Genomic DNA, 121,896 nt, shown 5'->3' on the forward strand with positions numbered 1-121,896 from the left:
ATCCCTTAAGGGTGTAAAAAATGGGGTGGAAATTTGTCTGGATCAATAATTTCTTAAAAAACGACAAGCCTTTTACCATTTAAGTTATAATAAGAAGTAAAGGATGTTTAATTGTTTATGTATTTTGAGCAATTAGCCATACCTTTAAGGATGAAAAGGGATGATATGGGGGTGGAAGTTGAAGAAGTTGGAGAAGTTGATGAAGTAGGAGAAGTTGAAGAAATTGGAGTAGTTAAAGAACTTGGAGAAGTCGAAGAAGTTGGTGAAACTGGAGAAACTGGAGAAGCTGGAGAATGTTTAAAATTACATATCATGTTTACGTTACGTATCCGTCTTTGGGTCACAGACTTACATATCCAAACTTCAATTTTATTTGTTCCAGTAGTTTCGGAGAAAATTGGCTGTAACAGACGGACATACAGACGCACGAGTGATCCTATAAGGGTTCCGTTTTTTACTTTTGAGGTACGGAACCGTAAAAAGAATAATTTCTTAAATAAGGGACTATATGACCATTCATTGCAAAAAAAAGATTATGTGTATACTAAATATTACTATGTTACTACCTAGGTAGTTAGGTTGATGTAGATATCAAATAAAATTGACTTTTTTAAACTGTCCTGAAACTGCTTGTAGAAACATTAAACTTTACTGTTTATGCAACTTTAAATTAATTGTTGCCTAAACCGCTCCATGTTGTTTTAGAGACCGTACCCCAAAATCCGCTCATCTGTTAGTCCACACGTATGCGAGTTCTCCGCATATAGGATTACGACGCAGACATCTAAAGGATGGAAATGCAAATACAATCAAATCTGCCACGCCTTAAGGATGACCGTGAAGGAGGGCCGTGTCCGGGCCGGAGCTTCCGGTGATTTGTTTTCTATAGAAAGCATCACGTGATCACCTGTCATGTCATAGAAAAGTAAGCGCCAGAAGCTCCGGCCCGGACACGGCCCGGTCTAACGTGTCATCCTTTGCCTGTCTTAGCTTACTTTACCTACTAACATTAATTGAATAGTGTTGAAATGTTGATGTTAATAATGAGATTTTGGGTTTATTCGTGACAGCGTTCATTCATGTTTTTACAGCTTTGAATACAGGCCACAGAAAAAAATGAAAAATTCAGTGTTGCATTTTAAACCATTTTATACTGCAACAGCCCACGTCCTACCTTACAACACAGTTGCTGAAGATATTTTTAAATAACATGAGTAGGTCGCGATTCCATACTAAATTATTACGGTAGTACCTACCTATGTGTGGATTGTGTGGTGAACGCGAGTTTTCTAATATTCCTAAACTACAGCTCGAAGCACATTATACACATCGTGGCATCTCTTTTATTTTATGAAGCAGTCTACTAATAATATTAACAAACGATTATAGAGTCATTGACTTCTGAACTAAGGTAAGGTAAGGTATTTGCCTCATCGCGTGCCAATTTTCCGGCACAGGCATCGAGACGTATGACGCGTTGACAGATACATGATGCGCCGGAGTGACTTCTCACTAAATGACTCTTTTAACCTTATATTTTTGCTGAAAATATAATTAAGAAATACTTGTTTACTGCCACTGAATTTATGCAGTGTAAACAGTCGCATGTTTGTGACTGTTATTTATATTCAATTTTAATATTATTTGGTTGTTCAACTGAAGCTGTATTCAACTAGTTTTATACTCTGGCAAACCCGCTTTGCCAGTAGAAAAAGGCGCGATTTTTTTTTTATGAAAGACTGACCCTAGTTAGTTAGTTATGCTGGGCATTTTCCGCAAATCGACATCCAATGTGCCTATTTTGCGTGAAACGAGGTAGCGCTACTCTAACCACCCCAGCTCCTCCACGAAGCCTAGCAAAGTCTTCAGGTTGCTAGTTGCCTCTTTTAGTGTGCATGGATTACCTAGGTATTTGCTCCTATACACTTCTACCTGTTTACAGTCTAGGAGAATATGTTTTGTTGTTTCTTCTTCTTCCATGCAGACTGACCCTTCGCGCATAGATTTTTCAACTTTGCCGCCTTTTTATAGTAACGGAAATGGCTTGCCAAACTTTAATAAAAAAATACGAGGCGTGACTATCTTTGTGTTTTGTTTCTGGTTTAAATCAAGTTGTATCACTACCTAACGTGTAATCTAAACTATGGATTTACTAAATACACGAACAAAGTTCAAAAATGGTCCCTCCGTTTTGGAATCAAGTTTTGAAAACAGACAATAATGGGTTCTGTTACTTCTGTTCTGTACATAGGTTCAATGATTGAGGTGGTGGATTGAACTTTAATACATTAAATAAATAAATAAATCTCCGCGACTGGTATAGACATCACGGAATCAGGTTAATAATAAAGTTACAAAATAAAACACACAAACAAACAAACCAAATATAAATTCAGAACCACCTATTTTTTTAGATCTGGTAAAAATATAATGTCTTAAATAGTTTTATGACTCCCATATTGTCTGTTGACAAACTGAGTAGGTAAAAAAATAATATCTCTCTAACGAAAAAAAAAAGACAGTATGCCTACATTATATAGTCTTCATCAGTAGTTCACTAAATGAGTCTGAACACTATAAAAATGCACGCTAAAAATTAAATGCGTTGTATTTATACAAATACCCAAATACTGAGTTCATCTCATACCTATCTCTAACATCTCTTACTGTATAATTATTTTCCCTACAAGTGTTTCTCTTGCCCCACCCATATCTAGTTGGTCTTATCCCACCTAACCTTATAAAAAGTACAATTTTGTGTTAGCCCCCTCTTAATAAGTAACCAAAGTACTAGACTACATTCAAGTATGTATTTACCCACAGTTATTGCAATAACTAATGTACCTACCTTTTGTTAAGTAATTTATTAAATATAACTTTTTGTTATATTAGCCTATATACTTAGGTTTACATAGACGAGTAGCGGCATATATGGGGCATTTTCTATGAAAAGGGACCTTATTGTCGATGGCGCTTACGCCGCACAGCGTCGCGCGGCATTGTATTTATATCGGAGCATCGTTTATAATGGCGTAAGCGTCATCGACAATAAGGTCCCTTTTTATAGAAAATACCACATATAGTAGATTGTTAACCAAGGGATGAAAGGCACTCATTTCTGCCGAGGTATTTTAGAAAAAATCCGAGTTATACACTCTACTTTTCATTTCGAATACGAGGAAAGTAAAATGCATGTGTTTTTTTAAAACATGACTAAGTATACATTTTTATAGTATTCCTTGAGGGTAATTTCAATTAAAAATTCAGCAAAAGTATCGTTATTTATGGAATGGAGAGTCAAATATCAGAATGAAAATTGTATAACAATATAACAAATCCATTTAAACTCAAATTTCAATTGCTTATCGAAAAAAAATCGTACTCCGAACGTAAAATGCTCTAGTGAAGACACGTATTATTTTCTGCACACCTTTTAGAACAACAATGACCCTCTTTCAAGCATGAGAAATGAAAATAGTCTTTTAGACACATTTTGTCTAAGTCTATAAATTTCCGCTCAAGTCATCTCGGGTATACCATTTGATATCAATGCATTCAGTATGATGTCTTGAACACAAATATATGAGAATTATGAGATGACAAGCGAGAAAATGGTGGGTGTAACTAAAATACTATTTTTTTACTGATAATATGGCGGCGGCGAATGCAACATGTACCTAATACCTCTATAGGAGGTAGCCAGACGGCCCGACATAATAATTATGAAAGCATTTTTCTTTATACCACGTCGGTAGCAAACAAGCATACGTACCGCCTGATGGTAAGCAGTCACCGTAGCCTATGGACGCCTGCAACACCAGAGATATTACATGCGCGTTGCCGACCCTTTAAAAACCTGTACACTCACGAACCCCATACCGCAGCCCCTCGGGAAAACCTCGGCAGGGAGCTTATATTATTCCACAGCCGAAGCGTCCGCGGGAGGAAATTCCTCTCAAACCGCACAGTACGCGACCATTTCGGTTCTAGGGTGTGAGGATTAACACCCTGCTGACGGAAGTCTCTCCTTAGACTTAAAGGTTCAATACCGCTTGTGAGTTTGGGATCGTTTGGGCATTTTCGCCCAACCTGAAACTCTCTCGGTCAATATATCGTCAGGTGACAAGCAAAACTCACTAATTACTGAAAAATAATTAAACAAAAATCAACCTTATTCGGATAATAATACGGTTCACTTTGGCTTTGAACTTGTGGTGGTATTTAGTGACTTTTGCCTGTCAACCGACGATATGTCTTGGACTGTAAACTATATATATATATATGCCTATCATATACACTTCTATCTTATTGTATCATTTGTCTATCGAAATCTTAGAATTCACTCATTTTGAGTAGACTCAAAGGTCAGCTAGAAGAGATCCCTTACCAGGTTCGCTTTGACTTCAATTTCTGTCGAACTGAAGTATAGCAACATAAAGCCCGATTCAGATTAAACAACATGTTACGGTTTTGATCAAAATATCAATCATCATCATCGTTATGGTAATCGATATTTCGATACTACCTTGAAGATCGCTCACACTAATTGGTGCATGCGATACCAAGTATCAAGTGAAAGCCGTGCGTAACGTGAGGTGCGCGCCAATCGTCTCGGAGCGCGTCGATCGTTAAGGTCGTATCTAAACCAGTTCAAAGCCACAACAAATTGTTAAATTAGAATCTTCCTCCGGTTTTATGTACAATAAAGTAATAGGTAAAAAGCACTACACAATTTGGCATACCCAAACAGTATAAGGCAACTAAGTAGGTACTTTCCGTAATCTCCATAGATATTTTTTCAATATCTAGTGTGTCGACTTATTCGAAACAATTTTTCCAATCAGAGATCCATTAGCAATTTTAGTTTTGAAGTGAAAATGTTCAATACAGTCAAGCCAAGCATATTAACTAATAGTTACGGAACCCTATACTGAGCGTAGCCCGACCCCGATAATTATGCTCTTGGCTTTTTTTTCTGGGATTATGTAGACTGGTCGGTTAGAATGTTCTTTGATATATAATCGAATTTAAAATATTGCGAGACATACTAACATAACAACAAAACAAACACAACAACACAACACAACACTAAACAACAAGCGACTAAAACAAGTGAGTCTAAACCGTAAAATGATTTAATGTTGATATATAATTTCAAAAGACGCTATGATTTAATCAATTCGGATTAAATTTTTCACGTGATTTATTATTTAATTCCGCCACCATTTATCATGATTTAATAATACGACACATATCTAAACACCGCAGTGTATCATAGTTCGCAGATGACAAAATAAAAAATAGTTATATAAATTTTCCTTGCTGAACTTAACTTCACATAGGTACAATTAGTACCTACTAGGTAAGTATGTGTGCCTATGTATTTTATTCTACATAGCCAAGGTATTATATTCGGCTGGTATACTGTACCATAAATCCAAAAATGTAATATGATTGAGACACGCCAGCCTAATCTCTTAAAATGAAATCGTTCAAGATGGCGACTATGCAAAGCTTGATTTTCATGTTTTAATGGTGGCTACAGTAGATATCATAATCGGCATAATCCAGTGTAAAAATGAATTCAATTACATTTTATTCAGATTGTTAACCAGCCACGTGAGAGATATTTTTTGTTCATACATGGTACTGATAAAAGAGAGTAATAACATATCTAATAAAAATCACTTCCTATGACCTTATGTATATTATTATTACAAAAAATGACTTCACGATTACAGCTAGTTGCACGCTTAATGACCCAGCGGGCGGGGTCGCGGTGCGGACGGAAAATTATACCTTTTTCCCCGAGTACACGCTCCGGTTGTTTACGTTTTTCCTTTCACGTTTCTGACTAAAAATACGTCAGCATCCTGCCGTTTGGGACGCCCGCCATTGGTCGCTCGCGCAGGAAGCCGAGGAGGACTCGCGGAGGAGCCCCGCGCCCCGCTCATGAAAAGCCACACAAACTTGCGGGGCAGCAGAAATAACCCTGAACGCTGGAAGCTGCGAAACCGCGGCCAGTCGTGTTGTGCGTCTCAAAGTGGTAACAAGTGATCTGCAAACATGGGTCTGGACACAGAAGACTGGGTAGGTGTTTACTGTTTAACAAATCAAGTAAAAAAAAACCACAAATAAATTATAAACTCATTAGGTGTTCTCTGTTTACTCAAACGTTGCATTTATTTTTATTCTGGAAAGTGCAAATAATCGTCTTGGATCTTGTGGATGCGCATGAGTGGTAGCTAACAGGAGCTGTCACTCGCCCTGTAAGCGTGACGTATGTGGACGAAAGTGCGGCGATGACATGAGACACCTGCTCAAACGACGGCTGAAACATTGTTTCACCAGCTTTCTTGTTTTCTTCTGATACTCTGGTTTATTTTGGAGAATTTTTTTGATAGTTTGATTCTTGTCCTACTTTTTTAATATTAGTTCTTATTTTGCTGTATTCCATTATAACTTAATTATTCTTATACTCGTGATATGCTCCGATAAATGGTACATCAATTACATGAACATAATTTACAAACATAAAAACCCACACACATCCACTACTTTTATAACTCAACGTTTTGACGTCATTATAATTCGTTCGTATATCATATTCAAAAAAATATATACAGATTTCGCGATTTCGTCGTCTATTAAATTAAGTTTGTTCCAATAAAACATGAAATAATTTTATTGCCCTTTGCATTTAGAACGGGCAGCCATATAGTTGTATAGCTACAGACAGTACATGCAGACCTGAGGTTACGATGGATTGATCCAAATTGTTGTTTAACCTGACGTAATTCCTGAATAGCAATACAAAACGGGTCCAAATATCTAAATGTTAAATTAAGTATTTACCTTACATTTTCTACTATTCATACCCTGACAGCGCAAGAAATATCCATTGAGTGCAACATGCACATGTACCCCACATACGTAGGTACAACGTACGGCGTGAAACCACTAACCGAACGGTGATAAACACACCGTTAGACCAGACCGAGTGCAAACACCGGTTTGAAAATTATCATTAGTCATAACTAGACATGCAACTATACTTTATTCACTACTTCAGCCTGGCGTGCGAGTACGCTGCTACGATCTAACAAATGCTATGGCTAATTAACTCATCATTCGACATTACCTAGTATTTTCAATCATGCTAGAAGTAACTGTGATATTATTATAAGACCCTAAAATGTTATTAAAAAATGTCTAAACTTTCTTAGGTTCATACAAAACAAATATAAACTACACTTGTATAGAATGCCTTGAGGCATTCATTTCGCTATTTGTACCTACGCGTTACGAGTATCTAGGTAAAGCCATTTTTCCTGCAATAAAATTTAATGTACTATTTATTGCATTGCTAATCGTATTGCTTTTGTTTCTTGAATCCGTTATTGAAAAATAAAAGAGAAGTATACTAACAGCGGACATTCTTCAAATTTTAATATCTAAAAAAACTTTTGCAATTAATATTACTTATCTAGATTTCACATTACATGTGTGTAATATTTCTATTACAGGCGGACGAGCTTCCTCCGGAACAGATTGCCGGTAAGTATCAACAGAATTTTACACATTTACATAATTTTGAACGTTGAGAGATGAATATTTTTAATCATATTTTGTTTTTGATCTGAGCTTAAGCTAAAAATAAATGGATATTACCAAAAATATGAAACACCTGAAGTTTGGTCATTTGGGTAATTGAGTTATATATATATATATATATATATATATATATATATCGTTGAAAAGTTTACTTTATGAGTAACATAAACCGTGACGTTTAAAATATTTTTAATCATATTTTGTTATTGGTCTGAGCTTAAGCTAAAGATAAATGGATATTACCAAAAATATGAAACACCTGAAGTTTGGTCATTTGGGTAAAGTATAGTTATTTATATATCGTTGAAAAGCTTACTTTATGAGAAACATAAAACTGTGACGGTTAAAATATTTTTAATCAAAATACTAAATTTAAAGTTTTAATTCTATTGTGAAAGTTAAATAAACGGATGATGTAAAGTTACACCACGAGGCGAATGAACATTAAATAGGAAAGATTGGAAGGACCTGCACCGACAGAAGAGCAATTAGAGTTTGTTAATATTTTTTTAAGTGTAAATACCAGAGAATCAGGTAAAAAAAATATGCAAATAACATTTCAGTGAAAAGAAAAAAAAAGAAAAAATCAAAGTTGCTCTTCTGTAACTTCTATAACTTCCATAACAAGGAAAATACTTAAAATGATGTAGCTATACGCAATACCTATAATGTTGGCGACATATCTAGAATAGGTGAATGAGTCGCTTACTTCTTTAATTACAATACTAAAACCTATTTTCATGCTCAACCAACACGATTTATGCACATGCACAATAATAAAACCCGACTGCATCTCGGTCCCAAGGTGATTTAAAACGGCGTATTCTTCATTTCATTACTAAGAATTATGGAACTATAAATACAGTCTTATTTTCATGCAAACCTTGGTGAAAACTGTAAACACATCTGGAACTGCAGCCAGTTTTACAAAAGTTTTCTAAAAAACTGACACCTAATAATTGCAAAACTTCCGTGAGACACAGAGGCATATTAAATATATCAATAACGGGTCCCTCACGTATTTAAAAATACGTGAGTGACCCGTTATTAATATATTTAATATACCTAATAATTGTTTCAAAGTCTCTGTTTCAAAATATGTTCCGGGCTTAATGAACCATCTCGAAATAACCATCCATTCACCTTGTAAGGCGTGACCTGATAAATTTATTGAAACTATTTTTAAACAGATACAGAGTGAAACAGAGACTTTTAAGATCAGTAAACTACGATTTAGGGTCGACCTAAATAGTTTTTACTTGTCTAGTTTTTTAAGCATATTAATAGCCAAATTTTCTATGTAGTATTATTTGCACTCAATAAGTCTTAATCTTAAAAAGACAGAGGCACACGTCAATGAGAAAAGTAGAAAACTACATGCCTAGGCACTTAACAAATCAGAATTTCATTAAACATTAGATTAAGGTACTTATAATGTTGTAATTCTTGTTAAATTTTCAATAAAAAAATATGAATTTAAAGAAATCATAGCAACTTTGTTTTGGACATTAAATTATGAAAGTAAATAATTATACAGAAACAACACTAACATTCAAATTTTAAAAAGCCAGACTAGGTAAAGCCAAATACCTCTTGTGCATAAAAACCTGCAATATATAGGCTGAATTACTAATAATAATTATAAAATTTAATCAATTTTTAGTCTGAATGCCGTATCAAATGATAATAAATGTAAATTTGTTTGGGTGGGCGGCATGGCGACACGATTGGAGCAAGGCCAATTCACTCGAGAATCGGATTCATCGTAACATCATTGTTTATTCAAACCTGTAGTTTTGATTACAAAAAAAGTGTGAACTGTTTAGGAAACTAATCTTATATGCTATTAGTTATTAAGTCCGCCATTTGTACAGCTGCTCGCTTGCTGTACATTTTTGTATTTTGCGCAACAAAGTTAAAATAAATAGAAATAATACATATAGGTATAGGTACCCCGTTTCCTATTTTTATAATGCTTTTTTCGCTGTATTCCCATTTATTCTTGCCCTATGTAAACAAGGCGGGAACAGATAAATATATATTACATTATATATGATAGGTAGGGGGTCAGGTAGGGTAAATATACAACACGGGTAAAAATAAGACTAAGTTTTTAACACTCAATAACTTATTATATTTCATTCCTATTCCATTTAAAAGGAAGTCTACACACCAGGCTTCTTTTTAAATGGAATAGGAATGTTTTATATTTACCCCACCTGGCCCTATGTAATTCAGTTGCATTGCAGTGTCATGCAACAATAATTTGCTAACACGCTGAGACTAATTATACTATAATATTTAGCATTTCATGTTGTGCAAAATTTCCACGCCACCACACTTAAAAGTCGTGACATTGGAGAATTAGTTGAATTTTATTGCACTAGATTGCGGTCAACAATTAAATCAGGTTTTAACTGACACTTACAGTTGTTTATTAAGAGCTTATTACACTATTCTAGTTTAGTGACTAACAAGAGGGACGCCGCTATACGTGAGAAACGATACGATGTATCTCTTATCGCGTTTCACGTATAGTGGCGTCCCTCTTGTTAGTCACTAAATTTGGATAGTGTAATAAGCTCTTCAATGTGATCTGCCCCAATTTATACAGTCAGCATTAAGAGCCCCCGGCAAGCTCGGCTGAATTTCACCTTCCCATAACGGAGTTCCGTTCTCATTTTAAAACAACGCGTTGGATTGTAATAAAACTTTGCACTTACGATGATATGAGGTATATCTAGGGTATGTAATTAAGCTCCAGAGTATAAAACAAACGAAATAGAGCAAAAGCAAGTTTTGTATGAAAAACAAATTCGCTGTATTTTTTAACTATGGTATCTGAAGCAACATAAACTAATTACAGACATAGATATACTTTATCCAACGAGCGGAACTACGTTTGTATGGAGAACCGAGCCTGCCGGAGACCCTTAATAGTAGCGCATGAAACAACGCACCAAAAGTACCTATCTGCCACCCTGGAATACTTTTCCAAATCTCCAAGTTCGCGTTCAAAAGTATTTGTTACGGTCTAATTGTTCTACATATAACGACATACCTACTGTTGACGCTAAGTCTGATACGCTACTTTTGATGTTGACTGTACTCTCGTTGTTTACTTAAAATAAACTACACAGTCTCCACACAGTCATTGTTTCATGTTCGCTACGGCTCTATTTCTGTTACTAATCGCAATCGATTATAACCGTCCCATATCGAGATTTAGAACATGCACAATTGATCCAATTGCTAGATCACTACTAATAGCTGATTGACATTCGTTTAACGGTTTATAAATACAAACACATAAGGGCTGATTTCACCCTCGACAGTAACAGCAGTGACATAGCTACAACTGTCTATCTGCAATCTATACCGCGTGTGGCCTGTAATACAAGCAAAAAATTATACTGTAGGCTGTACTCCTCTAACTGACAATTTTGTTATGTTTAAAGCGTGACAAGCAACGTCAATTACAATAATAAAGATAATATGTATGAATAATAGGAAGTATAAAAATGTCATAATTTTTTTAAGTTCTGGAACAAAAGTGTCACCGTTTGAGGAGTACAATCTATGTTTTAATTATTTGCTCGTGTTACAGGCCACACCCGGTATATGTCTAGTTATTTCATAAACGTACTCAAAGATCATGGCGACTTGTCATTCTACGATAGCAAACAGGTCTTATTTACACAAAACGTTCCTATTATCTATGTATTTTATTTATTTATTTAATTTTTATTGCACAAAAGAAAATACAAATGTACAAAAGGCGGACTTAATGCTACAAGGCATTCTCTACCAGTCAACCTTCTGTATGCATGTATTATCTTATTACAACAGGCCTGCTCTCCTGAGGATACACTGTGGTGACCTGCATTTTTTCATTAAGCTTACAATACATTTACATAGGTAGTCAACGTATACGTGACACCTTTCTAATTGCAAGTGGCCATGCAGTGGCTATTTCTTTGAGAAAGTTACTTAATTTAAAAAAACACTGCGTGTGTGTTTGCTTATTATCCGGTAGGCCGTGCGCTTGTTTCCAACTAATATAAAAACATGAATTAATTTTCATTGAGGTAGCAAACCACGTGTAAGTTCATACGCCGCAGGTGAAAACAGATTTTCACCTGATTCATTCATTCATACGTGGTTCAATTATTTTACACTAATATGCTGTAAGTGACTGTCAGTTTACAGATATTTGCCAAGTGGCACAAATCATGCGCGTCTGCTGCTAAATATTAAATTAATGTAAGCCAAACACACACATCGCTGATCAATTACAAGTCATGCTCTTATTCGCTGAGTCACAAATATATTTGCTCTTGTAAACAAACAGCCAGCAAAAGAACTTTTGGATAAATAAATAGACAGATTTTTTGGAGTTTTAAATTATTGTCTATTTGCTATTACAAAAAATATTTTAGTGTTTTAATAACTTGAAAAGGTGATTTCAAAAACTTTTTTAATTAACTTTTTTTTTCAGTAAGCAGTATTTTCATCAACATTGAATACAATGTTAATGAAAATACTGCTTACTGCCCGCCTGATGGTAAGCGGTCAGCGTAACCTCTAGAAGATTGCGGATTAGATTTCGGTTGGTTGTCAGTCTGAAAGTCCTGTTTAAATTAAAAAGAAACTCACCAAAAAGTTTGTAAGACCATTAATAATAAACTTCTGACAACTTAACAGGCAAATACGAGCCAAGTAAAACAAAGTTGCATTTATATTCCCATTAATTACGTGAATCTTCGCAAATTAACTGTAATAGGTCCATAATTATTGTTTACCAGCTGACTTCGACATTCTAAAATTAAAATTATGTCAAGTAGATAAAAGAAATGGGAAAGATTTATTTATTATTCAGGAAGCTTTCTTTCCAACAGATTAATTAAAAGCAGACACAATAGTGTAAGAGCTCGGACTAATTTCGAAACCGAAGTTTTCACATTCGTGCGTGTCCCGTGCGTGGGTAATTAATAAACAGCTAAAATCTATGAAAAATAGCAATAAAACTGGGTGGGTCTTTGAGACAACTGCCAAGACGTCTTGATGATTAAAATTAACATGCGGGCAGATATAAAAGTTGTGTTTTGTAGACTTTTTTGTTGCCAAAATATTGTGGGACAGCTGCGCGATACTGTAGGGGCGACACTTGTTCCGCGCCGCTTTACTGAGAAATAAAATTATTTCAAGACGCTTATCAGATGGTTCAGACCGCTTTACGGCCTTGACTCCGATTACTCCTGTCGACAAATTGAACACGGTCTTGCGTCAGTAATTAGGTTGAGCAGAGGCGGAAACTGTTAAAAGTGCCATTATATGCCCCCGGCAAGGTTTAGCATTACACCAATGCAGATGTTCCTGACGCAAATTCTACATTTATTTTTGTAACACATCATGCGTCGCGTTAAATTATGATACAAGCACGATCGGCGGTTTTAGGTGACTCGTGGAATGAGTTCAATCGGGGCAAGGTTCGAGTTTAATGCACTCCCGTCATGTCATACCCAATCTTTGTAAGTATTTCGTATAGAGTCTATTATGCATTATCCTAATTATGGTTGCAATTTCTCGACTGACTTTCTATCAGATTTGACTAAATTCTTCTAAATCTACACAACGCAACCTCCCTTTATCATTAGGTAACGATACGATTTAACCTTAATTCATAACAAATTATTTAGGTATTTGATATTTTCTCCCTTTGTGTTAAAACATATATCGTCAATATGTATAATTCTATTCTATATGTATTAGACATCTCGAAAACTAATGACTGCAGTCCGTTTATCTATCGAGCTCATCATTAAAACATAATTTATTTCGGTCTTCTGGACTTCATGTTTTTATAAATTAATGACGCGCGCTTAAAAATACAGCAAATTCAAGAAAACTACCAAGAAATTTCTATTACTTCATAAAATAATCTACCAGACGCTTAAAGGATGAATCACGTTAGACCGGGCCGTGTCCGGGCCGGAGCTTCCGGCGCTTATTTTTCTATCAGGTGATCACGTGATGCTTTCCATAGAAAACGAAGCGCCGGAAGCTCCGGCCCGGCCACGGCCCGGTCTAGTGAGTCATCCTTAAACGTCATCGTAATATCGGATGATTTGAACATTAATAATTTCCACTGTTATGTTTAAAGGGGGAATATATTTTCCATGATCTACTAAATATGTTATTAGGATACATGTGGACGTTGTGGTTTGTTTGTTATTTATTGTCGGCCTACATACGAGCTATACGCCGCGCCGGCGATGCACCACGTTGCTGCACAGAAATAGCTGCATTGCACAACTTATTCGCACTAGGTGCATCTCAGAGCATTGAACTGCTGTCCTAATCCTAACGCACTCCGCTGAACGATCAGTTTGGCTCTTTTTATTGCCAGTGCAACATCGACAACTGCATCTCTCCAAATTGCATTTGTGTAACGTAGGGACTGAAAATATTTAAAAGTGGTGTAAATTTTAATTCGTTTGCTTTAATATGGCCCATCATAATTTGAATATCGAAGGTACGCAGCCAGAAAAGCTTATAGACTCGGTTAGGGGTTTAGTTACGCAATAAGTACCTAGTTTTAAAGTTGGTGTTGTTAATTCCAGTCCTTCGCAAGGCCTTCGATGGCTTCGACCACAACCGCTCGGGCAGCATTCCCTGCGACTTCGTCGCCGACATCCTCAGGATGATGGGTCAGCCCTTCAATAAATCCATCCTTGAAGAACTCATTGAAGAAGTCGACGCTGACAGTAAGTATCGTGAAAAAATATATTAGTGTTTTGTCCATCTGCAGATAAATATGTGGATAACTACCTGCCAAATTATTATTGCAGCCGAGGTTTACTTGCTTATTTCATGAATGATTGCTTATTTAATACCTACCTAAAAAGGCATTTCTTATTATTTGTTTAAAATAGAGAAAATATTCCTCAAAATATTTAGTTAATTGAAATTTCGCCTTCCAAATCCGCCATTGTTTAGATTTTATCGAAATTGCAAGAGCGGCTTTCAAAATTCTAACAAAAGCTAATGATTTTAATATTGCATAAGTTTAATATGTTTAAACATATTTATCGATTATTATTTTTGATGTGTAAGCTTTTGGCTACTCTCGTTCTGTACCTCTAGTGTACATTTCATTCGATAGCGTGACGTAAGTTTCAAAACGTCCCGCTTGGCGCGCTGTTCAAAATTCCATACAAAATTAGACTTAACGCAAACGCGTAGGTACGTTACATCACGCAATCGAATTAAATTTACAGTAGGGATTCTGGGAAATCGAGAGTATAATATATAGTCGACTGTATTGCAAATTACGTGACGACACGACCGTGTGGTGTATGTCAATTCAAAGCTCCCAAGAAGTTATTTCAGTACCTAACCACTTTACGAGTATCTTGCTTGCCTCCATTTTGCTTTGTGAAGTTACAAAAATAGATTGTTCCTTGCTAGATTTTTATATATCTCTCCCTCTCTCTCTGTCTCTGTGTAATCTTGATTCTTGATCATCATCTTCCTCGCGTTATCCCGCCATTTTGCCCTGGCTCATGGGAGCCTGGGGTCCGCTTGGCAAGTAATCCCAAGAATTGGCGTAGGCACATAGTTTTTACGAAACTGAATGCCATCTGACCTTCCAACCCAGAGGGTAAACTAGACCTTATTGGCTTAGTCCGGTTTCTTTACCGAAAAGCGACTGGTAAATATCAAATTATATTTGGTACATAAGTTCTGAAAAACTCATTGTTACGAGCCGGGGTTTGAACTCGCGACCTCTGGATTGGAAGTAGCACGCTTTTACCGCTAAGCCACCAGCGCAATCTGTGTAATCTTGATATTGGTGTTTAGAGGTATTAATAAGATAACATCGATATCTTATACTACTATACATATATCTAAGTACAACATATAGAACAGAGAAGCGGGCGACCAGGATATTTAAACATATTTTACACTCCTGTGTACACAATGTTTTGCTGATAATGATTATATTATAAATTTAACTTCATTTCATTTACATCAAAACTTTCAGAGTCTGGTCGCCTTGAGTTCGGTGAATTCGTAACCTTAGCCGCCAAGTTCATCGTAGAAGAGGACGCCGAAGCCATGCAGAAAGAGCTGAGGGAGGCGTTCCGACTGTACGACAAGGAAGGTGGGTTATACTTACCTTATCCCACTAGTAGATAAAGTGTAACATACCTTTTTGAGTAGCGACTACGTATCGGTAATACAACATGTTAAATCAGGGGTCGGGAAACTTTTAAGAAGAAAAAATAACCGCTGTAGAAATCACCAGTTTCAAAGAGCCGCAAATATTGATTTCAGCGGTATTTTAGGACCGATAGACGTTCAAACCTACAAGAAAAGATCGTACTCTCATATCAAAGGCCGGAAACGCACTTGTAACACCCTGGTGTTGTGGGTGTCCATGGGCGACGGCAATCGCTTATCATCGGGCGATTCGTCTGCTCGTTTGCCTCCTTATATCATAAAAGTAAACCTGCGGCTCGTAAGCCGCGGTTTGCAGAACCCTGTTCAGTCGTAGTAGGCTGCGTTGGGGTAAGATTGAACGGGTTTTTCATGAGGGGTAAGACAAAAAATCGTCCGTATGCCGAAGCATTACGGGCGACTTTTCATCTTACCCCGCATGAAAAACCCGTCCAATCTTATCCCGACGCAACCTACGTCTTGTCTTGCATATCGCTAAACACATGCATATCGTGGAAGACCCTTTAAGATAATATCAACGAGGACCGGCGATATGGTCGAGATCACAGGGCGTTAGAAGAGGACAGCAGGCGTATCATGGATGACTTTATCCACGTGATAAAATTACCGTCACTTTTTAACACCGCGCAATTGAAAGTGACGGACGCTGTCTCTTTAAGGATGACTCACGTTAGACCAGGCCGTGTCCGGGCCGGAGCTTCCGGCGCTTCGTTTTCTATGGAAAGCACCACGTGATCACCTTTCATGTCATAGAAAAGTAAGCGCCGGAAGCTCCGGCCCGGACACGGCCCGGTCTAACGTGAGTCATCCTTTATTCCGCTGTCACGTAGATAAGAACTACCATCATATCCGTACTGTTTTCAACCGGGTCTCTATTGTTTCCCATATAGTTTTAAGTCATAATGTATTGTTTGTCCACATTTTCGTTAGTCATAATTTGGGTTTTTTCTCAGAAACGCGTGAATTTTCAGGATTGCCATAAAACAAACCTAACCTAACCTATCTATAGGATAACCTGTAGAAAATCCTGAAAAATTAACGGTTTCAGAATTATGACTAATGATAATATGACAATCATTACATATTACTCTCAACCGCTTAATTTGGAGATCCTTTGGGTACGCCTGTTTTCAGCAAAGTACTTTTTAATTGTTAAATACACGACCGGATTTATGTTTTTTTTTTCGGTGACCTTACCTTATTTTTCAACATGACGTTGAGAGACATGACATTCATCATGTTATAAAAAAAAACCGGCCAAGTGCGAGTCGGACTCGCGTTCCAAGGGTTCCGTACATTACACGTTTTAAACAATGTATTTTTTATGTGAATCGTGAGTGAAATGTCTTTAAAAAACCCGTAGGGGTCGGATCAAAAACTAAGTAATTAAGTCCGACTCACGCTTGACTGCACATTTCTAATAGGTTTTCCTGTAATCTATAGGTTAACACCGATTTTGTGTATTTTTTCAACATTTTAGACCCAGTAGCAGGGACCGACCCGCTATCCCTTATCCGGGTTTTATAAGGGTTTTGCATAAGGCTTAACTCACCATACCCTTTGCCAGACGAAACCCTTCATTTTGCTTTTAAAAACCCTTATAATATTTGTGTACACACATTTGTGTAATCGGTAGCCCAAATACCCTTACAAAACCCTTATCATCCGCTCACCAACACCTTGCATATTGCTTATAAGAGTTAGCCTTATAAAGAGCTTCCCTTTTAGCATATAAGCGTGCTAATTTATGTCGTCTACCTCGTTCATAAAGCACACATTACTTCGAATCCGAGCGATCGTCGGCGGCGACGGCGGCGTTCTTTGTCTAGGCACGTATTTTCTTTCCTTTTCATACACTAGCGTAGATATATACTAATCCTGTCTCTTCACGCAAAGGGAAACCTTTATAAAAAGCGCTTAATGATAAGGGTAACTCTTATTAAGGGCTAGCCTTATTTTTGGTTAGCTTTTCGATAAGGGTTAGTCAAAGGTATTAGGGGTATGAATGGGCTTGCAGATCAGAAGGGAAAGTCTTTCAATGTGTTAGCCGTGTTTAAGGGATGCCCATTGAAAGGGTTTTATCGCGGAAAGGGTTGTCCGGTTCCTGCCCAGTAGTTTCGGAGATAAAGGGTCATTTTTTGCCTATTTTCTAAAATAACTTCTAAATTATTTATCCTAAAATTATAAAAAATACATATTTGAGATTCAAACGAGCTCTTTCATTTGATATGTAACACGATATACTTTGAAAACTTTATTTTTTAATTTTCTCATTTCATCAAAAGTGGCCCCCATGTTTAAAATTCATTTGTTTACGTTACATGTCCGTCTTTGGGTCACAAACTTACATATGTATACCAAATTTCAATTTAATTGGTCTAGTAGATTCGGAGAAAATAGGCTATGATAGACGGACAGACAGATGCACGAGTGATCCTATAAGGGTTCCGTTTTTTTCCTTTTGAGGTACGGAACCCTAATAAAATAGTGTACGAGGGAATAGTTAATGTGGTAGTTACCTATATCTCCTATAAAATCACTATAAACTCTATACACTAAAATAGATATTATGATATAGAGATCTTTAGTGTATAATCCAAGTCCACACAAAAACAATTCAAAAACTATTTCATAAAATAATTTGATTTGTTCTCTAGTTGGATTCGACACTATACAAACTAGGTACGACTAATTTAGAATACTTTGAATAAAGCAAAAGCGAACAGAAAGGTGTGACAGGATTATTGTTTGTTTGTAGGCAACGGTTACATTCCCACGTCGAGCTTGAAGGAGATCCTCCGCGAGCTGGACGACGCCCTGTCCGAGGAGGAGCTCGAGGGACTCATCCAGGAAATCGACACTGACGGCAGCGGTACCGTAGACTTCGATGGTAAGTCAGATTGACTTCAAAATTCATATTACAAGCTAAATTTTAAATGTGTCTGGGGTCACTGAAATTGTTTTTAACGTCAGCGCCTTTTGCAAACATCCGTGTACTGTGCCGGGAGCCTGTCTTATGATCACATGCTTCCAGACTTTGTTAAAAACTAGCGACCCGCCCCGACTTAGCACGGGTTAACAAGTTATACTTACTCCTGAACCTTCCTCAAAACCGGACAAGTACAGTCGAGTTCATAAATATGTGTACATATTTTCACCTTATTGCAGTGGATTAAGGAGTAGAAATGTATACATATTTATGAACTCGACTGTACGAGTCGGACTCGCCCACCGAGGGTTCCGAACAAATTTAACGTATTTATTTTTATTTTTTACAAATTTATGGATTTCAGATTTTTCCCTGTACTTATAGTGTAAGACGATATTACTTGCCAAATTTCATAGTTCTAGGTCAACGGGAAGTATCCTATACATTTTGATTCCCTTGAGTGTTAAATTATACGTTTTTTGCGGCATACACGGCCGTATCTTTTTTTACGTTAACTTAGAAGTTTGATTTTTTCACAACTTCAAGAGGCTAGACCTAAGTATTTGATTTTAATTTTAACTCGATACTTCCACGCGTTCCCGAGATGAAGAGTCTTGACAGACAGACGGACGGATGGACAACAAAGTGATCCTATAAGGGTTCCATTTTTTCCTTTTGAGGTACGGAACCCTAAAAATCACTATTGATAGGTGAAAACCGCATGTAAATCTGTTCAGTAGTTTTTGAGTTTATTGCGAACATACCTATACAGAAAGATAGACGCGGCCGGGGACTGTTTCATAAGGTGTAGTGCTTTGGAGGACCCCATTAGCGAACATCCGCCTTCAAATAGTTATGTTGAATTATGATCAGGGTATCAATGCCTAAATCTTTTAAGTATGAAATAATATTGTAGTTGAAAGCGAAAACTCTGTCTCAAGTAAATTTATTTTGTTTTAGAATTCATGGAAATGATGACTGGAGAATAAACAGCTGCCCTCTTCTCTATAAACTGTTGATTTAATATAAGAAATGTCTTTACATCTTTATTTCGGTCCTTCAACCTTTCGAATCTTGAGACATTGGACAAGAGGACTAACAGGAACTAAATGGAAGTATACCTACACCTAAACTTCATTGGTTAACAAGAAAGTATTATGTATGTATTGTACAAAATAATCTTGTAATATTTGATGTGTGTGACTGCGCTATGTTTATATACTTATTAATAAATCTTTTATTCTATTATCTATTTTTATCTTTTTTATTATATCTCGCCACCGCTGATATGTACCTATTACACGAAATGTTTCAAAATACATACTTTAAAAATATCATTTGAGTTAAGAAATATTTATTATAATTCGCGTGAAGATTTCTGCTCAAGATAAAAATAATGAATCCCGTGTTTTTAAAGCGGACGCTAAATTGTCCTAGATAATTTTGATGACATCAAATTGAGGAAATTTGGCTTCTAGCCAGTAAAGGGTAATGAATAAGTATATTTGAGGTGCTTTATAATATCCACTTTCTAGCAAGCAAACTCGCAAAGAGTTATATAAATTATTAATGGAGTCTAATTTCTATTGGAAATAATATAAGTAGTAAGTACAGTAAAGTCCGGTTATTAGGTCCGTTTATCCGGTACAGGTACTTTTTTCCAAAACCTTGCCTTCTATTCGATTACTGAATATTTATCATTAAAACATATTTTAATTGACGCAAACTGTAAATCTTAGATTTCCATTATTATCAAGCGTATTTACCTTGTGTAAATTCATAATGCTCTCTTAATAAGTATAATATTGTATGAAATGTTGACTTACCATGTAATGATCATATTACGTTATGGTTAATAAATAAACTAAACTAAACTAACGACGCCCAAGGGACCGCTGATATTACGTCGTACTAACCGGACGTCGTACTAAACGAACTGCCAATTTTAATACATTTTTTTATCATAATAATTACATCATTTTGTATTTATTAATACTTATGCGACCAGCAAAGAAAAAAAACATTTCAATTAAAATATTTATTTACGTTAGTATTACAACATTTTGTCGTAAGTGTACTCACTGATCATCCGCAAATTACTCGAATCCCGTAAAATTAAAAGTCGATATTCTTTGCAATCTATTCAGGATGACAATCGTACATCGACAATAAAAAAATAAACAAGTTTTTTTTTCAAAAATTTCAGTTTTGATACAAGCCTTTACTGCTGACTGTATACTTTTGTTTCAATTAGCAACTTATACTCCTTAGACAATTTTAACAAACCCAAACTCATTTAGGTTGCGTTGTTTTATCACACAGTTCCTACGGGCACCTCCTGATGTTTCATCATCAGATCAGCTTGAAGGTACCAAAATATTGCATTGTCACCAAACTTACATAATTATGTTTGTGAAGTTTAAGCTTAATTGAAGAATGGGAAGTGGGTTTTATTTAGTTTGCAAGATTACGAAAAGTCACATGACTAATTTCATCTTGCTGCGTATAGGCAAAGGGGGAGGGGAGTTGGGTGCGCGGGACGGAGTAAGCCTCTTACCAACAATTTATTTGTAAAAACTACGTCGCTCGTCGTTGTAACCGGACTTGACGGACGGATTTTGTGTCAATTTTCGTCGTTAAAAGCGGTCGGTCGTTATAAGCGGAGTCGTAATAAACGGTTGTACTTTCATAGTAGGTCATATTAAAAGCTAACATGTGCCTATACTTACGTCGCTATAACCGGTTGGTTGTTATATGCGAAGTCGTACTAACCGGACTCTACTGTATATTATTTTAGATATACGCCTCATATACATTAACACGTTCAGTGCCAGCGCGAGCTACGCGCTACGACCGTAGCCGATAACATGGGAAAACCCATATGTAGCGAAAAGCGCCTACGAACAGAGAACCCGCCTAGCGGATCTCTGGCAGTGAATGTGTATAGGTAATTATTATTATGGTAGCGATACACGCATTGGAATATACTAATGAGTTTTATTTTCCACTAGTTATTATAAGGGCCCGCTAATTTGTTTGTAACAAAATGGTCACCTATTTTATGATGAGTGACTATTTAGTATTTTTCTACGTTCATTAATCTTTCTCCTCACGTTTGTCTGAAAGGTTCTGTAAACGCAAAAAAAAGGTTTAGTTACTGGACCTAAAGGAATTTCAAAATTAGTAATTAACCTTTTTTTGCGTTCCTCTAAATTTGTCCATGAGTGTATTTAGCTCTACACAGGGATACCCTGTACTGGCAGAATATTATTTGTCAGAAATACACTTCGCATAACACGTATCGCAGAAAACTTAGACGAATGATACTTTCATAAATACATACTTGCCATAATAGTCATTTCGCATAATATTCATTTGACGGAATTTTCTAAATGGGTTAGGTTAGGGTTTTCTGCCTAATAATAATATGCGAAAAGAAATTCAGCAAAGTAATATTATGCGAAAAGCAGTTTGCCAAAAGTATTTCTGCCAAACGATATTTCTACCAAGTAACATTATGCAATACAAAAATATGTGAAAAAAAAAATCTGCAACACAATAGGGAACCATTTAACTCCGCCATACAGTTACATGATCGACCATCGGCGATCTGGGCTAATAAAACAAAAGGGTTTTTCAACAAAATTGCATTATTTATTTATTCCTTGTTCGCAAGCTCATACGTTACTGTGAACTATTAGTTCCCAGTGGAGCCAATAGTATATTTACGTACTTAAAATAGAACCAATAACGTTGTGCACTAGACATTACATTTTCATACAATTCCATAATAAAGACACAAGATCCATTTTATATCAATAAATAATTAAATTTATGGCATGTAGGTAAAGTTTACCCAAAAAGGTACCTACACTATACTTAGATTAGAATAGTATCATAGTATGCATGTTGTCGTAAGAAAGTGTGCATAATTGTAAAAGAAGGAATAATTTGTAATACCTTAAGTAAATTGTCAGAAATGAAGGTCGCTAAATTATAACTTACGAGCCTACATAAAACGTAAGCCTTGAAACAAAATACTAAAATTAGGAAAATTTTATTCACTCTTTTGGGCGGCTTTCACTCAGAAAGCGGCCAAAACAGAAGAAATTAAACATAAGAAGTGATTTTTGAAATAATGTCTAAATCTTTTAGAAAATATTTCGCGTAATAAATAAAAAGATAATAAAGAAGACATTTATACAAAGGCAATTAAAAAAGAAAATTAGTCAATAATATGACACGTAGACTGGCTGATTTTATTTTGCTGGCTGTGTTTATTCCGAAGGATTAATAATCAAAAGTAGATATTTTACTTCAGCCTCCTCTCAAAACATCTACAATGTCTTGAATAGTAGAATGCACACATTCAATCATTTCAGAATAGAAAGTACTGTCACCAGCTAACATTAAGTAGACATGTCAGAAACTAAAGTAAGTACACATAGATTTAAAAGTCAAGAATACAATTCATTGGTAACGTATTTAACAACTAAGCTCTAAAACGAGTCTTTAATTAAAACAATATTTAACTACACGCACGAATCTGTTACTACTTTCAGGGTTTTATGTAGATTACTTTCAATCTCATAGCTTCTTGGCTTCGGATAAATATGTTGACTAAGTTTTTGTAAACAACTAGGTACTGATGAGATCGCATTTTGAACTTTACCGAACGCACTTCCAATAACACAAATCATAGTCAATTATCACATTTTAGATAAGCTAAGTAAGCATAACATGAGTTTAATGAATTGCTACAAATTTGAAGCGACAGCTTTTAAATAACAACCAGCGTTCCTTCCAATTTATATGTATAGAGAATCACCAATATCATTACCAGATATCGTAAATTTTGTAGGAATTTTATTGTTGTGTAATTGAGATAAGAAAATCGGGGTAGTCAATTTGAACTCTAACCTGAACCATAATAAGTTATACTGATTACTTTAACCCAAATGTACTATTACAACTTCGACGCTGCACTCGAAAATCTACAAAATCTACCTTGTCTGATCAATCACCATAAATTTTCGCGATTTAACTTACGATTGTTGATCGAGAATCTTAAAATAATGGAATGAGTTAATTGAATGTCTAAAGGAGAATTTAGTTCCAAAACCCGTCTCAAAACTCACTTTATGCTGGTTGATGTTCGCGAGGCAATAGTGAGCTGTATATAGATGGTCAAAAGCTATTCTATGACATTTAGTATATATTATATGTAGGCTTATAATAAGTAGTTATATTCAATACTGTTCTTGTAGAAAGATCATCATTCCATTGGTGGTTGTTTACACCTTTGTCGAGGTGTATTTCCTAATTCATCTTATTTCTTGCGTCCTCGTAATACTGTAAATAAAAAAATACACAATGTTAAATTAAATTTTAACCTGGCAGATGGCGCATTATTTTGAAAGACTTTATGTAGGTATGAGAAGGTTAGGAAGCTAATGACTTTTATACTCGCAAATTAATAGCCCCAGGTGACCCAGGAGCTGCAGGTGATTTCCGCAACCGTATTTAATATTTCATTACTGTCGGCGTCGGCTGTATAAAGATTTGGCGACGCGCCTACCTACTAGAGGCCTCGGGCGACCAGAGGGCTGGCCACTATTTCGCACAGCGTTAGTATCGCTATACAGCGAGGAAATGCGGCCAGCCTTCTGCCCGCTTGCCCGTTGACGGCAATTTAGGCCATTTTTTTAACCTATAGGTTAAGTTTTATTATGTTTGTTTTTGTTAATTGTTTTTGAAATAAATTGATAATTTCATTACTTAATCATAATACACATATATACAAATACATAATGACATAGGTGCCTAATGACTTTCGGATAAGAACATACTAGGGACCCTTGCGCGACATAAATAGTTATTTGTTATACAAGGGTGCAAAGTTGTATTTTACCCGCGAGTGTGGAATTGAAACACGAGCAAGCGAAAGGATTCTATAGTTGAACCACGAGCGAAGCGAGTGGTTCTAAAAGAGAATCCTGAGCGTAGCGAGTGTTTTAACACACGAGAAGTAAAATACATTTGCACCCGTGTGTAACACAAAACTTTTCCCCTCACTATAGCGAGGAAAGTGCAACATCCACAGGCGTTAGATCATCTTCATCAACTGGAATCACTCATTTTTTTACGATATTATAACAAAAAACTCTCGAAATTCTGTACTTTTACGTGAGAAGTTTTAAAGCAAAATTTTTGTTGTCAATGTTGTCATTTCTGACGTATGAAATGTCAATGATGCGTTTTGAAATTGCATCGACTTAACTTGTGCGTTCAGAATTATATTTAACATAATTATTAAAAAACAAACGTTTATTATGGAATTTTAAGGTTTATGACTTAAGATCATTAAATAAAGCTAAATCTGGTATTTTTTATTAGATCTTCAAATCATTTATCTAATGATAATTAATATCGAACGAACCATTATTATGAGCGTTTTACGTTTTGTTATCTGTCAAGCTACTTAAACACGCTCCATCCAAGGTCAAATCACTTTCCCCACTAGTGGATAAAATGCGTTTTACCCCGCTTGTTTTAAAGGATAAAAGTAGGCTTTCCGAGCTAGTGAGGGGAAAAATATATTTCACGTAAATGACATAGATACACAAAAATATCTCAAGTGAATAAATTACATAGGTAAATGAGAAAAATTAATAAAACCTCTGACTTGTATCTTCGACAAATTATACCTCAGCATGATAGAAAGAGTTTTTAATTAAGTATTTGTGTTTAGTTTCCTTTCTTTACATTAAATTTAGGTAGGTATATAGGTAGTCTTACATAATGTATGTATGTAAACATTAAGAAACTTTTTTCTTCTAGAATCATCCTGTTAGAATCGAAAAGCTTACTGTTGTGAGATGAAATAAGACAACTTGACAGAAACTAATGTAAAAACTTTTTCAGAGATGATTATCTATTAATAATCTTAACGACACCTTGGAGTTAGATATTAAAGCGTCGACAACTGAAAAGTAGTTACCTCACTTCACCACACTGGCAGGTTTGACTAGTAGATGCGGAGCCGCTAACAAAGTTAATCAGGATGTAGAATCGGCGGCGGGGGACGACGGCCGGACCCCGGCTTAGGCATGGTGCCGGGCAGCATCAGCGCCGTGTCGGGCGGCAAGGCGCGCGCGGCGTCGCGTCCGCGCGTCAGCCACGACGGCGAGCTGCCCGCGCACCACGCCTCGTGCTGCCAGTCCCGCGGCGCCGCGCCCAGCCGCGCGCACTCGCGCGCGTACGCGCCGTACGCTGCACAGTGGCACCGAAATCCAGAACAATTGCACGCGTCTAATTCACACGCTTCTCTATAATTGTGAGGATTTACTTTCGCCGCACACTCGGTAAAAGCCTCGTATTTGTCGAAGCCGCGGCACAGCCGACGCGCCTTGGCGCGCCGGCGCGGCCGGCATTGGGAGCGGCCGGGGCGCTCGCGCCGGCGCGAGCAAGCTCGCCGACCGCCCACCCGCCACGACGAACCGAACTCCCACGCGTCGCTCGTCATCCTACCGTCGCGCGATCTCATATCGTCCTTCGCAATAGAGTTAAAATTGCCACATAAACCACACAATTTTCCTTTATACACACTCGACACTGTAACTTCCAAGAAGCCGTCTCCGTCCCATAACATTTGCACTCCGATGTTGGCCTTCAGAAGCACGGAACCGTTGCTGCGGATTATCTCCGCTACGCCGCTCTCTCTGTGGGGCAAGCTGATTCTGTTGCCGTTTACTTTGATTCGCATCTTTTTCCCCATATTAATTTTGGTAGGCCCTATCCGAAGAGTGGCCGTGCGTGTCCAGGAGGAATGTGAAGTATTTCTAGCGTCGTTAGAAATTCTTATCGAAAATGAGCCATTTGCGCAGTCGGACACTAATTGATATTTACAAGATCCTTGAAAACTGTAAAATTTTCCATCAAAGGTTTTGTAATGGGGATCCCCGAAGACGGTACAGATGCCGTCGATATCGACACACCGCGCGCAGCACTGGCCCGGCACGCGCCGCAGCGTCTGGTCGGGAGGACAGGTCACGACGGGGCAGCGCTCCATGGCGCAGCGAGGTTCACCGCCGCGGCATTCACAGGATTTGCAAGCATCGAGCTGCCAAGTTTCACCATCCTGGAATAATAGTAATGTCATATAAATTTTATTTCAATATTTCATACTTATATATACTTTAAATACTTTAAAGAAACAGAAACCGCCTAGGTTCACACACTTCTAAAAACTCCAAACACAATTAGGTTGCGTTGTTTTATCACAGAGTTCCTATGGACACCTCCTGTCTCCATCATCAGATCAGCTCGATGGTACCATAATATTGCATTGTCACCCGACTTACATATGTACCTATGCATATTTTCATCTTCATCAGAAACCTCCCGGTTTGTCAAGTCGGGTCAAATTTAACTTGCAAGATTTGACCCGTACAAACATATATAGTTACATTGCAAGTATATAAAAAGCTTGTAAAAACATGATATCCGCGCTCCCGGGCACACACTTCCATCTCGCTTACGCTTCACGCTCAATGAGAATGAGAAAAGAACATAAACTTACTGGGCCGTAAGAAAATAAATAATACTAGCAGAAGCTGTATCCACCTGATAAGTATTCCCGCCAATAACACATGCGGCCTTCGCCTCCTCGACTTGCGGGCACTCGGGGCAGCACTTGCCCGGGGCGGGGGGGCGCGCGCGGGCGCCGCACGTCAGCACGGGGCACGTGTGCCGCGCGCACACCACCGTGCCGTTCACGCACGTGCAGTCCGTGCACGGGTCCACGCGGAACGACGCCAGGTGCGCGTGGAGGCTGTTGCCGATTATGCACGGCTTTGTGAAAGTGTGACCTGGAATTTAAACATATTATTGTAACTTACATAGGTACTTACAGTCAGCTGCGGAGATAGTTGACGCCCCTTGTATCTTTGCAGCTGAATGTAACATTACATTAAAATGTTATATTAAGGTACCGCACAGCGATTTAGACCTATTAAATGCAAAAAAATAAGTTTTAGTAGGTATAGCTATTGAAATTTTGTCCATGATTCTCTGATCATGATCTGATTTTGTCATGATTCTGTTCTGTCTTTGATTTTCTGTCGTTCTGCCAGTTTAAAAATAGATGGGTATTCAAAAAAAAACACAGAAGTCATAATTCACCTAAGAATCATGATTGTCTAGAGTTGATAAATTTATATTTTTATAAGTTTATTAAATCCATAGCACCAACCGCACTTCTGTGTATTAAGTACAGGCTAAGATAGATATAACTCCGTAATAGATGGATACAGTCTAAGCAAAAAATGTGCCTCGAAAATCAAGAAAATTTGATTCTCGTTCAGAGGGCGCTACTAGTTTTGGCCTACAGTCGTATAGATGGCGTTGACGGTTTCGTTTGTTATTTAACAATTTTAACGCATATCAGTAAAAAAAGTATCAGCATATCAGTATATAAAAAAAATCATTTATCTACATTCTATCGTATTTTTATAAATCTTCATTTTTAGTTTTAAAGTGTGTCGACAGATGGCAGTGAATTTACTGGGGTTACAAAATTTACTATGACAGTACCGCTCTAGTATAAGTTACTCTATGGTACAGGTTATACAGTATACTAAAAATGTTTTTAAAAAGGGCTTCTACAACATATGAACTTACTGGGCAGCATCTTGTCTACTGTGGGCACATTGCAGCGGGGACAGCACTCGCCGAGCGGCGTGTGTTGTTGCGCAGGAGCGCACGGCAGCACGGGACACGCGCGCTTGGCGCACGAGAGCGCGCCGTGCACGCAGCGGCACGACAGGCACGGCTCCTCCGGGATGCGCACGTCGCGCCCCTCGCCCACTCTTTGGCCATTTATCACGCATTCTGGAAACGAGACGAAGCGAGGTTGAATATAATAGAAACATTCCATTATCTATTTGTGAACATATTAAACATACTCAGTAAATTCACATTAGGTATGTCAAAGAATCGGGACATCTTGAAAGTAGGGACATTTATTCAGTCACGAGTAGTCGTCTTGAACGTTTTATAACGTTTCATGAACGTATTCTTGGTCGCGGAAAAATACTCCCCTCCTTCCCTTTATTCCCGATTCGTTGAAATAATGTGAGAAAATCGTGTACTTAATTGTAAATCTCACTTCAAGTTCTGTACTTTTATGGGATATCCAGAAACCTCATGAATACCTAGGCATTTGTGTTACAGAAAGGTGTAAGCGCAGAAATGTTATTTGGAACAAAACGCTTAAGAGTACATGTAACATAACTAATACTACTGATACTACTTAACTTAGCTAAATATTGTAATACAAATAAATTAGAGCTACCTAGTAGAAGTTTCACGTACAAACAGCGACGAGAACTAGTACCATAAATAGATATACATATGTAACGTAAATGTTCATGCCAAGTTTCAAGTTATTAATTTAAGCATGTCGTTTTGAAATGAGAGCGTAGCGTAGGTAAACTTCAAATGGTATGGAAGATGGAAGTAGCTATTTGACAGAGGGTTCGTGTAACTCCTAAAAAACCCATGGGTACTTAGTATTAATATTACGTCCAACTACGGGGACTTTGTTTACATACCCATACGCCAGTTGACAGCTTTTAAACCTACAATATAAGAAGCTGTTTATACTTGCCTTGCCTTCCGGTTATTAATACTTTAGACGGTCTTGATATCATTATTAGATAAGCTTTTAATTCACTGAGTCGATAATTATACAGTTAAAAACACCTCTTAGAGTTTCATTGTGCCGCTTTTTATATGGCAGTAAAATAAACATTTGAAACAAAAGCGCAAGCCATTCTTTAGCAAATAAGAATGGAAAGGATCAGCGGCTTGGCTGCGACAAAGCGTAAAGTCCATAAATTACTATGACTGGACGATGAATCAATCAGGGCCTAATGACGGAGTCCGGCCGCACACGGCGCGCCCACCGCCGCGAACGGACCCTGAAGGCTCTACCGATACTTTTTACGCGTGTAAGTGCACGTACGTAAGTACATTAGTAAGTAACACTTCCCTTCTTTAAGATAATTATAAATTGAATACGTAATAGATTGCCTTGTCCTCGCTTGGCATTCATTAGGCTCGCCCTCAGTCTTCTGTCGTGAAGTGTTTGGATATGTCAGTAGATGAATGTGCTTCAATAGCGACGCACTCAATTCTAAGAGCGTGCTCGAGCCCGCTGCGTCAGCGCGTGTGACAATCTAACAATGGAGGAAGACACTCAAGTGTCTGTCGTAAAACTAGAGATGACTACACAAAGTAGGCTGTCCTTTTGTAGACAAACAATTAACTATTCATCGTTAGTCCGCTATATTCTTGTAAGACTCGACTTAAGTTTTAATTATACAAACAAGATTTATACTGATGAAATACAAACGGTTAAAGATTACAGCTGGATTTTTTTTTAAAGACACCATGAATATAGGTAACTACGGACAGGTATGTTTATATGTATAGGTACGTAAGTATGAAACAAGGATTATGAACATGAGCCCAACTCTATCAACAATTCACAGCACGCATCGGGCGTCCATCACTCGCTAATTATTTCAATTTCTCAGATTGTCGTCGCAAGCATACCTAATAATAAAGACGGTTCTCCAAACACATTTAGAATTTAGATGAGTTTGTTACCGAGGTTAAAACAATCATACAATGAACTCAAACATCTTGAGACAGACGGTCGAAATCCTAAAAAGCCTCGCGCTGATAAGGCATCATGATTATCTCTACATTATGAAGAAATAATAAGTAAGTAGAAGAAGCAAAAAAGCTAATGCACCGTGGGGATCATAAAACAAACAAACACGGGGTTCACCGCGCGCTGCGCCCGAGCAGCCGCGCCGACGTCGGCCGCTTTGACCCGCACACAAAAACCCTCCCATCTTTACCTTTTAAGTAGGTTGTTAACTTTTTGATTTATGGTCAATAATAGAGCCGCAACGCCGTGGGAGACTTTTCGACCACCACAAATATATAATTTTAATGAACCCCTGTGAACACATAATAAGATCTTGTTGGATTTAAGGCTTCCATCCCTAAAGTTAAAGTTGCAGCCTTGCTGCACGTATCCTGCCTGCGGTAAGGGCAGGACTCTGTGGCGAATGCCTGCGCTGGGTGGTCCGCTTTGCACAAATAAATAATCTTGCAGCCTTCCATTATTAAACAAATAAGAAAATAATCTTTTCGATTTGCCAGTTTCTTATTTGTCGGAGCGGAGAGTAATAAACGTGGTTAATCAAACTTTACAATCATTAAACCTTTTGGTAGAGCAGTACGAGTTTCTGTTTATTGTTTTCTCTTACTTCCTATTACTTTTAATCGACGTAGTATTTAATTTATGTTTCCTTTAGTTGAAACTGGAACTGTCACTGTTTTTGGGGAAAAACAAATGTGAAAAACTAGGTTAGATTACAGAATGACATGCTAGTGACCTTTTTGACCTTAACGATGTAATATTATATAGAACATAAAAATAAATCACTGCATTGTTTGAATGGCAGTCATCACTATTATAGCAATAAGGTCGGAGGAGTGCGGGTATAATGGCGAGCTATTGTGCGGTGCAGACTACTGCGCAACAAGTCTTCAGCTCATTGTCCACGCCGCGTGTGGGCGTGCGCTACTGCGGCTCGGCGCCTGGATGCTCCTTCCAATTTAAACTGTTTTAATAGTTAATTATTATTAATACAAGAAAACAGTAGACATACATTTATCACCTTTTACAACTAGGTACTATTAATAGTATACCTGTAGGACTTTAATACGATTCTCTCCTATGCAGCGACTGGTTTCGTTGCGTTACATGTCTCTCTATATCACTCTTCCATATTAGTGCGACAGAAACAGTTGCGTTTCGTTCCCTACGGAGCGTAAACGATTGGCAGGTTAGCTACGCACCCTGATTCGAGCTAAATACTTTGTTCGATATTAATAATAAATAAAACGTTAAGCGACAAACTCCGAACATAGCGACTAGCGCGCACGCAATTAATCTATATATATAAACGTAAAAGTCCTGACTGACTGACTGACTGACTGACTCACTTAAATCAACGCCCAGCCCAAACCGTTGGACCTAGAGAGCTGAATTTTTCACAATAGGTAGCTTTTATGACGATAGTATCCACTAAGAAGGGGTTTTTCAAAATTCATCCCCTAAAGGGGTTAAAAAGGGGATGTAAGTTTAAATGTGGTACAAATTTTCTTTTAAGCTAGGAACTTGAAACTTGGTAAAAAGCTAGGACATTATATTAAAATAGACAAAAACTGATTACTTACACCGTTTTTGCAAAGTTTGTATTAATAGTTTCGGGAGCGAATTTTTTTTTTAATACTGGACTTGTAAATCATCTAAGAGGGTCGAGGGATTATATCGGGTTTTTTTTTTTCAGTTAGGGTTTTGAAACTTCGTAGTTTGTGAAAGACAAATTTCATGCGTTGTATAATTATTAACAAATGATTAACCGTCCCTGATATCTTTTGCTGCATAATGTTCTATACCTATTATGCTCATGTAGAATATATAACCACCAACATACAAATCCACGCGTACGAAGTCGCGGGCAACAGCTAGTAAAATATAAAACCCGGCCAATACAGCTATAGTTCGGAATGCGTCGGCAATTTTCAAAAGAAATTTAGAGTCGTCATCTTGTAAATTACTATTATTTGTTATGGAATTAATAAACTTGTTAGAGTTTCGGAGGTAAATTGTCGGTCCGTTTTGGTTTTATTAGATCTGTTGTCGGTTGTGTTTGTTTTCGTCCGAGATTGCGCTTGTTGGTTGTTTTTTGCCGCGCATGCGTCTGGGTGGGCGCTGCGCGAGACACGGCTGCGCCTGAGCAGAGACCCGCTGCACGCCGAGCAATTATAAACATTCAATATAAGTATCGTGCATAGCACTCGCGGTGGGAAAAGGCGTCAGTGTGAAACGATCAGGAAATTCCTTTTGTCTGTGTATTACCTTATGAATGATATTTATTTTACTGCTGCGTGTAATGGTTCCGTTCCTGTTAGCTTGAAAATGGGGTAAATTTTAGTTATTTACGATACAAGTGCGGAAAAGAGGAAATTCGAAACTAGTGGCGATAAATTAAAACACGACCGCAGGGAGTGTTTTAAATCGACACGAGTTGCGAATTACCTATTCGCACATGTATTGTACAACGTTTTACAGTACATATTCGACATATGCACGAAAAGTGATCTTTTACGCACTAGTGCGAGAAAATAGCACCATATGTACTGTAAAATTTTTTTCAACACAGATTTCAGCCGACCCCCAAAGATAGATGCTATGTAACATGTAACAAAAAAAGTACTTAAAGAATTATGCGAAACTGGAAAAGAATTGATTCCTAGACTAAAATATAATCACTCTAAGCAAGCTACAAACCGCAACGAAATTCAAGGACTAGCTACAGGCTATTATAGAGCTCTCTACTCTAACAAAGACGTTTGTCAAGAAGCAAATGCTATAACTCAAAATTCTACCGCTAACGAATATGTGCCACCTATTTTAACATGTGAAGTACAAAACGCGATCAAAACACAGAAATTAGAGAAAGCTCCAGGACCAGACCACCGTACAAACGAGCTGATGAGAGGCACGATCGAGGAGTTGAGCCCAATCCTAGCCCAGCTATTCAATGACATAATTAGCACTGGTAACATTCCGCAGCAGTGGGGCGAATCTCACATCATTCTTCTGCACAAGAAACGAGCTAAGGACGACATTGGCAACTATAGACCAATAAGCCTGATATCAAATGTGTACAAAATCTTTGCAAAAGTAATTTTAGAAAGAGTAACTAAGGTCCTTGATGAAAACCAACCTGTGGAACAAGCTGGCTTCAGAAAGAATTATAGTACGATTGACCACATCCATACTATTAAACAAATTATGGAAAAATATAACGAATACCAAAAACCCTTATACATTGCCTTTATCGACTACTCTAAAGCCTTTGACAGCCTGAATCATAACTATATCTGGTATAGCTTAAGGCAACAAGGAGTAGAAGAGCCCTACATCAATACTATCAAAAATATCTATGGCAAGAGCACAGGCCGAATAAAACTGGAATCTAAAGGCGACTCTTTTCCTATAAATAGAGGTGTGAGGCAAGGAGACCCCTTGTCTCCTAAACTGTTTAATGCAGTGCTTGAAAGCATATTCAGAAAATTAAACTGGGCTGTTAGTGGCCTCAACATAGATGGTAAACGACTGAATCATCTGAGATTTGCTGATGATATCATACTACTAGAGGAAGACCCTATGAAATTACAAAACATGATACAAACACTGGCGACCAAAAGCAAAGAAGTGGGCCTTGAATTAAATGCGGGTAAGATAAAAATGATGACTAACACCAAAATCGTCGATATAACAATGGATGGCACCAGTTTTGAATATGTTAGCGAATATGTTTACTTGGGACAAATCATCTCTGTTGAGAATATGACGTCTAAGGAAATAAATAAAAGAATAGCCAGCGGGTGGAAAAAGTATTGGTCACTTAAAGAAATTATGAAGAGCAAAGATTTAAGCATCAACATTAAAAAGAAAACATTCAATACCTGCATTCTTCCTTGCCTAACATATGGCTGTGAGACCTGGTCTCTTACCGAAAACCATCGCGAGACACTTGCAAGGTGTCAAAGGAAAATGGAGCGTAGTATGTTAGGGATCAAATTATCGGATAAGATTAGAAACTCAGAAATAAGAAATAAAACAAAGATTACTGACATACTTGCTCGCATTGATCACCTAATGTGGGGATGGACAGGCCACATGCTACGCTGCCTAATAGAAAAATGGAGCAAACAGATTACTCTATGGTACCCTAGAGGCTGTACTAGAAAGCAAGCACATCCAATTACAAGATGGAAAGATGACATTCGTCTGACTCTGGGGCCATACTGGATGAGGGTTGCTGCAGACAGAGCCCAATGGAGACAGTTGGAGGAGGCCTATGCCTTACGGCACACCGAACTGAGAGATATATTATAATATTTGTAATTATAAAACAATCATCTGTAATTTATATTGTTCGGAATAAATGGCCTTATTATTATTATTATTAACATGTAACTAGTCCAATTTCAAAGGTTTTTTTAATGATTTTGTTTCCCCTGCTCTTTCATCAATTTATGTACCTACAATATCACTCAATCTATTAACACAATGTTACATAGGTCTATCCAATACCGAAAAAAATGACATTTAAAAACTAACAAAAATCCTTACATTTTAATCTTATATATATTATTATTACTTACAACAATAAACCTAAAAATACCATACTTACTTAAAACTACCTAACCTAAAATCCGTCCTGTGTCTGGCCTGGTCCAAAAGTCTCCATCACGCAGCGTTGTCGCGCTGTATGGCGATGGGGACCTGTTGGACCAGCCAAGACCCAGAACGGGGGTCACTTGTTATCCCTCTCCCTCAGCCGCCGACCCCGTTCCCTGAACAATTCACACGCCTCGCTACACCAGGGTACGGCCGTTTCGAAAGCAACAGACACAAAATCGTACGTGCCCTGCAACCCGGAGTACTTGCCGTGCTTGTTTATTAATGATTCTTAAATTTTTAAACCGCCTTAAAATAAGCCATATCATTGTTTCTGTCAGACGTACATCCCTATTGTCCCCACAAGCCAGCAGTAAAAACAAAATTTTCTATCCATGGGTCTGAAGAATATAGAAACCTATAGTAACCATGGCTTACTAGCTTAATACGTAAAAATTCATCGTTCCACTTGGTTTGCGGGGCGTGCTCTGTGCCGTTATATCAGCAGGTCTTGCAACAGTAACAGATAATATCTGATAAAGCCTTACCGCCACAGACAGGACAGTTGTAATGCGTGTGCCGCTGGTGCCTCGGCTTGTCGCACGGCGCGTAGCACTCCGGCCTCGAAATGGTGATCACGCCGGCCTCGCAGCGCAGGACACGTCCCTCCTCGTCCCACTCCGTGTGCGAGGCGTGTTCAGTGCCGTTGTACCAGCACCCCTTGCAGCGCTCGCAGCAGCCCTTGCGAGGCATCGAGACAGCGCAGTCCTCCACCTGTCCGCACTCCTCTACGCCGTTGCTACACTCTACGTATCCGTTCTGAAAATATTATACCCATTATTATTATTTTACTCTTAGAATTTGGTACTCGTATTTATGATTATTATATCATATTCGTTTTAGATTCAATTTGTATTGGTTTGCTTGTGCTCGCATGCACTCAATCGTGCTCGATCAGGGCCGTAGTCTAAAAGACACCGGGGGCCTATGTTAAAGTCATATTAGGGCATTTATTTGTGTGATGAGTACAGATATTTGTTACTGAGTCTTGGGTGTTTTCTATGTATTTGTATATTATATATATAACGTTGTCTCAGTACCCACAATACAAGCCGTATTGAGCTTACTGTGGGATTTAGTAAATTTGTGTCGGTCCCTTCGGTCGTGTTTTAATTTATCGCCACTCGTTGCGAATTTTCTACTTTTCGCACTTGTATCGTAATGTACTATTTTGTACAAGCACAAGCAAACAATGTTTCATAACTAACAATAAACTTTAATGTGTCAATTACGCCTACACAAGGTGGCAACCGCGATTGTGGTTGAGCGATACGCGTACAGAACAGTTTTTATATGTTGTTTTCCTAGCCTTCTTTTGTTTTATTCATTTCAAAGGTAAAGATGTGCAGGACCGCGGTGTTCGCATAATCCAAAAGTACAATAAAATTAATACAGCTTCAGTCTCCTGGGGTGATCAGAAGCGAGCGAAGCGAGTCAGGAATATTTGGAAAGTGCAGGACAACATGTTTCAGCTAACACACGTTAAATAATTAGTAAGTATGGGAATTTAAGCCTGCATTTTGGCCAAAACATGCGTTGACATTTTTTTTCCCCACCACGTACTTTGTACATATTAGGTAACCTAGTCACAGTTGTTATGGAGATCCGAGGTTACGTTACAGCGGTTAGCTAACTCGGCCTCCAACTTGCCCTCACTCGGTAAGAAAATTGAATGACACCCCTGGCACGTCAGACACTGAGTATTAATTACCTCCATTTGTAAGGCAACGCCTTCTATCCCACGACTTAAACCAACAAAAACTCGAGTTCTATCGCACGTTACGTGATAACCCAAAGGATATGACTTTATTTTATTCAATTTGAGGGTTTCAACGCGTGGGATATAATGGGAATAAGCCAGGCGTGACGTAACGAACGATGAGATAGTACCTATTTTATTGACTATTTTACTAAGTACTTATAGTTGTGTAAACTAAAACACTTCTTAATTACCGCCACGTCTGTTATTTGCTGTACAAAAAAGTTTGCCAATTTTTGCGGGGGAGGGGAACGTCAAATGTATACGTAACGTCAAAATAGCCATCTCAGTCCATACATTGTGTATGACCATTGGCCGACTATTTTCGACGGAGTGGGAATGCCTGTTAATGACTACTCCGTTTGGTTATATCCTCCTAGTAATTATTTGTGTCATTTTCAACCAAAAGGATACTTATTGTCGCTTGTCAGTAAGGCGCTATTTCCATATAGCTTCAATTAGGAATCAACCGTATCAACAAGCGACAATGTGGTACCTTTTGGTTGAAAACGTCACATTCATTTTCATTAATTTATCTTCTATCTTGATAAAATGTAAATAAATGTCAAATGAAATAGATGTCATATACCTACCAAAGAAAAAATTACCTTCCAGTGGTGAAATGCTTGGTCACTTTTTCTTTAGTGCATGACATCTGTTTCAGTATACATATAATTTATACAGTGTGTCCCTAGCCATTGGACAAAGCCGAAATGTACCTATTATGCATTAAGGTATTTACTATATTTAGAACCAAAGTATCATAACAACCGGTGTAGCGGTTACGAAGAAATAATTAACAAATTACGATAAGTTCCTAATACGTTACGTTAAGTTCGCCTTTGTACATTGTATATAGGTTGTTGTTATTGTATTTGTAATCTGTCTTATGTACAATAAAGTGTTTACATACATACATACGATTTTTTACTTTGAAACAACCTGTATGTGTTAGTATAGCTGCTGAGGTAATCATCCTCATTTTTGATTATCTATTTTATTTATGACACCAGTAAGATTCTGACTTTTGACAAATGTCATCATTGCCGAAGATTTTCGAACAAATTGTCAAAAACACTGCCAATGACTAATACGGTGTGTTTCTTTTTGTTGACTGTTGTCGATTATTGGAGATAACTTTTGTTTTAATGAAAAAAATATTAACGATTTCAAGGTTTGTCCAATAGCTAAGGACACACTGTATATATATTATTAGTAGTACACGACTACTTAAAAACACAAATCAAATTTAAGAGGAAAGTTTATATTTAATTATCTTAATGAAAATATTTTGAGTTATTTCAAGAGGAAACCAGAGAGCAGAGACAGAGAAAGTTTAACCCATGCCGCCGTGACCCAGGTGGTCGAGGAGTTTTAAGGCATCTGGCGCGATTGCAGAGAATGCTGGTTCGATTCCAGCATTGAGCACTCCATTGCCCAAGAGAGAGGCATTATTATTTTTTCTTTCGTATTTCATTTATTTTAGTTTACAAATCAAAATATTTACTTAATTAAAAAAAAAAATTGTTCCGGAGTTGATAAAATAAATACAATCCCTTTAGGCTAGACAATGAATGATCAAAAAAAACCGGCCAAGTGCGAGTCGGACTCACGCACCGAGGGTTCCGTACTTTTTAGTATTTGTTGTTATAGCGGCAACAGAAATACATCATCTGCGAAAATTTCAACTGTCTAGCTATCACGGTTCATGAGATACAGCCTGGTGACAGACAGACAGACGGACAGACGGACGGACAGGCGGACAGCGGAGTCTTAGTAATAGGGTCCCGTTTTTACCCTTTGGGTACGGAACCCTAAAAAGCACAAAAAAGTTATAGACGGAAATGCTAGCAACACAATTTTTGACTTCGTAACTTTGTTTGGACTAGCTAGGAGGTGAAAATATCAAAAGTCCCCGGCCCTTGAGCCGGAGGGTCAAGTTTGAAGGTCCCATTTTTCGGTTTTTCGCTTATATCGCAAACTATACGTCCTAGCAGTCCTAGCGACATGATCATTTCCACAAAATGAAATCTGATTACTATTACTCAGTGTCTCAGTCAAGTTTTTCGATATCTTATAATATAGCGAACTATTCGTCTGGTTAGTTAGGTTAGTTATTTATTTAATAACTTAGTCTTAACTAAGTAACTTAACTAACTAATTCTTAAATTAGCTTTAAGTTTTTGGTTGGGGTCTGAAAATCAGTCTCATCTATTTTACTGCACAAATATTTGTAATTCTATCTGATTTTTATATTGTACTCGCAATTCATTGTTTTTGTGTTGGTAAATATATATATTTTTATTTTTATTTATTTATTTTATGTCTAACTAGTCTAAACACAGTTAATAAATCCAAAATTGTGTTCCAAGCATTTCCCTCTATACCTTTTCGTTGCCTGACCTACTTATATTAGGAAGTAATGCCAATTCGATTCAGTTTTTAACTGTCTTTTATCTACTATTTTTATTATTTCGTTATCGTGTTTAATATTGGTAAGCAATAGATAACATTGTACCGATTTTTCCTTGTTTTGGGGCTCTATGTTTTTCTTCTAATTGCTGGTATAAGTCTAATTCAAATCTAATTAATTCGTTTAGGTATGCGCGTTTTCGAAAAGTGTATGCACATGCACTGACTAATATTATTCCAATATAATATCAATATGTCATATTACGGACCCTCAACTTACCAAGAAAACATTAATCTATTCCACTTTGCGGTACTTGTTCCCGAGGTTCTAGTAGATAAAAACGCGCGACACTGACATTTTTGCGACCGCATTGTTCTATTGAATTATAAGCAATGGGTAGGAGGCATGGGCAGGCATGTCGTGCTTGTGATTACTCTATTAAAGAATTTAACGATTACGTAGTAATAAATCATGTACTTAAAGAGACACTAGAGACAAAGTTATACATATAGTTAATCGCGCCTCTTCAGTATGAGTATGTGACTGCGGGGTTAGAATAAGAATGCGTATCAATACTGAATTCTACAACTGGGTCTCTATTTTTCTGCTGTCAAGAAAAAAAAACGGCCAAGTGCGAGACGGACTCGCGCACGAAGGGTTCCGTACCATTACGCAAAAAAACGACAAAAAAATCACGTTTGTTGTATGGGAGCCCCACTTAAATATTTATTTTATTCTGTTTTTAGTATTTGTTGTTATAGCGGCAACAGAAATACATCATCTGTGAAAATTTCAACTGCCTAGCTATCACGGTTCATGAGAAGCCTGGTGACAGACGGACAGACAGACAAACAGCGGAGTCTTAGTAATAGGGTCCCGTGTTTACCCTTTGGGTACTGAACCCTAAAAACAAAAACCCAGTCCGCGGGATTTCTTGAAACACCTTGTGCTATTTGAAACATTTTAGTTGAAAAATATAATAGGTATTTTTAACCCTACAAATACTATACAAATTGCCGCTATACTTACTCAACCTCGTATCTGCAACACTCATTTGATGACAAAAACACCCGTATTCCGAATGAAAGAAAAGCGACATTTCCATCAAATTATTGTTGCAGATATGAGGTTGAGTAAGTATAGTGACGAAATGCATATTTTTGCTACTATACCTACTTACTACTAAGATAAAAATATATACCTATTATAATTTGAATTGATATTAGTTATCGCGTTAATAGTAGCTCCGAAGGTTTATTCAAATTAGCGTATAAGCGCGAGATGATAATTATATTGATTAGTACGAGTGATAAAATGGCAAATGCGTATGCGTCCCGTTCGGCGTGCAATAAGATCGGTTCATGCACATTTAACGAGTTTTTAACGGCTCTTTGTTCAACGCAGGCGCAGCACGTGTGCGGTTTGTGGGTAACGTGCTTTATTCCACATTATTTTAATCACTTTTCTTCATATGCCTGCAATTATATGCCTGCGTAGGCAATGTACTGACAAAACTACTAAATATATTTTTTACACTATAAAATACGTCAAAACTTCAATAAAATCTGTATTTAGATTTAGTCTTTCGCTACCTATTATTTTTATATGTAAATGATACGTCAAAAACATCTAAATATTATTTTTGCACGTCACAGAAAACAACGAAAAGCAATTTATTCCAAACAACCTTCAAACAGCAAAATATTGTACCGTATCCAGACTATGAACAAGCTTAAAATCAGTTAACTGACAAAAAATTATTCTAGTAACGATGAATTTGTAATTTTCTATATCTCGTCGCAACAAGCTAGACATGGTTCTTAAATATTAACTACATATCAATATTTGCACGAATCTGTACAGTTGTCATACGTTTTAACACCCAACAGTAACCGCGTCCTAATTTGTATGTGGCCCTGGCCTCTGAGCCGGCGGCGGCGGCGGCGTGAGCGCAGGACAACTGTGACAACTGGCGTGACTTATTAAGTGGTTCTATGGGGTTATTCCAAGTTTCTTACTCGGTTTTATAATTAGGTACCACCGAAGCTTCGGTTAAAGACTATTGTATTTAAAAGTCGTGATAAGTAATATGTAGCGAGCTGAAAAATTGCATGGACACATTTTTTTATGTGATAGCAAACGAGCAGACGAGCCGCCTGATGGCAAGCGGTCACCGTCCCCCACATAAGTAAGCATCGAGCCACTTAAGCGTTGCCGCTCTTAAGAACCCTGAATACCCTTTTCTTGAAGAACCCCATATCGTAGCGCAAAGAAAATGGAATGGAATTCATTCATAAGGTAGCCGTACACTTTTACAGCTGGGTGTAAGGTACCTCTAGTTGAAAACTAAACCTCTAGTTGTTATTCTGCAAATAGGCCACAAGGGCACTTTTACATGTGAAGTAGTTCTTACAAGCAATAAAAATAAATCACAAAAAATTATAAAATACATTTACAAAGATCAATTCAATTAGATAAATATTTTGAGGTTTTTACAGTCCCTAAATGTCGAACTACAAAGAGAAAAAAACAAAAATATCTAAAATTCTTTAGTACAAGGTCTTCAATACAATCTGAATAACTGCTGCTTGATACACGCACGCAGTAATAAATAAATAAATGTACAGTTACCTATAGTTATTAAGGATAGTTATGTATATAGTTCTAACACTTAGATAAAATTATTTAAATTTAAGATTATAACTAACCCAATGATCCTCGATGGTCTTAAATAAAGAATTTATTATTATTCCTTTATTTATCTTTGATCTTAGGTTTTTATATGGTTAGGTTATAATATGGGTATAAAAGTAAACTACAAAAACACATACAAAATACATATAAACACATTACAAATAATTTTTAAGAAAAAAAAACCGACTTCAATGGGGGAATTGAGAGGTTACTTATTGTTGATGGTGCACTCCAGACAATGAAATGAAAAAGACAGCACTGTTTGCCTAACTAAAAGGAGGTAAAACCACCCACTTTTCTAGTAGCATTTCGTTTCTGTAAGGGTCACAGTACTAATCTAACCTAACCCACTTTTCTGATAGCAGTTCGGTTCTGTGAGGATCGCAGTTCAAAAAAGTTCCACTTCATCAAATGTCACTTTTTTATGTAAATGCTGGATTTGTTGATGAAAATACAAAAATCACTATATGTATGCCTTTCATATTTGAGGAGTTCCCTCGGTTCCTTATGAATCCCATCATCAGAACTCGAGCTTGACGAAAAAGTGTCTTTAAAACTTAAATTGCTTAACAAACATATAAAAGAAGACAAATCGCCAAACGTGAACTATGCGTCATTAAAGAGTTCCATTCTAATATTTCTGATCATCATCAGCAGCTCCACTTCATCAAATGTCAATTTTTTAAATGGAAATGCTGGATTTGTTGATGAAAATACAAAAATCACTATGTATGCCTTTCACATTTGAGGAGTTCCCTCGATTCCTCATGGATCCCATCATCAGAACTCGAGCTTGACAAAAATGCGGCTTGAAAACCTTACTTGCTTAACAAACATAACGAAGAGGACAAATCGCCAAACGTGAACTATGCGTCATTGAAGAGTTCCGTTCTGATCATCATCAGCAGTTCCTCTTCATCAAATGTCACTTTTTTAAATGTAAATGCTTGATTTGTTGATGAAAATATTAAAATCACTATATGTATGCCTTTAACATTTAAGGAGTTCCGTCGATTCCTCATGGATCCCATCAAGAGAACTGCATTTTGACAAAAACGGGACCAATCTGTATATATATATACTTACAATCAAAAAAAGAATTTTCAAAATCGGGCCAGAAATAACGGAGTTATGGAGTAACAAACATAAAAAAAACAACCGAATTAAGAACCTCCTCCTTTTGAAATCTTGAAGTCGGTTAAAAACCTAACCTAGAGTGCCACGAAGGCCCAAGCTGCCGGTGGTCAGGGCCGCAGAGTGAGCAGAGTACTATACGCGCCGTGTCCAAGATCACCGCCTTCTGCATCTGACCCTTGAAGGCAAGCCAGAGCTGAGCTGGGGTCCACTCCGAACGATGAAGACACGCCGGAGACGGAGACCCTGACCGACTCTCGGGAGCACTCGGGTCCGTGGGGTCGTTACTCCTCAACAGCTCGCCACAAGCTGCCCTGCGGGCTTATTATTATTATTATTTGTATGTCTTTTCCATATCACGGGACCATGGGGTCCCAGACCTTTGGGAGGCGCACGTGGGGCCGAAGCCAACAGCGCAGAGACCCTTTAAGACACTTTAATCTAAAAGCAAGGGATACACGTGGCGGATACCATCCCCGAAAGCACAATGTGATACATCCGGAGATGGTCCCTGCCAGGTGCAAAGACTATTGCAGTGCAGCACTTTTGTGCTGCGATGGGAACTAAGGTCATGGGCTATTGATTTGAATGTAGGATGGACTGGATAATGGGCTATGGGGGGAGACTAGCGGACACCTGCCGTGACAATCAGTCTCAAAATTGTGTAAGACAGGTGGTGACACTGGTGACTCGCCAACTCATTAAAAGGGCCCTACAACGGCCGCACGCACAGTGCGACAATAGGGCAACACTTCAGAGCGGCTGTGAGGTTGGCGAGAGGTGAGTCTGCGGTAGCCAGATCCCGGTGATCCGTTCAGCAGGCCGCCGGCGTTATGACATTTTACACTTCCAACCTGGAGCATAGGTCCCGCTCTCGACTCCACTCTGGCCGGCCGGTCAAGGCAAGCACAGAGGCGAGGGCCAGATGAGAGGGCCCTCCGGAATAGGGGTCCGCGGTGTCGCCACTCACCGTCAGCTCGCCACAAGCTGCCCCCGCGGGTTTATTATTATTATAATACTTGAATGATTGAACTATAGGTATATAACAAAAAGATGAAACAAAAATCAAACAAACAAAGCACGTTAACGAAACTATCCGAAAAAGAGGTTTCCCCTCTATAGGGTGAAAGGTCAGTTAGTAGTAGGGATTAGATTGCCAACCGGGCCGGGAACCCTTTCAGGTAAGATACAATCAGTAGCAAAGCGCTAAGATGAGGAGGATGTTAGGTACAAGGATATATACAATAGAACGGATGATCGCTCGACGACTATCTTCACAAAGAAGATCCTGTCTCCGTAGTAGCATTTAACTTAAAAATATTGTCAAAAGCTTGTCATTTATGTGGTTATAGAGTCAAATTACGTATGTTCATTTGTTTTTGTTCAAACAATAATAAAGGGGCCCACTGACTATCAGTCAGTCCGCCGGTCTTTTTGTTCTAACTGGCAGGCCGATATCGTCCGGCGGACTGATAGTTAGTGGGCCCCTTAAGAATAGCCAAACTATCATGGCAGTAGACATTACTCCACTTAGTAATAATAACTTTGGTTGTAAATTCTAGGAATATCCCTATGCTACATACGACGACACGACCACGAGCTTTACAAGGACAGACTTCGGCAGTTCCTAATACTCGTACATCACACAACGCTTAAATTAAGTCAACAGAGAGCTAACAATATATAATAGGTATGTATCTAGCTAGCCAGATTATTTCATGGAACTATGTAGCGACGGTCGAATAATATACCTACGTATAACAAGCAATAAACCAAGCGGTAGCCTAAACTCCAGAGAAGTGCCTTCTATTTAGTTTTAATATGCTTTACGCGAGGTCACCCATTCTCTGTTGTTTATTGTTTTTCGATAGTTTGGCCGAATTTCATGAGCCGCCTCTTTGAACTAGCCCTCACATAGCGAAATATTTACGTTACACGTCGGATAAAAATAACTGTAAGTCTGTCGACTGGCCATTACTTGCTATAATGCGTGCTGCAAATAAAATAGAACAGATTACATGGCTCCAATTCTCAAGATTCAAGAATCATGGTAGGTAAGCTTAAGGTGTGTACTCAGATGTTGATTGCGGTTATAGAGATAAATATTAAAGTTGTTAGCGAAAATTTTAAGAAAGACTACAAATTACGCATAATATTTTGATTTTAATATTGCAATATGTCTGTGATTGTTTTTCAATGTTATAATGCTGCATTTTTATTGAAATAGAAAGTAGGTAAGTATTTAAATTGACTGTTCGACGCGACGTCACGACTTTTCACAAAATGGTTGTCTTAAGCCCCCCATTTACACTCTTACCTTGCAGTCCGCCTCGCAGGACTGCGGAGCAGGATATAGCTCTCATACTATACTGCTTAGCCGTCCATCATCAGAGGGCCTACCACGAAAAACGAAAATCGAAATTTCGCTATCTGCCTCCCTATAGCTCTTGCGAAAAACTAGAATATCTGGTGATAGAGAGGCAGAAAAAGAAATAACGCTTTTCGTTTTTCGCGATAGGCCCTCGTGTCGGTGCTCTTGCAATTGCAACGCAATTGCGTTATGTGCTATTTCTAAAAAAAATAGCAATTTTGGTGATTTTTGATCACATACACAGAGAATTCCTTTATATATTTCAATAAAATCTGTTAAGCCCGTGTTTTTCATTGTAAACAAAATATCGGACTACAGTCCTGCATTAACATTCACGGTCCAAATCGCTATTCGCTACATGGCAGTCCTGCTACGCAGGACGTCATACCACAGACAATTCTGCGCGGCGGACTGCAAGTGGTGGGCGGGGCTTGTAGGATTTGTAGGACCCAAGAGGCATCCTACCTGGGTGTTGCAGGACGCCAAGTAGTCCGCGACCCCATACACAATCCTACGTAATGAGGCGGACGGCGAGGCGGACTACCATGTAGGAGTGTGTCAGGTTATTACCAAAGTCCAATACAATAGGGAATATTACGCAAAACTGTGTAGGGGGGCCACTAGCACATTTAGAGGGTCTACTGTGAAATATGAAAATCTAAAAATCGTTTTCTGCCTCTATCACTCTTGCATAGTCGAACGATATTAGAGAAGCAGATAACGAAATTTATTTTTTTGGGTTTCGCGGTTGGTCCTTGTAAATGTAAACAAACCACCTTTATGCATCAATGTCATATTTATTCGCAACAAATTATCTGTGAAAACTTGTGAAAAAAACTGTTTAAGGCGTAGTATGGTACAACTTACTCTATTGTTTAGGATGTGCGCTAGAGCTGCAGTCTGGTAACAGAACATTGCAGTAATACTCCCTATTACAACAATAAACACCCATATTCGAGGGTATCTTTAAATCCCAAGTCATTTTAACAATTTCCAAAGTCTCGTCGTTTTCCAAGAAATAGTTTTCCGTAATTGACTTGGCAATTTAGTAATCACTAAGTTACATAAACATATCCTTTCCTAATTGGCATAACTGTTAACGTGCACTCAGACATAGGTATTTAAAATGCAACTAACATACATATTCGTTACGCTACTTTATGCCATTCTGTACCATATTCAGCGCAAAAGCAGGCCTGATCGATTACCTTGGTCATAAATAGTGAGAATTAGATCTTTGTATTCACACCACATCCACCCACGACCCACCACCACCACGCACCACGCACCACGAGCGACGAGTGACCCACCCAGCGAATACTTACCTATATCATTCATTACACATAAACTGACTATTCGTAGTAGTCGGAATAGAAGACCTATGAATCCTATCATTTATCTAACAACCAGTCTGTATATATAAGTTCCTAGGTTGTGTTTAGGCTTACATACCTACTCGCAATTCTCTGCTGTCCATCTGTCCGTCCGTTCTTGACTGACAGCCGGCTATATCTCAAGCACCGCATTAAGTAGACAGTCACACGTTAAGACGCTAGCCGGCCCAATGCCCTTGAGCGCCTGGGCGGAGCTAAGCGCTCTGTACCCGCACCACGCACTTACCCCGCTCACTGCCGTGCGATCGTACGTGAATTTTGTTTTGCTGCAGCGCAACAAGGTTGAAATAATAAGATACAGCCCCGAGGCGCGCGGTTGGCGCTAGACTCGTATATATGTATCTTTTGCAGATATTTTGCTCGCCGAGGACAGCATATTTGCGCCGCTTGTTTAGTTCTGCCGTTGTGATTGTGGCCGCAGCACCCGCCTTGACGGAGGTCGCCTGTAGGTAGGACGGCGCAAGCGTGTCAACGCAGGTGGCGTCCCACACAAGCGTCCTCCCCAGCCTCCACGGAATGAGTGTCATCCTGAATCTAATTGTAAATTGTAGTCGAATACAATTTGTATTCAAATACTCGAGTGCAATTTCAGATATATTTGACTAATTTGTATAGGTAATACCTAAACATTCACACATACACTAGGGTATTACACTAAGGTGTTTCACTTTTGTATAGGAAAAAAGTTTTGATATTAATTCTGACTTCGCGCGCTGACCAATCGAGTCTCCCTAAACTAAAAACTCTACACACAACTAAGGTACTGATTTGGGGCAAATTTTTTTTTTATAGTTTATTTTTAAGTTTAGTTTTTAATTTTAGTTTTTATTTAAGTTTTTAATTTAGTTTGTAATTTTGATTTTTTTTACTTAGTGTTTAATATAATGAAATAGAAATATATATACTATTTATGTTATTTTATAATTCTGTCAAATACATTTTATGAACATTTAAATTATAATTAGAGAACTAAGGTACGGTAAGGTATGCAAATCATTGGGATTTTCAATATACGCGAACATAAATGTTGTTATATCATGGTTATTTTACGTTAAACTGAACAGAATTCGCTAATTCATAATTTTATAATGGATTACACATGTTCTCCCCCAAACACGTACGCGAGCACGCGGTATCTCTGTTTTCGGGCGACACCGTGGCCGGGCCACTTCCCGTTGCGGTGATAAGTTGATAACTGTATCCTCAGCGCTTCCTAGCTTGCGTAATGCCACGTGCCACCTTCAATTGAATCTGGATTAATTATTTAGCATAAATTTTGTAGCGACGACACCGTAATGAACAATTACCTACTCTGTACATTAGTCATCTCATTTACGAGTATGTCCTATATATTTATATTGAATTTTCTGCGGTCTTAATAAATTTAATTCTTCCATAAATTTAATTTATCCATTGACAGGCTTATGGCGACTGCTGCGTAAATACATAAGCAGTCGCCAAAAGCCTGTATTTATAGGTAAGAGAAGGTATAGAGGGAAATGCTTTGAACACAATTTTTGATTCCGTAACTTTGTTTGGACTTAGGAGGTGAATATATCAAGTCCGGCCGTAGCCTTTGAGCTGGGGGGGGGGGGGGGTAAGAAGGTCCCATGATTTGGTTCTTCACCTATTATATCTTGGAAACTTTGCATCTTAGCGACATGACTACTTAAACAAACCGAAAGCTGATTAAATTTGGTACGTTTAATTTAGTCAAGTTTATCTTGAATAGTTTTCGGGATATCCTTTCTTGAAAGTTTGTTTGGGGCTTTCAATTTTATCTTGATTTCTACATCAGCAACATCAGTGAAGCTACTAGGCCATGTTTGGTATCGTTTTTGTATAAATTGGGAGTGCCAAATTTATTTCTGGTAGGTATCACATTGACACAATTCCGAAGTAATAACATATAAACCTTAAATAAATACCTTTTTTTAAACTTCTCTTCACTCTTAAACCGCTGAACCGATTTTGTTGCGGTATAGAGTATTTTGGGTATTTGTCTCAAAAATCATTCTTTAAAGGTGTGAAATTGAAATTGAAATTGAAATATTTATTGCAGACCGTGGTCCATAGTGTGTTAGTATAGGTACAATTAATATTTACATGTAGGTAACATAGGTAATTAAATTATGGAATTATGGAAATGGGGTGTGGGAGGAATTCAGCTTCTTCGCCGAAACTGAATTCCTGTGGTTCATACTGTTTAGGTTTGAAGTCATGTTTGGTATCATTTTCAACCAAATCAAACATGTAGACCATCCCAAATTTCATTTAAATCGGTTCACCAGTTATTGATTCCCCATACAAACTTCCACCCCACTTTTCACACTCTCAAAAGATGATTTTGGTCATAAAAACTATCCTATGTCCTATACCGGGACTCAAACTATCTCTATACCAAGTTTCAACAAAAACGGTTCAGTTTAAAAAAAAATATTTTTTTAAAATTTTGTTTTTACTTCGGAATGGTGTCAATGTGATACCATAAATGAGTTTAGCACCCCCGATTTACACGAAAACGATACCAAACACGGCCTAGCAGCTTCACTGATGTAGATATCAAGATAAAATTGAGAGCCCCAAATAAACTTTCAAGAGCGAATATCTCAAAAACTATACAAGATATCGAAAAACATCACGAAATAAAACTTGTAACAAATGTAACCTTTCATTTTGCAAAAGTTGCTATGGCGCTAAGACGCATAGTTTCCGAGATATAATCGAAAAACAAAAAAATAGAACCTTTAAGGCCGTTCCATCGGCTTGCCGCCGTCACTGTCACATTTCGCAAGAAAGAACGGGAAAGATCATACGCGTCAAGTGTCAATTTTGATCGAATTATGTCGATTTTTATTTATTTTAAAAACGTTACCTTAGAATATCGAAATTCGAAAGCTATGAAATTACTATTTAAGTCAAGATTGTTTTTTCTTCTTTTTTTGTTTATAGTATCACATAATAAATAACCGAGTAAAGTAGGATTAAAAGTCCGAGTTAGATGGTACTTTGGGAATTAATTGTATCGAGCGAAGTATCATAATTCGTGCATCGGAAGCTATGTTGTTAAAGATAATATAGTCAAGAACTACATATATTTTTTCCTCGTCTACGAATATCAACGCCTCTTAGAAAAACATGATCATATAAGGAGATTTTTCGCCTTCTGGCTCAGGGAACCGCCTTAAACCCCCCTCTCCCCCAGGCTCAAGGGCTACTACGGTCGGGGACTTTTGATATGTTCACCTCCTAACTAGTCCAAACAAAGTTACGAAGTCAAAAATTGAGTTCCAAGCATTTCCCTCGATAACTTTTTTGAGCGTTCATTTTCTGGCCTAATGTAAATCGATAATTATTACCTACAAATACCGAATCTAGTTGCTAGCCTACTGAAATAACTTTTTCTAGATAACTAAAACTAATTAATACCAAAATATTACTTTGCTAATCCGCGAAAAGATAACGTGCTAGTAGTGCTAGTCAATCAGTGCTAACCCGTCAGTGTCATTATTTGATAACTAAAACACCCATATCCAACATGATTAAATATTTTAATGTTTTATAGAAAAATATGAGACAGAAAACGTGTTCAATTTGAATATTGTGGCATCTACGATACTCGTAGCATGGCACTAACTTAGCATTCCACGATGTCTTAAACATGCAAGATTCATTTTAAATGTTTATCTCTCAATTTACATACATAATGAAGTTTACAGAGTATAACAGCACAGACAGCTCGGGGACGATGGTTCTTATACCTGCTTGGCGAACGCATATCCGTTATTTAGGCACCGGCTGTATTTTTGCGATATGTAAGTTCTTACATTTAAAACACCTCCTGATAAGTGCACATTTAGCGTATACATTTTTTTCTTACTCATGCATGGAATGGAAGTGTTATCTTTCTGTGCCTCCAGTGTATAAGGGTTAAACTCAAATAATGTAAATTTCCAGTATGGCCAAAAAACGTTACAAACCGAATTTTTCCTGCATTCTTTATAAAAAAAATGGTTTTTGTTTTTAGCTTAGATAGTTTTAATGATGAAATATAACTTATCATTTAAATTGACCCGACTTTTGTGAAAGTAACAGAAATATTGGCTTTGAAAAAAAAACTTATATCCCTTTTCACAAGAATAATGAACGTGTGAAAAGGTTAAACTACACTTTCTCTAGCATTGCTAACACCTTTTTGAACTTTTGTATTGTGTAAAGAAACCATTTTGGGAACTGAATATTGCATTTTTTTAGGATAATGTAAAAAAAAACCAAACCATAATTATCAATGTAGCAGTTGTTGTACTTACTTGTTATTTTTGATCCCCATGTTTGTTTGTTTTTTATTATCGTTCCCCAATTGTTTCATAATGAGTCTCTTCCAGTTGTCTATTCTTCTACATGACTTTCTTTATTATATTTGAATTCACTCACCACAATGAAGAATTTTTTTTTCTTTGCGGTTAATTTTTTCGCAGGGAATTCAGTTTTATATAGCACACTGAAGTAATAGTCTGCTAACAAACTATCCTGCAGTTTGGCAGAAGAATACATTGTAAAAGTAAGGTTTATTTCGCCAGAATATTTTTTTATTATTATTATAAAAGCTGGCATAAGTCATGACGACACGGGACTCGGGAGTCTAGCGGCGTACGCGCCGTCGACCCGACCCCTCTTCCGCACCCCGCGCATCCTATTGACTTCCACCATTTTGCACAAATCGAACAAATTATTCAATTATAATATATGGTAACACTACAGACATGTTTGCGACGGCCAGAGTACCTGACTTCTTCGCGATCCTCAGAGCCAGAATAGCCTCCTTTTGGGAAGCTAAGACGCTCCAAAAACGAAATTCTGAGGACGATAAGTGAGAACCGAAATAGTCATGTTGTTAGGCATTGGCTATCTGTTCATCAGAACGAGAACCGGAAATAATCATATTAAGTATTGAATTTTATTTAATACTCAATATTTTAATTTTCGTTAGTTAAGCTAGTAAGTATAGTTAGTTATTAAGAAGTGTATGGGTTTTTTTAATGCCTGCAATAAAACATTTTATTATTATTATTGTATCTCCTTGTGGATTTCACGGGCCTATAAATCCCGGTCTTTTGATAGGCTTGCGTGGGGATATAGATCCAACACGTAGATGCCCCTTGGAGAGCTTTAATGTCATGTAGAACGCCTGCTGGAACCCGTTTACAGGTGCAACAATAGACACCCATGAACCGGTCGCAGCAGGCATTGGGACTATTGTAGAAAAAGTGAACAGTATACCGGTCTATGGATTGAAGTTTGGGTGGACAATGAGACTGGGCTATTGTAAAGACGTCCGGACACCTGCCATAACAATGTTTTCACAAGTTATCGAGGCAAGTGGTGACTTGCCGCTGACTAGATGGGCCCCTGAAACTGCCGTCGTAAAGACGACCAGGAGCAACACCGGTGTGAGCGGCTCAGGGGTGTCGAGAAGTGTGCGCCGCTTTCTACCCAGTGGCTGTTAAGAGCCACTGTGCCAACTCGCGTCTTATGCATCTTTCACTTCCACCCCTGGAGCATATAGCTCTAGCGACTACTCTCTGGACAGCCAATGAAGGAAAGCCAGAGCTGAGAGTCCTGCGGGTCCCCTTGGGGTCCACTCCGAACGACGAAGACACGCCGGAGACAGAGACCCTGACCGACTCTCGGGAGCACTCGGGTCCGTGGGATCGTTACTCCCCAACAGCTCGCCACAAGCTGCCCTGCGGGCTTATTATTATTATTAATACTACTTTTACGTAAAATATAAATTGTTTAACATTGTAGAAAGTGGGCAAAATGTTTCACATTGACCAACTAAGTTTTGCCGTCATTCACGAACTAGACCCGGTAGTTGAATTAGATCTAAGTGAATTTTGATTTCTTTGCACCGAATGTTACTTGAAATGTAGTTTATTCACTAAGATTAAACTTTACTTTAACCATCGCTCGTAACACGATTCTTAAGTACCAATTTTTCAAACGAGATTATGTGAAAATAAATCGTTTTGAACATAATAGTTAAGTTTTTTGGCAAACTTTTACTCTTTTGCACAATTGATATCTCAGCAACTAGGGTCGTAGGGCTCTGAGTGTCAACACAAAAGATGTAGTTTCACGAAATTAACATTATACTGGCAAAATTTGTAATTTAGACAAACTCGACTTGAACCCTTTTACACTGGAGGCAGAGCTTTAATGTAGCATTTCGAGCACTTAAGTATTGATAAAAATTGCATTCGCCTGCATTTGATGCGAGGGGATTTGCTCACACACTAAAAAACTCCGGTTTTATTTGCATTGGTTTAATAGAAGTTAATTTTATTGTTTAATTAACTTCCTTGCATCTTGAAAACATCTTTAAAGATAGAATTTTGTTTATAATTGTCAGGCGAACGATATTGTAGTCAAATGGTAGCCATATTGAGAAAATCGTTTTTTTATTATTCCTAAAATAACAATAAATCCATATCCATACTAATATTATAAATGCGAAAGTATTTTTGTCTGTCTGTCTGTTTGTGTGTTACCTCTTCACGCTTAAACCGCTGAACCGATTTAGTTGAAATTTGGCGTAGAGATAGTTTGAGTCCCGGGGAAGGACATAGGATAGTTTTTATCCCGAAAATCATCCCTTAAGAGGGTGAAAAGCGGGTTGGAATCATGGTGGAATTGAGATAATAAATGAGTTGCCTGATATTTGTGTGCATATTATGCTCAAATTGAATGATTGCTATAAGACTTTCTCCAGGCGCTATTCTTACTCTAGCTGGGGTTACTAAGTCCACTCAGACGAAGTCGCGGGCAAAAGCTATAATTGACACTAATCGGTTTTAAAATTTTTGTTTCAAAAATGTGCCATATCCGCATTTTACTATAGGATAATTATTAATTACACTGTTAACAGAAAATTATCACAAAATTGTGACATATCCAAAACTTTTGTGTCATGTCATTGTTGTACGTTTAACATTTACTCATCAAAAACGGATATGGCAATAATACAAATGATTTTTTACTCCTCATGCACGTAAAGTGCGACTTTAAGTCGTGCGTAGAGGACATGAAGTTGCTTATTATGTTCTAGAGCATCTCGCTGCGCTCGAACAATAAATTGTCTCGGATAAAAATGGACCGCTGTATGCCCTTGTTGTGTACAATCTACTATTATTTCATGATTAAGTATTTGTATAATACTTTCAATAGTAAATATATGTATGTGTCTAAATGGTAAATAAGTCAAATATTTCCTAAATGTAAAACTATCACTATCGATCTCCTAAATTATATAATTTTGTAAACGAACGAATTGATATATATACTTTACAACGACATGAATGTAAGAAAAAGGTGACACACACACACACACACACGCACGCACGCACGCACGCACGCACGCACGCACGCACGCACGCACGCACGCACGCACGCACGCACGCACGCACGCACGCACGCACGCACGCACGCACGCACGCACGCACGCACGCACGCACGCACGCACGCACGCACGCACGCACGCACGCACGCACGCACGCACGCACGCACGCACGCACGCACACACACACACACACACACACACTGGATTAAGTTAATTTAATGTATGAATAAATTAATTTAGAGCATGCCTTATAGTAAATTATTACATACATATTGTAATATTTTAAATAAAATTTGGTTGTACCCCTTCAAATTATGGAAGAGCGGGGCCTTCTGCCACAAGTATATTTTATACTTAAAAGAAGGTTCCAACCCTATTGCCATTTAAATGCACATTGTAAACCAAATAAATTATTTTTCATTTTCATTTTTTCATTTTTTCAAAACTTCAAAAAAAATTTTTTTTTTCTTCTTTTCGCTGTCCAGCAAACCAATGTACTCACCCGACGATATATCAATCACGTTACGATAGGAAATTGACCATAAGTATTTCCTTATTACTTATTTATTTATTCATTTTTATAATTTATAATATTTGAAAATGACTCTGTCTGTCTATGTGTTACCCCCTCTTCACGCTAAAACCTCTGAACCCCGATTTAGATGATTCTTGGTAACTACGATAGACTTCGGGCCAAAAGCAGACATTACATATATCTCAGTCATCGCCTCCCGATGTCCCGATTGATATTGTGTCAGATGATAGTTTAGATGCTATTTTAAACAAAAAAACCGTCAGCCGTTTGTATCACGTTGGAAAGACCGTCAGCTGATGACATGAACATGTAAAAAATACGCGCCTTACCACTTATGTCCGCAAAGTATGCGTACTGAGTAATCAGTTTATTGAAATGCCTGATGAAAGGAACTATCATCTGACAAAGTATCAAACGGGAGGCGATGACAATTTTTTTTTACGTGTTTTGGTGGCTGCCATTCCTCAACCCACCAACGGTGCGGCAGCTGACGTCCACGAGGGTTCATCATACATAGCCGTTAACCACTATACGAGTAATCGCCCGGGAGGCGATTGGTCATGAAAGTCTGTTCCTGGCTCGCTCTCTATGAAGATAGTTAGTCTCGTGGAAAATCATCATTCTACTTATTTCTACCCAGTGTGTATATTCATAATGAGTTTATAAATAAACCTTCTTATATCAAAATTCTTATCATTCCCCACACCTAAACCCACCATTCAGCGGGTTTTTGAACCTTCCCTCGTAATTTTTTAAACTCTTGTAAATAAAAATTGTTCAACTATGTATTAACATAATATATTTTCCACACACTTTTTAACATTAACAAAATAATGTGTAGGTAAATATGCTTAGGTTTATTTATGGCACCGATATCATACTAATATTTTGCGGTTCCGATTATAGACCCTAATATTTCAAGCCGAAATGTCCGCCTTATCTTTCGGTAGTATTTAAAATACATTATGTCCAAAAACAAAAGTAAAGGTGTTTCCGATAATAACATTTAGTACCATATTTGAATCCTTGCTTCAAAAAAAGCTTGGTTAAAATACTCAACAGTTTGGTTGCAACTGAAATTTTTCATTTTAAATTGAACGGAAAATTGTAGAAAATTTGTAGACTATTCGAACCTGCGATAACCCGACATTTGCAATACCAGTATTGAAAATCTAGTATTGATGTTACCTTACCTACCTACATTGGCTACATCCTTAGTAATGTACATAATCATTTGTTACACAACTTTGATAATCATATAAATTACCTATTGATCATCTGGCCTTTATGAATAACTAGGCATCATAACTCGCTGTGTCTTTTGTCATAGTAGGGGGAAAATAGCAGAATGCCGTTTTTACAATAAATGGTACTTAATTTTTTACAGAAGTAACAAAATATAGAATTCTTGCCTTGATATCACAAGTCAGAAAATTGATAATGTTCAAACGTGATTGCACTTTAAAAATAATCGCAATCGCTATCCTCAATCATTATGTATGTACCAAAAATCAAAAGGAACAATAGAAACTTAAATAAACTTCAATTACCCCTTTCAAAACTAATAAAATTAGTCTCATCGTCCTCATCGAGCCCTCACTATATGGGGTATATGCTAATTAATATATGCAACCACGTATTACCAAACTCCCTAAAAAACATTGAAAAACTGCCAATGTACTCAGTTATTTATTCCCTATTGGAAACTTAATTTCGCCTTTAATATATTTACGGCGATAGCACAAAGCTCGGTATGTTTCATACAGATTTTAAATGAAGTGCTAAATGTATAGGTTTAAAGGTAAGTAAGTAGAGGTAATTGTATCTAGGCAAGTAAGCGATCCCGACCGGCGACAGCGCAAGGCCGAGTGTGGGCTGGCTCCGTGAGCGCGGCGCCTCGCTTCTTACCACGAGTACCACGACACTACGTTTTTTGCACTACACACGCGCGGCATATTGATTCTATACACTTCATTACAGAGCAATTAACATCGTATTAAGACCGCTGCGACTTTATCAAGGGTAATAGCACAGACTTTTAAGGAAGTTATTCGTTAGCGCACATCTATCCATCATTATGAACGCAGAGGCTCTGCTCTGGCGCTTACATTTTTCGAAGAAAAAGTTAAACGTACGTATTTAATAGGCGTGATAGACTTCTAGTTACAAGCAATTACATGCTAGATATGTTTTTTTTTTGTAATGGGAGCAAGTCGGTAATAATTAAGCTTCGTGGTGCCTGAAATAAAAAGCACATAAAGTAGTAGGTACTTACAGTATTAATAACCACTTACACATAAGTACCTCATACTAACAAATATATGTTCCTAGTACCACTTGTGAGCTTACTCTGATTATAAAATTAACAAAATCGTTCTATTCACCATGCTCATACATTTTCTGCAAAACTATGAAAGATAAATTCAGCAGCAGAGCTAGAAAATAAAGATTCATAAGAATTACAGAATTTCACAGAAATGATTAGGCAAATCATGCATCATCATAGGCTACGAATGCACTCATAATTTTACTAGCCAACCATAAGTTAAAGTAAACATCCTAATTACAAAGAATTTACATTAGACTTGATTTTTTGCATCATAGCAAAACATAATAACAATGTTGATGATGTGTGGTGTGTAAAAAATACGCTTTGCTAGAAGAACCGGTGCGACCGCATACCGCGCGCTTGCGGCAAGGCCCGGCGCGCGGCGCTCGGCGGCGACGCGGGCACCTGCGCACCCGCTCTCGACACTCACCCACTTTCACATTTGGACCCGACATCCACATACGCTCCACATTTAAACCCTTCTGCACCTTACGCTACACATTATAAGAACTAATTTACCGAAACAGGGGATGTTTGTTTGCAGCGCATACAACGCGTGGCAACCATCAACAATTAGGTATTATGATTATGACCAGACAGTGCCAACGTAAATAAAGACATTGGTGCAGCCAAATAAATATACAGTTTGGAGATTTTAATTAAGCATGGACCTAATTGAAACTGTAAAGCCAGGAGCTTGAAAGTCGAATGAGCTGAAGATTTTTTTCTATGTATATAATATTTCTATAATTATAGATTTCTAGATAAAGTTGAATTACAGCGTAATGACTATTAAATTAAACTTTTCATAATCTGACAGCTGTAATTTGTTTGCATAAGTACAAAGTCATTTGTAATTGGCTACATTTAAATTGCGAGATAGAAGCATCTTAAAATAGTACCTCATTATTTATTAAGATATTCTTAAGTTTGTACTTGTACCTAGTACCTACGTCGCGGCTTGGCGCAGTCTGCGAACGCATTTCAATCATTACAGGTACTTGAATTAGCAATTTACTTGTAACTATAAAGTACAATTTACGCGATATTAATAGACGGCAGGGCCTCGATAAAAATAGTTGGACACGGAACATTACTTAATTATTGGCCAGCCCCGTCCCGTCCGCCACTTCTAACGTTAGAATTGCCGGGTTACTGGATTCAATTAAATTGTCATGAAGGTTCCGAGAACTATTATTACGGTAGCGGCATTTTACTATTAAATTATCAACTCGCTTTTTGTTGCATAAAATAAATTTGCACATAATAGCTGTCGTGGTCGCTAGAATTTGTATTTGCAAGAGCTTAGCTACAATTATTTTAAAAAACGCAATTTGCCAACCGTTTTTAAAATCAAATAAGTCATTGAGGTATGTTGGTACTTATTTCTAACAGTACAATCAAGTTTAAAATGAGCTCGAGTACTAACGAATTAGATCCCGTGCACCTTTTTAAAATTCTTGACTTTAAACAGTAAGTCAACATACATGGCGACCCGTTTGCGGCTTACGAGATGGAAAACGAGGCGTTAACTTTGGAGAATTTAATACAGCGCGAAATAAAACTGCGCCTCGATAAATAACACGGCTCATTAAAGTAAGCGGTGCGCGGGAGCCAAGAGATGCTATCAACCGGCTACTAGCCGTATATAAAAAGGCTAATGGCACCCCCAGGTCAAGTTGACCCCGGTCCACGACGCAGCCGCGCTGGCGCACCGATCTCACGCAAATTAACTATCAGAATAATACATTTTTTAATACAGTTGCTCAAAAAGTGCTACTTTACGTAGCTGTATAGCGTTCGCAAAGTTGCTTTTTGCGAACTACTTTTTAGGGTTCCGTACCCAAAGGGTAACTCCGCTGTCCGTCTGTCCGTCTTGTCTGTCTGTCACCAGGCTGTATCTAATGATCCGTGATAGCTAGACAGTTGAAACTTTCACAGATGATGTATTTCTGTTGCCGCTATAACAACAAATACTAAAAAGTACGAAACCCTCGGTGCGCGAGTCCGACTCGCACTTGGCCGGTTTTTTATTATTATTTGGCTGAATGGACGACCTATTATCATTGCCGAGTTGGATGTCGTTAATAGAAGAAAAAAACCGGCCAAGTGCGAGTCGGACTCGCGCACGAAGGGTTCCGTACCATTACGCAAAAAACGACAAAAAAATTACGTTTGTTGTATGGGAGCCCCACTTAAAATATTTATTTTATTCTGTTTTTAGTAGTTGTTTTTGGTGTGTGTGTTTGTTAGTGTTTTGTTATAGCGGCAACAGAAATACATCATCAGTGAAAATTTCAACTATCTATAGCTATCACGGTTCATAAGATACAGCTTGGTGCCAGGCGGACAGACAGCGGAGTCTTAGTAATAAGGTCCCGTTTTTACCCTTTGGGTACGGAACCGTAAAAACAGAAAAGGTAAAACCGGCGCCCGCAATTTTTACTTAAAATTTAGTTGTATCAAAATAAATAACTTAAATTGCAACTGTAAGAGTGTTTTTGTATGAAATGGGTTAATGTGATTAATTTTGGCAATGTTAATCAACATAAACGTAGCAGTGCTGAATAATATACAATGTCATTTAAGTTCAAGGGAAAATTCGTAACTGTAAGTGTAACTCATGTATGTATTTGTTTTATATCTAGTGATTTTTTTCGCAAATGTATTAAAAAACGTCGTTCAATGTACGTGTGAAAATGTTTTTATTTACTTGTCCCGTGTCTTTTCGTCCCGTGTCGGGCTCTTAATAATAAAATAACACACTTTCTACACTTGCATTGAAATGTAGATACTATTGACTCCATCTCCTAAACTGCAAGTTATAGTTATTTGTTATACAAGGGTGCAAAGTTGTATTTTACCCGCGAGTGTGGAATTGAAACACGAGCAAGCGAAAGGATTCTATAGTTGAACCACGAGCGAAGCGAGTGGCTCTAAAATAGAATCCTGAGCGTAGCAAGTGTTTCAACACACGAGAAGTAAAATACATTTGCACCCGTGTGTAACACAAAACTTTTCCTTTCACTATAGCGAGGAAAGTGCAACATCCACAGGCGTTAGATCATCTTCATCACTGGAATCACTTATTTTGTACGATATTATAACAGAAAACACTGGAAATTCTGTTTTTTACGTGAGTCGGTGAGAATTGTTTTTAAATAAAAAATTTGTTGACAATGTTGACATTTCTGTTCTGACCTGACGTATGAAATGTCAACAATGCGTTTTGAAATTGCATCGACTCAACTTGTGCGTTCAGAATTATATTTAACATCATTATAAAAAATCTAACGTTTCTTATGGAATTTTAAGGTTTATGACTTAAAATTATTAAATAAAGCTAAATTTGGTATTTTTTATTAGATTCTCAAACTATTTATTTAATGATAATTAATATCGAACGAACCATTATCATGAGCGATTTACGTTTTGTTATCTGTCAAGCTACTTAAACACGCTCCATTCAAGGTCAAATTACTTTCCCCACTAGTGGATAAAATGCGTTTTCCCCCGTTTGTTTTAAAGGATAAAAGACGGCTTTCCGAGCTAGTGAGGGGAAAAATATTTCCCCCACCAGTTATAATATTTCTTCGTTGCCATAAAAACTATATTAGTGGCAGAAATAAAATGTATAAATTAAATAATATCTTGATCTCGAATAGAATTCAGCTTTAAACTTATGAGTTCACTCTTCTATTGCATTTGTCTAATATGCAGCTTGATAAATCATACAAAGTTCTACGGGACGGTGTTCCATCGTCGTTTTGTGGCACGCGACAAAAAAGCCCATTAAGCAAATGTATATTTTAATACAGAATAAGCGATAAATCTCGCGATGGGCTTTCGAATTCCGCGCAAGTCATCCGACGAGGTGAGATCGGCTGGGAAATACCACTCGCATGTAGGTACTTACGTACTCAACCTTGCTCATATACTTATGTCGTGTCGCTGACAACTATGCAGTGATAACGAATTAATATGTGACAGTGACAGTGTCATCTGCAAATAAAATTAATCACAACGATTTATACAACTATTGATTGTTATCAAGAGATAGGTATGCTAAGAGGATGTTGTAAGATTACAGATAGGCTAATTTTATTGGATAACACAGATTTGTTGACTGCTCTGAAATCAATCCAAAATTATTTTACTATGCACCCGATGTCGATAGCTCCTTTATTTAGATCAAAACAACATCTATGTATTATTAGATAAACAGAAAGACAGTAAAAAAGATAGCGGCACTATTTATAAGAATAAGTAGCATTTAAAATCCAAGCAATAATGGAATGCTCGGAACAGCTGCGTCGGATTGCTAGTGTATGCGGTTCATTGGGGTTCCGCATTGCGAGTTTTTGCGCGGGCGCTGCGCGGCTCGGCACGCGCCGCGCCGGCCCGGCCCGCCACGCCGGCACCTCACCGGTTCACTGACTAGCTTTGAACAATGCTACCAGAAGGACTTATAACCCTTAATATTGATATCCATGTAAGATATGTTCATTCCGGCTTGGTACATTAATAGGGTCCATTTCATTATTGAAAGAATATGGTTACTGATTTTAAATAACTAGTAAGGTAAGTTCTTCGAACCTGTGCGTGCATTACAGTAAGGTAAAAGTAGTTGTTACACTTGTTACCTAATATTCTTTAAATTTAGCATGCAGTAAAAAACATAATGCATGAAATGTTCTTACTATGCTTAGTGCTTCCAAATGCAGATTGATCTACCTAACAGCAAAATCAGTTGGTATATTTCGTCTTCAATATTTTAAACAAAGCCTTTAAACTACCACCTACGAGGCTACGAGCTACGACTGATAGGTAAGTCGAAATATTTTTGTACCGTTATTTGAAACGCCCAAATTGGGTTGCGCAAATTTTTCACAGAATTTTCCAGAAGTGGATAGGTGCTAATTAACTTGTGTTTATTGTCTGGGTGTGAATTTGTCGCACGTAATATTTAGACACATTGTCCTAACACGAAGCGTGATAAATTTATTAGGCGACAGTGTGTCTGCCAAAGTGCCAAGCTGGTCATAATGATCAGAAAGTCGAATATGCCTCTTCTTCTGCTATGGTAAATTCGTTTACAGATTTTTATTTGGGTGTCATAATTATTTATTAATCTTAGTTGATGCCAAACTATTTTAAAGTAAGTAGTCGATACTTCGAATTCTTATACTCAAATCAGCATATTTTTGTTTCTTCGGTCAATGATCTGAGTGAGGCATATGATTCGCGCACGACCACTTCTGCCATTTAGTAGGTACCTAATAATACGTTACTGGACTCAACTAAAAAAACTGAAAGTTCACATTGCGTAATTTAAATATGACACTGTCAGTCGTCATTTATCTCCTAGCCTAGACAATTCTGTTTATTTTTAACCGACTTCAAAAAAAGAGGTTATCAATTCGACCGTATTTTTTTTGTATGTATGTAACTCCGTCATTGGTGAACCGATTTGGAAAATTGATTTTTTATTTGAATGTGTATAGTCCCAAGTAGGTCACGTTTTCATCAAAACCCACTTCTGATGATGGGGTCCATTAGGAATCCAATCATCAGAATAGTTAAAATACTGGTTCTTTTGTTCTTACCAAACTATACCAGGGTTGGCATTCGGTTTGACGGCAACTTGTCGCTTTTAAGATTTGGCTTGGCACCGACTTCAAACGTATCAGTTTGCTAGCGCATATAAAACGAGATAATATTTTATTTTTTCCCGTTTGAAGTCGGTATTACTTTTTTTTTAAGATTAATTTTATTAAATATTTTGCGACGGATTAGGTTCTTTAAAACGTATGTTTTTGTGTTCATCGAGGTGCCTTTGACAAGTTTTTCTAATTTATCGATATTATGAATTATAATATGTTGTACTTATATGCCGTGACGCCATTTATCTCACTTCATTGCTAATTGGATGTAGCGTGACAACAAGATGATTATAGCAATGTAAATTATAAAATGTGTCACGAAACTTTTAATAATATGGATATTATTTAGTCTTCTAAATACGATTGAAAGTTTGTTTATAATATTACTTTAATAACAAATAATAGATTACAAAGTAAACTACATGCTTGTAATGATCACAGTGCCCAGTATTATAGAAAATACATCTGAATGTAAGATAGGTACCGATACAGTTATTAGGGTTCCGTACCCAAAGGGTAATGACGGGACCATATTACTTAAGACTCCACTGTCCGTCTGTCTGTCACCAGGCTGTATCTCATGAACCTTGATAGCTAGACAGTTGAAATTTTCACAGATGATGTATTTCTGTTGCCGCTATAACAACAAATACTAAAAACAGAATACAATAAATATTTAAGTGGGGGCTCCCATTTTTTGCCGTTTTTTGCGTAATGGTACGCAACCCTCTTGCGATTGCGCGAGTCTGACTCGCACTTGGGCGGATTTTAAATAGTAATATGAAATCCGGAGACCATCATAAAATAATGTCAAAGTGACGTTGTGAATCGAAAGATTAGTTTTACTGTTTGTTAATGTGGCACGATTTCATTGCCATTTTACCTACCTTGCAATGGCACCGAAAGCAATTGCCCCAGTTCTGGTCCAGCCTCTTATCGTTGAGACGCACTGGCTCCCCTTCGTTGGAGCACGGCTCCCGCCGACCCTCTGTAATACAACCACACAGCCTTAGATTAATCGCACATTAGTGCACGCACATGTACCTAACTATAGGTATATACGAGGTGCATGATTAAGTTAAAATTATTAATACTAACACAAAGATATGTAATATTTAATATAGGATCGTCATGTATTGTAGCTTAATCTACTTATCTACTGAATAGTACTAGATTCTACTGTAAGTACATATATTACAAATTCTGCGACGAATTTAAGTATTTGTATATTATATTGAGCTACATAGATCTCCGACAAAATATATATCTGGGGAAGCGTTCGACATGCAAAGTGACACGATAACATCTTACGCTCTCCACCCGTGATTCTAGTGTCTCGGGGGTAAAATATCTCTGAAACCTTCCGGCGTGGTTTTCACACTTATTTATTAGTTACGTTAATTGAAAACAATATATCATTATTGATAATATTGAATAATGGCTTTACTGACCTTATTTGAAAAGTAAGTCAGCCATCTTTCGTTTAAAGTTTTAGCCAATTGTATTGGCTGGTTGATTGTTTTATTTCGTAAAATTTGCTTTTATCGTGTATGGGCTGAAGAACTAAAAAAGTTTGCCAGCGACGACTGGCAATAGCTTAAGATAGGAAAATGTGGAGTAAAATGGAGGAGGCCTTTACTCGTCAAGAGGTCCTTAATAATAAAAATAAAAAACCGGCCAAGTGCGAGTCGGACTCGCGCACGAAGGGTTCCGTACTATTACGGAAAAATTGCAAAAAAATCACGTTTGTTGTATGGGAGCCCCATTTAAATATTTATATTATTCTGTTTTTAGATTTGTTGTGAATTGTTGAAAATTTCAACTGTCTAGCTATTACGGTTCATGAGATACAGCCTGGTGACAGACAGACAGACGGACAGACGGACAGACGGACGGACAGACGGACAGCAGAGTCTTAGTAATAGGGTCCCGTTTTTACCCTTTGGGTACGGAACCCTAACAATTAAATTATTGTATAAAATTACTACCGACTTAAACATGCATGTTAAATAATTTGATAATATTTAATTTAATTTATTAATGTATTACTATCATTATGTTTTGAATTTAATAATGAAATACAAATATGTGCATAATTATATTAAGGAATTAAATGGCTTAAATAAATAAATAAAACATTGGCTGGTAACTATATAACATCTTATAATATATTTATGATGTTTTTGAATCCGTTTAGCTACAAGAGCGTATTCAGTCACTCGTGCAGCAAGCAAGCTATGCTGACAGGCACTATTAGGTCAGGGGAGTGAGCTCTAGCAATGACCACGCGGAGGAGTGCGGTCGAGGCGTGGGAAGCAAATGTCCTCTTATAGCAGGCAAGCGTTGCACCAGGTGCACTTGCCGACGCAAATACCGGACGGCTGCGGTTACATGGATTTGTGAAATGAACCGTTTGAAATATGCTCGAAGCCTATTCAAGTATTCACTAGTCAAGATTCAATAAATAATAACATTTAAACTGGGGCCATGAACTTTTTGGATTTACTTACGTCTACAAAGTTATAACAGAGAAGTACAAAAACATTCTGCCTTCAGGATTTCATTTACGATACAGTCGATTCAGTAGATTACATGGATTTATGAATTCAAGGCCCCCTTCTTTCTTTCACTAAAATTGATATGCGAATCGCTTTCAAAGGTTTAAATCGTACAAATTCAGTAAACAATCACATTTGAAAACGGCCATGGCTTTTGATTATTTACGTCAATCTCTACAATTTTTTTGGTTAAGAACAAAAAAAGTTATAAAAAACATCCAGCTTTAATAAGGAACAATGCAGTAAATATTCTATAATCCAAAATTTGAGCCAAACGTAATTTCTACCGACTGATCGAAGAAGATCTATTAAAGCCTAGTAGGTTCGTGTTCTTCTCTCACTCTTACTGAGCGTAAGCGTGAGCGAGATGGATATCATGTTTTGAATTTGATTTTATTGTGTTTTAATAATTAAAAAAGTAATCGCTGAATCCCTCAAGCATAAAATTGCTCATTTTTAAAAATAATTTTCATATTTTTAGTTTTTGTGCAAACATTTATTATATTTTTTAAACTGCATGTTAGACCTACACCTACAGTTGTGATTTTTAGGGTTCCGTACCCAAAGGGTAAAAGGAGACCCTTTTACTAAGACTCCGCTGTCTGTCTGTCTGTCCGTCTACTCCGTCTGTCACCAGGCTGTATCTCATGAACCGTGATAGCTAGACAGTTGAAATTTTCACATGATGTATTTCTGTTGCCGCTATAACAACAAATACTAAAAAAAAACAGAATAAAATAAATATACGTGGGGCTCCCATTTTTTACGTAATGGTACGGAACCCTTCGTACGCGAGTCCGACTCGCACTTGGCCGGTTTTTTTTCTATCGAACGAGTCAAAACTCAGGATTCGAATCACTGAAGTCCTTAGGAAAAGGCAATCGCTAATTAAATATCGCTAATTAACATTTTGGCAACCATATTGTGACATAAAAAAAAAAATCCAAATTGGTTTACCAATGACGGAGTTATGAGGTAACATACAAACAAAAAAATATATACGGTCGAATTGATAACCTCCTCCTTTTGGGAAGTCGGTTAAAAAGCACTATGACTTTTCAAAAACTGTTCCCTGAGCCTACTGCACCTAAACCACTGAACCTAGTGAGTATTATATTCTTCTGACTAGGGTCAATTGCTGATTGCTGGGCGTTTTATAAAAAATATGGCAACCTTCGGACACGTGACAAAATAATGTAAACAAATACAAGTATGACAGATTTTGTTAGCATTTGAGTTTTGACATATAATATCACTGAAATATGAATTTTCATATTTTTTGAACCCATGGTTCAAAAGTTAGAGAGGGTGGACACATTTTTTTTTCTTTCGGAGCGATTATTTCCGAAAATATTCACTTCATCAAAAAATTTTTGTTTAAGACCCCTATTCGTTTTGCAAGACCTATCCAACGATACCCCACACTATAGGGTTGAAGAGAAAAAAATTACACCCCCACTTTACGTGTAGGGGAGGTACCTACCCTAAAATAACTTATTTTTAGTTTTGCAGCTTTCTAGAACTAACGATCACGGAGCAAAGCCTCGGACAGACAGACTGACAGACAGACGTACATGGCGAAACTATAACGGTTCTTACTTCCTAGTTGACTAAGAAACCCTAAAAAGGTAAATTGGTATGTAACATTATTTGTCATTTCTATTGAACTCCATTTTACATAATAAGTATGCATAAACAAACGTACATAATTTGACAAAAAAGCTTTTACTGAATGTGTGTTCTGCATCTTAACTTACCATCGGTGTTATAGGATTATGTAGATAAGTAAACTAAATTATCCAATCTCCAAAGTTTACATTTCAAATATACGGTTCGGATTTACAACCGACCTTGAACACAGTTTATATGACATTGACAAAACTTGTTAGTTACCTTCGATGGAATAATAAACTTTCTAGCGAATTATACCTAGGTACATTCATAAAAAATATTGGACAAAAGGTAATTCAATCCAGCACTTAAATATTTATGATATCATATATTTACTTACATATAATACAATAAAAATATTTAACGGCGTGATTTTTATTTTAAATCGATTCCAGGAATATGTTTTTTCTTATATGTATATTACTTACAATCATGGGATGAAACCGTCATAAACATGTGTTTCCTTTCCTTATTCCAAAGACGAAGAAGGTGGATAAATGTTTAAATGTTTAAGACTGTGACTTTCGTGTCATAAAATTATCACACAGCGGCTTTTGGCAGGTTTTATTATACTTATCGAATCAGATGGTGTTAAGGAAGATATCATTGAATTACTTTTCTTAGAATCGCGGTTCTCCGTGAGCATCGATTATTTTGGCGTGTAATTGTATGCATTAAATTATAACGTTCCGTGTGATACATGGAAACCAAATTATATGCATAGAATAAAATTATTGAACGTAGCAATACGCCCACGCGCGAATCGAGCGGCGCTAAGTACTTAACTAAAAGAAGTTGTATCGCCAACAGTAGGTACATCTACATATATTGCCTCCGGCGATTAATATATCAATAAACATAATGATCCAAAGCAGGTATTTATTCTACTTTAATACACGGATAGTCGGAAAAAATACATTATAACAAAATATATAGGTACATCAAGTCGCTTACGTACCTATTTTTATTCCTCGTATCTAACGTCTAACCAATATATTATTATATAAAATAAGTAAAACCGACTTCAAAAAGGATACAATAAAATATCATCCCGTTTTATATGCACTAGCAACTGATACGTTTGAAGTCGGCTTTACTTTTATTTAAAGATTAATTTTATTTTTCCATTTTTAGTGTTTCTTACATTCTGCAAGACTCGTTCCTGTCTGGCCAAACTGTCATTATCATTAAACATTTTTGCGCTTTGGGTAGGTACGTTTCAAGTTTTAAAGTCTGGATCTGAAGCCATCAAGATTTGATGAGTTTAACCTCATTGAACCCATCATCAGAAACTAGCCTTAACACAAATGTTCCTTCAGAACTTACTTGCTTGGAAAACATCATACAACGAAGATGACAACTCGCCAAAAGTGAAATATGCGTTGTTAAAGAGTCCCGTTCTGGTCATCATCAGCAGTTCCACTTTATCAAATGGCATTGGTTTGGTTGAAAATGCTTGGTTTGTTGATGTGAATACTAAAATCATTATATGTATGTCTGTCCCTGGATTCGTTATGGATCGCATTATCAGAACTGGGTTTTGACAAAAACGGGACCAACTAATAGGGACAATATCCATTCAAACAAAAAAAATATTTTCACCACAGCAGCTGGTAAAAGCTCTCTTGATTGTTCAAAAACTGATAAGAAAGTTGCATTTTATTCACATGTGAGGCAAAGTAATCAAGTGAAAATATTGAGTTTTTTTTTTCTTATGTTTGCTGGTAGAATTGACTTTTAAATGATGATTTTGAAAAAATATTTAATAATATTCATTTTGAATCGATTTTCTTTGATTTTGTTTGATATTTTACAGTTAGTATTTTTCTTGTGTTGATGTAGTGGAAAACTTTGTGTTTGAAACATCGATCCATCTAGGTTTTATGTTTTATTGTTGGTAAGATTCGCTTTTGAGTGTTTTCAAATATTATTAAATATTCAATATTTATAACATACATTAATTGGTGTGTGTCAAGTGCCCAATCTGCATTGTGCTAACGTGGCTGCCTGTTGCCACGTACAGATGATACAATCATTATATAAAGTCTAATTTTACGAATTTTCGAATAAATGCCTGCATAAAAATAGCAATAATATGATAGATTTTTGCCTTTTAACATTTAGTGCCTCGACGTTTCCTCAAACACATACTTAAGTGTTATCTGTTAATAGTTTTCACTACAGATACTAGGATAAGTTCCCTTTTTTTTCACTGTAGGTATTTCATTTTAAGCAGATTTTCTTCGTCAGCATAATAAAAACACATTCGTTAGCAACGACTACTGATCACAGCACACACAATCACGTGGCACAGTATAAACACTCGCTCTCGCAGTGTATCGCAGACAGAGATGACATCGACGTTACGTCGATGCGTATCCGCATTCTTATTACGTAGCCGGCTCCGGCACCGGCCGAGGCTGTCCTGCGTAAATATTTTGGTAATTAATGTGTAAATCGCTTACGGATAAAGTGCCCACAAATTTAATATAATTCTCACGCTGTACAAGCGAATATACCGTAAAGTGCTTATTAAGTACAATACTGCCTTTTGTCCACTATTATTTTTATTTAGAGTAACATCATATTGTATTTTTTTTAGGGTTCCGTACGGGACCCTATTACTAACACTCCGCTGTCCGTCTGTCTGTCACCAGGCTGTATCTCATGAACCGTGATAGCTAGACAGTTGAAATTTTCACAGATGATGTATTCCTATTGCCGCTATAAGAACAAATACTAATAAGTACGGAACCCTCGGTGGGTGAGTCAGACTCGCACTTGGCCGGTTTTTTTTTAAATAAATACGAATATTGCCTATCACCTTATACTGTCGATTGTACATGTACCTACTCATACAAGCAGCAGCATATACGGTTAGTAAAGAAATCCGCTCTTTTATAAACGGCAGTGCCCCCGCCAAGTCGAGCAAAACAAAGAGGCACGGCCGTACCATCCTTTTCTCGAGGCTATTCAGGCCATTTTCGACGTCCTGTTATTTTGTGCTGGCTATAGCTAGAACCCTAACTTTTCAGTGACATATAGGGCATGATATGGGTTACATATATTCCCAAAAACATTCAGTTTTGAACTTGTAGTTTAAGAATTACCAAAAACGTTGAAGTTACTTTTTTTGCCTTCCTAAGAAGTGTCAAAGCATTTGTATTGGATTCAAACTTTCAACCCCCGTTTAACCCCGTTAGGGGACGAATTTTTGAAAACGCTGTAATCACTTTTCCTGTACTATATAATAATATGCCCATATACAAAATTTCAAGTAAAACGCACTCGAAAAAAAACTGACCTCCATACAAACTTTCAACCTCTTTTTCACTACCTTAGGGGATGAATTTTCAAAAACGCTCAATTTAGTGTTCTTGTATTTTAATAGTATATCTTTTTACAAAGTTTCAAATTGCTAGCTTAAAATAAATTTTGAACCCCATACAAACTTACATCTCCTTTTTAACCCCCTTAGGGGTGAAATTTCTCTAATTTTTATAGCCTATAACCTGGCCGTGGATTTTTTCGACAGATTAGTAAAGTTTACATCAAAATCCGTTCAGCCGTTTTTATTTGATGCGCGGTCAAATAAACAGACAAACAGATAAACAGACAAAAATTCTAAAAACTGTTGGAACGTGTTCTGTTATCGATTCTAAGTATCCCCAGCTAATTATTTTTTTCGAATATCTTCCATGTACAGACTTTCGACCTTTTCCGCTTTATTATATGTATAGATAATATAAAAATACTTTAATACATAGAAAACACCCATGACTTAGAAACAAATATCTGTGTTCATCACACAAATAAATGCCCTTACCGGGATTCGAACCCAGGACCATTGGCTTCACAGGCAGTGTCACTACCCACTAGGCCAGACCGGCAATGTATGATCAACGGGTCTCTATTGTTTGACATAATTATTGAAAGTCATAATGTAATGATTGTAATATTATCATCTATACATATAATAAAGCGGAAGAGAGTCGAAAGTCTGTACATGGAAGATATTCGAAAAAAAATTGGCTGGGGATACTTAGAATCGATAACAGAACACATTCCAACAGTTTTTAGAATTTTTGTCTGTTTATCTGTTTATCTGTTTGTCTGTTTATCTGTTTGTCTGTTTATTTGACCGCGCAACTAATGAAAACGGCTGAACGGATTTTGATGCAAACTTTACTAATCTGTCGAAAAAATCCACGGCCAGGTTTTAGGCTATAAAAATTTGAGAAATTTTACCCCTAAGGGGGTTAAAAAGGGGATGAAAGTTTGTATGGGGTTCAAGATTTATTTTAAGCTAGCAATTTGAAACTTCGTAAGAAGATATATTATTGAAGTATAAGAAAACTAATTTCAGCGTTTTTGAAAATTCATCCCCTAAGGAGGTGAAATAGAGGTTGAAAGTTTGTATGGAGATCATTTTTTTTTTTGAGTGCGTTACTTGAAACTTTGTATAATGAGCATATTATTATAATACAGGAAAAGTGATTTTAGCGTTTTCAAGAATTCGTCCCCTAACAGGGTTAAAAGGGGGTTGAAAGTTTGAATCCATTACAAATGCTTTGAAACTTCTTAGAAAGGTATGATAGACGATTACAAAAAAACTAATTTTGACGTTTTTGGAAATTTAACCCCTCAGGGGGTTGAAAAGGGGATAAAAGTTTGTCTTGGGGTGCAAATTTTATTTTAAGCTAGGAACTTAAAACTTTGCAAAACGTTATTATATTAAAAAGCAAGAAAATTACTTTCAGCGTTTTTAAAAATTCATCCCCCATGGTGGTGAAAAAGCGGTTAAAAACTTTATCTTAACTATATATATGTTAATTTGTTTTGTAATAGCACTAACATTATTTTTATTAGCTATGTAAGTTACTAACACATATGGGTGTATTAGGCCTGAAATAAATGACAATTTAATTTAATTTAATTTAATTTATATCATTTTAGCTACTAGGCCAAGTTAGGTATCGATTTTGTATAAATCGGGTATGCCGAATTCATTTATGATATCAAAATGACACCATTCCCGAGTGAAAACACAAAAAATATGAAAAAACTTTTTTTAATTTCTCTTTACGCTTAAACCGCTAAACCGATTTAGATAAAATTTGGTATAGAGATAGTTTGAGTCCCGTGAAAGAACATAGGGTAGTTTTTAACCAAAAAAATGGAGACTGCGTTTGCATGGAGAAGCGGCCGTGCCCTTTCCTCTTAATAATGGTCACGAATGTGGGTACTTTAAAAAAAACATTTTTCAGTTAATGTCAAACGATTTGGGACTTAAACGCGTTACCATGCCTTCCCGAAAAAATCGAATCTTTCGCGAAAGTCTCGCAATGCATTGCGGCCACAAGGGGCACGGTCTCAGGAGTCTGAGAAAAACCACGGTGAGAGACTCAGTGGCACTCTAGCCAGGCAGGTCGCTTCGCTTTCGGCTGAAACGGCAAGCCAGCGCGAGTTCGATTGTGATCCCAAATATATCGTACGTATTACATATGTAGGCGCAGATCCTGACGGAGTGTGGCGCCGGAGAAGCCGTGTTCATCCCGCGTATCCTTCTCATTCCGAGCAACTTCCCGTTCCGCTTCAAGCGTCTACAGGTCCCCGTGAGCGTCTGCTTCGCTATGACCATCAACAAGTCGTAGGGGCAGATGCATTTCCCACTCCGAAAACAAAAAAAAGGGGCAGACGCTGCCCGCCGCCGGCGTCATTTGACTGGAGGACCGATTTGGATGACATGATTTTGATGGGAACACCCAAATATTCCGAAATATGTTTTTCCGATTTTTATAACCACGACTTTCATAATCCCGATTCATAAGTCCGAAATATCAAAATTACGATTTTTAAAAACACGATGGAATAAAATCACGAATGTGCTATTTCCAAAAACTTAAAATCCGATTGTCACTTGATAGAAAGCTTAAAGTTCCGATTTTACACTTTTCCGAAAATATACTTTTTTCCGAATTCCTAAATTCCGAAAAATCATTGTCCGATCGGAAATAAAATAATTCGGTATTCAGAAATTCGGTTTTTTACAAGATCGGAAAAATGAAATCCGTGATATTCAAATGAAGACTCACGTTTTAGTAATTATTACGGGTACCTGTCGTGCCGCATCATGTTAAATTCGGCATAAAATATGTTTGGCATAAAAATTCGGCATAAATAAATTAGACAGAACTGCGAACCTGCGAACCCGAACTGTTGCTAGAAGTGGGTCACAGCTAGCGATCACATGGCGCCTCCCGTCAACGGCAGGTGACGGAAACGCCGCAGGGGATTTTAGTGGGTATTCTCCTCCTCTCTCTCTGACTAACAGAGGGAGCCTTGGGAGGAGCGAGCCCCACATACCACCCCCCAATGGGCTTCCCCATTGCCCGGGGGGCGAGATGCGTAAATGCATTTACCCCTGCGTCAAAAAAAAACGACACGAAAACGAACTGTTGCCAGAAGTGGGTTAGGTTAGGTTAGAATTGCGACCCCCAAGAAAACGAACTGTTGCCAGAAGTGGGTTAGGTTAGGTTAGAATTGCGACCCCCAAGAAAACGAACTGTTGCCAGAAAAGTGGGTTAGGTTAGGTTAGAACTGCGACCCCCAAGAAAACGAACTGTTGCCAGGAAAGTGGAAATTTAAAAATTGGGATATTTAAAATAGGAATCACGTTAATTCGGAATAAGGGCAATTCCGAATTCGTGATTTTGAAAATCGTAAATGTTAAATTCGGTGTTTGCCACCATCGGAATTGTTATACTCGGAATTATGTAGTTCGGAATTTACAATATTTGGCTTTTTGGGTTTTCGGAAAAGTTTCGGAAAATTCGGGAATTCGTAATTATGACAGTCGGAATTTTGATGGGTCGAGCATTTAAAAATCGGAATGATAAAATTCGACATTCTAAAATTCGAAATAAAAAATTTCGGAATTATGTAGTGTACCCGATTTGCATAGGTACAGTCAAGGACGTAAAAATACAAAAATGGTACTGTATCGTTCGATATACACCTACTACTCTATGCCATTTAAATCACGTCAAAAATTTGAATAAGGGCAAAAAAAATATTCATTTTGTAGTGTAATTTTATTTAGTGGTAGCAAAGAGGATATAATATTATAGAACGGTACTGTCATAGTAAATTTTGTAACCACAGTAAATTCACTGCCATCTATCGACACACTTTAAAACTAAAAATGAAGATTTATTAAAATACGATAAAATGTATTTAAATATGGATAAATGATCTTTTTTATTTGCATTAATTATTTTTATTATTTTGACCCATGTTCTTTCACTGATATGCGTTAAAATTGTTAAATAATAACAAACGAAACCGTCAACGCCCTCTATACGAGAGTAGGCAAAAGGTAGTAGCGACATCTGATCGAGAATCAAATTTTCGTGATTTTCGAGGCACATTTTTTCCTTAGACTGTATCCATCTATTACGGAGTTATATCTATCTTTGGTGGTAGGTACCTAATTGTAAAATATTTTATCTGGACTACAGTCCTCTAGCGTATCCATCTGTCAACTTTACTTTAAGTTCTGTCTCCAGGGGACAGGGAGATAAATTAGGGGTGAATTAGCCGCTTACTGAAACAGACCGAATTCCACGCAGGCGAAGCCGCGGGCACAGCTAGTTAGTCATAATTTGGTTTTTCTCAGAAACGAGGAACTTTTCAGGATTGCCATAAAACAAACCTAACCTATCTATAGAATAACCCGAGGAAAATCCTGAAAAGTTAACGGTTTCAGAATTATGACTAATGATAATATGACAATCAATTCATCAAAACATTATGCCATCAATAATTATGTCAAACATGATCAACATAGACATAGACATAGACATAATTTATTGGTAATAAGATAAATCAGGTCACTTATTTCTACACATCACCTATTTTTCATATTTTTTTATTTTGTCAAATATTGTTCTATTTTATTTTATTATAAGTATTTGTGTTAGATATAAATTTATCTTATAACATATATTACGTAAATGTTACCGAGACATATACTATGCACAGGCACTATATTTAAATAACATTGACATTATAATATCGTGGTCTAAACGAACCGTAATATTTCGCATACATTATGGCCAGTATTTTCTTCGGTGCGTGGTCAGGTTTGTATTCCATAATACGCTTTTAATCCCATAGCAACTAGTGGCTTTCAAGGCAAACAAATTTAAGAATAAATCAGTAAATTAACGAATCGAGTAATTCGTATTGTTGGAGATTATACGGACTATCAGTTGTGGCCATATGTTTGCTTTGTATCTGGACGTTTTGACAAATATGTAATTATATGTAGAAATTATGCGGCACAGTCGACAGGCATCTAGAAGAGGTTTCTAATTTAGTGTTCCTTTAATACTTAGTTGGCACATACATTTAGAGGCCTTATTTTCGTTATGTCATTGTATACTTATTTGTTGTGTGTGTTTGCTCGCTCCGTAGCCAAGTGTGTAATATGTGCAAGCGCGACGTAATGATATTCAAAATATCGAATTTGTATTATATTGGTATAAATTTTCATTTCTTAATATGGCTCCACGGCGATTAAATTCGCGGCACGGTCGGCCTTTGCCGTTTGTGTTGAAAAAGTGCTATAGATAAGGCTTGACATTCATAGATAAACGAATTTTAATCGCACATCAATGTCAATATACAATTGACATTGAACTTGGTCGTTTATATAGCATTGTAGGCAACGATACGTGATTTGAAGTTACTATGTCTAATTTGATAACGCGAAGGTCATTTGTAAAAGGTTCCCCTATCTTTGGCATAATTTTTTTCGTAATAATTCTATTCTGCATAATAACTTTAGGCATAAACTGACTTGGTATTAGGTAGTTGCGCATACGTACTGTACGCATAATTTTTTATTGATAGAAGTATATCTTTTGGCACAAAATTAATGTCCGAACCTGGTATCTGTTTCATTTCGCATAATTTTATTTATAATTATATTTTTCTTGCATAATTCGCTACAAGCACAAAATTTTATGGCATAGAAAAGTTTTGCATATTTGCATGACTCATATATGTTAAGGCCGAATATTTTTTTGACGGAATAACTTCATTTCGCCGAATCAATCGAGTCTCCGACGAGATAAAGACTGCGAGAAACAATAACTTGTTCGTATCTAAACTGAAATCTTACTTAATCTCTGCTGCGTACTATTCGTTGCAAGATTTCTTAAGCAAGTAAAAAGTATGTAGTTAAATAATTTGCAAAAAAATATAAGAAAAGTTTATAGAAAAGCACAAAGTCGAGTTACTAAATCCATTAATGTGTGACATTCATAGTCGTACTCAAAACTCAACACAAATACGCATGTGATAGCTATAAATACTTACTATTATGAATACTAAATTATTATTGTTTTATATGTACTATAAAATATAATTGTAAATTTGATGATGTGACGTGTTAAAATTATTATTTTATAAATAAATAAATTGAAAATTAAAATTGAAATGACCATGTGGCAATTCAACCCAAAAATTCTAGGACGCCTAGGTTCTCGCATAAGTTTTTGAAGTATCTTTTTACAGTTCTAACCTTACCTAACCAACGGTTCTGGCAACAGTTCGTTTTCTTGGGGGACGGACTTCTCTTCTAATCTAACCTAACCCACTTTTCTGGCAACGGTTTTTTTGTCGTGGGGTCGCAGTTCTAACCTACCTAATCTACTTTTCGGCAACAGTTTTTTTCGTGGGGTCGCAGTAAAACGCGTTACGCATTCCCCCAACCTGGGGAGCCATTGAGGGGTTATGTGGGACTCCCTCCTACAACCATTCTCTCCTATTAATTGGAGGAGAGGAGGTATAACCACTAAAAGTCACTTCAATGTCACCCTTGTTACCGTTTTGAAGGAGCCATGGGATGCCTGAGATTCTACCGTGACTCCTTCCGGCATGAAATTTGAGTTATGATGAACAACTACGAAACAACGACGTTTTCTTATATCGTCTATTTTTTATCTCTTTGTTAACTTAAACATCCTGTAGCTCCTAAAATATTGATCGTAGAGTAAAAATAAATACTTTGAGCCGTTTGGGGTGGAGACCCTCGGGCCTTGGGGACCCGGAGCACATGGTATATTTAGGGAGCTAGCGAAGCGTCTCAATGATGTTACGGGTGACCAGAGGGCTGGTTACTTCCTTGCTCAGAGAATTGTCATCGCAATTCAGCGCGGCAATGCTACCAGCCTTCTAGGCACCTTACCATCCGGCGCCGAGCTAGCTCCCATTTTTTACTTGTAAATATATGTAGATATTTTTAATTATTTATGTTTTTATATTTTTATGTTTGTTAGAAATAATTCTAGAGAAATAACTTTAATTTTTTTTTCTTATGACCTAATTTATAGAAAATTTTATGTAGAAACTTTTGTCCGAAGTAATTATAATGCTATTCGTACAGATATTCGAGATATGAGTAAAAATCTGAAAAATGATTTAATCATCCATAATATTTTTCATCAAAATCTAACATCATGCAGCGCATCCCATTTGGTGTTTTCATAATTATATAGGTAATTCGATTATACAAACCGACGCTTTCTTTAATTTAAACATGCGTTGAAAAACAATTCTATCAAAATGTAGCTTATTATGAGAGATGCGTTTTAGGTCATAAAAGTTATGTCAAATAGAGGGAATCAAAATACGTTTTCTGCAATGTTAACATTCGCCTAAAACCTATTATGCTAAACAGATTATGCAAACGTCACACGATCACGTTTCGGACAATTGAACAAACGCAAAATAAAATTATTCGTATCAAAAATCGGCCATGATAACAGTAGTCTGCTTAAGATTCGGACTCGGAAATATTCGGACAATAGTATATTATACAAATTGAAGCTTTCTGCAAACGCTGCTGTCACGGAAGTTATAATTTTTATAACAATGGACTCGATAAACATCGAACGTGTCGGTTTTTAGAGTTCCGTACCTCAAAAGGAAAAAACGGAACCCTTATAGGATCACTCGTGCGTCTGTCACAGCCTAATATATTTTCTCCGAAACTACTGGACCAATTAAGTTGAAATTTGGTATACATATGTAAGTTTGTGACCCAAAGATGGACATGTAACGTAAACAAATAAAATTCAAATATGGAAACCACTTTTGGGGGTAAATGAGAAAATTAAAAAATATAGTTTTTCAAACTATATCGTGTTACATATCAAATGAAAGAGCTCATTGTGAGAAACTTAAATATAGTTTTTTTATAAATTTAGGATAAACAGTTTAGAAGTTATTCAAGAAATATATACAAAATATGACCATTCCCCCCCCCCTTTATCTCCGAAACTACTGGGTCTAAAATTTTGAAAAAATACACAAAATAGTTCTTTACCTATAGATCACAGGAAAACCTATTAGAAATGTGTAGTCAAGCGTGAGTTGGACTTAATTACTTAGTTTTTGATCCGACCCCTACGGGTTTTTTAAAGACATTTCACATAAAAAATACATTGTTTAAATTGTGTAATGTACGGAACCCTTGGAACGCGAGTCCGACTTGCACTTGGCCGGTTTTTTTTACAAGTTGATAGCAAAGTACCTACTTATTCTTCACAGTTGGATTGGAATCATCATCACTCAGTCACTCTTACTTTTTTTCTTTTTCCTCGAATATACCACATTTTGTCTTTTTGATACGACAAAGCAAGAGAAGAACAGACAAGAATCATTTTCATACATTCATGTTTTATGTTGGTGTTAAAACGTTAACATATCTGTGTATGTTCACCATCAAAGTTCATTAAATTTTAAAGGACTCGATTTACTTAAGTAATATCCGTGTAGCGGTTAGAATTACATTACACACACTAGTTACTAGAAATTATGTAAATCTTGAAAATATACGGTGCTTTAAACACCTAAAACGCAGTCTGCTTGCGGTGTTTTAATTTTAAAGGCTCGGGCAAAATATCCATAAAGTAGTTATAAGCTGCTAAAGCTGCACGATTATTGGCCATTTTAGTAATTACGGCTAGATGAGGATAAGTTTTAGAAAGCTGCTCCTAAATACACTAGCCTTAGGGACAGAGTAAATACACTGCATAAGTGCATAATTCCACAATTTCCGTTCAATGTGAAAATGAACAAAAGTACAATCAACATCAATAGGTAGCAGATAACACTACACGTCAACAGTATCTCATTTTCTACCTACTAACTTTACACAAATAGTACCTAAGTGTCTATATTTAAAACAATTAGAATGTGACACATGCTTTTGACTACAAACTGGAGAGAATGAATTCTGTATTTGTAAAAGTAAAGGTTGGCTGTTACATTTGGCGTGTTGTTCTATTCACTACTTACATTCTACACAGCACGTTTTTTAGGGTTCCGTACCTAAAGGGTAAAAACGAGACCCTATTACTAGGACTGTAGGACTCCACCGACCGTCTATTTGTCTGTCACCAGGCTGTATCTCATGAACCGTGATATTTAGCTAGACAGTCGAAATTTTTACAGATGATGTATTTTTGTTGCCGCTATAACAACAAATACTATATAACGACGGAACGTTTTTTTAGTATTAGTAGATAGGACAAATTTTAGTACCAACCGGACCGGACCGGACCGGTACCGGATACTTAGACGAACAAGATACGAGTAACAAAACGGCCACGATGCGCTCCTAAATCCTTGAATCCTATTGATCTTAAGGGTCTCCGGCAAGCTCGGTTCTCCATTCAAACGTAGTTCCGCTCTCATTTCAAAACGACTAGCTAGATTGCTCTGAAACTTTGTACTTACAATAGTATAAGGTATATCTATGTCTGTAATTAGTTTATGTAGCTTCAGATACCATAGAAAAAAAAATACAGCGAATTTTTTTTTTATACAAAACTTGTTTTTGCTCTATTTCGTTTGTTTTGTAAACGGGAGCTATATAAACTAATTTCAGACCTAGATATACGTCATGTCATTGTATGTGCAAAGTTTCATTACAATCCAACACGTAGTTTTACAATGAGAGCGGAACTACGTTTGTATGGGAAGGTGCAATTCGGCCGAGCTTGCTCTTAAATCGTGATTTTGAAGTAAACGTGTGTAGTGTAAATATTTATCAGTACGGTTTTTACTCACTATTATTTTTAGTCGCTTTTGGCGACATGTAAAGATCCATGTAAGAATCCGAAACATGTCGCCAAAAGCGACTAAAAATAATAGTGAGTAAAAACCGTACTGATAAATATTTTGAAATATGTCTCACGATAGTTTAAGTGCGATTGGTGTGTAGTGTAGTAGTCTAATGCATCCATTTACCGCGCGGGCGCCACTGAGGCTGTGATCTATGTGGGACCGCGCGGTTTCGCAACCAAAGAATTGTCGTCGCGTACCTTGTGCAACCATACCCGTTGAGAGCAACCCGTTTATTGTGAGGTGCGTTGTGAAACCCAACCAATGAAAGTATGCACCTTAACAACATTTATTGTTAATCAAGAGCCTTCTTAAGCACTGGACCGCATAAGTTGATAGGTATACACACATACGATTTAAAACTTTCCCTGTTGTATTTATATTGATTTCTTGCTAGATTTAGATTTTAGGCACAAATACTCGCAAGATGATGCCACTTAGATGTAACAAAAATAGTTTTACTCTTAAATGAATAGCGAAAGAAAGCCTTAAAATGTTAGCGGGCAAACTTCATTTTCACCACACCAGCTGGTAAAAGACTCTTGATTGCTCAAAAACCAATGACAAAGCTGCGTTTTATATCCACATAATTATGTGGCAGAGTAAACGAATGCACATTTAGAGTCGTTTCCTTATGTTGGCTGAGAATTTGCTTTTAAATGATGAATTTTAATGATTCATATTTAATAACATTAAATTGGATTTGATTTTGTTTGATATTTTACAGTATTTTCTTCGCGTCGGTGTGGTGAAAAATTTTGTGTTTCACTCTGTGGCAAAATTTGTTTAACCCTCGTGCCTTGAAACCCTCGCAACGCTCAAGATTCCACTTTTCGAACCACTCGCTACGCTCGTGGTTCAATTTTGGAACCTTTCACTTGCTCGGGTATCAATATTAGCACGAGCAGTTAAACAACAACTTTGCCCCTTGAAAAACAAATACCAATTTATTAATTATACCTGCTTATGTCGGCAGTTTCGTCGTAAGTTAAGTTAATTTTATCAATTTTTAGGGTTCCGTACCTCAAAAGGAAAAGACGGGACCCTTATAGGATCACTCGTGCGTCTGGCGTACTACTGGACCAATTCATTTGAAATTTAATACACATATGTAAGTCTGTGGCCCAAATACTGGCATGTAACGTCAACAAATGAATATTAAACATAGGGGCCACTTTTGGGGGGTAAATGAGAAAATAAAAAAACAAAGCTTTGTCAACTTTGTTGTGTTATATATCGACTGAAAGGGCTCATTGTTAGAATCTTAGATATTTTTTTTTGCTATACATTTTTTTGAAGAAACAGTTTAGAAGTTATTCAAGAAAATAGGCAAAAACCTACCATTCCCCCCCCCCCCCTTATCTCCAAAACTACTAGGTCCAAAATTTTGAGAAAAATACGCAAAATAGTTCTTTACCTAAAGATGTCAGGAAAACCTATTAGAAATCTGCAGTCAAGCGTGAGTGAGATTTAAGAACAAAAATGCGGTTAGGCTGTTTTAAGGACAAGGCCTAATGGTTTACGTGAAACTATTCCTAAGCCCGAGGGCCGAGATCCGCGTAAGGCCGAAGGCCCGAAACTTCCCGAAGTGTTTTGGGAGGTTAATAGTGCTTAGACAAAGGACAATGGTACAAGTGTCTGAATTCGATGACTAGAGGCCGAGCCCCGCGTAGAGCTGAAGGGCTGGAGCGTCCGACCTGTGCATGTGCTTCCTAACACTCCACGAGTATCTTAAATGTGAAGGACGAAGGCCAGAAGCGTCCAGAAGAGACAGGCCTACACGCGAGCTGTGGGAGATTAGTGCTTCAACACTGAATAATGGTCAAAGTATCTTAATTTGCGACGGCCAAAGGCGAAGGCTGAGCACCGCGTAGGGCCGAAGCCCGAGAGGTTCGTTTTAGATTCGAGCGTAAGTCGGACTGAAGGAAAAATATGCATTTAGACTGTATCTGGTACATTTGAGTACTACATTCCTGCAACTCTCTTTCTCTCTCTTGGACCTTCACTATTAAAATACTTGAGGTAGTTGCGGTAAGCCTGCAACCGTCGGACGCTCCGAGCTTACGGCTTTCGCATTTGGGCTTTGGGGTATTTATTTGATCTTGCTATCCGAGCTAATTTTCATCAGTCTTGTATATTAAACAAGATCAATCGTTAAATATCTGTGAAACTTCCACATTAATTTTTTTTTACAACTTGTTATAATCCCACTTATTACATTGTATTACTAAGTAAGTAATATATATCAAATGACATCACTTTTTTCAAAATACGTCCATAGACGGATGAGGTCACTAATTAAATACCGCGCATAAGGGTTATTATAGGTCCGAATATGTCGTTTCTAGCGCAAAACAAGCACCATCTTTGTCAGCGGTACATTCAATTCCAAGTAATGGCTTGTTTCCTAAAGATCGATATAAAAACTATGCATATATGTAACTATTATAGTTGCAGAGATATAAGCCACCGCGCCATAACACTGCGTTACATCTGGTTTATGATCCGACCCATTCGGGTTTTTCAAGAAGTTTTACTCACGTTTTACGTACAAAAATAAAACAATGTTATACTTGTGTGATGTACGGATCCCTTGAAATGCGAGTCCAACTCGCACTTGACCGGTTTTTCCTAACATTACTTATTTCGTTTTAATAGATATAACATATCTGAAGAATTCAATGTTACTAGAACTGAAAAATATGTTTTTTTTTGTTAGAGAAAATACAAAAAATCAGGTATTGATCGCTACAGGTGCTACGCCGTAGTATTGAGTAGAAAAGTTACTTACTAATTACGACGGCCAATTTCGCTGCGGTCAATTAACAAAAAATGCAGGCAGGGAATTTAAATTATTAAGACGAAAGTGGAGGATCCGCGCGAAATCGCCTTTTCATACAAACGTAGTCCTCATTGTCCTCCCTGGATATTAACATTATTGAAAATATTTTAAAACAATTAGTTGTATATTAACCACAGCTATGCCCTACGTTCGATTTGTTTGAATTTTTAATTTACTTAGAAGCATTTAAAATTTTGTATGAAATCTGTTTATCGCTCCTAATTTTTACAATAATCAAAAAATCGAAAAAGTCAAACGTAGGAGCATAGCTATTATAGTTAATATGCATCAAATCATGTATAAATATTTTCCATAAAGTCAATATCCAGAGAGGAAAATGGGGACTACGTTTGTATGGAGAAATGGCCGTCCTCTTTCCTCAGTTAAACACGATCGAAATAGTGTTTGATGGACGTCGGGAGACGGATGAACGATACGTGTCAGCGGTTCGCTTTCAAACGAAAGGGTCGGAGGTGTCTGAAGGTGATCACAAAATAGACACGTAGGTTCTCACCTCAAGCGGATTCAATGCAAGAAAAATGGTAAACATATTATTGACGCAAATAAGTTACCGGCGCCGACGCTCGCTGCGAAAAGATGCTACTTACTGATGACTGCGGTGGACGCCTGCACAGTGTCGGCGATGACGGCTAGCACGAGCAGACAGAGAGCGGCAGCGCGCGGGCCGAGCATGATCGGAGCTACCGGCGCCGGCGCCCGCTGCGCCGCCTCCCTTGCATCACACACTCGCGCTTCGCCACGAGTGCGCACCACCTGAAACGACGGTTAATGTACTATTTTCGAAATTTTATTACAAGAAGGTTACATATATGTATTTAAGGTACAGCCCCAGCCCTAAATGATTATGTTTTCTCAAAACTGAAACTTAATTGATCAATAAGAACCCGACCAAATCATTAGTTCTTACTTTGTTTTTTTTTATTACATTAAAATTCTTGCAATTTAGTCATTGTTTTAACAAAGTATCAGTATGGTATTACACATTTTTTATGTCATCCATTTATTTTATATTTATTTTGTGGATTTCGAAAATTTACATAGAGAATAGACTGTGAAATTTAAAACAGACAGTATTTATACAGACTAGGTGCATGATAAGTACAGTCTAAAGCAAAAAAAAATACAAATACAAGACAGAAGATTCACGTTTATCCATCGTATCAAAGAACTTCATACACTTTTTATACAGATCCATCCAACTATTTGCAAAGACATCACATTCAAGAGCGCGGACAAGTGGTGATTTGCCATGGCACATAGTGTCTGCTTTAGGCACAGCTAATAAGAGACTACACGGTCGGAAACGAAATCAGGCCTTAGCCATGGAAGGAACGATCAGGCGTACGAGCTGTGCAAGTCAGGGCAGTCTGAGTTCCCTCGCAGAATATTGCCTGGACAGTAGTCAAAAGATTATAAAAGATATCATATTTTTCCCCTCACTAGCTCGGAAAGCCGTCTTTTATCCTTTAAAACAAGCGGGGAAAAACGCATTTTATCCACTAGTGGGGAAAGTTATTTGACCTTGGATGGAGCGTGTTTAAGTAGCTTGACAGATAACAAAACGTAAAACGCTCATAATAATGGTTCGTTCGATATTAATTATCATTAGATAAATGATTTGAAAATCTAATAAAAAATACCAGATTTAGCTTTATTTAATGATCTTAAGTAAACCTTAAAATTCCATAAAAAACTTTTGTTTTTTAATAATTATGTTAAATATAATTCTGAACGCACAAGTTAAGTCGATGCAATTTCAAAACGCATCATTGACATTTCATACGTCAGAAATGTCAACATTGACAACAAAAATTTTGCTTTAAAACTTCTCGCGTAAAAGTACAGAATTTCTAGTTTTTTGTTATAATATCGTAAAAAAATGAGTGATTCCAGTTGATGAAGATGATCTAACGCCTGTGGATGTTGCACTTTCCTCGCTATAGTGAGGGGAAAAGTTTTGTGTTACACACGGGTGCAAATGTATTTTACTTCTCGTGTGTTAAAACACAACTTTGCACCCTTGTATAACAAATAACTATTAACTACTCCCTAATTAGGCACCTAAATCTATAAAAACAAATAGTTATATAGGGACAAGATTTCAAATTAAAATCGTGATAATTATATTCCAACAAAAACTATTGAACATTGGCGCGTCGAATGTAACGCAAGGCAGTCAATGAACTCCAAATTATCTCAAATGAGTGATACGTAATTTATTTATTGGGATTTTTTGCAATACCGACCCAGATATGTGGTACATCGTTGGTGATTGATAGAGTAAGACGTGGGTGCTGCCTTCCCTTTTAGAACTACGTTTAACAAACCGAGCTTTTATACATTTTAACCACTACGAGATTGTTACCACTTATACCAACGATAGCCATAAAGTTCATTTGCTAACTGTGCCCACACTCAACGAGTAACCGATAAGGAATCATTGCAATCCTAAATTATGTACCCAGTCAAAAATACAGATAATAAGTAAATAACATAATAACTTTGCTTCATCTAGAAATCATGTAAGTAATCATGTTTTGCCTTATTTTAACCTGTCTACTTAAGTTATCTATGAATACAATTAGGTAACTAGACAGGTTCACTTTACAAAATATACAAACACTAAATTCAATCGTTGACATATCTAAGTAAACGAGACAGTGCGACGACGAGATATTTGATCAACCACGAAATATCCTTAGTAACTGCAAAGTTATACCTAATTGAGAATTAATTATATATACAATGTTAATCGTAGATTTAATGACCCCTTGCAGTGCCGTTTCTGCGCTTGATAGTCCTTAGCGCATTTTTTACCACATTCTGCGAGATCGACGACCTCCGGAGTACCTACTCTCGGACATATACCATTTTATTCATTAATAATAGAGTAGAGCAAAAAGTGATACAAATTAAGTGAGTTTACATGATCGCACGCGGCCTACTGCAAAAATCTCGCCGTATTGTCAATTACGCTAGTTCCGGCTTTACATCCTCTTTGGTAATGCATTTTAAACTTGATGCAAAAAATAATGCTTGCCTCTTAATGTAATACTTCTTGTTAGTCGCGAAATGTACTCGTAAACGCCTACCATAAACGGAGCGCATTCACATTAAACGAGCATCTACTTGCACAAAACAAACCTATATCAATCATAGATAGGGTACGTGCAAAATAATTGAGGGTATAATCATCTCAATAGTGTTCCAATTGAATTGTTGAGCATAATACTGCATAGTTGCTTCGTATCAAGACGATCTGCTGGAAGAGATATAAGATGTTTCTGCCAAGTTTAGTTCGATATACTAGTAACCTTAAAAAAAAGGATGAGTACTTAAGGCCCGTTTACACATTGATTAGTGATTACCGCGAGAATAAAACATTAGCTACTGGCGCCTGTAGGAAGTTATGTGCCATTACTAATCGCTAGTTAATCTATATCATTACAGAGAAAACCGTCCGTTTTTTACAATACCTAATTGATCGTGGGTGGCCTGTTTAAGTCATAACCTGAATAGAAAAATTAACTTGTTAATTAACTGATTCTTCAACCCCTTATAATTATATCAATAATTTACTCGTCAACTTATTTCGCTAGAACTTGGCTTTGTTTTTAAGATAAATACTTTTAATGACATCAGATCATTATCAGAGTAAAAACAAGGAATGAAGTTGTAAAACAGTTAAGTGGGTATAAGAAAAAGCATTTATCTACGTAAAATTACCCGACAAATGGAACCATTAAATTGATACCCATTAGGTAGGTACGCAGAAAACGATAAAACGTTATTATGACATTATAGTTGTTTTTACTTCAAGTTATAAGTAAATGAAGTACTGACTTATAAAGAATGGGAAATGACCAAGATCAACAATGTACATGATAAAAGTTAATAAGTGTGAGTAGGTATAGGTAAATAATGTAAATATACCTACATAAATTCGGAAAATGTTATGAATAATTTATATTTACGTTCACTATCTACTTAAGAGGCCGGTGTCGATTTTAGTCGCAAAAATGGAAAATTGATAGATGTAGTCGATGAAATTGTAAACCTTTTGTTACCAAATTGAAATAACAAGTACTGGTTTCTATTAGCACGTCTTCTTATCTTGCCTTTTATCAGATCATTTTTTTGAAAACAGACTTACTAAATTAGTAATGTTTTTTTTTCTGATGGACGTTTAGGTTAAGGTAAACGAGCGTTTAGGTAAACTGATTTTGTCGCTCTTATTTGTAAATTTCGTAAAGTTTGGACTGCTAAAAATAGTAAATTTGTATTACACATATTTTGTACTTGACCTTTATCAGATTACATTTTTGTTATATGACTTAGAGTTCGAGGAATGACGACGACGATGAACGACGAATTCAATTTTCTCCAGAAATTACTTCAAAACAAGTGACAGTTTCTCTAAAAATTGACTTAACTTCAACGTAATTTTGATACTTAAACAATCTACAACATTTGCTGAAACTATTCTTATACATAAATTTGTATAATTTACCACCATAATTTTATGATGAATTTTTAAAAACTGCCCCTTCTCTTCATATATTACCGGTGACGCACGCTCGCGACCTCATTATTATAAGAAGACGTGCTAATAGAAACCAATACTTGTTATTTAGATATTACGTAACAAAACGTGTATAATTTCAACGACTAAATCTATCAATTTTACATTTTTGCTCCAAAATCAACTACGGCCTCTTAATTATTTTTGTGATAATACATACATCACAATATAAGAAAGGAGGACTTATACAGTGCGTGTGAATGTTTTCGATTCGATTTTCAATGGAGCAAATTTTTATCCAATAAAATATAAATCGGGCGGGGCATACCTCGGCTTATGAAGAAACCGGTCAAGTGCAAGTCGGTCTCGCGCACGAAGGGTTCCGTACCATTACGCAAAAAACGGCAAAGAATCACGTTTGTTGTATGGGAGCTCCACTTAAATATTTATTATATTCTGTTTTTAGTTTTTGTTGTTATAGCGGCAACAAAAATACATCATCTGTGTAATTTAAACTGTCTAGCTATCACGGTTCATGAGAAACAGCCTAGTGACAGACGGACAGACAGATAGACGGACGGACAGCGAAGTCTTAGTAATAGGGCACCGTTTTTACCCTTTGGGTACGGAACCCCAAAAAAATAAAAAATGATGATACTCTAAATAAAAATAATAGTTTCGACCGGTATGACCCGTGAATAACAACTAATCAAATTTAAAATGAGACTAGAGCTCCACGTGACTATATTTATTTACCCTATTTTTTAGGACAGATAGACGGACGCACAGCGGAGTCTTAGTAATAGGGTCCCGTTTTTACCCTTTGGGTACGGAACCCTAAAAAACCGTAAGTGCCATTGGGCGGGTGTTGCCAGCGCAGGTGTGTAATAATCAGGTAATTAATTGGGTTGTTGTGTTTTAGTTAAAGTAATTAAATCCTTATTTTCAATCGGTCTGCCATAAATCAATTGACGAAGTAGGTACCTGTCCCTAGCGCGTGGGTTACTAAACTTACTAAACAACAAATCTATCGCGAAATATTTACATAAACGAGATCAATTATAAGAGACGCAAAACATAACTGCTTTAATTAAATATTCGTATATAATACCTAGAGATACTGTTGTGACTATATGGTTTATATAAATATAACAACTTGTTTTCTTGAATATGGCGTAAAGGATTGTCATATATTTATGTAAGTGCAAGTTTATATGATTATATGCTTAATGTGTTCATTAAGCACCTTTTCAAACTTTTAGATTAAAAAAATATTTCGCAGTGGTTATATGACATTATCAAGCAATCATTTTATTTAACGTAACATTGGAAGAGGAAGCCCATAACAATATTTTAATATATGTACTAAACAAATTTGCGGGAATATATAGCTCACATTAATAACGCTATTAAATTTCTAAACTAATTATTAATCTTTTTATATCGTAAAAAAACATGAAAGCATACAGTAAAATTAAAGATTCAAGCATTTGGGCACAAATAATTTGATAATGAACCTCAATGATCTACTGAAAAATTGGTAGTAATAATTGGATTGCATTTACGTACCTTGTAGGAGATTGGATTAAAACTCTGTCTCTCTATATCCCTGCACATTGTACTAGTGGTAGCACTAAAATGACTTGTTAAATAGTTTGAGTCATCGCTGATTAAATATGTTCCGGGAAAGCTTTGTGTGGGTCCATGCAATCCAGGAAGCCTGGCCTAAGCAGTCCCATTATGTACTCCGGTTATTCACCAAACTCGTTGAGTAAGCCATTGATCAAATGTTTAAAAAGAATTTCATACGATACTTTACATCATGCCAATGGTGCTGTTATGTCGGAACGCTTATTACCTATATTCACAGCCTATATTTATAACAAAATTTCCCGAAATATTATTACGCAAAAATCTTAATTACAGTGACTTTAGGTAAGGGAATTACTAATTTTGTTTTATTTTTTTGGTTTATTTAAACTGATTTGTAATAAGCAGTGACGTGTATATTTAACCACAAAGAAATGCATTCCATTTCCGCTGTACTTCTGGCGTTAGAAATTTATATTATTTAAATTTATAAAATTTATAATTAAAAAATATAATATAATTTATTATTAACTTAAAATAAATAAATACAATAAGCCATCATGGAGCTTTGATGGAATTCTTAATGAAACATTCTTATGCGCATATCGAGCCCATGCAAGATTTTAATTGTGTGCTGAGCTCGCATTTTCGCATTATTAATTATGAATTTACGAACACCTAATTACATATATTCAATAATTAGAATTCTCCGATTAATGTGCTAAATAAAGGCTGTTCTTAAGTTTCAACTGGTCTTGCAATTTGGGTTTGTTTTATTGAGACGGATTTCAAGAATTACTTACAAAAATATAAACAGTTTTTTTTTATTTGAAGTATCGGTATTTATTTAAATGTTCGGGTCAAAGTTGATATTTACAAAGTAACAGGATTAAATTAGTATTGGTATAAAATGATGTTGCTTCGTTTGTTGTTTGTTGAATGTTGTTTTAAAAAGATGGCTGGTAAGTGACCGATAATTTTGGGGAATTAATTAATAATTAATTAAAAATATTATTTGCTTACATTGTAGAAGTATATATCTACTTTATATGTTATTTATACAAAAAATCTATTCCTACGATAAGTCTGATTATTTCTTTCTGCGACTTCAGTTACATCCTGTATAGTGGTCCGCCCTATTTTGGTCAAGAAGATGCAATTATGATTTTTTTAAATATAATTTAGTGCCAAGCAATATGCAAAGAATTCGATTGTTTGTTAAGTAGTAATGATATATGATCGTTATAATTGATGTCGTATCTTTAGGAATTAAATGGCCACGTTCAACCAGGACTTGCGCTGTCTTAACTCTTAATTAGGTACATGTGTAATTCATGACATCAACCTTTAATTAACGCTGATCTCTTAGTAATTAAAACCTTGTTTTTGTCACACATGCACTCGTTTTGAATTAGCTCGCCAATATTTATTTCTCCATAGCAAAATCAACTCTCAAAGAAACACTAATGAACGATTCCGTCTTCTTTATGAAGTTTATTAATTAGACGTTGATTATAATCACATCTTTTTTCTAAATAAATTTGTTTTCATAACCATTCAAGATTTTATTTTCTCGTATAAACTGACGAGCTATCAATATTTAACAGTCTAATATTTATGTACGTGTTAATTTCGTTTAATTTATGGTCAGAAAATCATGCAAGGGATAATTATAGAAAGCATATTTTGGCCAAAGGGCCTGAGGCAAACATGAAGACGCGGAGACGCCAATGCGCGCGCGGCGCTAGATCGCGACTTTCACGGAGGCACCGCGCTGTGCCGCGCGGAGGCTGTGCAAGCGCAAGGTCGCCGTGAGGCAAACCACTCCTCGACCGAATTTCTTCGTAGCAGCGATACGCGCATACCAGTCCAGGAGCGGAACGCGGCCGCCATTAAAACACTCGGATATATATTTCACGCATGCGTAACATTATCTCGCCGCTCTCGACTCCGATTACTCAATGCGCGGCTAACTGTACACGCGGAACACACTGGTTTTTTCTCAGTAGTTAAGTTCGACGCTCGACTGGGGCGGGACCTCCGGGATGCAGTTCCGCGTAGAGAGTCGCGCCGGCAATGACCACTTAGTCTGCACTAACCGATGAAAGTTGAACGTCCAGCCTATGTATCCGTTCTTATATGATTTACTTAGATTAACAAGCATCTCAAGTGTCACGAAATGTAGATAAATAGTATTATCTTTATAATTAATTATGCAACTGTTTTACTGGCACAGGTATAAACTACTTATCTGTCAATATTAACAAACCCATGCATTATTAATCCTATCAGTTTTTAAGTAACAAAGGCAAATAAATTACCAATTAGTTAATACCATAATTAAGGCGAGAGAAACAAAAAGCTCGCATTTGATGGAAGACTTGTGACCAATTATGGCGCATCAACTTTTTTGGAAAGTAGATAAGTAAGTAATTAACTAAAACTTACCAATTAAAAGTCACTGGTGGCTTATCACCCCATCTTATCTAAATGGTAATGCATAATGTACATTGTGCAGCGTAGAGTGATGAAGAAAACCAGGTTAGATATGCGTGTAGATTACATACTCGATCCAATACATAGGACATTAAATAAGTTTTGCAATAGACAAATATGAAAAAAGAGGAGGCCTATCACTGTCACATATATTTTAAAACTGTATTTCCATAGACAATGTTTGGCGGGAAACATTTATTTTCTTGTTAAATCTACTTAAAAAAATAGATTTAAACTTTGAATGAAATGAAAATATTGTATAAAATATTCGTAAGTTTGTTTTTAATGTATAGTTTTTAAAAGTATATGGCCACCTCTTTGTTTCATATTTGTCTATTGCAAAACTTATCTAGTGACTTATGTACAGAACATGAGAAAAAATCCTCTTATTTAAATTGTCCTTATACAAAGTATTTTCTGATGTGAATGTACTCACCTGCATTCAGTCCGAGTGCAAGAATAAAAAGCTAAGAGCGCCAATTAGTACGAAATGTTGTCATCCTAATTGTAAGTCATACACGTGTTAACAACAATGTAAATAAAGTCCATGGCCACCAAGCAGTCGCTACAGTAGTAAAATACCCTTGGCATCAAACGATAAAGTCATCTTAGGTTAGCTTAAACGAGGTTTTCAGTTTGTTAACAGTACATGCATTAGCTGCTTGCTATGGTTTTGAACTGAACGGAAATATGGAACGGAACTTTATCTTATACGTAACGATTACCGTCTGCAACTGTTCCGCACTTATCTACCGTAAACATTGGATTTGAATACGTAATCATTTTGTGTTTGCCGAGATTATATGTACACCTCTAAAGTAGACAATCATCTATTTAGATCGTAACTAAGTGCCGCGCTTGTTCTTGCTGGAGATGTTTAAATGTAAACTGGTCATATACTTTTTAATATCTTTCTTTTTTCACAAAAAAATTAGATATTTTATTTTAAATCTTTGAACGGATTTGTTAATTGACTAATTGTATTTTTTTTTAAATATTGTCTTCGGTTACCGCGATAATTACTCATGAAATAAAACTATGAAAACGGATTATATCGCGTGTATTGGGGATGTATTATAAATTATACGCGATATAATATTTGAATTAGCGGATAATGTGGGCAGAAACTGGGTTTTGATGTTCCCACATCTTTATAATGGGGACCAAGTAAAATATTTTTTTATATTTCATATTATGCAGAAGATATCTGGCATGATTTGCCATGACCGTAAGTTCTGATGACTATCGATTATTTTATGCATTACCTACATGAAACATCAGTTAGAACAAAAGATATAATCAACTTAACATAATCCGGACAATCACACACACAAAGCTGTCGAGTTATGTGCGCATTGTTAGCTCAGCGCTCGCATCATGAATATTTCACTGTTGAAACAATCGGGACTGGGAGGCTGTTAGACGCCGGGACCACCTGCGCTGCTGCATGTGACCAAGACATTTCATTTTAGAAACATTTTTAGAGCTATAATTTAAATTTTCAATGATTTTGTGTCCTTGTTGATACATTTTATACGTTACACACCCAAAGAAAACTTACAGCTCAAAAAATATTACGTGCAAGATATCAAAACTCATCACAATGAGGCGTTGACATAAACAAACCAGTATTGTTAAGATGAAATTAAGAATGCAGGGCGGTTGGGAGTGGCGGTGTGGCGGGGTGCATCGGGTGGGGTGACACTACGCCCACCTGGTCACGCCCATTCACCTGTCACCCTTATTAGCACTTGTTTACTTAGATTCAAAGACCGCTTTTAGTCAAAGCCTAGTTAATTTTCCTAAGTAAAGCTTACATGAGGTTTGAAATTCATACAACGCTTGCAAATTCAGTTACCGACAGTTGGATCCTTGGGTATTTAAATTTAAAATGCGAAGTACTTTTGATATTTCACTAAAACCTGTATAATGTCTACTACGCTTTGCGCATTAAAAGTTGAATCTCCTATTCGTCTTTTATGTTTTCGGCGTGTTTTATGAAAGGTACTGCTGTTGCTTTCAACTAAACGTAATTCATTAAAACTATTTTTTTTGCCAATCATGGACAATATTTAAGTTTTACATTTCATTATTGGTGCCACTTCCATTATTCCTGGTGTTTACTTTGACTATAATTTTAATAAAAGTGGTATAAATATGTGTTTTTATTATATTTCAGATCTAGCCAACTGATGGTTAAATTATATAAGTAGACGCTAATAACACTTTCGGTATTATATCGTTTTTATACTAGGAATCGGACAATTCTATACTACCATCAGTTGCATCCTTCCTTCAGTGCGTTTTAAAAACTAAACTATTTTTAAACTGCAGAATTATTGTAATCAGTTTTAAAGTCTAATCTTAAAATACTTTGAATTAATGATTCTCCTGTGTATGAAGCATTCCTTATTGTGTTTACCCAATCTGTTTGTGAACGGTAAGTTTAAAGTTCGTTTAAACACTGTACAGGGTGTGCATTTAATTATAGAGGTAACGAGCTCGCGATAGCGGGGTGAGCGGCGCGACCTCGCAGCGATATGCCCACGCAGTCTGATTGTCGCCGAGCGATGGAGCTATCGCACTGATTTAAAACGCTACAATTCCATAACAACCTATAGATAACTTTTTAACAATGAATTGTGAAGCTGGTGTTGGGATATTGGGGATTTTCCGCTTCTGTTCCTACATAAATTAAACTTCATACTAGCTCGATTTTTACGTCTATTAAGGTTGTCTGGTTCATGTGTTGTTTCAGGTTAGGTACATATGCTACTTCACTACATAGTAGTTATAAAACAAAGTCCCTTTCCGCTGTCTGTCCCTATGTATGCTTATATCTAAAACTTCGCAACGGATTTTTATGCGATTTTCACCTATCAATAGAGTAATTCTAGAGGAAGGTTTTAGTGTATAATTTGGAAAGGTTTTGTGTAACCCGTGCAAAGCCGGGGCGGGTCGCTAGTATTTACTGCCTGTCTTACTAAAACTTTAAGAACTACTGTAAACTCCTTTGTACACTCCTTTTGTAAACTTTTGTGTACAGTTTTCTAAGGGGTCGCCTGTGAGCTCGGGCGGTGACTGCTTTCCATCAGGAGAGCCATATGCTTGTATTTATATAAAAAATATAGAGGTAGGCATTGTGTACGACTACAAAACACCTAAAAGTGACTTAAAGAGAACAATTAAGATTAAATAAAAATGTAATGCATACCAACATATATGGCATAGTAACAAGATAATATATGTACCTACATAGTTACGAGAACATCAAATGATTGAAGAAGGCGGATACAACAGTGAACTATATAATTAATTTAATGAGGTTCTTTACTTCCTATCAAATTGAAGCGGAAAGAGGAAACACGTTGATTTAAAGTAAAATTCCAAGGCAAATTGACATATAAAAGTTTCAGCAGTATACTATTGATCAAATAGCATAATTAAAAGTAAAGAAAAAATTTAATTAAACACCCCAAAAAGTTGACACCTTTAATCTCATTCCCTAGCAAACGTGAGTGCCAATTATTGAAATTCGGTATTGAAACATTATGACGTTTACCTACCATAAATTAATTTAATATTTGTTGTTTTGTTCTGTCTCTTTCTCGCGAGTTGTTCTTATATTTAATGGGCCCAATAAAAGTCAAAATATTTATAAATAATATTCAAAATAAAATAAATAAAATAAATAAATAAATAACATGAATTTACTTCTCAAATCTAAAAAGTAGGGGGTTTCTTTAGATCGGCCCAAATGTGCATATTATATGATTATGAACGACCCACTGTCGTTCGGTCATTGACCACACAGCATTGATTGATCGGTCCTGGTGCTTAGCCAACGTGCTAATCGTTAACGCTCCGTAGCGTAGCGTAGTTATCTCTCTCTCTCTCTATCACTCTTCCATATTACTGCGACAGTGACAGTTGCGTTTCGTTCGCTACGGAGCATTAACGATTGGCACGTTGGCTACGCACCCTGGTGTGTTGTACGCATCGGTTAATTTTAAGCAAAACATTGCCTGGGAACATTCGCATAAATCTTTACTTGTTCGAAACGTCACTGGGGCCAAATTTTATTATAGTGATAAATAAAACAAGTACCTACACCTCTCATAGTGTATAAGCTACCTATATGTGGCCGTAGGTATGTGGGTAAAGTTAATATATGTTACGATATTTCAAAGGTAAAAGATAGTTTTAAACAACAATTAACGAATCAAATGTTTATTGTACAAAATATTCAACTATTTAAAGCAAATACATAAATATTCAAAATATCACCAACCTTACGCGAAGACGTCTCGTTCCCAAGTGTCAATTGTCAACCGTGACCGACCGGTTGTAACGTAGCCATTCGTTTTTTTTGAATTTAGCTAGCAAAGTGTTGCCAGTGCAATATTAATACTCACGTTACATATATATACCTATTAATGCGATAAATAAATAATTTCATTTTTTTATAATTATTTTATTGCCTAAGTATTTCTAATTGATGGTGTAAAATGTTCTTTATTTATTAGGATTTCGCCATTGTCAACTTACGACCGTATTATTTTTTTCGTACCTTCAAACGAAAATTTATACTACCCTACACTTACATATTATTCAAGAGTATATTATAAACTGTAAAGTAAAAGTAGAACTACTGTCCATTTGCCCCAAAGGTATTTTGACAAACTTGACAAATTTACGTAAAGGCACAGGGCGGACATGCTATACATCAAAAATCACTTGCGTTTCTAATATGTGTGAACGGCACGTCTGTACACGCGGCATGCGTCAATGTGTAAGTTGCTTAAAAACAGTACTGAACGGTCGGCAAACGGCCGTCAATCTGCTGTCGCGGGGCGAGGTAATTCGAGTCGGGGCGGGGCGGTGCGTGGCCGTTCTCTATGATAATACTATTACTTGTTCTGTGATAAAGGATAAAAAGGACAGGTCTACGTTTGCACAGTCCGATCTTGGCCTTGATAGATCTTCAACGGGTCCTCTCGGACAAAAATGGAACGATTTCGGTACAATACGATATTTTTATTGTATATTTAGTATTTACAAATTTTATACATTATTTTCAGACTGCTATTAATAATATTTATAATTTTGATGTGAATCGTCAGATCTTCCGAATGTAATAAGCCGAATTTATCATGGTGATAACGAGAAGTTTCTATTTATTACATAAATAATAACTAAACTAGCTACCTAACCCACTATTCCTGCAGAGTTGCAGACCCGTACGGACTACGGAGTATAATATTCTGAATGCTACTAATATATATTTCAAATCGTATGTTGAAAGCAAAATATGCTTTGCAACTGATATTTCGCACCTACTAGATTAATCAAATAATCAGGTTAATAGTTTTGTTCACAATAACAAACTGATTAATTTATGCGGGTATTTATATACATAAACTGATCGAGCCATTATTATAATTCACATCGGCTTCATATATAAACTGATTAGTTATTTATTTAATTAAGTGCTCACCTATTTGTTTTTCTGTTTGTTTTTCCGCTAATGTTCTATTTCGGTTTCACTTTTATTCTCGTAAATGACTGTCTATCGTGCGATGCCTCCCTCAATACTATCCGAATAAGGACCGTCTGTCTGTAGTTCTGTACGTCATCAATGGACTGGTACCTAATCTTGGTATGCGACGGTATCGGAGAGCAATTAAGATATCAAAAGGAATCGGTGTGAGCTTCGATACTATTCGAATTCTTAGAATAATTGCATAGATTATGTGATAATACGTCATCTTTCTAAGGATGCCGTTCTTGTGACGCACCCATTGATAAGCAAATTATACGACGTATTCGTAGTACTTTTCGTTCTGTTACTTTCACAATGACGCCTTTGTGTAAATACATTGGCTGATAATCTTTTGTCTATACTGAATACTTTTAAATTGTGTTAGATAGTGTTGTTTTGTTCGCAACATACTTATTTTGAGCAAAACGGATTTAGTCCCAATAATTATACATTTGCCTCCTCATCTTCGCGTTTTTCCCGTTCGTAGTTCCTATTCCAAAGGAATAGGGTCGTCTTGTCTACGTTATCATCAGCCATAGTGCAAGCATTACTTTTTACGAAAGCGACTGCCATCTGACATTCCAACCCAATGATTTCCTTCATCGAAAACTGAATGGTACACATCAGATGATATTTCCTACATAAGTTTAAAAATACCAAGAGAGTCCAAGGGTGTGAACACGCGACCTTCGGTTTGGAAATCGCATCCTTTACCGCTAGGTTACCAGCGCTCGTATAAGTATCTCATACTGACTTAAATGATATACATACTTATGTAATCACTCAATTTATTTTATCTTAATTTCTGAAATATAAACTACTACCTATTTATTCTATTTTAATATTTTGTGTAATTCTAGAAATATAAAAAGTTACAGTTGCGCAGATAATCAACCACCTACCATTAAGTAGAATACTTACTTATGATAAAGATTTATGTACTAGCACTTCCGTCGAAAACCCAATTCGTAATCAATTCTCTGTAATATCGTAGGTGTGTTAACGTATTCAGTTTATTCGACTGAAATCTACTTATCAAGAACGAGAAAACACTTCTTGGAAACTGATGCTGTGATTTTCCCTCGCACATTAGAACGATATAGTAGGTTAGATTAGAGATGCCACGAATGTCCGGCAATTATTCGGTATTCGGCCTATTCGGCCAATTTGAGGAATACTAGTTTTTAGTGTATCGTAAAGTGTTTTTTGTGTAGGTATTATAATATATTTAATATTCAAGATGTATTCCTGGGAAGTTGTTATAAATTTCCTTTGAGAATATTTTTCTTGCAAATTATTTTATTTATATCTTAAGCCTGTTGTTACCTGGTTCTATTTTTTCTTTAAATATTTCTTTGTAGTTTTACATGTATGTAAAATGTATAATTTTGGTGCAATAAGGAATATTTACTTACTTACTTACTTAATCAATTCGCTTGAATCTTAACTAGAACAAAACTTAAATCTTAGCAAATATTGTCCTTTGTAAGCGACCAGTTTCCATAATAATTGTCTCAAAATAGTACACAGGTTTTACCGAAAATTCGGCGCTTCGGCTGAGTGTGGCTGAATATTCGGTTTTCGGCCAAAACCACTATTCGTGGCATCTCTTATACTTATATGTAACATTTTTGGTACTAAGAATTATCTTTCCATCAGTTATAAAAAAATAGTTTCCATGACACCTTATACGTAAAAAAAGAGAAAGTAGGTATTTTCTTATTGTAGAACCGAGTATGTTTGTTCAAAACGTGATGAAAACTTAAATTTATTTACAGTACATATGGTGCTACTTTTTCGCACTAGTGCGTATTTATTTAATCGTATGGCGATATAGTCACATAGGCAAAAATTATGTACTATCGGCCAAAGCCAGAGTCGACCACCTTAAAGGCGCATTTTGTTTGAAGCGGGAACATCTGCCCGAGGCTCGTCAGCTTTTGTCCACCAATGAAATTTGGGGGCGGACCACTAGAATTTCTTTTGAAGTTTTTTGTGATTTTCTGTCAGAATGTAAACAGTGGTCCAATAAGAATAACAGCAAAATGTTATAAATATATTAATACGTATTACAAATGCGTATTACAAATTGAATAAAATGATAGTGTGTCTAATCTTTCAAACGTTTTAAACGTATTTTTGTAAATGTTTAAATATGAAAATAATTGATAGTTTAAAAGCACTCGGAGAATACGGCCACGGCATTTTTAACCAAAATTAGGAGGGTTTGATGAAAATGCAAAAATGTTATAGAAACACCAACTTTTATTAAGTTTGCGAAATGGGGAAACAAGCATTGCTTTATAGAATCAACTAACAACAACGCCAGTAGTGCTTACATATTATATGAAAACGAACTGGAAGAATTGGTTCAGACAAAAATTAACAATCTCGACGGCTTTACCCATCTGGCTTTCGATCCTTTGAGCCGCGATGGGTTTTATTTTTCTTTATATCATGATATCTTACGGTGGCCCTGGAAAGGATTGTTACATCATTTTAATATGCCACCATACCTCAATATAAAATTTAATAAATAAATAGATTGTGTCACGGATTACTATCCGTATTACATATTTGAATATTATTGGAATATTCAATTTCGACGTTTCAAGTTCTCTATAGCACTCATGATAATTGTAGGTAATTACTTACCAAATTTTACAAACATCTATAAAACATGAAATAAAACATTTCATTAAAAATTCAATTGTTAGGGTTCCTTACCCAAACAGTAATAAAAAACGGGATCCTATTACTAAGACTCCGCTGTCCGTCCGTCTGTCTGTCCGTCTATCACCAGGCTGTATCTCATGAACCGTGATAGCTAGACAGTTGTAATTTTCACAGATGATGTATTTCTGTTGCCGCTATAACAACAAATCCTAAAAACAGAATAAAATAAATATTTAAGTGGGGCTCCCATACAACAAACGTTGTAAATTTAAATCTAAAGAACTCTGGTGTGAATTTGCCTTTTGTCGAGCCACCTTTTTATCTTACTGACTGGTTAGGTTGAAAATTTCAAAAAAAAATAATGGAGCAACAACAATGGAGGAACAAGTTCAACAAAGAATTAGAAATAATACTACTATAGAACTGTTTTATTATTTAATTGTGGTCCCATAGTAAATTAAAAAGGAGCGCTGTGCCTCCGCTCCTGCAGAGGAGCCGGTGGCCACCATATAACAGCCGCCACAAGGTCAGGTGGTGGTGTTGGCGGCAGTGTAGGTGACCTCGGCGGCGAGTCCAGTTCGCTCGCCGACGAAGTCGACGCCTCCGGTGTCGGCGGTGGTGTTACACCGTCCGGCGATGACGGTGGTGGCGTATTAATTCCGCTGCAAACAGAATAAACAGTTTATTACTTATTTTAAACTTTATTGCACAATGCACACAAAAAGAGTTCAAAAGGCATGCCTTAACGTATTCTCTCCCAGTCAACCATTACGCCAAACAGAAATGTGTAAGCGCTGGGGAGCGCTCAGAAATAGAGACCAAAAATATAACCGATCTAGAATAAAATTAGAACAGATTTGACAGTGGCAGTTAGTTGTTATCTTAATTTTGATCTTCCAATATCACGTCATTAATTAGAACTAAATCACTATGTCTAAATCCTAATATGTGCAAATGATAAGGTATTAATACTACGTATATCGATACCCTAGTGGTCAATTGTGACTTATTTTGTAGAAAAATAAATATCTTTGCACCAGTGAGCATACTATAGTGTAATCACCATTTCACTGAAATCTTAACTTTTTTCGGAACTTCCGCACAGTCATATGGGCACTAGGGTATCAATATCCAAAATTGGTGATTTAACTTTATTTTTAAATACAATATTATTCCATGAGTACTTACTTTCTTTCCATTTTAGAACACAAACACAAGTCTCCTGTTTCACGTAAGATCTCACAAGACCAAATGACGTCGAGACGATGTTAAAATATTTTGGATTGTTCGAAGTGTTAATAAATTTAAGTTTTAGCCACTTTAGTTCTGGCACTCTCAAGTTCAGTCGATAACAGCTAACAAATCAATTCCCTCTGCAACATAAGTGAAATGTTTACCACAATTCTCTTTTGCATAACAATAACGCGCTTTTCTGTAATAGCTATTTTTTCTTGTAGTCTAGGGACTCTGACTTATGTTATATGTTAGTATGACATGCCATGATTACAATTTTCTCCTTTTTCGGGCAGTCGTGTAAAAGATGTCAATTTTCTTTTACATTTATATGTGAGTAATAACATCGAAACTACAATAAAAACCGACGATGGGTTCCATAACATTACGCAAAAAAATCACGTTTTTAGGGTTCCGTACCCAAAGGGTAAAAACGGGACCCTATTACTAATACTCCGCTGTCTTGTGAATTTGTGATATTTCATGGTAAGTAAATTATTCGACACGTGATGCTGATGATAGTCGATAATGTTAACTATAAAGACTACTTAATATTTATCACTTATTTATTGTAGATGACTGAAACACGAAGCAATGGCTATAAAAAATATTATGATCACGGCGCGAGGACCTTTTTTTGTTTGCGAAAGTGGACTGAAGGACTCTAGCAGGAAGGAGATAACGCATCGGAAGAGCACACGAGGTTTGTTTTAAATAATTAGTTACTTACCTATTGTAGTTAAGTCAATTTGTTTTCTAATGTTGCCTAGTTATTTTATTATTACTGTAATAGTAAATGCTTCTTGTTTGTGATAATCCGCTAATATGGTTCCAATGGGTGGAAAATTACTTGTGAAAATGATGTTAAAAAAAAGTGTATATGAATGCTACACGGTATTGAGGATCGGTAATAAATAAGTTTAACGTTTAAGGTAATAAAGACAGTTATAAGTGCTCCCTCTGTGAACAGTTTTAAGAACAGACTTGATAAACATTTAAAATAAAATAAAAAATGAACTTTGTACTAAAATAATCATGGGTAAATATAATAATCGTATAATTATAACTATTTCTTTAAAATATAGCATAATTAAGAAGAGCATATCTGTTTGTGTCTTGGTTAAAAAAATAACCATGACTAAAATAACTGTTTGCAAATAATAATTATGGGTCAGGTAAAAGTCATTCTATGATAGAAAGATACACATCTGGTGGCCGTTAAATAATTGTTCGACCATACTTGGAAGCTTTTTTTAAACAAGCCATAATGAGTTCTAGGATACAGCGCCCGCGCCTTTAACCCATTATTTAGGCTTAAGTTTTATTAGTAAGTTACGTAATAACTCTGTTTACTGAATGTCTGTTTGACTCGGCCGCACTCGTTAGCGCTAGCTAAACCGATTAAGTTGAAATTTCGTATATAGTTGGAGTCCCGGGAATGGACATAGCATAGTTTTTATCCCAGAAAAGTTGGAAGCTTTTAAAGGGTTATTCCACGCAGACGAGTCGCGGGAAACTGCTAGTTTGATTATAATTTATGCTGACCCTTATGTTGTTGTAAGTATTAAGATGGCGGTGTGGCGGACCTTAAAGGGTTTCCTATTTCGTTATTCGGCGGTGTTGAGAGTTCCCAAAACAACTCTTTGAGAAATATGATATAATAAACAAAATGATAATTGGTAAACTGTAAGCTCGATCTCTACGATGCTCTTGTTCAGTTCAGTGACGAGGCCCGAACCGAACATATATAACTAAATAAAATAATGGATTTTTTGAGAGACATTTTTCAATGCCTTAGGTAAGTTCTGTAACTATATAATACATATTCGAGTTATGTAAATTTACAAATTCATAATGGGATATGTTTGCTTGAAGCTTCAGGACACGAAGACAGCGAGAGGGTGCGGAGGACGAGGCGGAGGGCGCAGAGGCACAAGCAGCAGAGCAGCCGGCGTCGTCGCCGGCAGCTGAAACATGCTGGGGGTGCGGCATGCCCCTGCGCCTTTGCCTTAGGTAAGAACGTTCAGTACTAAGTCTTAGTTTCCCCTTGCGTGACATTATCGTTGAAATTTTCATTTTGTTTCGCTTTTTGTTAGAGGGCCTCAGATGGAACCCTCGGCGGCTTCAATACCGCCGACCCCGCCACCGACCCCGGTTGGGGTTGCGCGCCGTATTCGACCCTCAAGGCCGGGCTCGGGGCGGACCAGGTCGCGGCCGGTTGCTATTCCGGGGCGTCAAGACCGACGCACCCGGCCGCCGACCGCAGCATTACCCTGCGCGGCGCCAGGGTGCATGCTTTGCAGGAAACCCTACTAGGGTATGTTGATATTCACGATCGTTTTTGTAACGAGCCGCAATGGTTCTATGCGTCTTAGAATAGATGCCAATGGCACCTACGTCATTTGTGTCAACTCCGCCATTTTAAATAATTTCCTAAAACTATCTCGACAAAAAAATTGGACCGAAGCGAACGAAAGTGAGTGAAGGTCTATGCTTTAAATTTGGCAACGTAAATAACCACTTCCTTCGCTAAAACTACAAAATGAGCGAATACTACTATAGCATCAATGTTAACCTATATATTTTGTTATTGCAGACAGCCGCCGCCGTGAAGCCGCGGCCATCACGTATTAAATTAGTAAATAAGCCTACTTATTATTATATTTTTTTAATAAATGTATGAGTATAACCTTATAGTCATACATTTATTCAAAAAATTATAATTATTAAAAACTTAGTGTAATCATAATATAATAAGCCTAAATCTTAAATATTATCAAAAATTTCATCCACTTTGTAAAAGCAACCTCTCAATAAAAATATTTTCAATTCCCTATGAAACACCGAGTGATCCGTAATGATTTTTAGTTCAGTAGGCAATCTGTTATAATGGCTTATGGTTTTAGATATAAGTGTTAAATGCGACTTGTGTAAGTGTAATTTGTTTGTGTTATTTGTGTAAGTTTAGTTTTTAGTTTTTAATATAGATTAATTATTGTTACCGCGTATGGACTTTTATTTCTAACAATCCCAACACATTACCAAACCCCGACTGCCACATTGGTGACCCCGACGTGATCTGAACACGCAAGATTTTATTTATTAGGAAATAGGTAGGATAGTTTATTGGTCCAATAAATAAATACATACATTTAAATATATATATACGCACCCGGTAAACGCAGTTTAGCCCTTACTTTTTTCTTCACACACTTCGCACTCCTCCGGTAATTGGTGGTCGTATATGCACCTTCGACACACACTACACCAAAAGTACGGTTGGTCAACTAAAATTAAAACATTAACTCCAAAACTAATGTCAACAATAAAATGATCCAATTGTCCTTGTCGCTCGATTTCTAATCCACAATAACACTCTCGCCTCAAAACAAAATGTGTAAGGTCCCACGGCCAAATAAGTCCAATATCTAACATAAAAATATAATCATACCTATCTAAAACACGTTCTACGTCCATAAATATCACCATTTTGAAACTAGAAAGTCACTATCCTAATTTACTAATGTTACATTTACCTACTCTTTACAGCATCTCACTGCCTTGCCTGTCTCTCTCAAAGTCCTCAAGCAACTGCCTTTGCGTTTTGAGAGTCTACAACAATGGGCTTATACTAAGTATTAGATTATAGTAAGCCAGTGTTGAATATTGATACATATATGAATATTAGGTTCGTTCAAAGAACAAACAGCCCTTTGTTTGAACAGTCTATGCGAGAACCATAATATTTTTGAGCCCTAGACTAGTATACCAACTGTTGGAACAGAAAGCTCAAAATATGTTGGTCCCCGTATGGCATATATAAATATGAAAATGGCATGCCCAGATATTTATTCAAGATGCAACATATCAAATATAAATATGATAAATTATTATATTATAAATTATAATATTATAAATTATATATACCTCCCATAAAAAATGGACCAGCCAAAATGTATGGAACAGTCAAATTTTTTTCGCGATTTCGGGGTTGGTCCCATAGTAAAAGATGCTCAGTATAATCCCAAAACCTCCCTGGCAACGGGAATGCACTTATTTTTTAGCCAGCCTGTATACAAACCAGCATACAGAGATGGTCAAGAAGGAATGTGAACACAGGGTAAGATAAACATATGTGGTTTCTCATATCAAATATGTAATATCTTATGAGAACCGCATAATTCTGGTGGGGTCCGTGTTGAGTTTTTTACGTTCGAAAACTTATCTATGGCCGATCCTCAATGCCGTGCTACCGTGTACCGTGTAGTGTAGCCTGTGTAGCCAAAGGGTGAAAACGGGACCCTATTACTACGTTCACACCATCATCTTCATTAAACGATTAATTTTTATTTTCAGTTGTCACAGCGACCATGCCGACACCTTAATTTTACTTTTGAATAGGTTAATTTATTTTAATTTACTGTATTGCATGATAGGTATATGTTTAAGTTATTAATAAATTTGAATCATTTTATATGGACTATTTTTATTTTACTCCCGGCAAACTATTTTTATTCTATTGTATTGTGATAAATTTCACGTTATTAGCTATCTCAAAGCTAGCCGACAAGGTTTAAGGATAAGGAGTAAGGACTCAGGAGAGACAAAAGAAAAAACTAAGCGCTCGCATTTACGCAGCAATACTTTGTTGCGTACTATTAAGAAAAAGAGACGCATCTGGAACGCATTAAACTGCCATTTGGGTTAGTTTATTGCTTAGGTTTCGAATATTAGGTCCGGGCTGCATTCATCAGGCAAGCAGTAATTGGTGCACGGCGTAATTGTTCTGCAGGTGTTTGCTATGTTAGGCAAGTTATAGTGCCGGCATGCTGTCAAAGAAAAATATGAGACAATAGATTCACACCAAACTAAAATGCCGCGAGTATTAGCCGCGACTATTTTTTTAACTATACCCCGTCTGTTCATAAGTACTCAAATAGTTCGATTACTGAAATTTTATACGATGCAAGTCTTATATCGTTTTTTACTTTGCTGATCAAATAATCAATATTTAGTTCTAGCAAAAAATGGTAAAATCATAGCAATCCAGCGCGGGAACGCTGCCTGCGTGATGGGCACCCTACCAAGGGCACAAATTTTTGTTAGGTATTTTGAATTTTTAGCTTTAGTTATTATAATTGTAGTTAGTTTTAGTTTTAATATTTATTTTATAACACTTATTATCAAATAAATGAGTTACTTTCTTACGTAATTTGGTCCAACAAAAAAAATACAAAGTATTTATTTTTATACATTTATTATATACAAGAATAATATAAACTAGACTAATATTAACAATAATACTTAACAAAAACAACTTAAATAATATACCTACTTAAATATAAGCAGGCCGTAGATGACTTAATAAATGTAAACGTTACGTTATTTGTGTCACCACCATTTCCTTCGCTAAAACTCCAAAATGAGCGAATACTACTAGCATCAATCTTGACCAATTGGGGCATTTTGCAACCGTATTGCTGCATAGAGTGGTTCTTCTCGTGCAAATGTGCGAGCTATGTAGACTCTATTCCATGCAGAAATACGGTTCAGATTTACTATATCAATGAAAATATCGTCTTCCCTCGGTGGCGGAAATGGACCTACTTCAGTACATGTCAGTACTTCAGTCGATTAGTAAATAGGTTATAGATATAAGTCTTAAATGTAAGATTTTATTTATTAGGAAATGGGTAGGCTTATTTAGTTATATATATATTGTTTTTATTTTACATGACATTTAATTTAATTAATTTCACCAAATTAAATGAGAGAAAGTAAATTAATATAAATCAACAATATTTGAAGAAGAACACACACTAGCACATATTATCACTGTATCTATAACTATCCAAGTAATCCAAGTGAACATATTGCACGTGTTGATCATACCGATTGTTACAGCGTGTCGAACTTAAAATGTGGTTAAACAAGTAAAATATGGGTTACGAGTCGGGGCAAGGCGGCAAAAAGAACCCAGATACACCGTAATCACTATACAATGTGGGCCCTTTGCGTTGCTATCGAGCATTATCGGGTCGAATAAAAAAATGAATAAATGGCGTAAAATATTATATTGTAAAATTTGTAAGATTGAATCAGCTAGTGTATCTTGTTTTCGCCTTATACTTAGTTATATACCCTTATACTAAGTTATGTTACTATACTAAAGTTACTATCACACTCACTATTAACATCAACTCGAAACAAAATATAACCAAATTTTACCCTGAGCTAATATATATTCTAGTTAACCTAATTAATCTAATAATACTACTTATGCTAATTATATATAAAAATACACATAATTAAATTTCTTGACACGTTATTAATTAAGTGATCTTAAACCCTACATTACTTATACTTACAGCCAAGATTACTAACACCTATGAACCACTGCACAAATTTTCTTATGAATCGTAGTGTAAACAACACATGAAAGTCAACACACGGTCACATGAAAGACAGTCGGTAACAAACACATGTCTCAAGTTCGTCAAGAAAAAAAAAACAAATTAATACTCAATAACACAAAACTGACATTTTAAACAAATATTTTTAGCATGAACGTAAATAAATATATTGACACGTAAATAACATAGGTGACTTAAGACTATAGCGTAAAACACCGATGAACCACTAACCGTTGATATTAACCGTTGTTTAAACAAAGTTACCTCAATGCTTTGTGCAAAGCACGGTTAATATTTTGTTAGTGCCCCGTCAGCGTCTATGACTGCATCCAATCTCCTCCGCATCGAGGCTACAAGGTTTTCGCACAAATTTGATCCGCGCAACGAGTCCCACACCTCGTTAACATGTGCGACGAGTGCGTTTTTGGTCCTTTCGGATCTCGTATCCCAGCGTTGGACCATTACGGACCAAAGATTTTCAATGGGATTGAGATCCGGAGAGCGCGAGGGCCATGGTATTGCTTTAATGCCACTGGGTTTCTGTTGAAGCCAATTTTGCACCAGGCGACATTTGTGTATAGGGCAGTTGTCGTGTATGAATATTACTTCAGGCACGTCTTCTTCCGGATACACTGTCCTCACTGACGGCACCATTGTGTCCTGCAGAACCTCCAGATAACTCGCGCCATTGGCCCTCTCGGGTAAATATACGAGCTCTCCCGGCCCAGCTGCACTCATCCACGCCCACATGTTAACTACAACTCTTCCTGACTCTAAACATGGGACCACATTCCGCGGGTCGTATCGTGTATTATCCACACGCCATAAATTCTTGCGACCCACCTGGCTCGACTTAAAAGACTTCTCGTCGGAAAATATGGCATGTGAAAAATCAAAATCCCTCATATCTCGAGCGAAATTGAGGCGCGCTGCTTTTTGAACATCTGTCAAAACAATTTTTTTTGCCGGCTTTCGGTGGTGGATGCCGACCCTATGAAGAGCGTTTCGCACGGTTTGCGGAGAACAATCAAATGCCGCCGCAAAGTGCCGAATAGGCGTAAATGGATGCTCTTCATAGGTGGTGATCAGTTGGTCCAAACGCTGGCCAGCAATAATGCGTTGCGGTTGGGGACGGGGTTGATTTTCTAAACTTGCTTCTCCGTCGTAGCGTTTAATCCAGCGGCGTGCTGAATTTCTCTAAAAAAAAGAAATGTAATGATCAAAATATGTTGCTTGCAACCCTCCTTTGCGTATTGAACTAATATCTACTACATGTTTAAACACTCCATGTAAACAGCTAAAATGTTTTCTGCTACAAGGTGATAAAGCGTATATGTAAATAACACAATTCTACTCTATAAGTCAACGAATAATATTATTTAAAATTTTAATAATTAAGTAGTTGAAGTATTGTGAGGTAATCGATCACATGTATACTGAAAACCAATTTTTAACTTAAAACAGCAGGATATATGAATAAAAAAAACTAAATCTTAATAACCTAATAATACTATAAATACTTTTTATTTATCTTTGCACAGCGTAGTTAGTTGTATAAATAAAAAAATATTCACTTACCGTAATTTGTAATTCTTCCGAGATTTGACTAATATTATATCCTTCTTCTCTTAAAGAAATTATACGGTTTCGCACATACGTTGACAAATTGCCGTGATTCATAATTGCGACGGTTAAGACACGTGGTGCGTTTTAGATGCGCAAGATGCAACTGACTAGACTAGACAAAACACGTGCAAGCTACGTAAAGATTGTGAACAATGACAGCTACTTTACAAAAAAAAGGATCTTTGTTTCTCATTGGTCAACAAATTAGGGGCGGGTCAAGTCAATAATCAACGTTTGCAAGCGATACTGTTTTGAAAGTGGTCGACTCTGGCTTTGGCCGATAGTACAGTATATTATTTTATAAGGCAACATCCAAGTTTTGCAACCACTGCACAGCATCGGCCGTCAAGTCTAATAGGTCATCCAGGCCACCCGAGTATGCGCGGAGTGGGCACCGCTGGATGATGTGCTCCATGGTCTGGTCCTCGATGCCGCAATCGCACAGCGCAGAGTCACTCCAGCCCCACTTATGCCGGAAGAAGTTGCATCGCCCGTGCCCGGTTCTTAGGCGGTTTAAGCGACACCATAGTTTCCTAGGAAGGTCGGTCCCCTTGCTCATGATAGTCGGATCTATATTCGCGGCCGGGGTACCGTCAGCTTGCTTCATCCATTCTTGTTTCCAGTGCTGCTGTACGTCGAAGGAACTTTGTGTGAGTGTTGCAGCGGCTGTGTATGCCGGGCGACGGGACTTTAGTCTCGCCATAGGCGGGTTGGTAAACTCCTCATGCATTGGGAGAGAAGGGCATGCTCTGATCTTGTTACTTTCTCTTAGCAGCGCCTGTTTCCTTCTCAGATGTGGAGGCGGGATTCGACTAAGCGCCGGAAGCCAGTGGAAAGGTGTAGATTTCACTGTCCCAGTAATGCATCTCATGGTGACATTGAGCTTCGAGTCTACCAATTGCGTGTGTGCACTTTGTAGCCAAATTGGAGCACAGTACTCTGCAGTGGGATAGACGAGTCCCAGAGCCGTTGAACGGAGACATTCCGCAGATGCCCCCCATGAGGTGCCACACAACTTGTGCAGTATGTTGTTCCGGGTCGATACTTTGCGCGAGAGCTTGGTGAGGTGTTCTTTGTAGCTTAGGGTTCTGTCTAAAGTAATGCCCAGGTATGTACTAGTGCGTAAAGAGCACTTTTCGTGCATATGTCGAAAGTTTAAAGGGCCATATGTACATTATGGACTGTAAAACGTTGTACGATACACGTGCGAAAAGGTAATTCGGAACTCGTTTTATCGCCACTCGTTTCGAGTTTCCTCTTTTCCTCACTTGTATCGTAAATACTATTTCACATTTCAATAAGTATCTTTTTACTTACTTTTTACTTAAAAGAAGGTTCTTGTTTCGATCCTAGTTAAAACCTGTTGTGTACCCAATAAATCATTTTTCATTTTTCAATATTGAAGGATGTTTTACTCACTTTATTCCACTTCATATTACTTGAATTACGTACATAATGTATATAATACGGGTAATGTTAGAAGGTTAATTAAACTCAAGTGATGTGTACACTACAGGTAACGCCGAATACAGATTAATGTTGTTTAAATTTTCGGACTTTACCCAAAAGACTCGGGTAATACTAGTTATACCAGGGTAAACTTGAGTTTAATTAATAATATCATCTTACATTGTTATGCAGAAAGCTGCAATTTTAAATACTTGCCGAATCACCCGAAAATTTTTACAGAACGATTTAGCCACACAGACCTAGACTAGTAAGTAGAAACTACATTATAAAATTTTAATATGAAATACACATGGCTTCAGCCCGTGTACTTCATTACGGCAGTACTTTGTGTACTGAGATATCTCAAGAACCCATATAAATAATAATAATAAAAGACGTTTATTCAATAAGTTTGAACACAGGTACATAATAACAGTACACGATAATGCTTACAAACTAATTTAAAGGGAAGGTGGCTCAGCTGATGTCTGTGCCAAAAAGGCTTCGGGGCACAGTAGCCCCAAAGATTTTCAGCAACGGACGCTGTTATTCTGTAATCTTCTAACATTACCCGTAAAATATTATACATTATACGCAAAACAATATCTGCTCGGTCACATTTTATAAAGATAAGTAAAGCCGATCACCCGAGAAATATTTTATTCAATTATTGTTATTGAGGTACTCCTAAACCAAAAGGGCCGTAAATATAATCTCCTCAGGTAATAACCGAGCAGCCGACGGAACCGTAGCCATAAGTTCTTGAGACCAGAGTTTGTGTCAGACCTTAAGTGGGTGCAATAAAGGCCATATTCGATTGACTGGTGAATCATGTTAAAAGTAACATGGTATAGGTCTCTAATTAGTCTCTAGTTAGGTCTCGCTGGAGTCACTGGCCGTGGCTCGTGGGAAATGTTTCCACTTTCTGTGAACTCCGCTCTCTAGTGTTTTATATAAACCTTGCTTTAAAGGTTATTTTGATTTGTGAAACTAATTGAAATTTAAAGTAAGAAATACAATAATAGTTTCATGCTTAATTTGCCTTTAAATAATTGTCCGTCTTTGCTCAATTAAAATGACCAAGGGTTCTTATTTATTCATCATTCCTTCTGCTATGAGGTTTGTGAAAGAAAGACAATATTTTTCTATAATGGCAAAAAATTGCTTGTAAATATTAGGTAGCAGTAACTAGTAATTAACTATTTTTTTATCTCACTGTCAATCTTAATCTGTTCGAAAATAAAGCAATTATTGGTTACGACTTCAAAATAAGGAGGAGATTATCAATTCGACCGTATATTGGGTTCCGTACCTCAAAAGGAAAAAACGGAACCCTTATAGGATCACTCGTGCGTCTGTCCGTCGGTCACAGCCTATTTTCTCCGAAATACTACTGGACCAATTAAGTTGAAAAGTTTGTGACCCAACACAGACGGAAAACATATTAGAAATGTGTAGTCAAGCGTGAGTCTGACTTAGTTTTTGATCCGACCCCTACGGGTTTTTAAAGACATTTCAATCACGTTTCACATACAAAATACATTGTTTATTGTGTAATGTACGGAACCCTTGGAACGCGAGTCTGACTCGCACTTGGCCGGTTTTTTTTTGTATGTATAATACGTCAGGACTATCTCATTTCTGAACCGATTTGAAAATAATTCATGTGTTAAGGGCGGTAAACAAGAATTACCAAAGAGTGTGAATTGAAGCCTGAAGCGAGGGGTAATTAACATACTCGTAGTTCGTAATTTCTGTACCGCCACATTTGTATTTCATCACATTTGTGAGTAAATAAAAGGGAAAAAAATCTTCCTAATTTCTGCCTAATTTCTGACGTACACTGCAGCCCTAGGTCGAAATTTTATATTTACGAATCGCATCGCCCACCTTTTATGAACAAGTGTGATGAAATAGTACATTACGATACAAGTGCAAAAAGTAGGAAATTCGCAACGAGTAGCGATAAAGACCGAAGGGAGTGTTTTAAATCGACACGAGTTGCGAATTACCTTTTCGCACGTGTGTATACAACGTTTTAGGGCCACCCGACACTAGCGTCTTCCGAGCGTCGACGTCTACTCAGTGCTATGGAAAAAGCGTATTAAATTAAAAGTTTATTAATTAAGTTTATTAGTCTAGTAAATTTATTTTCTATACAACTAAATGTCTTACAATATTTAATCGGCAGAAGTTCAAATAAACTTAATTCATTTTTAGGGTTCCGTACCCAAAGGGTAAAAACGGGACTAAGACTATTACTTCCCTATTACTAAGACTCCGCTGTCCGTCCGGCTGTCTGTCTGTCTGTCTGTCTGTCTGTCCGTCTGTCCGTCTGTCACCATGGTAGTAAAATTTTCACTCATAGGTACTTAAAACAGAATAAAATAAATATTTCAGTGGGGCTCCCATACAACAAACATGATTTTTTTTGCCTTTTTTTGCGTAATGGTACGGAATCCTTCGTGAGCGAGTCCGACTCGCACTTGGCCGGTTTTTTAGTTATGAGCTGTGAACTGCTATAACACTAACCGCACAACTTTTACTGTAGGCACCTATGTAGAACGAATAAATCGAATAATGTACCTAGCCTAGTGACAGCTTGGACATAGTTCGCACATTCAGGATGGTGGTTGTCAAAACATCCTAACTCGCTGATAGGTACCTACTGTAGCTATTACAGACAGAAGTAGGTAAAAAAAGTCGTGAGTAAACGAAGGAGGGGCTGAGTCATAAGCCATTTCTCTGAAAACTGAAACACACGTTTACGTCACGGGGTCTAGTCGTGACAAGTTTAAACCATTCATGTTAGTATTGACAAAAAGATAACCACATGTGGTATTCATACAGTTATAAGTTACAGACTAAACTTATATTTACACCTGAAAATATATATCTTTTTTTACAGTGTGTACCTAATGATATTTATCTTAATTGTAATTTTAATACTAATTTGCTCGTAGCCACGACTGCGCTACGCTTTCGTTAGAAAAATTGTGGTATTGTCAAATATTTTAGTAGTGCCAAAATATTAATTACTGAAAGAAGTTTAAAGTACCTATTGGCATTGTAACGTATGTTCTAAATAGGTTATATCTAAATTACCAATAAAATTAGTTAATATTTATTTGGTTCATTCAATTACCGTGTAGGTAATTAATTAAGTATAGTTATAATTTTATTCATGGGAAATGCAACCTATGGTATGGTCTTATCTTGTCAAAAACTGTGACATTAAATATACTTACTAGGTAGGTATTGTCTGCCCGGTAGGCTTTTTCATCCGTATGGTCTCATTTAGCTACAAGCCGTCGGGGTTACCTGCCTTACTAAAATGTATAGGAGTTTAAAATACTCGTAGATATAGATACCAATTGGGATTGAAAAAAAAAATCCGTTGCGTAGATGCAAGAACCAGAATATGGTTACAACTGTTAAACACGGCTTTCAAATGAACTCGTATCCCCTCGATTACCGCAACGCAATCCGTAGTTTTCATTACTGTTACGCACTTCGCACTTAAGTATGTTTGATTAAATACTGTCCGGTATTACGATGAAGCAACCTCTGTTAGGTATATTTTTAAGACGCAGAAATATTTACTTTAATATGCAAACATTACCTTTATTAAAAGTTTAAAATAACTGTTCGTATTATAATTTAATGGTTGTATTGTAATATCACATAGTATATAAATTTAACGCTCGTGAATGTGCCTTGTGCATCTGCGAATTAGGTTTTCGTAGACCCTACAGTACAATAATAACGTCATATTTTAAGGTAACATTCTTTATTGGTTTTGTGCCCCTATTTAAAAGGTAGCCATTTTTCACGGGTTCCAATCATTTATGACTAAGTAATGTGATTATCTGGAAAGTAAGGTATTCCTTATTTGTGAGATATATTACCCACAAATTAAAATGAGTGTTACTGTTATGTTAATTTTAGGGGCCGATTTGTTTTTGTTGTCGAGTTTTTTTTGTCAGATTTAGATGAAATTTGGTAGATAGATAGTTTCTGTTCCGTACAATATAAGCGTTATTTCACCGTATGTAATATTGTCTTCGGTTACCGCGATAGTTACTCATGAAATAAAACTAATAAAATCCGTTTTCATAGTTTTATTTCACCGTATATCCTATAAAAATTCCACTAAGTTACCAAAAAGTATACGATTTTCGTCACTCAACGGAAAATTACATACCTACATTATTTCGCCTAGAATAAATTATTTTGGTGTGATTCGATAAGAATGTCGCTATATGTACTTACGTTGGATTGCCTTACATGACAGCAATGAACATACTTTCTGTAGGTACCTAAGAACACACTGTCGCACCACCTTAGCGCAGACCGTACCTTGTTTGTCGGTAGGTACATTAGTATAAATCCAATGAGTTTGCCGCTGTTTTTTTTAAATCAAAATTTACTAATTTTCGAACTGTCCATAGTAGAGATGCACCGGATATTCGGTTACTATCCGGTATCCATCCTCCGCCCCGCCACTGACCCAATCCCTCAACCCCCCGATCACTCAACCTCACAGCACACAACCCCTGACCACTGAACCGCTCGACCCTAAACCACCAACCCTTCAACCGCCATTCCCCGACCCCACATCTCCAAACCCCTTATCTCCTAACCGGTTAGGGTCCCGATCCCTCAACTCCCAATCCCTCAGTCCTCGATCCATCAACTCACCATCCCCTCAACCCCCTAACCTCTCAAACCCTGACTCGTAAAACCAAAAATATAAGTTAGGTATACATATCCCCGTGGTCTTCATCATCAGTAACCTTAAATTGGTGGTTTGCGGGAGGAAATGCTTGAGTTACTTTAGAAAACACCAACATCATGATACTCGTGCCTTTAAAAATTGAGGAGTTCCCTCAATTCCTCATGGATTCCATCATCAGATCAGAAACAATAATTTTATGGGAACACTTTGAAGGTAACTTCTTTCAAACACAAAATAGAATTACTCAAAACGGACTACGGGTGGAGGAGTAGGTAATTTACATATCAAAAATCATCATCATCAGGTCCACTCAATTAAATTGGTGGTTTTCAAGAGGAAATGCTTGAGTTGCTTAATAAAACACTGAAATCACCATAAATGCATGTGCTCTTAAAAATTGAGGAGTTCCTTTAATTCCTCATGAATCCCATCAACAGAATAGTACCAGATTAATGTGGAACCACTTTGGAGGTAGTTCCTTCAAACAAAAATAGAATTACTTAAATCGGACCACGGGTCTCGGAGTAATCGCTGAACATCCTACATTTAAAAATATCATCATCATTATCATCAAAACAATCATCATCATCAGATCTACTTTATCAAATTGGAGGTTTTCGAGAAAAAATGCTCGAGATGCTTAAGAAAACACCCAAATCACCATACATGTGCCTTTAAAAATTGAGGAGTTCCCTCAATTCCTCATGGATTCCATCATCAGAACAGCACCAGATTAATGTGGGACCACCTTGGAGGTAGTTCCTTTCGAACACAAAAAGAATTATTCTAATTACCACGTGTCTCGGAGTAATCGGTGAACACACTTTTAAAAAAACAGCCACAACCGAATACAGAACGTCTTCCTTTTATGAAATTGAAGTCGATTGAAAAGCCTATTAGATTAGGAGAGATATTCTGAGGTGCAATGCTCTATTTTACAAGCTTTTTAGGGTTCCGTACCCAAAGGGTAAAAACGGGACCCTATTACTAAGACTCCGCTGTCCGTCTGTCCGTCTGTCTGTCTGTCACCAGGCTGTATCTCATGAACCGTGATAGCTAGACAGTTGAAATTTTCACAGATGATGTATTTCTGTTGCCGCTATAACAACAAATACTAAAAACAGAATAATATAAATATTTAAATGGGGCTCCCATACAACAAACGTGATTTTTTTGCTGTTTTATCCGTAATGGTACGGAACCCTTCGTGCGCGAGTCCGACTCGCATTTGGCCGGTTTTTTTTTAACTTGCAATAGTTGCAATGTATGTAGGTATGTATGTTTGTAAGGGTCAAATCTTGCAAGTTAAATTTGACCCACTTTCCGGTTTTCGATGAAGATGAAAATTTGCATACATATGTAAGTCGGGTGACAATGCAATATTATGGTACCATCAAGCTGATCTGATGATCGAGACTGGAGGTGACCATAGGAACTGTGATACAACAACGCAACTTAACTGTGTTTGGGGTTTATAGAATTGTCTCGATGGGTATTAGTTGCCTGTGGAAAGAAAAGTACAGTCAGCGATAAAAGCTTGTATGCTTTTAAGCTTGTATTGCTTGTATGTATGTACTAAAAATGACATTTTTGCCAAAAACTTATTACTTATTAGCTACGTATATTGGATTTCGGTTGTCAATCGCTGTTAATATTCATAACACATGAAGATACCTACATGAAATAAATGAGATTAGGACTAATGGTAAAGTCGAAACGTTAATAACTATGTCAGTACTACCTATACTATACCAGTTTAAGTTTTAGACACTTGTCACACTTGGTTAATTTTATAGGTTTTATTTTTTCTTCACTTATGTAAATGCTGGTATGCTACAAACAATAATAGACACATTAATTAGGTATGTGGTCATATGGTCATGTACTTACTCGTACGTACCTACGTATCAGCTTAGGAATCCCGCGAATGCCGTTGAGAAGTACATGGTAAACTAAACAACAGTTAGCCTCGCATGGTACACGCGGTGACCTGCGCTTTCCTTAATATACCATATTATCAACAAATCTACTACCTACATATTTTCCTTCTTGGAGGACGCTGCTTAACATTTTAAAAGGGGAGGTCGGAGATGTGTATGAGTACCGTAGAAATAGCGGCAATAAAAAAACTTGATTGGTTTCAAACAAATAATAAACAACTGCTCACAACATTACGAGATGTCATACAAGTACGTGCGAGGTATAAAATAAGATTAAAGTAGGCTTTACTTGTACTTTGACATTTTGTCCTGTACCAGCACCAGCCAATCAGTATAAGGGCTAGATCCTAGACCAGAACCTTGTGTTGTTAATGTTACTTACATGTGAGAGAAAATGTAACTATTTCTGAAGTATAACTAACTTTCTAAACATGCGTACCCTTTAACTAATTAAAATAAATATTTCTTTGCATAAACTTTTCCTCACTTCAATAGGCGACGCTAAGTGTGGCTAAGTGCCCAATTAAAAGCATGCATAAACACAAATAAGCTTAACTTAAGATGTAATGAAAAATGACGTTACCTTTAAATTCAGGTCGTGGTTTTCCAGTACCGTTCAGTATATTAACTTCACTCTCGAACCACTATTGAAAATGCAGTTAAGTAATATAATAACATAAAATATCACATAAAATGTAAACAGGCGTGTGTCACGTGTCGGATGTTAAATCGTAAGTTGCAATTTTCTTCTCAAAAAGTTTTGTTATAGTGTTCGTTCGTGCGTAGGGATACGTGAGGTCAGCGGGATGGATCGCACAGAGGGCCACACAGGCTTGCGGCGGCGAGGCGGCCCGTGCACTGAGTGGCAGACCATGGCCGGTGCCGCGACTGGCGGCCGGCGCGACTCTGCCCCGCGCGTGCGACCAGTTCCGAGAGCCTCCCGCCACCCTGCTCCGGCCTGCTATCGCTCCAGCGACCCGAGGGTATCGCTGGCGAGAGTTGAATGACAGGAACGGTACTACCAACAGACCTGTCGTCTCCTCACATGAATGTTGTAAGAACTTTCATCTGCTAACTGAAAATCTATGGATATATTATTTCCTTTCGTTTAACCTAAACTCCATCCAACTTCGCGTAAATTACCAAAGCTTAAAAGTACGCAATATTAAGAAATAGAGTTAGCCCAAGTCTGCAACGATTTTGACAGCACACGCAGTGCAAGTGTTATTTATAGGTACGTCATAATTTTATAGAAGTTTGATGTTTAAAATAACACTTGTACTGCGTGTGCTATCAAAATCGTTGCAGACTTATCTGGGTCTAACTCTATGTACCTTCTTATTTTTTACTATCCAATCAATAATTTTCGTGTGTACAGTCAGCAAAGGACTGCGGTGGGTCACATCACACTCTTAAGGTCACTGTACTTAATATAGGCAATGTTGGTAAAAATATTATTTAATGAAACTCAAATCACAACTGCCATATTTTGAAATTCTTTATATGAGTGATTATGATAACACTATCACTCCGATCTTACATGTTACTTTCGGCGCGGTTCGGGAAATGAATTAGAGGTTCACTAGATATGAAATAGTAAAGATATGTGACATTCCACGGCAGAAGGTACCTTATGGCGGCTAATTGGCCTAATTGGAGCGGCGTTAATAATAGCGTAAGCGCCAACCGGCATAAGGAACCTTTACTCGTGGCACGTCACATATCTTTACTATTTCATATCTAGTGAATCTCTCATTCATTTCCCGAATTGCGCCTGACCTAACCAAATATTATATGATATGCCCTTAGCTTAGGTAACCGTTAGATGTTTAAACATTTAGGTACAAACAGATACATATTGTCATAGTCCTATACTTACTATGTGAATGTAGTTAGATCTGACCTTATTACTGGCATAACAAGGAGTTTAGTCACTGATATACTGCCAAAGGGACGGGATGTATAAGCTAACCTACTAAACCTGGTATGTGCTACTTGAAATGTAGTGCCTCTTCAGTGGCACTAAATACCCTCATTACCATTTAATTAAAACTGCTTAAAAACCTTAAGTAGGTACTTATCTTACTGTCATCGAGGAAATTGTTTAGATTCGGTTTGTATTTTTTATTGCGTGTACCTAGAGTTAATTGTGATAAAAATTTCGCCAATTCTACACACATAAAGTAAGTACAGCAGTAGCGGACCCAAACGATACGAACCTTATGTAACAATGAAAAAAACACAATACAATACAAATACTTTTTATTTCACACCTCAATAGAAGAAAATAATACAAAAATAAAATAGCAACACAAGTAGGTAGAGGTAAACAACAGGCGGTCTTATCGCTTCTCTTCCAGGCAAATTTTAGGTACACGCCGCGCCCTCGACCAGTGAAGACGTGTCGTGTCTCCGTGAAGACGGTCCTCGTAAATTGGACCGAAACATGTCGAGCTATTCGACTTAACAATACGTGAGTGACCCGGTTTAAAATAATCTAATAAATTTTAGGTAGTGGAAAATTAATAAATTTAGTTACAAGCACAGAACTATATCTTGATATAGTTCTGTGGGTACAAGTGTCAGTAGGTGTCGTAAATGCAATAAAAGTAATCCATCAAAATACCACACACACATAAATTACACATACATAAATTTATATCCAAAAATAATGCATCAGTGCCAGCCATAAAGAAAGAGTAAGCAGAAAAACCGGCCAAATGCGAGTCGGACTCGCGTTCCAAGGGTTCCGTACATTACACAATTTTTAACAATGTATTTTTTATGTGAAACGTGAGTGAAATGTCTTTAAAAACCAAACCTTTAGGATCAAAAAGTAAGTAATTAAGTCCGACTCACGCTTGACTGCAGATTTCTAATAGGTTTTTCTGTCATCTATAGCATAGAGTAACTTATACTAGAGCGGTACTGTCATAGTAAATTTTGTAACCCCAGTAAATTCACTGCCATCTGTCGACACACTTTAAAACTAAAAATAAATATTTATAAAAATACGACAAAATGTATTTAAATATGGATAAATGATTTTTTTATTTGCAATAATTAATTTTATATGATTTTGACCCATGTTCTTTCACTGGTATGCGTTAAAATTATAAATAACAAAAGAAACAGTCAACGCCCTCTATACGAGTGTAGGCCAAAACTAGTGGCGCCATCTGATCGAGAATCAAATTTTCGTGATTTTCGAGGCACGTTTTTTCCTTAGACTGTATCCATCTATTACGGAGTTATATCTATCTTTGTCTATAGGTAAAGAACTGTTTTGTGTATTTTTTTAATTTTAGACTTAGTAGTTTCGGAGATAAAGGGGGGGGGTGTCATTTTGTGGCTATTTTTTTCTTAAATAACTTCTAAACCAATTATTTTAAAATTACAAAAAATATATTTGAGATTCTCAAAATCAGCTCTTTCATTTGATATGTAACACGATGTAGTTTGAAAAACCACATTTTTTTATTTTCTCATTTACCCCCCAAAAGTGGCCCACGTGTTTAAAATTCATTTGTTTACGTTACATGTCCATCTTCGGGTTACAAACTTACATATGTGTACCAAATTTCAAGTTAATTGGTCCAGTATTTTTGGAGAAAATAGGCTGTGACAGACAGACAGACAGACAGACGCACGAGTGATCCTATAAGGGTTCAGATTTTTTTCCTTTTGAGGTCCGGAACCCTAAAAAGTATCAAGGATATAAAAACTAAAAAGTGTAGTTTAAGGAGTCTCTTGAAAGAGTTAGAAGTTATTATTTATTTGTTTAACCGACTTCAAAAAAGGTTATCAATTCGACCGTATATTTTTTTCATAACAAATATCGATATTACAGACAAGGAAATACAAATATGTCGTAAGATTTCATAAAATCCAATAAGATAACATGTGATTGATTCAAGGAAAGGATAACCTAAGAAGTATTTTACTATGGGACCAACCCTGAAATCGCGAAAAGAAATTTGGTTGTTTCATACATTTCGGTTTTCATACATACGGGGTCTTCTGTCACAGGTATTTTATACTTACTGACTCCAACCTTTACAACTGTACCCTCTATAAACGTCTTTTCATTTTCATTTTCATTTTGGCTGGTCCATTTTCTATGGGACGGTTATTTTTTTTTCGCGATTTCGTGGTTGGTCCCATAGTAAAAGTTACTCAGTATAATCCCAAAACCTCCCTGGCAACGGGAATGCACTTATTTTTTAGCCACCGTGTAAGTAACTATATTTATTACCAACAGCATCACCCTGATTGACACGTTCTAATTCTAACTTAACAAATAATGGGTGCCAATAACTACATATTTACTCTATAACTTATGCCCACTAGTAGTTATTTATTAAACTCCTAAGGCAAAAACTATGCATGATTAAGACTTGTTTACACGGAATAAAATAATGACTTCTACGTTTTTATCCTGATGATGAAGTTAACAAGTTCGCATGAGTCGGCTGCCTGATTCAGATCCAATCAATGTCCATACA

General features: G+C 36.8%; 3 protein-coding genes across 4 annotated transcripts; 2 read left to right on the forward strand and 1 right to left on the reverse strand.

Moving 5' to 3' along the window:
- The first annotated feature begins 5,954 nt into the window (after positions 1 to 5,954).
- Positions 5,955 to 20,035, forward strand: LOC134742507 (troponin C-like). 2 transcript variants are annotated; one of them, XM_063675726.1, is made up of 6 exons: positions 5,955 to 6,090; positions 7,527 to 7,557; positions 14,238 to 14,381; positions 15,662 to 15,781; positions 18,617 to 18,748; positions 19,748 to 20,035. In XM_063675726.1, exons 1-6 carry the CDS (start codon positions 6,067 to 6,069, stop codon positions 19,774 to 19,776), a joined length of 480 nt encoding a protein of 159 aa, XP_063531796.1. In that variant the 5' UTR covers positions 5,955 to 6,066; the 3' UTR covers positions 19,777 to 20,035. The 2 variants fall into 2 exon arrangements, with proteins under 2 accessions (XP_063531796.1, XP_063531797.1); XM_063675727.1 differs by lacking the exons at positions 5,955 to 6,090; positions 7,527 to 7,557 and adding an exon at positions 13,992 to 14,149.
- Positions 20,036 to 22,419: 2,384 nt separating this feature from the next.
- On the reverse strand, positions 22,420 to 118,347 carry LOC134742459 (BMP-binding endothelial regulator protein). The gene is made up of 8 exons (XM_063675634.1): positions 117,975 to 118,347; positions 83,754 to 83,919; positions 63,765 to 63,865; positions 35,675 to 35,945; positions 28,469 to 28,678; positions 27,413 to 27,657; positions 25,788 to 26,927; positions 22,420 to 24,139 (listed from the first exon to the last, which is right to left on the reverse strand). The coding sequence occupies exons 2-7, from the start codon at positions 83,836 to 83,838 to the stop codon at positions 25,842 to 25,844; spliced, it is 1,998 nt and encodes a 665-aa protein (XP_063531704.1). The 5' UTR covers positions 83,839 to 83,919; positions 117,975 to 118,347; the 3' UTR covers positions 22,420 to 24,139; positions 25,788 to 25,841.
- Positions 101,811 to 104,867, forward strand: LOC134742300 (uncharacterized). Its single transcript, XM_063675351.1, has 4 exons — positions 101,811 to 101,928; positions 103,101 to 103,238; positions 103,322 to 103,542; positions 104,775 to 104,867. The coding sequence occupies exons 1-4, from the start codon at positions 101,820 to 101,822 to the stop codon at positions 104,865 to 104,867; spliced, it is 561 nt and encodes a 186-aa protein (XP_063531421.1). The 5' UTR covers positions 101,811 to 101,819.
- Positions 118,348 to 121,896: the final 3,549 nt, after the last annotated feature.

The sequence above is a fragment of the Cydia strobilella genome, chromosome 6 (genome assembly GCF_947568885.1).
Source record: "Cydia strobilella chromosome 6, ilCydStro3.1, whole genome shotgun sequence".
Classification (NCBI taxonomy): domain Eukaryota; kingdom Metazoa; phylum Arthropoda; class Insecta; order Lepidoptera; family Tortricidae; genus Cydia; species Cydia strobilella.

Coding starts and splice junctions, on each gene's coding strand:
- LOC134742507 (XM_063675726.1), top strand. CDS start 6,067: ATGGGTCTGGACACAGAAGACTGG. Junction 7,558..14,237: donor TCCTCCGGAACAGATTGCCG/GTAAGTATCAAC, acceptor TGTTAATTCCAG/TCCTTCGCAAGGCCTTCGAT. Junction 15,782..18,616: donor CCGACTGTACGACAAGGAAG/GTGGGTTATACT, acceptor GTTTGTTTGTAG/GCAACGGTTACATTCCCACG.
- LOC134742459 (XM_063675634.1), bottom strand. CDS start 83,838: ATGCTCGGCCCGCGCGCTGCCGCTCTCTGTCTGCTCGTGCTAGCCGTC. Junction 63,866..83,753: donor GGCGTCCACCGCAGTCATCA/GTAAGTAGCATC, acceptor GTTGTATTACAG/AGGGTCGGCGGGAGCCGTGC. Junction 35,946..63,764: donor GCTTTCGGTGCCATTGCAAG/GTAGGTAAAATG, acceptor TAATATTTTCAG/AACGGATACGTAGAGTGTAG.
- LOC134742300 (XM_063675351.1), top strand. CDS start 101,820: ATGGCTATAAAAAATATTATGATCACGGCGCGAGGACCTTTTTTTGTT. Junction 101,929..103,100: donor GCATCGGAAGAGCACACGAG/GTTTGTTTTAAA, acceptor GTTTGCTTGAAG/CTTCAGGACACGAAGACAGC. Junction 103,239..103,321: donor CCCCTGCGCCTTTGCCTTAG/GTAAGAACGTTC, acceptor GCTTTTTGTTAG/AGGGCCTCAGATGGAACCCT.